A 127,910-nucleotide genomic window follows, 5' to 3' on the forward strand; every position below is an offset into this window, starting at 1 on the left:
TCTGTGCCAGCACTTGTTACTCTTGTTCTTTTGGATGTGTGCCAGTCTCTTTAAGGATTCACCACCAGGATATCACCATTCTACAAGGAAGTGATCATCGACATAAAGAGAGATATTCGGCAGGGCAATATACCATTTCACCAATACTCTTGAGTGCCACCCTCGAGAACGTCATGCAATAACTAGAATGGGAAGGAATGGGAGTGAAGATAGACGTTGGCAACTACACCACCTCCACTTTGCTAAAGACATCGTTCTAATAACACCAAACATTAGCCAAGCAGCATGAACACTGGCTGACTTCGACTGTGAGTGTGGAAAGGTTGGACTGCAGCTGAATCTCACCAAGACAATGTTCATAAGAAATGGACTAGTTCCTGACATTCCACTTGCTCTCAATGGAATGAACGTCTCCGAATGCAGCAGTTATGCGTACCTAGGTCAAGAACTTAACATGATGAACAACCTGGAACCTGAACTGCGCAGGAGAAGAATTGCGGCATGGAACACCTTCAAGAGCATCGAAGAAGTTGTTAAGAGGGAAAAGAACCTCTGACTCTGCGCACATCTTTTTGAATCCACTGTTCTTCCTGCACTAACATATACTCAGAGACCTGGACCCTATGAAAATGGGATGAGAACACTATTTGGGTCTCCCAAAGAGGAATTGAAAGGGCTATGCTTGGAATATCACATCCCATTCAAGTGAGAGAAAGAATCCGAGTTCTGACCTCCAATGCAATTGAGAATCAGGGATGCTGTCTAATTTGCCAAGGCGTTGGAAATCAGATGGGCTGGACACATAATGTGATTTGGAGACAACGGCTGGACTAGAGACATTACCGACTGGATTCCACAGGTTATCAAAAGAACGCCTGGCCACCTACCTATGAGATGGTCAGACTTCTTTGTCAAGACCCTGAACGAATGGTTTGAGGCTCTTTGTGTTCTGGGAGTGAGAAGATGCCATTGGGCTACACTAGCACGTGACAGGGACAAATGGAGACGTTACTGGAGCCCGTTCAAGCAAATATATGAGCAACAGGATGACAAGTGATACAAGTGGTCATATATATATATAATATATATATAAATATATTATTTTCACCCACAATTTCAGACACAAAGATAGCCTATTGAAAGCACTATTCTTTTTTTTTTAACTAATGAAATCCAGAAAGTTTTATCAAACCAGCCATCATCATGATTTTTTTGGCAGGTATACTTCATGGGAATAGAAGAGCAAAAGAATCAAAGGTATGCATATGAGGAGTTTTGATACTTACTTTGTTCTTCAAGTAATACTACTAATTCAACACCATGCACAAAAAATGATTGTCACCTTCCCATAGCCACCATCCTGCCAAAGTAAGATATTATCATTCTTTTAAATTATATAAAGAATAAAAACTGTCATTAACATTTCAATTTCTCATCAATTATACTTTTATTCTACAGTTATACTTTCTATTGTGAAAAAGCCAGTCTTCAAGATAATAGTGAGCTGGCTTTTTGTTTATTCCTTTACCATAGTGATGCAGGGCTTTCCTGAATGTCTGAGGTAATTTAATAAGTGCAACGTGTATAATAAAGTTTGTTCCCCCTCTACCTGGCCTCTTGCATGGCTTGTGTCAGCTGAAATAGTGTAGGAAGAGCACAGTGACAAAGACAAAAGTGTGGACAACATGATCAAGCACCAGCTGTGTGAATGAACTACCTTAAAGTTGATAGCCAGCCATAACCAAAACTTCAGTTGATCTTGGATTAAGTTGGTACATCATAGCAAGTTTAGGAGAAACACTACTCTGGTATTGCTTAATTCAGCTCTTAAATTACTGCATTCAGAAGCAGTGAGTAATAATAATGATTGTTATCTTAGGCCCTTGGAGTGATTTTCTAACAGATAACTACTACATTCACTGCTATATAAATATTCTAACTGCTAGCATATTTCTTAAGGCAGTTTCATATATATTGAAGTTATAAATCTACATACCTTGATATAAACCACTACTTCCTATCTCAACTTTAATTGTTATTGATAATTGTCCACTCTGATATTCTGCTTTAAAGAGATATTATTAGCAAGTCAATTTATATTCTGAATGGTACAGATCTCATTCACTCCAGCCTTTCTGTTTCACAAGGTTTTTAGAGTCAAGGAAATTAAATACTTGTTCCTGCTGATCTGAGTGCAGGCTTGAGGTTGACTTGAGTTGTTGGATTTGGTTTGCTAGTATTTATTGAAGATCTTTGCATCTGTTTATCAGGGATATCAGTCTGTAATTCTCCCTTTTTTGTGCCATCCGTCTGCTTTTGTTGTCAGGATGTGTTTGTTTTGTAGAAACTGTTTTGAAGTGTTTTTGTTTCTTTATTGAAAGAGCCTGAAAAGAATTATTTTTTATTTTTTTGCATCACACTCAGCGATGCACGGGGGTTACTCCTGGTTCATGCACTCAGGAATTACTCCTGGTGGTGCTCAGGGAACAATATGGAATTCTGAGAATTGAACCCGGGTCGGCCACGTACAAGGCAAACACCCTACCCACTGTACTATCACTCCAGCCCAGAGCCTGAAAAGAATTTAAAGATTAGAACAACTCATTAGTGAATTCATCTGGGCATGGGCTTTTGTTTGGGGGAGATTTTTGATTACCATTTTTATTTCATCAAAAGGTCTGTCCAGGTATTCCTCATCATCTTGGTTGAGTCTTGGGAAGATATAGGAGTTCAAGAATTTATTTATTACTTTTAGTCTCTCATTTCATCATATAAAGATTTTCAAAGTGATCATAATGATTCTTTGAATTTCTGAGTTTATCAGAAATTTCTGCTGTGATATCAATCCTTTCACTTCTGATTTAGTTGATTAGGGTCTTCTCTCCTTTGTGAATCTTAAAAGTGTTGTTTATCAGTTTCACTTCTTCAAAGAACCAGTTCTTGCTTTTGTTAATCGTTTGGATTGTATTTTTGATTTCCAATTTATTAATTTCTGCTCTCAGTTTCATTATTTCCTTCCTCCTGTCTGCTTTAGGTTCCTACGTGTTTGTCTTTCAGTACATTAATCTATGCAGTTGTATTATTTATGCAGGCCCTTTCTTCCTTCCTGATAAATGCTTGCTTGCATGGCTGTGAACTTTCCTCTTGACACTGCTTTTGCTGTGTCTCACAAGTACTGGTGGCTCAAGTTCCCATTCTCATTTGTTTCCAGGAATATTTTGATTTCCTGTCTGACCCACTGGTTGTTTAGTAATGAGCTGTTTAATTTCTAGGTGTTTGAGTTATTTCTCCATTCCTCTTTGTGGTTAACTTTTATTCTCAATACATCCTGGTTTGAGAAGATAATTGGTAGAATTTCTTCCCTCCCTCTGCCGCCTGCTTCTTATTTTTGATAGGGGGACACATTCAGCATGGCTCAGGGTTTATTCCTGGTTCTGCATTCAAGGATCCCTCCTGATGGGTTCAGAGGATTGAATGGGATGCTGAGGATCGAACCCGTGTTAGCTGCATGTAAGGCAAGCATTGTACTGCGGCACCATCGCTCCAGCCCCAGTCTATACAATTTTTTTCTTTTGACTTAATAGAGGTATGTTTTTAAATTTAATTTAATTTTGTGAAGTTGTTCACATTTAATAATCCAACACCATTCCCACCAGCATTACATGTACCCACCACCATATTTAGAATGTTTCCACCTCCAAACCCTGCCCCCAGGAACTAAATAATCTATTTTTATTGCTTGTCATGAATAATACACTAAAATGATCCAAAATATTTCCTTAGAGGAAAGTGTGTGAAGATTGTTTTATTTCACCCTGGAGTCATTAAGCCCTTGTATTAGAGATTACTAACATGTTGTTAACAGTTGAGCCTTGTGTGCATATATATATATATATCTATATATATTGCATATATATCTATATATATACACATATATATATATATATATATATATATCCCCCTAAGATGGCTTACCTTTTACTTTACTCCCCATCAAATGTGGTGTGCTACTTGGTACATCAGTGGTGTAGAGTATGAGATGTCACATGGCTGCAAATGTGACTGTGCACTGCAGGAATAAAGGTTAATTTAATTTTTTTTAACTGGATGGTGGCTTTGGGAGGCATCTTTATGGTGGATTGTTCTGTGTTGCTCTCTTCCAAGAGGTTTATTTGGGAGTCTGGATCATGGCCGTTAATGAGCTTATATGGCCCAGAGGCAGTTCCTGGGCATGAATGACAGGCTACGGAAAACACAGGGAGACAGGGGGAGGTCACCCATTCCCAACTCCATGTGAGCCTGGAGATTTCAGTCACAAGTCCCACATACCTGGATTTTTCAGCAGTTTCACTCATGGATAAGGCTCGTCTGAGCCTGTAGAGATTGGCCAGGAGCATGGTGACAATTGAGTTCTGGAGGTTTTCAGCTACTGGGGCTCTGTTGGGGTAGGAAGGGGAACGCACCTGCCCCCACTCAGGTTTCCCTGGGTAAGATAGTCTGGCGCATAATCTGGAACCATCTCTAGAAGTATGTCTTGTAGCTCAAAGTATCATTGAGAATATCAATATGCAATGGAGAAGAATGTGCATTCAATTTTGGGGACATTACTATTCCTATACTATTACTATTACTATTCCTATACTATTACTATTCCTATATTCCTATCTTCCTATCTCCTAAGCCCCTCTCTTCCACTTCTTCCTCCAAAGCCAGTATTTCCTTGCTGAGTTTTAGGCTAGTTGATCTAAAAAGTGGTGATAAAGTGGTGCTTTAACTCTTCAACTATTGTTTTGTTGCTATCAATGTCTTCCTTTAAGTCTATTAGCAGTTTTTTGGTATTTTTTTTTCATCACACCAAGTGGTTTATTAGGGTTACTCCTGGCTCTTCACTCAGTTATTACTCCTTGCAGTGCTCAGGGGACCATAAGAGATGCTGGGGATCAAACCCAGGTTGGCCCAGTGCAAAGCAAAGGCCCTATCCACTGTACTATTGCTTCCAGCCCCCAGGAGTTTAAAATTTTTTTCTGTTCTTTAATTAGGTGCATATATGTTTAGGAGTATGAGTTCTTCCTGATGTACATATCCCTTGTACATTAAGAATTAACCTCCTCTGTATCTTCTAATTCTTTTAAAGGCTGAAGTCAATGTTGTCAGATGCCAGTATGGCCACCTGCCTTTTATGTGGGAGATGTTTGTTTGAATATTTGTCTCTGACCTTTGACTTGATACTGTTTGCCCTTACTTTTCAAATGTGTTTCTTTTAGTCAGCAGGAGGTTGTATTCAATTATCTATTTCATCATGCCATTCTGTATCTTTTAATAGGTGCATTTAGGCCTTTGACATTGAGTAAAATTATTATAATGGAATTTCGTGCTATTTTCTGTAGAAGTTTAGCATATTTGTGAGATTTATCTTGTCTTTAGCATAGCCCCCTTGGTTTTTTTTTCTTTTTGGGATCACACTTCTCGATGCACAGGGGTTACTCCTGGCTCTGCACTCATGAATTACTCCAGGAAGTGCTCAGGGGACCATATAGGATACTAGGAATCGAACCTGGGTAGTCACAGTGAATAGGGCACAGAGCCAACCTGGGTTCAACCCTTGGCATCTTATATAGTTCCCTAAGCACTGCAGGAGTGATTCTTGAGTGAGAAACCAGGAACAACCCTTTAACATCATGAGATTATCCCTCAACAAAATACAAAACAAAAAGATGAGGTTGAAAGATACAGGGGGGTTGAAGCAATAGCACAGTGGGTAGGGCATTTGCCTTGCACACACAGCCAACCCGGGTTCGATTCCCAACATCCCATATGGTCCCCGGAGCATGGCCAGGAGTACTTTCTGAGTGCAGAGCCAGGAGTAACCCCTGAACATCGCTAGGTGTGACCCAAAAAGAAAAAAAAAAGATAGTATAGGGCTAGGGCACTTGTCTTGCATGCAGTCTATCTGGATATGATCCCTTGCACCCAATTTGTTTTTTAGATCACTTTCATGAGTGATCACTGGTACAGTGGTAGTGGAAGGATGTAGTGCAAGGTCAACTTAGTCAAAGTGTATTTTGTCTTCTAGAATTCAAAAGGAGTAACAAATATGTGGAGAAACATAATCTATATTTATATTTAATATATCTCTTCTGTGTTCATACAAAATGACTATAAATATTGTAAGAAGTAAATTTACTATGACTGTTTAAATGGATTACTAGCTGAGGAAAGGAGAAAGCAATAAACCCTGGACGAAATCCCACCCTTGAGCAGATATCCTAGTAATCTAGAGTGCTGAACCCTCAGATGAGATTTTGTCCTTAAATTAACCTCCTAGAACCTCCCCTGAAGGAGTGGCTTTTCGTCTGTTTGTTGTTATGACAATGTTCAACCCCACCTGTGTGTATTCCCACCCTTCATGATTGCTATATAACTATACTGTAAGGGGAAAGGGGGACTAGAAGGATGAGGACTAGGATGGTGGAACTATGATGACTGGGACTATGACCAAAACTATGACTATGATTGTGCTGTGAGAGAATCATTGGGGAGGAGAGAGAAATAAGCTAACTACTGACCAGCTTGGAGCCCATTTCCTGTTTCTCTGTTCCCCTGGTCCTTCATCCGTCCATTGCCATGGGCCAGTCAGGGGAACAGTTCTTGGCCACTGAACACTTGAGTTCCTCACACCCATGTTTTTCCTTGAAACTCACAGCCCAACCAGGAACGCCAGCTGTGAATTTCAAAGAAAAGCATGGGCACATGGGACTTGAGTGTTCGGTGACTGAGAACCATGAATGAAGGACCAGGGGAATGGAGAAACAGGGCTCCAGGCTGGTTGGCAGTCAGTTTATTTCTCTCTCCTCCTCAACATAGTTCGATTTTTTCCTCAAAGCACAATAGTAGTAGTTTTAAAATTTTTTTTTAATTTTATTTTATAAAGTAGTTCACAATATCTAATTACATTTAATAGTCAAACACCAATTCCACTACCATTACACCTTCATATTTTGGCTGTTTACATGCCAACCTCTACCCCAAAGCAGAATTTAAATAATTTATTTTGTATTGTTTGTTGTGGAAAACCACTGAAAATCTACAAAAAAAAAAGCTTCCTTAGAGGAAATAGTGTGAAGATTGTCATATTTCACACAAAGGCCATTAAGTCCTTCTATAAGAGATCACTAACATGTTGTTAAAGGTTGGGCCTTTTGTGCATATATATATATATATATATATACACACACACATATGTATATATATGTTAAAACATTTATTTCCCTCTAAGATTGGTTATATCCTACTTTGAACCCCATCAAATGTGGTGCACTACTCTTGGAATATGGATAAGGTGCGTGGTATGAAATGTCACATAGCCATGCAGTCCAGGAATAGGTTCATTCATGGGTGAGGCTTGGCACGAGTATGTGGAGAAAGCGGCCATTGAGTGTGGTGGCAGCTGAGTTCTGGGGGTTTTTGACTGCTGGAGCTGGGTCCCTTGGGGTGGGGAGGGGTCTCATCTGCCTCCTACAGGGTGCTCAGAATGAAACAGCCTGGCCTAGGGTTCAGCAGCACAATTATGGCATGTGTTGTGTTATGCTCCCTTCCAGGAAAGGACATGCGACTCTGGGTGGCAGCCAATGTGACTGCTGAGTTGCTGGAAACAGGGGGATATGGGTGGAGGATCCCCGTTTGCAGTTCCATTGAACCCAGAGTTTTCAACTCAGTCATCATAGTTCCATCATCCTAGTCCTCATAGTCCCCTCTTATCCCTTTCATCATAGCTATATAGAAATCATGAAGGGTGGGGTACACATCGGTGAGATTGAACATTGCCATAACAACAAACAGATGTAAAACCACTCCTTCAGGGGAAGTTCTAGGAGATTAACTCAAGGACAAGATCTCATCTGAGAGTTCAGCACTCTGGATTGCTAGGATATCTGCTCAAGGGCGGGATCTCATCTAGGGTGTATTGCTTTCTCCTTTCCTCAGCTAATAACCCGTTTAACCAATCATATAGTAAGCCTAGTTCTTATAATGTTTTTAGTCATTTTGTATGAACACAGAAGAGATATATTAAGCTTAAAGATTGGCTCTTCCAGAGGACATCTTGCAATATATCCCAGACTATAGTCCTCAGGCCAGGTTAGTCTTTCCTAACCACAGTAGGGTCCTTATTCAGTTACTTCCTTTTGGTCATGACAGTTTGTTCCTCGACCGTGCTCTTCACTTATACTTCTTATGGCACTTAGCTTGTCCCTTTCTGATGCCAAGATATCTTACAGCTTGCCCAGGCTCCATCCAGTCCCTTCGTCAGGACCCTCTTTTTGGAGGTGTTAGGAAGCATCATTCACAAGAACAAATCTTCTGGAGAGCTCAGGAATGCAGGTTGTTGGCCCAAATCTCCATGATCTGACAGAGTCAAGAATGGGTGACTTCTCCCTGTTCTTCTGAGAGCCTGACGGCAGTCATGCCCATAAACAGTTTCTAGTTTCTGACACCATGTTCCAAAGACTTACAAATAAATCTCAGAAGAGGGCTACAAGTTGCAGAGATGCCTCTGGATCCCAAAGTCCCCATCCAGTTAAAAATTTCACTCCAGGAAATTCTGAAGTTTTGAGTGCATTTTTTATGAATTGTGTCCACTTGTATAATAAAATTGTCTTTATTTTCTAATGTTATAAAAAAAATTTCACTCCAGCTCTATCACTATCACCATCATTATCATCCCATTGATCCTCAATTTGCTTGAGCGGGCCCAGTAACATCTCCATTTGTCCTAGTGGTGATATTTTAGCAGCCTCTCTTTACTTGTCCTTCCCAATGGTGCCACATTAGAGGCTCTTTCAGGGTCAGGAGAATGAGACCCATCATTGTTACTGTATTTGGCATATGAATATGCCACAGGGAGCTTTCCAGACTCTCCCGTGTGGGCAGGAAAACTCTCAGTAGCTTGTCTGTTTCTCAGAGAGGGAGAACCGGGCTATAAGATGTCACACTTCTGGGAGCTTAGAGACTATAAAACCAAGGCCCAGAAAATGCTCTTTTTTTAGGGTTCTTTAAAAAAATATTTTTTTATTGGATCACTGTTAGATAGACCATTAAAAAGCTGTTCATGATGAGGTATCAGTCATACAGTGTTCCAATACCCATCCCTCTACCAGTAAACAATTCCCAGTTTCCCAGTACCAGGTTCCCTCCCATCATCTGTCCCACCATCCCCCCCCCTCCAACCTAGGCACTTTTCTTCTCTGTCTCTCTGTCTCTCTGTCTCTCTGTCTCTCTCTCTCTCTCTCTCTCTCTCTCTCTCTCTCTCTCTCCCTCTCTCTCCCTCTCTTTCTCCCCCTCCCCCCTCTTTCTGTCTCCTTTTGGACTTTGCGGTTTACTATATAGATACTGAAAAGGCTATCAGGAATATCCCTTTACCTACTTTTAACACTTAGTTCTTGTCCAGCATGATCATTCCCAGCTATTATTGCCCTTCTCTATATTACTCACCCTCTGTCCCACACACACTTGTGGTTGATTCCAACCATTGACCGGTCTTCCTAGCCCCTGTTTTCCTGGCTGTGGATATTAGTCTTCTGCTATATATGCCAATGTTTTTTTCCTATTGAAAATACTCTTCTTCCGACAGACAACGATCAGAGGACATTCACCTGCCATGTTCCCCTGAGCGCTGGGGCAGTGTAGCTTCTAGGACACATCTTGATTTCCAGACTTCTCTCCACACATCTGACTGACTATTGCTGCCAGTCACCTAGACTCCATCTGCTCATGGCGGTATGCAGAAATTAGACCTGCGTGACCTGAGCGATAGGACACAGGTGCTATCCTGCATGCGGCCGCCCCAGGTTTGACCCCGGCATCCCCCGCAAGGAGTGAGTCCTGAGTGCAGAGCCAGGAATGAGTCCTGAGCATTGCCAGGTGTGGCCCCCAAACCAAATTAGGTACATATCAGAAAAGATACAGATCAAACCTGCTCCATTTCTAGAAGAATGAAGAGTTTCATATATTTATATAGGCACAAACTCCTATAAGCATATTTAGTAAGTATTGCAACAAGAACAGATCAGGAGCAGTTGATTTCAGAAGCCCACTCTTGACTGGACGATTGAAAATCAGTGGGCTTTGTAGTCTGATGTAGTGGCTGCTCCCGATAGGGTTTCTCTGAGAACTGCACTCACCCCTCTGAATACCTCCTTGCAGCTCAGCCCTGTGGACATCACACTCCCTGGCAGGACAAGGAGACACCCTCCAAGTCAAGAGAACGCACATGGGGCTAGAGAGATCTGACTGGGGCCGGTCCCTGAACCACCAGGAGAGTCGGAACTAAGCCCTGAGAGCTGTCAGAACCAAGAAGACAGAGCACATGAGAAGACGCCTCAATGTGGGGTGAAGTGGCAGACTCACGCTTGCCCGGCTGTCGGTGTGAGAATTGGGTGGATTCTCGGAGAAGAGTGTTTTGTAGGTTTGAACGAGGGCTGCCCAGATCACGCGAGTCTTATTTCTGCATACCGTCAGCTCTAGCAACCTATTTAAAATTTTAGAATTTCTGGAGCAAATCAGCCACATAATATCTCTACTCCATTGATATACCAGGAGTAGCAGATCACATCGGACAGGGTGTAAAGTAGAAGGCAACTGACATCATCTCAATTAAGAAATATAACATATATATAGACATAGACACAGATATGTATAAGTTCACAAAGCTCAAACTGTAATAACATGTTATCAATTTTTATACAGGGGCTTAATGGCTCAGGGGTGAGATACAACAATCTTCACACATTTTCCTCTAAGGAAATCTTTTTGGATAAATTTTAGCTGATTATCCATAATAAGCAATACAAAATAAATTATCTAGGATCTGCTTTGTAGGCAGGATTGATTGGTGGTGGGAAAATTTGAAATGTAATGGTGGTGGGATTGGTGTTGGAATATTGAATGTAAAAAATTATTCATAAAAATAAAATGAAAAAAATTTTAAATGACTGCTGAGGAGCCAGGTGTGGATTTGCAGTGGGTTTTGAAATGGGAGAAAGTTTTTCTTCCCACTTCTTCAACTCCTGCCTGGCCTTTTGTTAAAATGTCTTCAGCATCTTAGCAATAAGTATCAGAGCCAGCATGCTTGAATGTCCAGAAGACCAGTAACAAAAAGGACTATCTTTGTTGATCATACCTCCTCTTGCCCTGTTACAGTCTGTTTTGTGCAGGGAGCTATTTGAATTCATTATGCCTGTTCCCCATCGCCCATCAAATAAGGAAAAATTACACCTGGAATCGGTGCGTTTTCTATACAGCACCAATAATATGGGTATCAAAAACAGACACATATTTGCCCTTTCAGAAACCTTGAAAGAAAACATTACTATTCTTCCTCCTCTTCTCTGTGGAGAGAAACCTTCCGCTGCATTTCTGATAAATATGCACTTAAGAGGCTGGATGAGAACAGTCACAGGAACTGCAGCAGTCTTGGACACGCATGTTAATCATTCTTACATCCTGCCAAACACAAACCAAAAACGGCATCCAAAAACTACCCAGAGAATCCCAAGAGGCAAGTAGGCCTTTGGGTATGCCCAATGCTGCTGCTGTGCACCTGGCACAGACAGAGAAGACAGATGACTGCCAGCTTTTATCCACTCTAGCTCCTCTGAATGCTTCCCACTCTCCTCACAGGTTCCACTGCAAAGGCACCTCTGGGCCTGCACTTCCAAGCACTGGAAGCAAGTGCCTGCAGCAGGACCTGTCACCAGCCCTCCTAAGAATACCAAATCTGGTGGAGTTGTCTCCTACTCAGTCATAAATCCGCATGACCACCAGAACTATGTGCCTGGCAAATGGGTTCTGAAAGTCTCAGTCTCTTGGGCTTAGAGCAGCTCTCCTGATTTGCTGAATTGGGGATAATGCATCTGGAAACTGTGACTATCATGAAGCATCTCCTTCCAACACTTTATTAAGATATAAGTTGTGGTCATTTCAATAGGCCCACAAGTATTTCATACTAAGCTACAATGACAATTCCCAGCAGCAACAATAAATAGCATCCTCCACAAACTCAGGCCACACAGCTCAGCACAGGAGATGGATGCGTCATTTGCCTGCCCATGTGTTTTTTCAAATATTTACTTCAAAGAGTCAGTCACCCAGAGACTCACAAATAAACCTCAAAAGAGGGAGAGAGAAACTCACCACAGAGATGCCTCTGGACCCCAAAACCCGCATGCAGTTAAAAATTGAATTCTAGCTGCATCACCCTACTTAAAATCTTAGAATTCCTGTGTCCACTCATTTCATACTTTACAAGAGGGCTCAATGGATCCAGGGTGATATAACAATCTTCACACACTTTCCTTTAAGGAAACTTTTTTTGATCATCTTTAGTGGCTTATTCATAATAAGCAATACAAAATAAACAATTATGTTCTGCTTTGGGGACAGACTTGGGGATCAGGATGGAATAATTAGAAATATGGTAGTGGGAAAATGTAATGATGGTGGGATTGGTGTTGGAATATTCAATGTAATCCATTGTTGTGATCAAATTTATAAAAATAAAATAAAATTTAAAAATAAAGAAATAAATAAAGATGCACCCAATGAACATTTGTGAAGGCATGAGGATGAAATGCAGGTTTTCAAACTGCTCTGCTGAAAGCATGGAGTCCTCATAGGGTTCTCTATCAACAACTATGAATTGAGCACCTACTATGCACTAAGTACTATTATTGATGCTGAAATACAGTCGTGAATAGTACAAACAATCCCTGTTTATGGATTCTCATACTGGCAAAGACACCAGACAAGACTAATCTCAGAAGAGAAACCAAGCCAAGTTAACTCATGGGTACACGGGTCTTCAGGCTGGAAACTCTGGGGCCTTTTTGGATGGAAACAGTCCATGGCCTGCCAAGGTCCCAGCAGCCACACTCATATCCCACAGCCTCCAGCATGTAAATGACCCAGCTTCACTGCTTCACAGCTAATCTCAGAAGAGACACCACGCAGATGAAACTCCCAGGTACACCAGTCTTTCCATTGAAAAGCCTTCTCAGAGTGGAGACGGGCAGTCTTTCCCCACCCATCCTCCTATACGGCCAAGCCACACAGCCTCCGGCATATGAATGGCCCAGCTTCAAAGTTTCAGGACTAATAAAGATGATAAGCCAAAGAACTGTCCCAGTTCTGCAGCTCCTTGAGCTCACCACAACATATGCATCCAACACCTCTAAATACCACAATACTGACAGCCCAGTAGAAGCACGACAAATTAGGAGGGAAGGTAGCACAGAAGCCAAAAGTGAACTCAAAAATCGAAAACAACAACACAGAAGGCTCAACTAGCAACAAACAACTCAATAGGTTTATGACTTTAATAACACCAGAGCGATAACAATTTTCACAAGTTTTCTTTTACGGAAATTTTTTTTGGTAATTCTACTAACCATTTTGTTGTAATGAGCAATATAAAATAAATTATTTTGTGCCTACTAAGGGGAAAGATATTGGGGGGGTGGTGAGTGGGAAACTGGGGACAACAGTGGAAGGAAGATCACACTGGTGGTGGGTTTGGTGCTGGAACATTGAATGCTCAAGACAACTGCTTTATAAACAACTTTGTAAACCACAGTGTTTAAATAAAGTTGGGGAGGAGGTGAGAAAACACCACAAAAAAAAATTAAGTGAATTTTCCAGTAAATGAGAGAGTAATAAATACTGAGTAAAGAAATAGAGCTAAAGCAGGTAGAGGGGAGGCTGGAACTTTAGTTTGGGTGTCTAAGACAGGCTTCATAGAGAGCCTTTCCTGTGAGACTCCAGTGATACAGCAGTTAAGGAGTGGAATGTGGGGGAGGGAGGGGATGGGAGAAGGACAGAGACTTCAGGTGCAGATGTTCAGGTGCAGGGTGGGAGACAAGGGCAGCAGGACTGGGTTTGGAGGGACAAGGGCAGGGTGGGTTATGTCAGGTGACAGAGCACTTCAACTAAGTAAGCCCTATTTTCATATCTGTCCAAAACGCTAATGTGGTAAATCATGTTTTTAAAAAAAAAATGTTGGGGTTGGAGCAATAGCACAGCGTGTAGGGCGTTTGCCTTGCACACGGTCAACCTGGGTTCGATTCCCAGCATCCCATATGGTCCCCTGAGCACCACCAGGGGTGATTCCTGAGTGCAGAGCCAGGAGTAACCACTGTGCATCGCCGGGTGTGACCCAAAAAGGAAAAAAAAAACCTGCTAACTGCCAGTCAAAGGGACAGTACAGAGATTAAGTTTTTTTCCTTGCATATGGTTAATCCCAACTCAATCCCCAGCACCACAAGAGTGACCCTTGAGTATATTCGAGGAGTAAGCCCTAAGCACCAGTGTGTGTAGCCCAACTACCCCCTCTTCCCTCCCCCTCTCCCCCCACGTACACAAAGGAAGAAAGAAAGAAAACTTCACTGCTAAAAGGTGTGGGAGCGCCCTCAACCCACCCCTGGTGCCATCTTGCCACACCCAGCTGTGAAGAAACCGGGCCAGAGGGCACCACAAGCCAAAGAATACTCCAGACCCCAGACCAGGCCGACAACACTGGGGTGCCCCAGATGGAGAAGGTGCAGCCACCCCGCCTTCTCCAGATGGAGTCTGGCAACTCTGAGCTGCTACTAACATGGGTCCAGTATGTGGGACTGGGACTATTTCTCCAAACCTGATATACAAAAAGCCACTCAGGAACGGCTCCCCCACCCCTGAGCAGCCATGATCCCAGAGGCACACAAACCAGTCTCGGAATGCAGTGGCTGCTGGCAGATATACTCCTGGACTGTGAATTTAATTTATCTATGGCCCCGTGCAGCCCCAGGTGGGGAAGGGTTTTTGTCCCTCGGCCTTTTCCCCTTTGCGGCAGGATGGTGACCACCACCTTTCAAAGCCAATTGGACAGAGAGGTAGGAGCTTGCAGTGATGGTTCACATGGGGAATCTCGCAATGGGGGTGGGGAGGGGGCGGCAGAACCAGCCCTGCTTCCTGCCCAAATTAGACCCCAAGCAGCCACCCACAAACAGCTCCTCCACTCCTGAACAGCCAGGATCCCAGAGGCACACAAACCAATCTCGGAACACAGTGGCTGTTGGCAGAAATACCTCTGGACTTAAGTACTTAAAATACCAGAACCCCAAAACTGGGCAGCCACTTTAGCGACCGTGCAACATCATATGCTCTTTGTTACCAGCAATAGAAAACATATGATCTAATGATGCCATTTCGACAGGTCTGATTGTTGGGGAAAAAACTCCAAGTAATAATAGTGGGTTTTCTGTCGAAAATTGAATGTAGGGGCTGGAGCGATAGCACAGCAGGTATGGCATTTGCCTTGCAAGCGGCTGATCCGGGTTCGATTCCCAGCATCATATATGGTCCCCTGAGCACCGCCAGGGGTAATTCCTGAGTGCAGAGCCAGGAATAATCCCTGTGCATCACCAGGTGTGACCCAAAAAGAAAAAAAAAAGAAAATTGAATGTAATCAAAGTAAAGAGAGTGAAGTGAAAATTATCTCCCACACAGGCAGGGGGGGAGTGGGGAGGGGGACATGCTGGGGTTCTTGGTGGTGGAACATGTGCACTGGTGAAGGGGTGGGTGTTTGATCATTGTATGACTGAGACTTGATCCTGAAAGCATTGTAACTGTTCTCACAGTGATTCACTGTCACTGTCACTGTCATCCCGTTGCTCATCGATTTGCTTGAGCGGGCACCAGTAACGTCTCCATTGTGAGAATTCTTGTTACTGTTTTTGGCATATTGGATCCACCACGGGTAGCTTGCCAGGCTCTGTCGTGCAGGGGAGATACTCTCAGTAGCTTGCCAGGCTCTCCGAGAGGGGCGGAGGAATTGAACCCGGGTTGGCAGCGTGCAAGGCAAGCACCCTACCCACTGTGCTATCGCTAAGAATACATAGGTTCAGGTCCAGGTCAGTGATTTCCTTGAGCTTCCTAGTACCCTCACTTACCCCTCTGACCCTTCCTCTCCACATGCCAAACAAGAAACTTGGAGAAAAAGGCCTTGGCACAGATTTGGAATTTGCCAGAACTTGATAGACAACTTTCTTCTCCCTGTCCTACAGCTAAGCATAAGGAATATGAAGACCTGGGATGTGTCTCAGGAAATGGACAAAGACACAGTATATATGACTGACTGAAGGTTTTACATCTCCAGCAGCTAAAACTATTAGGACCATGAGAAAGTCACGTCATGGGCCAGTGGTTAATGTGCTTGTTTTGCATGTGGCTGAACCAGGATTGATCCAGAGCACCCCAAATGTTTCCCTGAACCTACCAGGAGTGAATACTGAGCACAGAGTCAGGCCTAATGTGGAAACACACACACACACACACACACACACACACACACGAGGAAGTTACCCTGAAAGAGGCCTGAGCAGAGACAAGGACTGTGAGGCACGAGATGAACAAAGGGATACTGAGGCAGAGGAAGTGAAATTGAGCAGGCAAGATGGGTGTGCAGGCCAGCAGCAGGCCAGCAGGGAACACGTCAGGTGAAGAGAAGGCCCTGCCTTGACAGAGGGAAGAACTGGAGAGGTTCTGTAGTCACATCTTATATACCCTCAAGGGCTCAAGGGCTGTGTCAATTTGTTTTTAGAAAAAGTCCTTGAAGGTCTTAATTGAGGGGGGGGGGGCGTACAATCATAAGCACTAACTATTCAGAGAAGGATAAGGCTGGATGAGCAGAAGTAAGACAAAAAGACAAAAAGATGTTGGGGAACCAGCTAAGAGAGTTCAGACAAATGTGAGCAATAAGTCTGTCTTCTCAGGGAGTCAGGTCCAGACATAAGACAAGGGGTACAAGAAGGTACTGGAATGTTTGAGGGGAACTTGCACAGAGGCCACTAGACAGTGAAAATGAGAGCCAAGAGGTCTGGTGCATGGTTGGAAGCTTGCCACAAGTGGTGGGGAGGGCAGTTAGGACAGAGAAGAGACTGCTACGACAATAATAGTTGAAAATGATCACTCTGGACAATAACTCAGTGCTAAGAAGTGGTAAAGATATACATGATAATCTTTCAGTGCCTGTATACACAACAGGCCCATAAGGAGAGAGAGAGAGAGAGAGAGAGAGAGAGAGAGAGAGAGAGAGAGAGAGAGAGGAAAAGTGCCATACAGACGGGGGGGGGGCGGGGAGGATGAAGAGAAACTGGGGACACATTGGTGGAATGTGCACTGGCAAAGAGATGAGTGTTGGAACATTATATGACTGAAACCAAATCAGGAACAACTTTGTAACTGTTTATCTTATGGTGACAATGTTAAAAAAATTTTAATAAATAAAAACTTTTGAAAAAAATAAACTAAATGGGGATGGCTAAGGGGTCAAAGAGATAGATAGTACAGTGGGTAGGAAACTTGCCTTGCACACAGCTGACCCTGGTTAGATTTCTGCCATTCCATAGCACTAAGCAACACCTGGAGTAATTCCTGAGTGCAAAGCCAATAGAAACCCCTGAGCATTACCAGATGTGACCCAAAATCAAAACAAAAGGGAAAAAATGGATAGTTTTCAGAATAAGCAGGATAGGGCTCTTTAGGAAAAATGGGAGTACTCAGGGTAAGCAGCACAACAATGTGTTTCTGATGCAGTTCCTCCTAAAATATAACTTGTAAAAGACCTTAGGTTCTATCTTGTTGACTGTTTTATGTGGCATACAAGAACAAATTGGGAGGAGGGAGGGGCTGGGAGGGAGAATAATATGAAAGAATCATGATTTTTCTCCTCAACGCAAGCCATATTCCTTTAGGGTAATGACAGGCCTTTTGGGGTCTCACTGAAACCCATTCTTTATTTGTTCTTGTTTTGGGGTCACACCCAGTGGCAGTCTGTGCACAGGGATCCCTCCTGGCAGGGTTGAGGGGACCATATGGGATGCTGGAGATTGAACCTGAATCAGTCACATGCAAAGCAAGCACCCTACCCACTGTAGCCACTGTACTATCTATCATTCTGGCCTCAAGCTCATCCTTTGATTATTACCCGTAAAGCTCTCATTCTGAGATACAGACAGCTAACCAGAGCCAGCTCTGTGCCCTGAGACTAGCGTGCCCTCCATTATGCCCTCCACATCTTAGACACTAAGAAAATGTTTCCTACCCACTATTTATCAGCAACACGGAAGAGCCTGGCAAGCTCCCTGTGGCATATTCAATATGCGACAAACAGTAACAAGAACAGGTCTCATTTCCCTGATCCTGAAAAGATCCTCCAACCATTGGGAAACACAAGTAAGGAGAGGCTGCTAAAATCTCAGGGCTGGGATGAGTGGAGACATTATTTGCACCCACTCAAGTAAATCGATGATCAACGGGTTAACAGTGACACAATGATACAGTGATTTATCAGCAACATTGGTGATCAAATAAAAATAATTGTGAGAAAATCAGGACAGCCTTTTTTTCAGGACTATGAATACTTTGGAGACAGCACAGTAAGCCATGCAGAAAGAACTTGAAGTTGACAACCTTTTTCTCATTCCATACTCACCAGGCAGCAGGTTGATCCACCTGAACCAGGCATTTCTAAACTCCCTGTCCAAGCAGCACAGGATTTTGACTGTGAACCCACAGTGCCACTATGAGGAATCTGGGAGAACTGCTCCATATTTATCTGAACCGGAGGAACATACAAAAGAAAAGGAGGGAGCAATTACTGCTAATCTCTGGTCTCTATGTTCTTCTTTACAGACAACAAATAAGTTGAATCCTATGTGGGCTTCCCACATAGCAACATCAGTGGTCTTCCAGTCTAAAGCGCCTGGCCAAAGGGGAAAGGGAATAGCACAGCTGCAATTCCAACTCTGTACAGCCGATGTCCTTGAAAGGTCGCTGGCTTGTCACACACTCCCCAGTGTGAACAAGAAATATACTTAACCATTCTTAAAGGTTCCTGCCAGAAATTTGGAACAGGAATAATTCTGCTAATAGAGAGTATTGGGCTGTTCCACGTCATCTCAATCCATTCTGGTTACCAGAGTTTAGAAAGGCTACACACACACACACACACACACACTGTTTAGATGAAGGGAAGGGAATGGATACAACATGTAAGGAGCATGCAAAAAGAACTACAAGATATAAAATCAAACTTGAGGCATGGGGAAGAGGCTATTTCTCTTATTTAGCAATAAGTCCATTTTGATTACAGTTCTCCATGGGCTTGGAATTAGAATAGTCTTGGAAGGGGAAAACAAATGGAAGAAAAAAGAAAAGCACCCAAGAGCAATGAGTGGCACATGACATTTTTACCTAGCCAAATAAGCAACCCCAAGGACAATATTTGTGGGAATCAGGCGGGGGACTAACTGGCTAGACAAATCATCAATAGCTTGTTTCATGGCAAGCTCAGCCCCAGAGCCAGCTGACATCTCTCTTCAGCTTTTAAGCTTTAATTTCAGCCAGTACCAAAAGAAAACACCAAAAATAAATAAATAAGGAGGATGATAGGAAAGAATGTGCATTTCTAAATCAAAAACTGTTTTTTGCAGAAATCTGCAATTAAAAAAAACTTTAAAAGCAAAGAAGAAATTTTCTGATGAAGCAAAGAAAAAAAAGCCATTGGCAGAGAAAATGCTCCAGCAACTGCTGATTTAGAAGCCCCTACCCCCAAGAAAAAGCACTGAACCAGAAAATTGGGTCAAAGAAAATTCACAGTATGGTGTCAAATCAGCAGATAAAAAAGTACTTGAACCAGAGTGATAGTACAGAGGTAGAGCACTTAACGTTCATGCTGCCAGAAGCAGTTTCTAATCCCAGTACCACACACAGGAAGCTCCCTGAGCACTTCCAGGAGTGAATACTAAGTACCACCTGAATTCTTCCCACCCTTAAAAAAATACTTAACAATGTAGTTCAAATAGATGTAAACCACAGAAAATTCAAATCAACAAAGGAGAGAGTGATGAACGAGGGAGAACTTTGCTGAGAACTTGTCTGTCCCATGTAAAATTTATCCTGATTAGAAATACATGCATGCTTGTAATGAGTGTATGGCTGCAAATAACTGAAGAGAAATAGAGCCCAAATTACAGATGGATTTCATATCAGAGTGGATCTAGCCTCTGAGATCTCGTCTAGAGGCAAAGGATCTGTACTTGTGGAGAATTGTTGAATAACATTGGGTTTTCCTTTCTCCTCCTACAGGGAGCTTAGGTTTATTGAGCTACTTCCACCACGGTGCCCCTGAGGCACACCCAATTCCATCAAGCACTAATAATCTTATATTGCTTTTCTTTTTCCTTTAGGTCACTTGCATGGTTTATCAATGTCTTTTGTATAGACACAGGAAGACAGTTTATATTATGCTTTTACAACATGGGAGTTAACTGACTCCAGACAATATTTACTCTGGGCATCCATCCATCTTGACTTCACTTAAGCCTCAGTTGCCCTTATTTCCTAGGATTCCAAAAGCAGGGTCCTGATGAAGGGACTGGATGGACCCAGGGCGAGCTGTAAGATACGTTGGCATGGAAAGGGCACAAGTTAAGCACCATAAGTATAATAAGTTAAGAGCATGGTCATGGAGCAAACTCTGTCATGACTCAAAAAGAAGTAACTGAATAAGGATCCTGCTGGGGTTACAAAAGATTAACCCGGCCTGAGGACGGTTGTCTGGAATATATAGTGAGATGTTCCCAGGAAGACATCTTTAAGCTTAATATATCTCTTATTTTGTTCATACAAAATGATTAGATATATTCTAAGAAGTAAATTTACTATGGATGTTTAAATGGATTACTAGCTGAGGAAAGGAGAAAGCAATAAACCCTGGATAAAATCCACCCTTGAGCACATCTCCTAGAAATCGAGAGTGCTGAACCCTCAGATGAGATTTTGTTCTTAAGTTAATCTCCTAGAACTTCCCCTGAAGGAGTGGCTTTACATCTGTTTGTTGTTATGACAATGTTCAACCCCACCTATGTGTACACCCACCCTTTATGATTTCTATATAACTATACTGTAAGGGGTAAGAGGAGTAGATAACTTTGAGGTCTACGAGGAGACTACGATGATGAAACTATGGTGACTGGTACTACAACCATAACTATGATTACAATTGTGCTGTAAGGGAGACATCAGACTATGCTGGGGAGAAAGAAGAGAGAAAAAAAAAAACTGTCTACTGACAAGAGGCCTTGTTTCTTTTCTTTTCTTTTCTTTTCTTTTTTTTTTTTTTTTGGTTTTTGGGTCACACCCGGCGATGCACAGGGGTTACTCCTGGCTCTTCACTCAGGAATTACCCCTGGTGGTGCTCAGGGGACCATATGGGATGCTGGGATTAGAACCCAGGTCGGCCGCGTGCAAGGCAAATGCCCTACCCACTGTGCTATCACTCCAGCCCCTTCTTTTCTTTTCTTTTCTTTTCTTTTCTTTTCTTTTCTTTTCTTTTCTTTTCTTTTCTTTTCTTTTCTTTTCTTTTCTTTTCTTTTCTTTTCCTTTTCTTTTCTCTTCTTTTCTTTTCCTTTCCTTTCTTTTCTTTCTTTTTTTAATAATGTAAGAGTACTGATATTTGTTCAGCCGTTGGTTAAGCTGATTGAATTGGACATGAACTCCACATTATTTTTTTAATTGTATCAAATCATAGAGGGAAAATATATATATATATATATATGTGTGTGTGTGTGTGTGTGTGTGTGTGTGTGTGTGTGCCTCTCGGAGAGCCTGGCAAGCTATCGAGAGTATCCCCCACACACAACAAAGCCTGGCAAATCCCCTGTGGCGTAGTCAATATGCCAAAAACAGTAACAATAACAGGTCTCATTCCCCTGATCCTGAAAGAGCCTCCAGTCGTTGGGAAAGATGAGAAAGGAGAAGCTGCTAAAATCTCAGGGTTGGTCGGTGTTGGCGTGGATGCGGGGAGAAAGGGGCTCTTCTTCACTGCTGGTGGGAATGCCGACTGGTTCAGCCCTTTTGGAAAACAATATGGACGATTCTCAAAAAATTAGAAATTGAGCTTCCATTTGACCCAGCAATACCACTCCTGGGAATATATCCCGGAGAGGCAAAACTGTATAGTAGAGATGGCATATGTATTTCTATGTTCATTGCAGCACTGTTTACAATAGCCAGAATCTGGAAAAAACCAGAGTGCCCCAAAACAGATGACTGGTTAAAGAAACTCTGGTACATCTACACAATGGAATACTATGTAGCTGTCAGAAAACATGAAGTCATGAAATTTTCATATAAATGGATCAACATGGAAAGTATCATGTTGAGTGAAATGAGTCAGAAAGAAAGAGACAGACATAGAAAGATTGCACTCATATGTGGAATATAATGTAACTGAGAAGTACAAGTTGGCAACGATGCAACTTCTGGCAGATATCTCTCTGGATTTAGTTACTAAAATACTAAATTACAGAAACCCAAAACTGAGAGGCTGCTAAGTGTGGTCACTCGACCTCATACCTCTTCATCCTCAGCAATGGAAAACAAATTATCTAATGCTTCCTTTTCAGCAGGTCTGACTTTAGGGGAGAGACTCTCCAAACAATAATAGTGAGTTTTGTTGAAATATTGTATGCAATCAAAGTGAAAGTAAAGTGAAATTTATTAGTTACACAGGCGGGGGGGGGCTTAGGGTGGGGGGGCTAGGGGCGTGGGGGGGTTAGGGGTGTGAGGGGGCGGGGTGGAGCTATACTGGGATTCTTGGTGGTGGAATATGAGCACTGGTGAAGGGATGGGTATTCGAGCATTGTATAACTGAGATTTAAACCTGAAAACTTTGTAACTTTCCACATGGTGACTCAATAAAAAATTTAAAAAAAAAAGAATTAAAAAAAAAGAAAAAGAAATAAATAAAATCTCAGGGTTGGGACAAACGGAGATGTTACTCACACCCGCTCAAGTAAATCAACAACAAAGGGATGACAGTGATACAGTGATACAGTGAATTGTATCACTGTGAGATAGCATTACAAAGTTTTCAGGTTTGAGATTCAGCCATGCAATGATGAAACACCCATCCCTCCACCTGTGCGCATTTTCCATCACCCACATCCCAGTCCTCACCCTGCCTCTATGGAGACAACTTCCCCAATACTCTCTCTCTCTAATTTGGGGCATTATATTTGACTCAAAATTTCTCACCACCATTCAAGGCTACCTGCCAGGGGGCAGTTGCTAGATAATTTATTTTCCATTGCTCATTTTAAATATCATGAGAGTTCGCATGGCCACGATTGTAAATGTAAATTTCTAGATTGCAATTGATTGGGTTCCAGAGACATCTCTGTATGGCACTAATCTATTTTGGGATTTGATTGGGAGTCTCTGGGCCAGGGCTGTTGGTACGCTAAGGTGGTGCCTGGAGGCAAATTGTGGGCATGACAGTCAGTCTAATGGGCGGGTAGGGACTCAGAGAGGGACAGCTCAAGTCCTCCATGCCACTATGCGGCCTGGAGATTTAGTCCTGGAACCCGCATATGGGGGTCGGGGGTGGGAACTTGTTTGTGGAAGCTCTTGGTCTCTGCGATTCCATCTGGAATAGGCGGGAGAGTGCACCTGCTCCATCTGGGGTGCCCCAGTGAAATTGGCTCAGCATAAGGCCCAGAGAGATCTCTGGCGCTGTGGTGTCTTCCAGGACTTGCTGCTTTGTCTCTGTGCCAGGGCTGTTGGTGTGCTAAGATGGCACCCAGAGGCAAATTGTGGGTTTAATAGCCAGACTGCTGGGCGGGCGGGTGGGGACCCTGGGAAGGACAACCCGGGTCCCCTGCTGCTCTGCAGCCTAGAGATTCAGTCCTGGAACCCGCATACCTGGGCCTTGCTTGTGGAAGCTCTTGGTCCCTGGGATTCCATCTGGAGTAGGCAGGGAGGCTGCACCTGCTCCATCTGGGGTGAGACCCTGTTTCTACATTCCCCAAGTCCTTTGTCTTTCAGTCACTGCGAGACGACCAGTGAAACGGTTTTCAGCTACCGAATGCTCTTGTGCCCCGTGCGCCTCTACGCCTTTCCTTGAAACTCACAGGGAATCTTTCATACAAGGTTGAAGAATCCACAGCTGAGGAACACTTTTTAGTTTTGGCTGTGTTGTAGCAGTAAGGATTTTACAGAAGCTGGCAGGGAGTCTGGCTGTGTTCTCTTTGAGCGTATAGATGGTGCTCATCTTGCTCTGAAAATTTAAAAATTCTGAACTGATGGGATAAAACTTGAGTCATGTGTTCTGACAAGGAAAAGTAAAACAAAATTCAAATCACATTTGAACACTGTCAGTAAACCTAAGCAGAGGCTAAATTTTACTTCAAAAAATTTCAGAGAAAAGTTAGTCAGAAGCTTTGTCCGTCCTACCTCATATTGGTTATGAAAGTGTGATGAGGAGCCAGAGATGGTACCGCAGGTAAGGTCTTGCATGTGTGTAACCCGGGTTTGGCCCCTGATATTCCACACGGTGTCCTCCAGGAGTGATCCCAGAGCACAGAGCCTGGAGTAAGCCCTGAGCACTGCCAGATGTGGCCCAAAATACAAACTAAAACCAAAGATGTTGTGAACCCTTGTGTAGAACTTTGGAATATTTTATGGAGGTTGTATATGAAAGTTACAGATTTGGAATTGTACTGATAGATTTGAGAACTCTGTCCTGTGCAGACAGAGGGACAGAGACAAATAAAGTGAAAGAAATAGAAGTTGACTAGGGTGAGCTCCTCTGGTGAGGCTGGGGTAAGGCTGCACCTGGGAGAGGCTAAGGGGACTTTTAAGTTATCTTGGGTGGGAAAAGGGGAGAAGGGAACAAAGACCAGTGGAATCTGTGTGCTTGGTCTGGCCTGATATCTGTAGGGGACGGATGTGAGGAAGCATGGAATGTAGCCTGGTGGCTTCCTGTCTTCTGCGCTGGGTATAGGATGATCTTTGATTCTCAGAATGTCACTATTTCATCCACCAGCTTCCATTTAATCCAGAGAAAACCTTACATACCAATGGTCTTGATTGTATAAAAGGGGGTAAGGAGCAATTTCTCTAGCTTCTTTTGGTGGTAATAGATTTGTAACTTTTAGGGGCTTGATTTGCTTGTGTGGGAGGTCAGTTGGTGACCAAGAGTAGGGTAGAGGAGCAATCAAAAAGATATCTTTATTAAAATTAACAGCACTACTGACAGGGACGCAAATCAGACTTTTAGGCTTATTAAAAACTATTCTAACTAAGTCCATTAGAATACATCTGTTCAATCATTCTGTAGGACTAGAGTGTGATTTCTACAGAGGGCAAGTTACAAAAACATAGTTTTCTCTCCACCTTCACTTTAAGTTTGCCTGATGGATTAACAAACCTGGCTTGTTCTTTCTTATAAACACAGCAAGATTGGAGACCTCTCCATTTGGGATACCCTGTTATTTACTGAGAGGTCCTGGGGGTTGGCTAAAGATAGTTGATACACCAATCACGAAAATCACGAAATCCCGTTGTTCGTCGAGTTGTTCGAGTGGTCTCAGTAACCTCTACATTAGTCCTATCCCTGAGATTTTAGAAGCCTCTCTCTACTCGGCCTTCCCAACGATGCCACATTGGAGGCTCTTTCAGGGTCAGGGGAATCAGATCCAGCTAGTTACTGGCTTTGGCATATGGATACACCATGGGAAGCTTGTGAGGCTGTCCCATGAGGGCAGGAAGCTCTCAGTAGCTTGCCAGTTTCTCCCAGAAGGTAAAGTAGGTTTTAAGATATCACTTCTGGGAGCTTGCTTTTAAGTCTCTGGCTGTTGGCCGTTGATGGGATTACACACACCTGGGTTCCTCTCCTGGTACCTTCATGCATGAGGCCTGTCCGAACGTGTGGAGAGGGGCCTTGAGCATGGCTGTGGCTAGGTTCCGGTGGTCTTCGGCTGCTGGGAGCTCTGCTCGAGGCGGGGAGGGAAGCTGGAGCCCGTCCTCTCCGAGGGGCCCTGGGGAAGACAGCCAGGCGTACGGGCAAGAGACTCTCTGCCGATACACCAATAATGGTATTAATATTTACCTGTCACCTGAAGGTTACCAAACTTAGCCATTGTGAAGATGTGAAAATCAAGTCCGGTGGAGGCGCCATCTGGAGCCCCACAACTGGGCTTGGGAAGAGCTGGTTTTTAAGCCCAGAACATATGGGACACGGCCAAAGCTGTGTTAAGAGGAAATTCATAGCTCTACAAGCATTCCTCAGGAAGAAAGAGCGAGCCCACATGAGTAACCTAATCGCACAGCTTAAGACCTTGGAGAATGACCAACAAAAGGAGCCCAATCCAGGCAGGATTGAATCCAGGCTGACCACACATAAGGCAAGTGCCTTACCCACTGTATTTTCTTTCCAACCTGAATAAATATCTTTTATTTCTAAATTTATTTAAACATCGTGGTTTACAAAGTTGTTCATAGTACAATTATTTTGGGCCAATTCCACCCCTAAGTGTGACCTTCCCTCCACCATTGTCCCCCCAACTCTCCAAGCCTGTCCCTTTTGCAGGCACAGAATAATTTATTTTATGTTGCTTGTTACAACAAAATAATAAATAGTATCATCAAAACTAATTCAGTAAAAGAAAATCTGTGAAAATTGCTATATCTCACAGTGGTATTATTAAAGTCATTGTCTGAGGATTACTGAGGTGATTATTGCTAACTGAGACTTCTGTCTTACTGGTTTTTTACTGATTTAGCTTAGTGGCTTCTATGCTACTTTCCCAGCTAATTTGTTGTTCTTCTGCTGTACTGTCAGAATTGTGAAAGTTTTGCAGCTGCTCAGTCCAGCATCTGCGAACTGGCTTGGCGTTTCTTAAGATTAGTAATGAAAAACGGGTTAACGTGAGCTATGGGATGTGACTTCCTCCCATTTTTAAAGGGGTAGCTTTTTCCTTATAAAGTTCTAATAGTGATTTTATTATTATTATTATTATTATTATTATTATTATTATTATTATTATTGTGATAGCACAGCGGGTAGGGCATTTGCCTTGCACGTGGCTGACCAGGATTCTATTCCTCGGTCCTTCTCAGAGAGCTTGGCAAGCTACCAAGAGTATCCCGCCTGCATGGCAGAGCCTGGAAAGCTACCCGTGGCATATTCAATATGCCAAAAACAGTAACAACAAGTCTCACAATGAAGACATTACTGGTGCCCGCTCGAGCAAACTGATGAACAATGGGACGACAGTGCTATAATTAAAATGAGATTGTGGGCTGGAGCGATAGCACAGCGGGTAGGGCGTTTGCCTTGCACGCGGCCGACCCGGGTTCAAATCCCAGCATCCCATATGGTCCCCTGAGCACCGCCAGGAGTAATTCCTGAGTGCAGAGCCAGGAGTAACCCCTGTGCATTGCCAGGTGTGACCCAAAAAGCAAAAAAAAAATAAAATAAAATAAAATGAGATTGTTTTTCAAAATTTCTTTCCCTTCAGTTTCATGATTTTCATCATGTTTCATGATTTAGAAAAGCCATAGATTTCTGTGCATTGATTTTGTAGCCTGCCACTTCACTGTACAAGTCTATTATTTCTTGAATTTTTTTGTTTTGTTTTAGAGTCATTAGGGTTTTCTGAGTAAAGTATCATGTCATCTACAAATAGTGAGTTTTACCTCTTTTCTGATATGCGTGCCATTTATATCTCTCTCTTGCCTGATTCTTTTTTTATTTTATTTTTTATTGAATCACTGTGAGATACAGTTACAAAGTTTTCATATTTGATCCACTACCAAACCCCCGCCTACCCCCCTCCCACTCTCCCTCTGCCTGCGTTGCCTACATTTTTCACTTTACTCTTTCCTTACTTTGATTACATTCTATTTTCAACAGGGATCTCACTATCATTATTTGGAGGTTTTCCTCCAACAGTTAGACATGTTGGATGGCATCAATAGATTGTATGTTTTCATTTTCAGAAAAGGTTTGGAGATGTCCCAGTCCCGCATCCCGGATCCATTTTAGTTGCTGCTCATTGTCGCCGGGGCTCCATCTGGAGAAGGTGTACCGGCTGTACCTCCTCCGTCTGGCTCCCCGATGTGGCTGGACGAGTCTGGGGTCCAGAGCATTCTCCGGCTGCGTTGCTTACCGGAACGCCCGGTTTCTTCTCTGTTGAATGTGGCAAGATGGCGCCGAGGGTGGGTCAAGGGCATGACTTCCGGCGGCTGGGGCGATCTGGAGGCTGGGCTGTCTTGCCTGATTCTTATGACCAGGACTTCTGATTATTTACTGAATAGCAGTGGGCAACCTATTTTATGTCTGATCTTAGAAGAAATGCTTTCATATTTTTGCCATCGAGTACAGAATTTGCTGTGGGCTTGTGCTAAATTTATTTAACTATGTCAAGGAAAGTTTCCTCAATATCATTATATTGGGAGTTTTTATCATGAATTGACATTGGGGCTTCTTAAATGCTTTCTCTTCATCTACTGATATACTATTTTTATTTTTACTTGTATTGAAATGGCATTTTGATTTACTTGCATGTAATAAGTCAACCTTGTATTCATGTAATAAATTAGACTTGATCATAGTTTATGCTTTTTTATGTATAGTTTGTTTCCATTTGATAATGTTTTATTGACAGTCTTTGCATCAGGGATATAGTTTTATAGTGTTCCTCTTTTGGTATTATCTCTGCTTTTTGTATCAGAAAAATGTTTGCCTCATGGACATTGTAAGAATTCTTGTTTCTTCAACTTTCTGAATGAATCTTAAAATGATTTCATGGATGTCTTATAAATGTTTGGAAGAACTCACTAATAAACACATCTGGTACTGGGGCTTTATTTCTGGGGAAACTTCCCACCCTGCTCAGGTCTTATTGCTGTCTTTGTGCTCAGAGTGGTGCTTGGACATCCATATGTGGTGCTGGCAGTTTTAGGAAAACTGGGTGAGGAATATTCACAGCTAGTGTCTTTCCTGGGAATATATATTCATTAATTTTGGTTTGGGGACCACACTCAATGGTGCTCAGAGTTACTCCTGACTCTGCCCTCAGGTATCACTCTTGACAGATCTTGTGGAACCATATTGGGTGCATTGGATCAAACCCATGTAAACTGCCTGCCAGGCAAGCACCCTACCTATTGTACCGTTTCTTCAGCTCCTGGGGAGACTTTTTTTTTTTTCTCAAAACCACTATATTTTTTCCATAGGGAGAATTACATTATCACACAACAGAAGAATACAGATATGTGTAATTTATCTTATTCTTTCTATTTCTCAGTTTTTGTATGGATCTACTAACATAAGCATATAAAGTTTTACTCATATTAGTAATGTTCAAATTCTTAACATTTATCAGAAATAATATATTTCAACTGCTTTTAGCTGCTACTTATTTTAAAAATACATATTACACATTCTGTGAAAAATTTATAAATTTGGCTAATGCAATAAAGTATTTTCCTGTTCTGAATGAATATTCTGTGTGTTCTATGCTAATGACTATTAGCTGATTTAGAATTTTTTTTTTAGTAAATTTATTTATTTTTAATTAATGAATCACCATGAGGGTACAGTTACGGTTTTATACACATCTGTGCTTATGCTTCCCCCATACAAAGTTCGGGAACCCATCCCTTCACCAGTGCCCATACTCCACCACCAGTAAACCCAGCATCCCTCCCGCCCTCCCCGATCCCATCTCCCCCCACCCCACCCTGTCACTGTGGCAGGGCATTCCCTTCTGTTCTCTCCCTCTAATTAGCTATTGTGGTTTGCAATAAAGGTGTTGAGTGGCCACTGTGCTCAGTCTCTAGCCCTCATTCAGCCCACAACTCCCTTCTCCCACATGGCCTTCGACTACATTATAGTTGGTGATCCCTTCTCTGAGTTGCCCTTTCCTCCTGGGGAGACTTTTGATTGCTGTTTCAATTTCTTTAAGTAATTGGCCTGTTCTGGTGCTGCTTCTTCTTGATCAAACCTTGGGAGGTTGTATAAGTCCAACATTTATCTATTTCTTTCAGGTTCTCCTTCTAGTTTCATGGCACAATGGCTTTCAAAGAAGATCCTTGAAATTCTGTGCTATCTGTTGTGATTCCTCCCCTTTTATTTTTGATTTGGTTTACTAAGGTTTTCTTTCTTTGCAGTCTTGCTAATTGTTTGTCAAATTTTTTAATTTTTTACAGAACCAGCTCTTTGTTTCATTGATCATTTTGATAGGTTTTTTTTGAGAAATCATTTCATTAATTTCTGTTCTAAGTTTTATTATTTCTTACCTTCTGCTTATATTGGGTTACTTCTGTTGGTTTTGTTCTCTCTCATTTGAGATTTTTCATCACATCTTGTGTTGTTTTTCAGAGGTTTCATGCAGCCCATCTTGGAGTTCATTGATTTTTGGGTCACACCCAGTGATGTCCAGGGGTTACTCAGTAATTACTCTTAGTGGTGCTTGGGGGACCATATGGGATGCTGAGAATTGAACCTGGGTCGACCGCGTGCAAGGCAAACGCCCTACCCATTGTACTATCGCTCCGGCCCTAGAGTTCATTGATTTTTATCCTCAGCTGCGGTTCCTCTATTTCCTAAGATCTTCCATGAAGTTTTAATTTCTTCACCTACCAAACTTTTTGGTTCTGTTACCTCTGATTGTATTTTTTCATTTTGGATCTTATGCTTTACTCATTTTAAAATTTAGTTTGAATTCAAGTAATTCTGCATATAATAAAATAATACAAACCACTACAATTAATTTTTTGTTTGTTTTTGTTTCGGGGCCACACCTGGAAATGCTCAGGGGTTACTCCTGACTCTGCACTCAGGAATTACTCCTGGCAAATAAGATGATGCAGATTGAACCCAGGTTGGCTGCATGCAAGGAAAATGTCTTACACTCTGTATTGTCTCTCTAGACCCAAATCCCAGTAAATATCTTTTTTTATATAATGTAGGAGTACTGCTATTTATTCAGCCATTGATTAAGCTGATTAAATTAGGCATGAACTCCACATTTTTTTTGCAGAATGTTAATTTTATTTTATTATTTTATTATTATTTCCCCCTTTTTATTGATTCACTGTGAGATACAGTTACAAACCTTTCATGTTTGAGCTTTGATCATACAATTATCAAACACCCATCCCTAAACCAGTGCACATTTTCCACCACCAAAATCCCCAGTGTTCCCCCCACCCCACCCCGTTCCAACCTTTGCCATGCTTATGTGGCAGACAATTTTCCCCATACTCTCTCTCTCTACTTTAGTTACATTAGATATTTCAATACCACTCAAACCTGCTGAAAAGGCAATGATAGACTATTTGTTTTGCATTGCTTGTTATGTATAGAATATAATGTCCAGGAAATTCTGTGCCGTTCTCTTCTGGGAGTTTAGTTTATAGTCACTGGCTGTTGATGAGATTATCCGGCACTGGGGGCAGTTTGTGGGTGTGACTGCCAAGTTACTGGAAAACTGGAGATGGCGGGGGGGGGGGGGGGGGGGATGGGGGGAGGGGAGGCCCAGTCCCGATTCAAGAGGGCTTGGAGATCTCAGTCATAGGTTCCCACATACCTGGGTTTTCCTGCCAGTCCACTCTCAGGTGAGGTGCATTCCATCTTGGGTGAGGCTTGTCCGAGCATGTGGAGAGTGGCCTTGGGCATGGCAGTGGTTGGGTTCTGGAGGTTTTCAGCTCCCAGAGTTCTGCTTGGGGCAAGGAGGGAAACTCAACCTGCCCCACTCTGAGGTGGTCAGGACATTCTGCAGTGCTCTTCCAGGGGCTTTAGTTTATAGTCTCTGGGTCTTGGCTATTGATGAGATTTCATGGTGCTGGGGGCAGTTTGTGGGTGTGACTGCCAAGCTACTGAAAGCCTGGGGACCTGGGGGGAAGAGACCCAGTCCCAATCAAAGTGGGCTTGGAGATCTCAGTCACGGGTTCCCACTTACCTCTGTGCTGCTGGCCATAACTGCATTTTTTGATCTCTTTTGAGATTTAAGGGTCTCTGAAATAAGGCAAAAAAATGAGCTTATATAACAGAGCCAGAGGTGGTTTGTGGGTGTGGCTCCCAAATACCTCTTGGCCATTTAATTTCTTGGTAAACTTGGCCCCAAGTTGTTGGGGTCTGGCCACAGGCACAGCAGCAATTTTTGGGTATCTGGAAGTCCGAAGGCACCATCAGGCTGCTGATGCACTCGCCCCATGGGTACAGATTGACCTGCTGGTGGCACCACACCCCACCCAGTAAAGTTCCTGGAAAAACTAGCACCAGGAGTGGCTGCTGCTCCTGAGCATTGCTTGTGAGGAAAGGTGAAAAAATTCTAACCGTTCACTGTATGTCTAATATCATCATCAGCTATATGTGTGACTTTCTACTATTGTTTTCCTACCAGCCCTCCCAAAAGCTATTGCTGCTTAACTCAGTTTTTTTTTTATCTGCTGTTCCAATTCCTGGCCATAAAGATAAAACGGTTGAAAGTCACTGAGATATAATGACCCACAGTGACTAATCTCTTTATGTCTAATTCTCCAAAGTTACATGCAAGGTTTGCTCAGGATCGAATGGCAGCAGGTGGATGAAATAGTGACGTTCTGAGAATCAAAGATCACTCTGCCCCCAGCGCAAAAGACAGGACTAAGGTCCCAACTGGTGACAGGAAACCACAGGCTGCATTCCGTGCTTCCTCACATCCATCCCCTACAGATAACAGGCCAGGCCCAAACACACTGGTTTCACTGATCTTTGGTCCCTTCTCCCCTTTTCCTTCCCAAGACAACTTAAAAGCCTCTTTAGTCTCTCCCAGGGTAGAGCTCTACCCCTGTGTCTCTCAAGGTTCTTAGGCTATATCTGGGAGAACACCCCAATAAACTTCTCCTATTTCCTTCACTTTATTCATCTCTGTCCCTCTGTCTGTGCTGGACAGGGTTCTCAAATCTATCATGATGGTGCCCAAAACCCAGTCCTTACTTCAGTTGCAGACACTCTTCCTTTTTCTCACCCTGGTCCACACACCGATTACCACCACTTCCTGGACTCTGGACTGGCCTTGATAAATCTCAATATGGCCCCTCAGTCTGTTTTTGTCCCATGACCAATTCACGCTGCTGCTCTGCATCCTGAATTCTGGCCCTGCACCCTAAAATGGTAGAAATCTTGAGCTCAGGTAAGAGTAAGCCTCCATCTGGGAAATTGGAGCAACCAGGGATGCTGCTTGCCCCTCTCTTCCTTATTGTTTTTTCTCAGTGAAATGGGACCAGAAGATGTTCTCTCCCTCTCTAATCACCACCATTTTCTGGGAGTATCAAGCAGTGCTTGACAAGTCAAGCACTTGCTTGAGCTTTCTCCATTACTGATTGTACCTTCCTGTGATTTGGTCACGTATAGATTCAGATGGGGAACCAAAAACCAAAAACTAAGCCTGATACCCCTGTGGGGTGCCTCTTGTGTTCACTGAACACACTTGATTTGCTGGATATGCAACCCAAGCGTTTAATACATTTCTGTAATGTTGTTTGTCCTCTATATTCCTTGGGTGTTAGTCTTAAGTGGCCTGAAAATGAGATTTTTTTCTTTTGGGGTCATACCCAGTGATGTTCAGGGGTTGTTCCTGCCTCTGCGCTCAGGAATCACGCCTGGCAGTGCTTGGGGGACCATATGGGATGCCGGGATATCGAACCGGGGTCGGCCGCGTGCAAGGCAAACATCCTACCCACTGTACTATTGCTCTGGCCCTGAAATTGAGATATTTGACTATTCAACCTCAATGGCCCTTTGAACTCACTGCCAATGCATGGATCAGTGGGGAAAAGTACCTTATATTCAGGCCTTTCTCTCCTTTGTACTCCTGTCTTTCTCTTTCCTGCCCCTCTCTCCTCTTACCTGTCTCACCTTCCAAGTTCTCTGTACTGGTGACATTCTGCTTCCACTCCAAACCCCTCCACACCCCCTTCCTCCTGTTCTCCCCTGATATCTTCTCTGTTCCCTATCCACACTGTCCCCCTGCTCTCAACTGTCACCTGGATGACCCTCCTTCCCGGACTAGGTTTCTATCTGGGCTCTTGGATTGGAGTTGATTTGGTCGCCCTTGACCTTGTTCTGAACCTTGTACAGAACATCTATTTCTCTCCTGTGGAGACCTCCATCCTACCCTTACAGGCTCCTCACCTCCACCATTTTCTGGGTTTTGTTAAGTTCTAAGATAAGTCCCTCTGCTCCCTTGGGCAGCCTTGTAATGTCCCTCAAGACCCTCGATTTGGTCCCAGATATTCATCCCAACTATTTTATCCATCACTACAACAGCATTTGATCCCAATATCCTCTGGGTCAATCAATTGGCCTAGAACTGGGACTCTTGACTACTCCATATTAACCAGTCTAAAGGCTACTACCAACATCATGGCAGGTGGAGAGAAATCCCTTATGTTCATGACTTCTTACCTCTGCACTCCTGACCCTCCCTCAAGACCTGTCACCTTCCCAAGTTCTTGCTTGTGACATGACTGTCTCCTTCTGCCACTCTGCCGACTCTCGCAGATGATAAGTCTCCCCCTATTTTAGCACCACCATCTCCTCCCCACTCTCTTATCCTGCCACCTTCTCTACTGCTCAACTTTGGACTTCACGGCAGAAGACTGAGATGGCCCAGACTCGTCCACCCCCAATCACCTTCAAGGAGACTGGAGTAACAAGAACTGTGCATCCCTCCCCCCAAAATCTGCCTTTTGCTGACTTAGTTGCCCTTGACCTTGTTCTGGTGTGCCAGCTTTAGTTTGCCCGTTCTAGTTTGCCGGCTTTTATACAAACAAAAACACCTTCTTGACCCAGTTTTCACCTAAAAGCAGACAGGGAATAAAGGCTGGTGCAGGTTAAAAAAAAAAGTGACTCACTTTATTCCCCTAAGGTCTATCTAGAAAAGGGTGACTTTCACACTCTCTCTCTCCTGCCCCTCTCTCATTTTCTAAGCTCTCTGCAAGGTCCAACAAGCTTAAAACGTAAAACTTCCTTTACTAATCCCTCTAGCAATAGCCACTAAGGCAGCCTCCCCCTATGTCTGATAAGAAAATACTAACTAGTTTTGATGATCTGACCTTAATGATCAGTGCCAGTGTGTGGACCCGTGGAAATATCTTATATTCAGGCCTTTCTCTCTTGTGTTCCTCTCTCTCTCTCTCTCTCTCTCTCTCTCTCTCCCCTCTCCAGACAGTCCAGACAAGCTCTCTGTTACTTATGATTTTCTGTTACTCCTGCCACCAGCTTTTCCTGACAGCTTTTCCTCTCCTACAGGGCCCTCCTGATGTGCTTCCCTGCACTTTTGTCCACTCCATGGGGTCCCTGTGTGCTTCCCCCCAGCCAACTCCACTGAGCTTTAATTTATCCCCACAGAGCTTCCTGGGGCCTCTGCTGGCTCTAGCCTTCATCTCCTCAAACACAACTGTGGTGGCCACCACAGCCTCCACTCCTTCTGCCACCAATTCCAGATTCCAGACCTGATCCCTCCTCCTCGCTGCCACCTGGGACCCCTTCTCTCTCCTAGATTTATTGAAACGCTGCCAGATGGCGTGCTAGGGAAAGCCAAAAATGTTAACTTTTGTGTTTCAAACTCAGTAAAATCGGTGCTTTTATAGAAATTGGAAATCCAGAGACAATGACATAGCCATAATTTAGTTTGCCGGCTTTTATACAAACAAAAGCGCTTTCTTGACCCAATTTTCACTTAAAATCAGGCAGGAAATAAAGGCTAGTGCAGGTTACAAAATGTGGGACGAAATTTCCAAATCGGTGGACAGAATTACATTTTGTTCTGGGGTCTGACTGCCTCTTCCTTTTTCAGTCCACATTAGTTTCCTCCCTGCCAGGGTCAGATAATAAACTGGAGGAGATCAATCGGTTAACTGTATATGTATGTGCATCTTTGTGTGTGTGTGTGTGTGTGTGTGTGTGTGTGTGTGTATGTGTGTGTGTACCACCCCTCTGTCTATAGTCAATTCATCTGCTTCTCTGCGTGTGGAACACCAGAATGTTAGAGCCAGGTTGAAAACAGTAGAAATCCTTAGACCTGGGCAAGCTGCATCATCATGAGAGCTCAGAAGGAGATGCAACCCAGCAATTTAAAAAGTTTAGGTGTTTTTGGACCTTGTTAGACCAGGGTTAAACATAGGTTTCGCATCAGAATGCGGACCCTACAGAGAAACTGAAATTCTCAAGCTAAATTTCTTATTGGAAAAACATTACATGGTTACTAATACTTGAAATTCTTTTGAGCTTCAGAATCTGGACTATCTAGAAAGGGCTGCAGGAACTAGAGCCTGAAACTAAAGTGAGATAAGAACTCAGAGAATGCAAGGCATTATCAATAAGCCTCAGCCAATTTTAATGAAAAATTAGGCTGTTTTCATAATGCCCAAAAGTAGAGAGTATGGGTGTAAAAAACTAAAGCTCGCCAAGGGGCATGTGCACCGGAGGGCTCTCCGGGCAGCTCTGTCTCACCGCCCACGTTCGGTGCTCTGGAACCGCTGTGTGTGCTGTCGGTCAAGGGCAAGCGACGGAAGGAAGAAGACCAAGCCAGTTGCTAATTAGTTACCGTTTATTCAGTCTTCCATCTTTCTCATCTCCCACACTCCCAGCTCCGGCCTCTCTCTGGATAAACTCCAGCCTCTCTCTTCTCTAGTCTCTCCTACTTCTCTCTCCCACCTTGCCCTCTAGGCTATACCCAGCCAGGTAGCAAAATCAACATAAGAAAGCCCTTCCTGACTCTTAAGGTTTTTTCTTTTCCTTAGTCCAAACACTTATTAACATCTTAATACTAGTTATTTTTGTATGGACACAGCAAGAGATACATTGAGGCTTGCAAGGCAGCTCTCCTAGCAACATCTTGCCAGAGACTCAGACCACAGCACTCAGGCCAGATTAATCATTCCTCACCCTAGCAGGGTCCAATCTAGTTATCACTGTTTGGATCATGACAACATTTGTCCATGATCAAGCTCTTAACTTATAGTTAAGCATTAGGCACTTTGGCCAGGCCCATCTCCATGCCAGGTAGCATATAACTCACCACTTGCCCTGGGTCCGTCTCGTCCCTCGTCGGGACCCTGTTTTTGGGGGTGCTAGGAAGTAAGGGCACCTGAGGCTTAGGTTGAGAGAACAGATGCCCGGGAGGAAAATATCATGTAGAGTCAAATGACTCCCAGGTTACAAAAGCATAACATTTGCTAAGTCTTCCTGTGTCCATACAGAAAGGACATTGCTCTGAATAAACTATGCAAAGGACTCAAGAAGAGGAAAACAATATTTACAAGTCAACAGAACACTAAGAAAAAAGCTACATATAAACAAAGAGGAATGGGAGCACCATAATGGGAGTAACCCAATAAATCTAAACTACCTGAGGCTTTGTTATCCTACATATGGGGAACATTGTCTGCCATGGAGGCAGGGGGAGGGTGGGAAAGGGGGGGTATACCCAGGATATCACTGGTGGGGAATGTGCACTGGTGGAGGGATGGGTGTTTGATCATTGTGATTGTAACCCAAACATGAAAGCTTGTAACTATCTCACAGTGATTTGATAAAATAAAAGAAAAAAGAAAAAAGAAAAATTAGGCTGCTTTACAAATAACTAAGATACAAGAACTATTGAAATCAAGTCAAAGGTTTTCTCGTGTTTCATAAAAATTGATGTGCTTCAAATGTTTTCTTATGCTGGTATGTCTAAACATACATGTTTGTTTTGTTTCTGCATTGGATAATTAGAACATATGACCTAGAAAATCTTATGAGTTGAAATAACTGTGGTACATAAGAAATAGTTTCAAAAAGTAATGGCTTAGCTTAAAACATGGGTCTCTAGAGTTATGAAATTGGTTGCAAAGCTTTTATCCTATCAGAGCTTATGGATATCAGGCTTTCTTCCTGGAATTCCGACCAGCTTCCGAATTTCTTACTGCAGGAACAAGTGATTCCCTTTATGTTTAGGCAGCTAGGAACAACCCCTATGGCTTTAGTGACTTCTGAATTTGGGTAGGGTGAAAAATATGAGAAATGACAGCAATTAATTTTTTTCAGATTATGTTGCTAAAGTGCCCAGTACATGAAAATGCATGCTATTATTAAGATAACTTTAATATAAGCTTTGTGACAACATCTTGACCTTAAGAGAACTTTATCCACAAGAATGAAATCCTTACTGTTTCATGGTAATATTTGTGAGTGTATTTTTTTTTTTTATGTTTTCCTAGAAATCAGAATTCTAAAGAGAGAACTTACCCCTGCCAGGTTCACTGCTGCCATTGCCACTGGGACCCAGGGACTGCCAGTGGGTCCATCTGGACCAGTGGGGCGAGGGCACCAGCAACCTGATGGTGTCTTTAGACTTCCTGATACCCCAAAATCACCTTTTCAGAGCCTACTGGACAGCCAGGTATGAGACTGCAGTGACGTGACATGCGGGGCCTTACAGGATGGGGGGGTGGAACCGGCCCCCGACCCCCACCTCGACAAGGCAGAGTTGCTGCCCACAAACGGCTCCTGGCTCCTGAACAGCCATGATCCCAGAGGCACACAGACAAATCTTAGAATCCAGTGGCTTTTGGCAGAAATGCATCTGGACTGAGCATTAAACTACGGTGCCGTGCCACCCTGGGTGGGGAAAGGTGTTTGTCCCTTCTTTTTTCCCCAACGGCGCGGTGGCCTTTTCAGAGCCTATTGAACAGCCAGGTATGAGACTGCCATGATGTGACATTCGGGGCCTCATGGGATGGGGGTGGAACCAGCCCCTCTCCCCACCCTGACAAGGCCCCAAGTCACCATGCACGAATGGCTCCTGGCTCCTAAATGGCCATGATCCCAGCGGCTTTTGGCAGAAATCCCTCCAGATGTATTACTAAAATATCAGATATCCAAAATCATCATATGCTCTTCAGAATCAGCAATAGAAAACAAATTATCTAATGATGCCTTTTCAGCAGGTCTGATTGTTGGGGAAAATTCCAAATAATAATGGTGGGTCTTTTGTCGAAATATTGAATGTGATCAAAGTGGAGAGAGAGTAAAGTGGAAATCATCTGGCACATATGCAGGGGGAGGGGTGGGAAGAGGGTATACTGGGATTCTTAGTGATGAAAAATGTGCACTGGTGACGGGATGGGTGTTTGACCATTCTATGACCAAGACTTAAACTGGAAAGCTTTGTAACTGTTCTCATGATGATTTAATTAAAAAAAAAAAAGTACACGGGTCGAGGGATGGGTGCTGGATGATTGTATGACTGAAACCCAATTATGAACAGTTTTGTAATGATCTATCTCATGGATATTCAATTAAAAAATTTTAAAAATGTAATGTGAAGTTTATGCCCAATTCAATCAGTTTAATCAATGGCTGAATAAATAGCAGTACTCCTACTGCTATTTAAAAAAAAAAAAGTCTGGAAACAGACAGTGTCAGCAGAGAAAGGAACCCATATTCACTGTTGGTGGGAATGTCGTCATCTGATGCAATCTCTAGTGAATCTCAAGAAAGTTGGAATGGAAAAGCTTATAAAAGTTAAGGATTTTTAAGTGGGATTTAATCATGATTCATCCATTTACCTGAAGTGAAAAAGCAAAGTTCTATATAGTTTCTAGTGGGGAGAAGGAACACCAAAACACAGGACTTAGACAAAATCTACAATTGGAACAATCTACAAAAAGAAATTCTGCAATTAATTTATTGAATTCACTTCATTGCCAGTCAATTTTCAGGGTTCTATTACAATTCCTACTACATTAAAAAAATAAACATAAAAAGTACTCTAAAAATTACTGTAAAATACAGTAACATTACATAAATCCAAAGAGCTTTCCACATATGCAAATCACAACATCTAAAGTCTTTCATTCTTTCAATCTTTGGAGCCAAAAGACATTCTACATGAAGCTAAAGACACGTCACATGTCTGTAATGCAGTTTTAAGCAGTGTATCTTTTCTCTCCTTCGTGTCTCGCCTTATGGTACTTTGTGTAATCATTGTAGAGCTCCTTAAAGACATCTCTCACTCCCGGATGCAGTGAAACCCGTAAGAACTGGATATCGCGCTCAATGCAGAGGTCCAAGATAAGATAAATGCCTTCCTGCAGAAGACTTTTCACTGCTGGATACAAGGTAACCTGGGGAAGGAAGATACATCTTTATAAGAGTAAATGGGCTACTATAGGGCTACTCTGGGAAGATTTTAAAAGAAATTTTAATTTTTACTCCAACCTGAGAAAACACATCCTTTAAAAAAAAAAATCATGATGCAAAAAAGAGAGAAAAAAAGAAAAGTGCTTGCCATTGAGGCGGGTTTGGTGGTAGGCAAGTGACAGGAGGCAAACTGGGGACATTGGTGGTGGGACAAGTACACTGGTTAAGGGATGAGTGTTGGAACATTACATGAATATGCATGTTCATGAAACCAAATCATGAACAATTTTGTAACTGTGTATCTCATGGTAATTCAATTAAAATAATTAAGGGGGAAAAAATCGTGCAGCTTGCTCTTCAAGCCCATGTTCTCCCTTGAAAAAGTATCTCAGTTGCTTGTTTCTATGTTTCTTTGCTTGTCTGTTTTGACTCCGGAACAGCCTGTGTTCTCTCTTGGACACACACCTTTTGCTTTCTCTCCCCTCATATCTTTCTAAAGAAGTTTCAATATAAACTATCTTACAACACCTACATAATCAAGTTGTATATCATCTTAATTTCAAGTCTAAATTTTTTTTTGGAAGGGGGGGGCATATGTTTGGCTATACCCAGTAATATTCAGGTTACTCCTGACTCTGAACTCAGAATCACTCCTGGCAAGCTATGGAGACATAGAGTACTGGGGATCAAATCCTGGTTGGCTACAAGCAAGGCTAGCTCCCTCCCCCACTATACTATCGCTTGGCTCTAAATTTTTTTTTTTTTTTTAGGGAAATAGAAGCCACTCATGCAAACAAAAATCTGGAGTTAAGCATCACATGGATAAGTTTCAATAAATGATTCTATGTATTTGCCAATATGAAACTTAAAGACAAGTCTTTAGATTTGAAAAACCTTGTAGCATGAGTCACCTGCATATTACATTCTTCCACAACTCTGATCAGGGTGAAGCTATACTAACTATGGGATAATGGCACCAACAGTTACTACATTCTGAATACAATACTGTCCACTATACCCTTTTCCACTCCAAGCAAGAGAGACAGGCAGACTCTGATGTTTTCCAAACAGATCGCTGATTACTAAATTATCAATTAGATCTCATCACCCATCTATGTGATTTATGACTACCAGTGAATTTTATTTCTGTCAACAATAGCACACAGGTCCTATATTCTCAAATAACCTAGAAAGATTGAACTGGACCCTAAGCATTCCCTCCCTAAAACTCTAGTTTTAACTGAAACTGACAGTCACCTTTTAGCAGAGTAGGCAGTCCACTTCAAGCCAGGCTGTATTAGGGTCTGGGGAAGTTTTGTTTTTCGGGGTATTCTCTGTGTATATGTGTGAACCAAGACAGTTTTTATCAAAGCTTAAAGATGTCAAAGGAGAGAAAGAGAAGTACTTCTACTCAGGTTTCAGCAGAAGCTGGTACTTCAGAGCAAACTGAATACCCCAGCAGCTGAAATGTAAAAGCAGTAGGAAGGATAGCTGACAGATCTGGGATTTGGCTAATTCTTTATCAATGTCCCGATGACCCGGAAGTACTAATGCCTCTCTAAAAAGTTTCTAGTGAAGATATATTTCATTGACTAGAAGTCTGATGCTCCAAGAGTATTACTGAGAGTTATACTTCTAAAGAAGAGATTTGCTTCTGTCTGTACAATGTTGCTCCAATTCAAAAACTCTTGACAATTTGAACGTGCTGAATTTTACTACTCTAAAAATGGTGAAGAGGATTCAAAAGACAAATGGTGAAAGAATATGCCTTTGATTTCAACTGTAAATCATTAGGGAATAAGAGGTAAGAAAAATAAGAGGTAAGAATAATCTTTAATTTTACTGGGAGGTAAGGAATTTTTAAGTTGATTGCCATTTACTCAACCATCATTCACCAAACAAGTTCAGTCCCAAAGATAAAAAATTTATAAAAAAAAAAAAAAGGATAAAGAATTTTAGTTGCACAACTGAGATCTGAACGTAGGCAGTCTAAAGCAGCCTCCAGAGCCCACATTCTTCACAATCCCTTCCCATGGTGTCTCAGATAAGGAAGTACAACCTAGAGCACAGAGTTCTGTTGAGAATGAAGGCCAGTCATACTGACCACATAATCAAGGCCAGGGGACAGCACAATAAACTAGAGTGCATGCTTTGCATGCAGGAGGCCTGGGCTTAATACCCAGCATCACACATATTCTCAAGTGCACAGCTATGAGGAGCCCCTGAACACTGCACCGAGAATGGCCAAAAATGGAAGCAAAGAATACACAATCAATTCCCATCTTTATGTCTAAAAGATAAAGATGGGGAACAAAAAAGAAACAGGGTCAAGAGAGATGGCACAGGCGTTAAAGCATCTGCTTACATGTGGTCAAACCCAGCACTGCTGGATGTGGCAAAAAAAAAACACCAAAAACCACATAAAACACAAAAACAGTCAATTCCTGCAACATAAGCAGGATAAGAGTACTCTGAGCCACCAAAACTAAGGGAGAGTTGTAAATCTGATCTACAGATAAAAGGAAAAAAAGGCAACAGTACTCATCATTCTCATAATACACATTCCTCATGACACATTACTGCATGGTGAAGACAGGCTCCGCAGGAACTTCAGCCTCTTTTCACAAATGCTGCCCAGAGCCCCACTCCTCAAAAATAGTAGGGGGGAATGAAAAGGAAATTAAGTTACACTTACTATCTAGCATATAAAATAAAAGGGGCCGAAGTGATAGTACAGCAGAGAGGGCCTTGTACAAGACCAACATGGGTTCTTCAACATCCCATATGGTCCTCCAAGCACTGCCAGGAGCACTTCCTAAGTACAGATCCAGGAGTAGACCCTGAGCATCACCAGGTGTGACCCCAGAACAAATAAACATAAATAAAATTTTAAATAACTCTCTAGTCTAGACAGATTTATGGTTTCTCAGTGGAAGCCCCTAACACAAATGGAGTATTTTTTTCTTGCCAAGTTAAAAGTAAATGAATAATTCTGGGATACTACAGTTGCCTTAAATGATTACCCAAAACTCTGGCTTTCAAGAGTAAAGTCTTATAAACATATATGGCCTTATGAAATTTTGTATCTAGCATATTGACATTCTATTATAATATGACTATTAACTATTGGCATTCCATTATAAAATGACTATTAACTATTGGACTATTCAAAAGTTAAGATTAACAGGGACAAGTATTTTGTTTAACCTAGCTAACAAACTTACCAGTATCTCTCTGTCATCTACTTTGAGTGCCTGAGGTAGATTTAAAAAGAACCCAAAAGTAGTTCAAAAATTCCCATAGTTCAGAAACCTGAAAACCCTTCTTTCCAATGAGCCTAGTTCACTGGAAACTCCTGCTATTGGACCTGGGTAGGATTTCATCTCAATTACTACTAATGAAATGAACCAAAACAGTGCCAGGAATTTTGTGCTTGAATATGAAAAGGTAAGTTACTGGGCAGCTCCTATAGACCAACCAGGTCCGCAGCCCTTTGAACATCACTTGGTTTATTTCTCTTAATAACCCTGCAGGGGTACTGACAAACACCAGAGGCCCAAGCAGCCCCTCATCACAGTGAGCAACTGAAATATTACCGGCCACCTGGATGAAGAGGCACTGGGTTAAGAAGCCCTGCTACAAGCATCAAGAAATGAAAGCAACAGGGAAGACAGTTCTGTTTACCTTGTGCACCTCAGTCAAATACTGGGCCACCATGAATGGGGAGAACACTGTGAACTCTTCGGCTTGGGCGGCAATATGGCTGTACATCCTCTCCACCAAGCGGGCACACTCTAGGATCACTGGCAGGTCATCCGTGCTCCCTGCAGAAGAAGCCTGTTGATTAGGCAAGTCCCGAGCATTTCAGGTATAGTTATCTATTTCTGTCAAACCACCTACTTTCCCTCAGGATGTCTTCTTGAACAGACAGGGAGTTATGTCCCTTATATTTTTGCCAATAACAAAGGGGGAAAAACTTAAATATTCAAGAGTCCATGTTGTTTTTTTTTAAAAGCCTAACTATAATAATTTTGGGTTTTGGGGGGAGGGCACAATCTGGCCGTTCTCAGGGATCACTTCTGGCAGTGCGTGGGGTACCATATGTGGAGCTGGGAACAAACCTGGGTCAACACTTGCAAAGCATGCGCCCTACTTACTCACTGTAGCATCACTCTGCTCCCCTACCTATGATAAATAAAATACAGAATATATTATTTTGGTTCTACTTTGGGGCATGAGCTTGGGCTTGGGATGAAAACATCTGAAATACAGTGGTGGGACTGGTGTTTGAATATTAAATGTAATCAAATATTGTGAACCACTTTGTAAAATAAAAAAAAATTTAAATATTAAAGGACAAATCTAGACACTAAAAGCTGATCAATGCTGGAGCTGGGGCTAGAAGGACAAATGAACAATCCAAGTCTTTAGGGCAAATGCAAATGTTCTGTACTAGGGCCAGAGCGGTAGTATAGTGTTGGATATCAACCCTAAGTGTTTTAGACTTCATCAGTGAATTGTCCCTTTTCCTCCTCCCAGAGAAGCTTATTGTGTTCTTGCTAGCATCCCTAGTTCAGTTAAAGTTTATCTTCAACCTTTCCTTTGTATGTTACCTCTCATTGTCACAATTCCCCAAGTTAGTCTTGACTACTTAGAAGCCAAAACTTTCTGGTAATTGTGTGCTTTGTATTTGAAGTGCTGTGTATTGGTACCTGCTTTTCTATTTCCCCTATATCCTTTTAATATTTTACTATAGAGCGATGTTCTTTGGTTAAAACACAGAAAGACCATTAATACTTTTCTCCTAATAAGTGGGAGTTGATTGACTCTGAAATACATCTACTCCCGGGCATAATTCACTGTATCACTGTCATCCCATTGCTCATTGATTTGCTTCGGTGGGTGCCAATAACATCTCCATTCATCCCTGTCGAGTTCAGGATCAGGGGAATGAGGCCCATTATTGTTACTGTTTCTGGCATATCGAGTACTCCCTGGGTATCTTGCCGGGCTCTGCTGTGCGAGATTCTGCATCACTCTCTGGGCATAATTAATTGGTCACAATTACTTGACTCAGGCATCAGTTGCTATAGTTCCCAACACCCCAAAAGAGAGGTCCCACCTGTGAGACTGGGATAGACCCAGGGCAACTGGCAAAGCTACCCCGGCATGGAAATGAGATAGTCTAGAAAGCAAAAATGCATGGTCTTGAAGCAAGCTGGTATGACTTAAGAGGACTTAGTCTGGGATTTACAGATTTACTTGCTTGTTCTCAGAGCCCACAGAACTAAGTGTTGGGATCTCTGTCTCTGTGTTTATCTACACAGCTGCAAGTATTGATAACATACAACTAGAGGGAAAGATAAAAGCAATGTAAATGTCCCTAGGAGACAGTGTCTCCTTCCTTTAATTTCCCCAAAAGAGAATTTCCTATGTTTTATCTATGTAAAAGATCTATGTAAATTTCCAAAAGTCTTACTATGTAAATGATCAATCACACCTATGTCCTTACCTCAACCCCTGCCTCAGATGTTCTAGAAATAGGCTGGCAGCTCCGCATTTAATGGGCCATTTTCACCACCAGGCTGTGATCTGCACCCCCCTCCACCCCCCTCCCCATCTCTCCATCTCTGCTGGGGAGGCCTGGAGGCTTCTCAGGCTTGAACGCACAAGCATCACAGCAGCAGCATTCACTCTTATTTTTGTGAACTCACAGTACAGTATACAAGGCACTTGCCTTACATGCAGCCAATCACGGTTTGATCCCAAGCAACACACTACATATGGTCCCCAAAGCCCTGCCAGGAGAGATCTCTGAGCACAGAGTCAGGAGTAAGCCCTGCAACGCAAGGTCCTTAACCCCTACACTATTTCTTCAGTCCCCACCGTGTCTTTGATAAGACTTTTAATATGTGTCTTACGGGGGCTGGAGTGATAGCAGAGCAGGTAGGGAGTTTGCCTTGCATGCGGCCGACCCGGGTTCAATTCCCAGCATCCCATATGGTCCCCCGAGCACCACCAGGAGTAATTCCTGAGTGTAGAGCCAGGAGTAACCCCAATGCATTGCTGGGTGTGACTCAAAAACAAAAAAAAAGTGTCTTAAAGTGTCTTACATATATAATATACATCCATAGAATTTTATGAAATTATGTAAATTAAGTAACACTAAACTCAGGCTGGACTGTACAGCAGGTAGGGCACTTGCCTCCCATGCCACTAACCCAGTTTGATCCCATCACCGCATATGGTTGCCCCCACATTGCCAGATCCCTGGAAACAGACCCAGGAGTAAACACCTCAGCACACCAGGTGTGCCCCCTCCCCACAAAAAAGTAAAAAGTAAATAAAAATTCACTGACACAAGGCAAGATACTTTATAATCAACTTTCGTATCCAATACGAAACATTTCTTCTCTCTCAAGACTACTCAACATGTACATACATTTCAAAAATCACCTGGCTTTTATTACTAAAGCCACAAATTTAATAAAGGTCACTAGAAAGCACATTAGATATCAACAAATAGTTAAAACTTTACTTGATTAAGCCATGAATACATCAGACAATCACACACAACACAGATCCACAAAGAATGCACTCTGTGCTCCCACGTTCCCCTCAGAACACACAGTCAAGGACACACTTTAACAACTACACATCGGGACTCGGTTCCACTAATGCTCAGAGGCCTAGGCCAGGCCTCCCTACACTGCCATTTTATCTCCCAATTAGATGGCCAGAGAAGAGATTCCTCCTTGTAGAGGTCTCAGAGTAATACAGGTTACCACCACCAAATAAATGAAGCTAATTCAGGATGAAATGGATTCTGCTGCTGAATACTCCTGCAAGTATTGACATATTACATTGACCTAATCTCTGCATCAGGCATGTGAGAAGTGGAATACCTAGTTCTGCCACTGACTAATCCCCAAACAAGGCAAAATAATTCGATAATATACTGTAATGTTAACTACTACACCTTTTCTCTTCACTCAAACATTCATTCATTTAAGTAGCTATGACTTAATTCTACAAGTTTCATTCTATAAAACTTGTGCTCAGTGCTGGAGATTATTCCTGATGATGCTTTGGTAAAAAAAAAAACAGGGTCTGTCACATGCAAGGCAAGTGCCTTAACCCCCACAGTATCCATCCAGTCCCCAAAGAATCACTTTTATATCCCCTTGATTGTACTTATGTTCCTAGAAAAATTAGGAGATGTCAAATGCATTCACTTTTTCTGAATAAAAATAAAACCACTCTGGAATTTTTTCAAAAATTGTTTCAGTATCCTACTTTGAATATTATCTTAGTATTTCCCTTACTCATATATGGCTTAAATTTTCAGTAAGTATATGGCCAGAGTCACACGCTCAAGACACTTGAAACTGGACATCTATTACCATTACTGATTTACCTTTGTCTTTCTGTCGTCCTTCATGAATAACCGAAAAAACCAATCTATTAAAACAATTTAAGAAAGAAGGGATGGCTTTCAGCATTACCTGTAACAATAGACAAAAAAACATTTTAAAAAATACTTGCTTCAACAACTTCTACTGTATAAGTCACCCAAAGTTAAGCCAAGTGTATCCTCTCTCCTCCTCCTCCACACCGTAAGGTGTGATCCAGGGCTCCTGCACACAAAGCAGTAGCTTTTTTTTTTTTTTTTTGACTTTGACCCATCCCCAGCAGTGCTTAGGATTTACTCCTGGACCAGTCAGCCTCCATTTAGGATAAGTATCCTGTACAATCTCTCCAGTCCTCCATCAGTATCATTTTTAATCAAAAACTGACGGACCCCACTGCCAGCTTTCAGAGGTAGGTGACATCCCAAGCCCCTCATCCCTGGTGTTGGCGTGGATGTGGGGAGAAAGGGACTCTCCACTGCTGCTGGGTTCAGCTTTTTGGGAAAACTATATGGACGTTTCTCAAAAAGCTAGAAATTGAGCTCCCATTTGACCCAGCAATACCACTTCTGGGAATATATCCCAGGGATGCAAAAAAAAAAAAAAAAAAGCACAATAGAAATGACATCTGCACCTGTACATTCACTGCAGCACTGTTCACAATAGCCAGAATCTGGGAACAACCCGAGTGCCTGAGAACAGACGACTGGTTCAAGAAACTTTGGTACATCTACACAATGGAATACTATGCAGCTGTAGGAAAGATGAAGTCATGAAATTTGCTTATAAGAGGATGATCATGGAGATTATTACGCTAAGTGAAATGAGTCAGAAAGAAAGGGACAGACACAGAATGACTGCACTCATTTGTGGAATATAAAATATCATGAGACTAACAACCCAGAACAGTAGAGACAAAGGCCAGTAAGATTGTTCTATAGTTGGAAGCCTGCCTTATGAGCTGGGGGGAGAAGGCAGCTAGGATAGAGATGGGATTACTATGTCAACGATGGTTAGAGAGATTGCTCAGGATGGGAGATGTGTGCTGAAAGTAGATAAAGGACCAAACATGATGGCCTCTCATTATCTGTATTTCAAACTATAATACCCATAAGTAGAGAGAGTGTAAGAGGGAAATTGTTTGCCATAGAGGCAGGGAGAAAGGTAGGACGAAGGTGGGGGTGGGGAGGGATACTAGGGACATTGGTGGTGGAAAATTTACACTGGTGGATGCATCGGTGTTTGATCATTGTATGACTGAAACTCAAACATGAAAGTTTTGCAACTGTAGCTCTTGGTGATTCGATTAAAATAATTTTTCAAATATTCGATGGTGCCTGTTTATTTGTTCTATTTATAAGTTCTCATAAATTACATCTATAGAAGTAGCTCTGTAAAAGAACACTGATCAAAGAAAACAACAATCTAAGATTCTGATTCAGATGACAGATTATTTAGCTGTTCTGAGCCTCAAGAATTATCACCACCTTCACAAACATGTTAGAGAATGAAATGAGACATTAAGCAAACGTGTAACCAATGATGACTGGACTTTTCCTAGTCTCAGTTTAATACACTGTTAAAACAGGCAGTCAGGAAACCTTGCTCCCTGTTTCCATATCTGAAACCACTTAAGCCCTGGAAACTACTGGACCCAAAAAGTGTACTTAGAAAATCATTTTTATTACCCCGTACTACTTCAGTTCACTGCTTTATGAAGGCTGAGTCCCTGCAACTAACACAACAGTGTCCTGTTTCTCCACCTCACCTTCTGGTGACACTGCAGGATTGTGAAAAGCACATTATGCACATTCAGGAAGATGCTTCCATACTCGGGAGGCTTCAGGTGGTCCAAGGGGACTGTCAGCAGGATGCTGAAGGCCAGGCTGACGTGGTGCGGGTTGCTGATGACCTCCTCTCCCTGCCGCAGCAGTGTGGCCAGCACATCCAAAATGGGCACAACCACCTTGATGGGCACAGGCTGTTCCTGACAAGTCTCTCGGTTTTGCAACTACAGGACAAAAAAAAGAGAGGCGATTCTCCAAAGAAACAACACAAAAACTTTGGGACTTTAAGATAGATGTGATAAATCAATGAAAATCCTGATATGAAAGATGTAAAAATGCACAGACTTCAAAATGAATGAATATGGTCAACGGGTACCTGGAAGACACCAAGGAACCAGGATTCATCCATAAAGGGCAACCTACTATAAATTAAACTGTTTTGGGGTCTATACTTTTGGTTGAGTTCATTTACCATGAAGAGAAATAATTTCCCATCAAAAAGCTGACTCATCTGATTTCAATTTTGTATCAGTTATACATAATATTTTTCCCCAAAGATCATTAGTTCAACATGTCTACCCACAGTACAACACATAGACCTGAGGTTTGCATGGAGTTCATGCCTAATTCAATCAGCTTAATCAATGGCTGAATAAATAGTACAAAAAAAAAAAAAAGAACCAAGGTTTGCTCAGTCTGTTACATGTCTTAGCTACAGACATTCTATGCTACAGATAGCGAGATCTTGTCTGATTTCAGAAGCTAAGCAGGGTCAGACCCGCTTAGGACTTGGATGGGAGACTACCTGGGAATACAAGGTGCTTTAGTGCAGCAGGTAGGGCATTTACCTTGCACCAGTCAACCTGGGTTCAATCTCTGGCATCCCACATTGCCCCCAAGCACCTCCAGGAACAATTCCCGATTGCAGAGTCAGGAGAAACCTATGAGCATTAGATAATATAGGGAATCATCTAATGCAAAAGCCCAGAAAAGAACAAAGCAACAGAACAGAGGAAAACATGAGCTGCATTTTTGTGACTCTTTGTCCTTTTTATGTTAAATCAAGGTAACTGTCTCAAATAGCATAAATTATGTTAGAGCTAAGTTCAAGTACAAGAATACTCATTAGACTCATAGTCTTCAACTGCTCATTCATGTTCCAATCCTCAGGTATAGAAGATTAAAAACCAATGGCGTTGGTTATGTTCAGCGTCCACTATACAAGACTGCTGGCAGTCCACTGATGTATAAAAGGGCAAAGAACCTGCTTTAGCTTTAGGAAGCAGAAATCCTAAGACAGGCACAACACAAACTGGCATTTTGTTATAGTGAAATCATTTTCCTTTGTTTTTTTGGGTCAAAGAATATAAAGACTATCTTTTTTTTTTCTTTTTGGATCACACCCAGCAATGCTCAGGAGTTACTCCTGGCTCTGTGCTCAGGAATTACTCCTGGCAGTGCTTGGGGGACCATATGGGACGCTGGGGACTGAACCTGGGTCAGCTGCGTGCAAGGCAAATGCCCTACCCGCTGTACTATTGCTCCGACTCCATAAAGGCTATTTTCAAATAGATTAATGTACATCAGGTATAAAAATGTAATAGCTGGGTGGAATTTTAACAATCTGCAACATGACTATTCCAGTCTATACAGCCATTTTTCTCTTGCTTTAAACACTGTCTTATGCACATTCCCTTCACTCACACCACAAATTGAATCTATACAATAAAATTTTGTGGGGATAAATCTAGCCCCAGAATTCTTATCTCATCTCTACAGGCTTCCCTAGTGGTCTAATCTTGTACCACCTTCCTTCTCTTACTGCCTAAAGCCTGTCAATGCTCAATGCCCCTCACACCAACAAGTTCTACTGGTGACACCAATCTGCAGACAAAGGTACTGACAGCACAGCTGTTCTCGGGATGTGGCCTCCAGAAGCACATTCTGCATAAGGCCCCAGAATCACAGGAGCAAAGATGAAGGAAACTGAAAAAAGGGGATGAGAAGCACACAGCTGTGGGTAAGGCACTTGCCTTGAAATGATCCTAAACACAGAGCCAGAAGTAAGCTAGAACGCTGCTGGACATGTCCCAGAAATCAAAAACTCCAAGGGTACTCACGGTTAGAGCTGTGATGATCTGAGGGCTTGCACGCCAGAACAAACTTGCCTGGTCTCCACTAAGTGGGCAATTCAGCAGCAACTTGATCAAAGTAACAGTTGACAGCATAGCCTAAGGGAAAAGAAAAACATGCCGGCAAAAAAAAAAAAAAAGGTAACAAACCTAGCTGGCTTGTTACTGGTACTGACATGAAATTGCCAAGCCAATTTGGTGCTAGGAGCAGGGATAAAACCTGGTTTGGGTAAAATCCTAAGGTTAATTCTCTCCATATTGCCAAGCACACTGGGAACTTTGCTATAGTTAGAGAAGCAGAACTATAGCAAAGGCCTTCTCAGAGGCAAATCACTAAAGAGAACATAAATATGCCAGAATAGGAAGGAGACCATCACATATGTACCTAGGGATCTAATTATAGATATCCTGTCTTATCAAGACAGCGTTGAAAGAGTAAGCTCAGTAAGCTCGTTGTAATTTACCTATGTAGAAGCATAAGCTTATGGATAAAAGGAGGGGCCAGACAGAAACATGACCAAACCAAACAATCAGATTAGGATCACAAGTGGTGGTTGAAAATGGCTGAAAATCAAATCCACAAATGAAAATCAAGGGAAAATCAAGGGAACTAATGTCACTGAACCATATGACTGTATACTGGGCACTTTATACCCACAATTTCACCTCACATCAGCCTCTTCCTCTCATAACAGTTCAGGCCAATACAATTCTAGTTCCTAGAATTTGCCTTCACTTTCCCTCCACTTTCTCTAAAACATACCCCTGCACATACCCCTAAACCTTCCAACCCCATTAGCAACCCTGCCTAACTCCTCCATCCCCTTCTGGCGTAGGTGCCATTCTCCCAATCACCGGCAGGGTAAGTGTGCCCTATGAGAACGTCTATGCAGCAGGTTGTCCATCCATTTTCTCTCTCACACGCATCCTCTGCTCCTAGAAGTCTGACACACTAACTGCACACCCCATCTCCACAGCAGCATTTCTCACTCCAGACCCAAGCAAATCCTCTCCAGCTTTCAGCATTCAGCTCTGGTACCTCACTTCTCCATGAATGATTCCCTGATTAACCTGTTTAAATACAAATATATGACTTGTGAAGCCTTGGTTTGGGGAAGCTAAGATCTCCTCAATGCTATAGCACAATCATACATAAATGAAAACTTTTAGGAGGGGTCGAATGAGAGCAGTCCCAAGGACAGCAGGGAAGGGGCTCTCGGGAAGCAGAAGAATTGGAGTCCTGGCGCGCTGCTCGGGTGTCCGCGCTCTGGCCTTCGCGGCGCTCCTTGTGCTGCTTTTCTTTTCCCGGGGCTCGCGGGTCGCGGGCAGCTCCGCTGGGGTCGCCGCGATGCTTGACGGGCCCCGGAGGGAGCGGCCGCGTGCGCGTGGAGGGGCCCTGCGCGGTGGAGAGCGAGTAGGCGCGGGAAGAGGAGGGGGTGCTGGGATGAATGAACGGGGCCAAGAACTGGGGTGCCGCGGGGCGTGAGCGCGCCCCCTCCCGGCCGCTCCCGCGGGGAAGGACCCCCGACAGAAAAGCGTACCCGGTGGAGTACACGCTGCGGGAGCGGCTGCCGCACCGCCTGCCCCGGAGGCCCAATGACATCTACGTCAACATGAAGACGGACTTCAAGGCCCAGCTGGCGCGCTGCCAGAAGCTGCTGGACGCAGGGGCGCGGGGTCAGAACGCTTGCGCCGAGATCTACATCCACGGCTTGGGCCTGGCCATCAACCGAGCCATCAACGTTGCCCTCCAGCTGCAGGCGGGCAGCTTCGGCTCCCTGCAGGTGGCGGCCAACACGTCCACCGTGGAGCTCGTGGACGAGCTGGAAACGGAGAGCGACGCGAGAGAGCCGCTCACGCGCAACCGCAATAACTCGGCCATCCACATCCGCATCTTCAGGGTCACCCCCAAGTAACTGAGGCGAGCGGCGCCTGGCCAGCCCTCCACCACCGGGTTGGACCACGGCCTGGCCTCCCCCTTGTCCCCAGGACGCTGAATTTGTTTGGTTTGGGGCCACGCCCAGCGGTGCTCAGAGCTTACTCCTGGCATCCTCAGCGGACCCTATGGGATGCCCGGTCTCGAGCCTGGTTCTTCCTGAGCAAGGCAAGCGCCATACGTGCTGTATTATATTTCTGGCCCCGAGGACTGAATTGGGGGGTCGGGGAGGGATGTTGTCTATTGGGCCGAACGGCCGGTCTTTGTGAATCTGTGTTCCGTTACTGTTGTCTTAGACAATAAAAAAGTATCACTTTAGTGTCCACCAAAAAAAAAAAAAAAAAGAATTGCAGTCCTGCCTAACCAACCTCATCAGCCTTATACACTCGTGAAGGAGGGATGAGTTCTCCCAGCTGCCCTGCTCTGACCTGTATTACCTTATCCAGCTGTTCTCCCGCCCAAATCAGACCCAACCCCTATGCAGATTATAATCAGGAGTCAAGATACCACTTGTGAGGCCGAGAAAATTCAGAAGCAAGAGTCCTGAAGTATAAAATCCTAGCCTGGCCCCTTCTTCCTCCGGTGCAAGGCAGGGACAACAGGTGACTGACCAATCCAGGAGCTAACCAAATTTCATTTAGCTCATGAGCTCAGCGAAGACATTTTTCAAAACAGTTAAGGCCAAATGCAAATTCAGGTCTTTATTGCCAACTAGCAAATAAACAAAGGGGAAGAGAATGAAGACTGCATGCTAATCTGGTTCCAAACAAGATCCAGGCGGTGTGGACGAAACAAGTGAAAAAAAAGTATGAAGGGAGAGGTCTTAAGCAAAGAAACAGAATTTAACAATTCTGTATCAATATTATGAGTGCATTAATTAGTAGTAGTTCACATAAGAACATATTGTAATAAGAAATAGTTTCCCACTGGTAAATAAAGCCATAAACTAAGTTTGCAGACCTCTCCAGAGGAATTTTAGTGGTCACACTAGATCTTAAAGTTACTATTATTATTTTGCTCTTTTTGGGTCGCACCCGGTGATGCACAGAAGTTATTCCTGGCTCTGCACTCAAGAATTACTCCTGGTGGTGCTCAGGGGACCATATGAGATGCTGGGAATCGAACCTGGGTCAGCCACGTGCAAGGCAAAACGCCCTTCCCACTGTGCTATTGCTATAGCCCCTTAAAGTTACTATTATTTATGTGCCTGCTGTATAAGAGAAAGAGGAGTAACCCACCTTCACATCTGCCTTCCACATGTTACTGGTGTCTAGTCCTTGTAGAATATACTGCATCACCATCCTAAAGTCCTCTACGGTTCCAACTGCTAACATTTGGGTGAACAGCATTTTCAAATGAGGCTCAATATCCTGAATGACCTGAACTGAAATTGCAGGATCTGCATGGAAAAAGAAAAAAAAACCCAAACTGAACATGTGAAAATGTGAAAGATGAAATAAATGAGAGCAGTTGTGATGAAATGGACAGTTATTGAAAGCTACCACTGCAGACCAGCACCAATTTTCAGACTAGGAGTTGAAATCCATTGACAAAGAATGCAACTGACACCAAATACTACCTCTTGGGCCAGGACACAACAGGAAATGCCCCCCCCACACACACACATAAAATATTTGTAAATTTTCAATCTTAAGAGGCCCACCACTACAAGAACATTGAAAACACAGAGAACAGGACACACAATATTTACAACATGATGCCACAGTTCACGCGCAGTGGCTCCAAGCACACACTCCACAGTGGACCTGAGAGACAGACAACAGTGTGCAGCATTGCTCAACTGTCCCATGGCAGAGGATTGTTACTTTAAATTTTTTCTAGTTTCCTTTTTTTCCTTTTATAAGAGACAAAGGAGTGGGGTGGTAATTTTAACAGATAGTAATATTAATGACATTCAAAGATTCCCCAAACTTATGGAGAACGGCCTATAACAGCCATTTGGTTCTCATTCGTGCATGTAAGTTTTTCACTATCCCAGTGTATCTGGCCCAAGGTCTCATGATAAGAGTTCAAAGTTACTAAGGTCTAGGGGCGGGAGTGGGAGTACAGTAGATAGAACATCTGCCTTGCATGCGGCTGACCAGCATCCCATATGGTTTTCCCAAGCACCACCAGGAGTCATAGCTGAGTGCAGAGCCTGGAGTAGCTCCTGAGCATTACCGGGTGTGGCCCCAAAAGCAAAACAAACAAACAAACAAACAAAAAAAACAAAAAAACCTAAGATCCTGGACTTACTCTGTGAGCCCCAACTCTCAATCTATGAAATGTACATAACAATACCAACTCCATTACAATACCAACTGTAGGTGTCAAGTAACAAAAAGGTGCTAGCAAAAAAAGGTATCTGACACATGAAATATTCAGCATTAACTAACTCAACTCACAAGGCCATTAGTTATAAATGCTTTGCTAGCATGGAATCTCTCTAACCACAGTTCTGGTTTACAGTATTTAACTATCCTCTGATTTCTCTAATTTGTGTGCCTAGTTAGAGAAGCCAAAGTAAACACCTGATTCATCTCCAGAAGAGGATCTAGAGTTCCACATATACATTAAACACCTTTTAACCAATGAACTGAATTGAGCTTGTCTCATCTACTGTTACAAAGCATTTCTTATAATGCTCATTTTATGAATCAGTAAACCACACTTGGGGGCCAAAGAGATAACGCAACAGGTAAGGTGGCTTGCTTGCCTTGCACACGGCCAGCCCCCGGATTCAATCTCCGGCAACGCGTCTGGTCCCTGAGAGCAGAGACAGAAGTAAATCCCAAATTCCAGAAATAATAATAATAATAGTTTAAAAAGTAATTTAAAACTATTTTAAAATTAAAAATAAACCATCCCTCAAGACAAGCTATTCACAGACAACCGTAACATTCACTATTCAAAGTCTTGGTATTTCTTCCACACTTGGCATCTCATTCCAGTCCCTTCTCTAGAGTCTAGCAGCTTAGTTAGGTGTAAGAGATGTGGACCAAAGAGCGATGCCTGGGAGCACATAGTTTGAGGGGGATTTGGACTATTGCCTTGCCCCTCTACTACCATGATAAGGCTTTGCCCGCCAGGGTCAGAGGTATCAGAAATCCAGGAACACAAAGTTAAGAGGCCACCTCAATTCGGGAGGGCTAGAAGGTAAAAGGAGAACACAGCACCCTGTGACAAAGGGGCCGAGAAGTCAGAGCTTCAACCTGCCAGCTGCTGTTCCTAAGACTGTTGGTTTGAGCACTGTAATTAACACTAGTGTTAATAGAAGACAATTCCCTGAAAGAGTTGCTGATGAAATCAGCTACAACATGTGACAGCAGCGCCTTTCAGATAATCTGCAATCAAGGCACAGCTGGAAAGGCTACTGAAGGGAGACAAGAGGCACGCTCTTCAGGTGACACTTTCACCTGGCATGGGTCCAGGCAGCTTTACTTTCACAAGGCCCCCCACTAACATTCTCATATCTGAATGCTCTGCGGCCTCACCTTGCCAGGCGAGCTTCTCCACTGGGCAACACAGAGGTTGGAGTATATTCTGGGGCTCCTACCCCAACCCACACCCAACACCCAACACCACCCCCTGGGCCAAAAGAACTCCCCAACCTCATTTCAAAGGACTATCCTAATAAAATCCCACCCCTCAACACCAACCAGAAAAAGGAAGCAAACCCACTTGGCATGTGCTCTCTTGAAACAAGGAGGCAATCTGATCTGTTACCTTTAACCTATCAGATAGCAGCTAGGCCTTGACTCATGAAGACAGTGGCCAGGCCATGCTTTGCTGGCTTGGAAGGATGACATCTGACTGAAGCACCGTTAGGTCCAGATGAAGGGCTGAGCCTCCGCTCAATCAGTATCCATAGTCCTTATGGTACCACTTCAGGCACCACTGAAACCTAGAGGCTGAAGTCCTGACCTTAAGATGTTTTGGGTGGTTTCCTATGAATCAAATCATGTACGTTAAAAAAAAAGAAAAAATTAAAAAAAAAATAAAGACAGATTTTTAAATTCCCCCTAGGTTTTTGGACTGGTGGTGCTCAGGGCCTCCTTTTGGCTCTGTCCTCCTGGTGGCGTTCAAGGAACCATATGCAATGCAGGGATGGAACCTGGCTTGACCACAAGCAAGACAAACACCCTACCCACTGTACTACCCCTCAGGCCCCCTCTATATCTCTGAGTCAACAAGAAAACTTTCAATCCTGATCCAGAAATAAGAATGAAGTGATCTGTGATGACATCCTCGGGGTCAGACAGATAAAAGCTTAAAAAGAGACTGCACAACTATAAATCAAGACTATTTCCAAAAATAGTGAGAAACTAAAGTGCTACACAATAAACTTAGCAGGTTACCACTTGGGCAAATAACCAATTTCAAAGATCAGCACTTACATGTACAGAGAACGCTGGCACTGGGTAAGAGCTCCTGAAAAGTGAATGGGCATTAAGATTTCTTTTGTTTTTGTTTTTTCTTTTTTGCTTTTTGGGTCACACCTGGCGACGCACAGGGGTTATCTCCTGGCTCTGCACTCAGGAATTACTCCTGGCGGTGCTCAGAGGACCATATGGGATGCTGGGATTTGAACCCGGGTCGGCCGCGTGCAAGGCAAACGCCCTACCCTCTATGCTATCACTCCAGCCTGCGTTGCTTTATCTTTTGAAGTACCTACTCCAAAACGGAGAGGCAAGGATAGAAACTCACCTTGCTGGACACATAGCTACTTTCGACTAAAAGTGCAACAGTATAGAATTAGCTCTAGAGAAAGTCTCTTACCTGTCAGAACTTCTCTCACTGAATTAAAGATGGAGGTAAAACAGGAATCCTTCACAGGATGTAGTTCCGGGGCCAACAAGAAGACAGTTAAAAATCGAACAGCTGCCTGGAAAGATGGGGCATCTCCTACTAGGGATGGCAACCCTGTCAAGATCTTGGAGTAAATGTTCTGGTACAGGGCAGCACGAGAGAGCAGCACCTTGTCGGCAGCTGGGGTAAGCTCTGTCCTGTGACTGGAGTTCTGGTGCACATCCGCTTCCAAGAGTGTGACAACTGAGGCGATGAAGGCAGAGGAAAGGCACTGCCCGTGGGTCTCACGTGCCAGGCAGAGCTGGAGCACAGTTCCTGTGTGGAGAATGGCCTGCTCCAATAGCTCCTGCAGCGCCTCAGGTGCCTCATGCTGCTGTTTCCGCTCTCTCACAAAAGGCCCCAGGACTTGGCATAACTTAGTAAAAGACATCAGAAGGAGCTGTCTACACAGAGGATGGTGATCTTCCAAATGTTTGCCTAAAGTGGCTTCTTCAGTAGACAGTTTGCACTGTGAAAGGAATGTGATGATCTTCCCAAAATTTAGCACCAAATTCAACTTTATCTGTATAAGCATCTGCATTAGTTGTCCTAAGAACGTCTCGATAACTTGGAGGAACTCCATCCAAGAGGGGTCATCCATATCAAAGGCTAACTGACTACTTACTTTGAACAATGAGGTCAGTATGATCTCGAAAGCATCACTCACATACAAGATCTTGAGCACTGACTTGTCACTTTTCCCCCTTTGAAGATAACCCAGAAGCTTATAGCAAGTCATCAAAAATTTGAGAGTCAATGAAGAAGAGCAAGAGTGGCCAAACTCAGCTAAAACCATAGTCAGTAATAAAAGGAAATAATGGACATGGTAGGGCGTTAAGAGGCTATCCAACTGTAGAGTAGAAATAATTTCCAAAAGTTCTAGGATGCTTTGTAGTTGTTCTTCCTCCAGCTGGATCGGAAAGCCACTCTTCACCAAGGACAATAAGTTCTGGGCAATTTCTCCTTTTGGTTCTACACCTTCAGGCCCAGATTTTGCAAATCTGTTTTCCAAATGGGCCACAACTGTGTGGTCCTTTTCAAAAAGCCAGGGTAACCGCTGCTTAAGAGAGGACTCATTCTGGACACGAGAACACAAAATGCTAGAACATCTCACAGACAGGCACATTAAAAAAGCAGAATGAAGGGATTGTAATTCTGGAAAAAGAGGACTATAAAGAATGCCCTTCGATAGTTTTTCAAGTGTCATGTGTGGCTCTTCCTCTACCAAGCCTTCCTGGGTTTGACTCATTGGCAAAGTGCTCAGCAGGGCACCAGCCAGGTATCTCACATCATCTGAACATAGATAGGATATTAAAATCGTAAGATTTGACACAATCAAGTGCCAGTGTGCCACGGGGTATGAAAGTGCACTCAACGTTGCTACCTGACCATCCCAAGAAGCTGTTGATCTCTGATTAAAGCTCTCTCTGCCAGAATGAAGAATGAAAGCCGCATCACACCTCAAAATGCAGAGGGCTTCTTCAGACTGGAAACTAGTTTCCATTAAAACCCTTTTCATTCTCTGCAAATGGAGTAGCTCTAAACAGTACTTGCCAAGAGAGTCAAACTGTGCTACCAATTTTTCAATCTTCTCCCAGGGATGTGTTTCTACACCTGAGAGCAACAAAGGGAAGTCTGAGGTCTTCAGAGCAACACATGTGAGGGTCCCTGACCCGGAGCGATACTGGCTACAGTTTAAACTGAGCATGGTGTCCACCTGGGCCCAGGTGTAAGCAAGCAGGAGTGCACAGTCACTAACCTTCTGCAGCCACGGCTCAGACTCTGGGACTTGTGGGACTAAGAGAAGGTCCAGCGTGGGCTTCACAAGCTCCTGGAGCACTCTCTCCATCATACCCTGCATCCGTTTGATGGTGGGCGGAGGTGTGCTGCTGTCCAAGCTCCTCATGTTAAACATGATGCAGTGTAACAGAGTGCTCAGGGACAGTGACTTCAGGGCCATGTCCATATCACCCTGCAAGTAAGGCAAGACCAGAGACTGGAACTTATCTAGCAGGAGGGAACAAGTGTCTAAGATCTGACTCAATGGCAACTCCAAGAGGCACTCACAGAGCACCTTGGAGGGGCCAGAGGCCAGGATGGGCTGCCTCTGTGCCTCTGCAGCTGGACGACAGAGCACGCCCAAAACCTCCTCAAACAACCGGGGCACTTGCCGGAGTTTGGCATACGTCTGGAAGAGAGCGTGAATGAGCATCTCCTGGGCTTTTCTGGTTCGAGGCTCTGTTACTTCTGCATCAATCCAAGCTGAGGATAGCAGGTCATCCAGATCTGGCTCCAAAATCAAGTGATTCAGAGACATCAAAACCTTGAGGCAGCGGAACCAGGCTGGCACAAGGGCCTGTGAATGGTTTATCAGCAGCTCAGCCAAACGACGGTAAAAGTGGAATTGCGTCTCTCCATGCCGAATCCTATCAGCTGCAATATTGTAGATATTGTGATTGGCCACTAAGTTAAGCAGCTGCTCCACTACCAGTAGTTCGGCAGTCCAATCTGATACAGACAGAGCGTGTACCTGCTTCTCCTGCAGGTGTGAAATCCTCAAGCAGTCAAACAGCCTAGGGAACAACTGGAAGCAGAGAAACTGGTTCCCTTCTTTGAAATACGAATCTAGAAAGAGTTTATACAGCAAAGTCACTGAGCTGGTTATAACGGCAACATGAAGGGAGGGTTCACAGTAGCCAGAATCTACCAGTGCAGCAATCACCGTGTCCACCGGAGCTAGAAGATTCTTCATAGTCGCCGTCTTTGTGTCTTCCTGCTGGTGGTCCAAGAGCTCCTCTTTGTAGGATGACAGTAGTTCTGGCTGAAAAACTCCACCTTGAAGCATAGCCTCAATCTGATTCTTAATGTCCCTGCTCAGTGCCTGCCACTGCTGACCCTGGCTTGCCTGTGTCCACACGCCCGACGACAGCAAGTGCCTCAGGACTAGGCAAGGCTGCAGCAGGTGCCCGGTCACCTCCCCAAAGGCACGTCTTGGGTTGACCTGTTGCTTCTGGATCAACAGGTAATGGCCAAGAGCAAGATGAATAAGCTCAAATAACTGGGCTGGCACGGGTTCCTCTGGCTGTTTACAGGCTAACCTACACAGCTGACTCAGCAAGGTCACGATCAGCTCCTGTTTGGCCGTGTAGATGACCGCAAGGGCAGGTGTGGAGAGGATGCCCTGGCAGCAGCTCAGCACAGCACAGATGTTTCTTCGGCATTCCGAAAGACAGAACTCGGTTATTCTCTCATTTATGATCTGAATATTAAAGAAAGAAAACTCATTACCCTTAAACCCACACATACGTGAAAAATACAACAGAACCAATGAATACACTCCATGCCCGCATATTCCTATGAAAGATATCCCCAAATTATCTAAATGAGCTAGACATTTGCTTAACTCACCAGTGAAGGCGAGGTATATGTTTTATTCCTCACACATCCAACTCCTACCAATACAAATTCAGTACAACTGTCAATCTAGTGTCCCTTTCAAAGTGCTAGGTTTTATAAGGAATAAATTTCAAAGATCACTTCTCTTAGACCCTAAACCTGCAGTTCCGCTTAGATGCTATAGGTAGAGGAAGAGGAGTCTTGGTTATGTACTTATAGTCCAAACACATTTTTGTAGTATTTGTACTTAAAAGGTATAGCAAAAGTTTCTCTTAAAAGGTAAACAATATTGTCTGTTTCAGCCCCTGTGGAAAATATTGTGGAGATTCCCTTTAAAACAAACAAACAAACAAAGAAACACCCTGCAACAGGACTCTCAAATGACCCAGCAAGTCTTTTGCTTCTTATCTATTTTCAAAATACAAAAACATTCATTTGAAAAATATCTAATGACAACAATGTTCACTGCAGCTCTTAGTACAAGAGTTATGAGACGGAAACAACACAGGTGTCTGGGTGAAGAGCGGATAATAAAGTTGTGGGAACTATACACAATGGAATAATACTAAGTAGTAACAACAAATGATGAAATCATGCAATTTGCTACACTTGAATAGAACTGGAGGTTATCATGTTAAGTGAAATCAGTCAGGAGAAGATGTTCTCACTAAGGCACACAAAATAATGTGAAGGGGGGTGGAAATTTTCAACGATTTCAAAGGCAAAACACTGACTCTAGATTACAGAAACAAAACTGCCAAGAAGGAAGATAAACGGGGGTGAGGAAAGAAAAGTAAGTCTGGAAAGAGCACTGAGATCCTCTGTGGTATAGAGGTGAGGGTACCTGGACATAATTAATCTACTAATCCAACACTACTTAAAATATGGCACCCAAACTGCAATAATTAAATTGAAAAATACATCTATGGGTCAGGTCAGAATATTGGGGGTGATGGGGTGGGACTAGAAGTGGAAACACTACCTGAAGCCCTATTATGAACATTGTAAATCGTGGTGTCTAAATAAAAATAAAATTTAAAACAAAGAAAAGCAAATGTTTTAATTAACTATTTATTATACAAAAACCCATAATATACTATTTCCAAAATTCGGAAATTCATTAACAGAACTTTTAAGGGTCAAGCAGACCCTTAATTTCACTCCTAAGTTAAGTGACTTGCTCCCAACCTTCCTTATAAAGCATCTCAGAATCAAATTATCTTGTGTGATAAATTACCAATATATAATTACACACGTATGATTTTCTCCATTTAATTAGTTGTTGGGTCTGGAAAAGCTAAAACAAAATTAAATGCCAACACAATATTGATTTCCACACTTCTTTAATTGACAAATCATCTGAGAAATATTCCCACATTCACAATATGGTAGAAACAAAGGGTCAAAGGCAACACAATGGAAGAACTGATCACCAAAACTGAGTTTGGTGGAGGGGCTGGAGAGATATAGTATAGCATGTAGGGTGCTTGCCTGGCACACGCTGACCAAGGTCCCATCTCTGGCACCACAAACAAGAAAAAGATAAAATCAACAACCTTAAATGCACACCTATAAATGTCTGAAGAACCAACAACAAATAAATCCAAAGGCAAGTAGTAGAAAGGAAATATTAAGAACCAGAGCAGAAATCAATGAGACAGGAACCAAGAAAGCAATACAAAGAAACAATGAATGCAGGAAAGTGCAGGAAATGATTCTTTGAAAGAATAAACAAGACACACAGACCTTTGGCTAGACTCACAAGGGGAGAAAGGGAAAATGCTCAAATAAATTGAATCTGAAACAAAAGATTCATTCATTCATGAGAAATTACAACAGAACCCCCCAAAATCAAAGATATTGTGAGAGCTTACTATGAACAACTCTTATCTGTTAAGCTGGAGAACCTAGAAGAAATGTACAGATTGACAGAAATCTCTCAAAACTGGAGGAGGTAGAAGTAGAAGCCTGAAGACCCCAATCACAAGCAAGGAAACTGGAACAGTAACAATCTCCCAAAAAGGGACCAGAACAACAGTACATTGGGTAAGGTGCATGCCTTGCACATGGCTGATGCAGGTTCAATTCCCAGCATCCTGTATAGGCAGAACACCCCAAGACTTGGAATTTTTAATGATACTATGCCATTGGCAAAGGCTACAGAATTGAAAATAAATGGGACAACAACAAATTACAAAGTTTCTGCATAGCAAAAGAAACATGGGTTAAAACTAAAAGACAGCTGAGCGGAAGGAAATACTTGAACTCAACACATTAAAGGGATGATAACCAGGATCTATAAAATACAAAGAACAACTACAAAAATCTAAAAGCACTATCAAAAAGTGGGGGTTGGAAATGAACAGATTTCTGTGAAGAACAACAGATAGCTAACAGGAACATGAAAAAATGCTCTGCATCACTTATTAGGAAAATCCAAATCAAGATGACAATGACATCTTACACTAGTGAGAACGGCACATATCAAAAATACTGGGAACAAATCTGTGTGGGTGGAAATGTGGTGAAAAAGGCTCCCACCCACTGCTGGTAGTAATGTCTGGTTCAACCCCTGTGAAAAACAGCACGGAAAGTTCTTAGTAAACTGAGAATTAAACGGCTATATGACCCAGTAATTCCACTTTTGGCTACCCCAAGGACAGAAAAACATTTCTTCAAAAGGATGTATGCATGACATTATTTACTGCCACACTTGGTACAGTACCTAAGATCTGGAATCGACCAGAGTCCAGGCTGGAGTATAGCACGGCAGATACAGTGCTTGCCTGGAATCAACCTAGATGTCCAACAACAGATGAGTGGATCGTGGTATTTATATACAACAGAACACTACACAGCTATAAGGAATGATGGAATCATGCAGTTCACTGCAACATGAATGAAACTGGACGATATCATGTTAAATGTAATAAGCCAGAAAACAGTTAAGCACAGGATGATATCACTTTTATGTGGTATTTAGAGTAACTGGATGAGGAAATGCAATGGTTCAAAGTGAGGCAGGCCTAGATCACCCCTGACCCCATCGTACAGGGAGTAAAAAGAAATAAATAGTGTGGAGGTGGGGAGAAGAGGTAGATAAGAAGCAAGTGGAGGGGGGAAGGGCCAAGGGGGTCAGGTACATCAATGGTGTTAAGGAACGATACAGCTAAATATTCAAACCAGAGTCAACAACACTGAAACCAGGAGCCCCAAACTCTAACAACCAAATTAAAAAAGATGTCTGTCAATACGGCAGACTGTGGGTGAGGGGCTAGAGGAGGGAGTCCGGGAACATTTGGTGGATGGACGTTGATACTGGTGGTAGGATCTATGCTGTAAAATTGTATGTCCAAAACTCAACTATAGAGTAACTCTACAAATTACAGTGTTCAAATCAAATGAGCCAGAGAGATAGTGGAGTAGGTAGGGCACTTGCCTTGCATAGAGTCAACCTGGTTTTTTTTTTTTTTAAGCTGTTTATTTTTTATTATATCATTTTGGAAAGCACAAACATCCAGGGAAAAGAAATTGCATAAATGGAATATTACATTTTATCAACCTGGTTTTAATCTCCGGTATCCCATAAGCCTCCTCCGAGCACTACCAGGAGTAATTCCTGAGTGCAGAGTTGGGAGTAACTCCTGAGCATCACCAGGTGCAGCACCAAAACAAAAACAAAAAATAATCTTTAGGGGCCGGAGCGATAGCACAGCGGGTAGGGCGTTTGCCTTGCACGCAGCCGACCCGGGTTCGATCCCCGGCATCCCATATGGTCCCCCAAGCACTGCCAGGAGTAATTCCTGAGTGCAGAGCCAGGAGTAACCCCTGAGCATAGCTGGGTGTGACCCAAAAAAGCAAAAAAAAAAAAAAAAATCTTTAACGTGCCAAAAAATGAAAAACAGGAGACTTTTTAAAAAAATTGTTGGAGGAACCAATAAAGTCACCAACAGTCAAGCAGCTAAACTATTTAATTTTGTTACCAGCACTAATGCCTCTCTTTCTGCCTGAACAATCATAGAGCTAGATGACTACAGATTAAAGGCATAGACTTCATAACCTGACAGTTCTAGAAGACAATACCAAGTCACTATATTTCTTTGAGTCTGGCACAAACTACATACTCATTATCAGTGCTTATCATCAACAGGTATTCAAGATATTTCATAACGCTCAGTCGTTTTAATTTTCTTGTATGCTTTACAAAAAACACTCAATGAAGTTTTAACAGTGAGATTCATAACTTTGATACAATGTTAAAAACACTTTCAGACAAAAACCTTAAAGCAAATTCCAATCCACATTTGGCCTTTGATCTTTCTTCAGGCCAACAAAAAAGTTGGAAGGAACTGGGATAGAAAGACCACAAAGTGGGGGGCTAGAGCGATAGCACAGCGGGTAGGGTGTTTGCCTTGCACGCAGCCAACCCGGGTTCGAATCCCCGCATCCCATATGGTCCCCTGAGCACCGCCAGGGGTGATTCCTGAGTGCATGAGCCAGGAGTGACCCCTGTGCATCGCCGGGTGTGACCCAAAAAGAAAAAAAAAAAAAAGAAAGACCACAAAGTATAAATTTCAAGCTAACTTTCCCAATTAGGGGCCAAAAAGATACTATAGATAGAGATTAGAGTGCATCCTTGCATGTGGCTGATCCCTAGCACAATGTGGCCCCCCAGAAGCCTCCCCCTGCCCTATCCTTGCACCACAAGGCCAATACAGCACGGAAGTCTCAGGTCCTCACACTGAACCACTGGCCCAGTCAACCTAGTACTGCCAACATGAGCACCACTTGGGAGGCTCAGCTATATGTTCTTTTGAACAACAAAAATGAAAAACAAAGGTAATCAATTTTGAAACAGTTCTAGTTTTTCTTCAATTTTAAATGACAAACTGCTTAGCACAATTTGGAGCATATCTATGCATGTGATTATTACAATTTTTAAAATACTATTATTTACTCTTACTGTGACACTGCTTCAGCTTCAGTATTCAATTCTAAAACAAAGCAGCCGGGAAGCTGAGGACACCGGTGGTGGGAAACCCCAGAATGGATGGCTACTGGAACATTGTATGAGTGAAAACTTAATCACGAACAACTCTGTAACTTTGTATCTCAAGGAGATTCAATAAAAATTGTTTAAAAATAAAAACCAAACAAATAAGCCTTCAGGAGCCAGAGTGATAGTACAGCAGGTAAGGTGCCTGCATCCCATATGGCCCTCCAAGTGGACCCTGCAAGAGCCAAGAATAAGCCTGAGCACTAATAGTGTGGCTCAACTCCTCCAAATCTGTTCCCAAACCCCCCAAAAGACAAGTAAGCCTTCAGCATTAGCAGGAACTCAACAGAACTATATGAAACATATACAGGACAATACAGGAAACTATTAGTTACCTTGACTAGGGTAAGCTGAAGGTCAATTGTCTTTCCATTCTTGAGGAGAGTCTGCAGCTTCCTACTATGCAGAATGTTATCTATATAGATCCAAAGTCTTTCAACGATGTCGTCCTTCAGTTCAAGTTTTTTCTTATAAAATGCAACCAGCGTCTGTCTGGCCCAATCAAGTAATACCTAAATTTTAAGAAATATAAATAAAAGATCTTTTAAATCAAGAAAGCCACTGAAGAATCCCTGGAAAATTCCATGCATAATCAAATCCAACAGCAGGGGAGAGAGGATTGATCTCCTTTCAAGCCTATCGCTGGCAACTTCAAAAAGCCTACAGTTAAAAAAATTATTGAGAAACTAATTTTGCCGTCAGTTTGTGCCAATTAAAAGTTTCAAGCAAGGGGCTGGAGTGACAGCACAGCAGGTGGGGCATTTGCCTTGCATGCCGCTGACCCGGGTTCTATTCCCAGCATCCCATACGGTCCTCTGAGCACTGCCAGGAGTAATTCCTGAGTGCAGAGCCAGGAGTAACCCCTGTGCATCGCCGGGTGCAACCCAAGAAGCAAAATAAATAAAAGTTTCAAGTTAAACTCTAAGTTTGTACTAACTTCCCCAAATTTTACTAAATTTCAAAATTCACAAGCACAGCAACCGAATAGCCACAAAATGATTCAAAAGCAAAAGTGCAGAATCAAAAGACAAGGTTTCATGTAATTTGTAGCTCAATCTCTAAATATGCTTACCTTCCCTAGATATAATAGTGTCCTGTGAAATAAAGCGTAAATGCTCCATGATAAGAAGGATGACACATGTCTACAAGTTTCCACTGTAGAGACACTTCCTCACCCATAAACTTGAGGAAAGGCGATAAGGGCATAACTCTTGAATCTTATCTGGGCCGAGGGTGTGCCGGCAACACCCACTTCCCATGATTGCTTATGAGCCACAAAACTGCAAAAATCGTACCGCTGGGTTGGGAGTCTTAGAAGGTGGCTCAGCAGATGCGGAGCTGCTGAGCGCGAAATGGACCCTCTACTCCTAAAGACTATGATCCCAGAGGTCTTCTAACCCATTTTGGCACCCAGAGCTGCTTCTTACAGAAATGCATCTAGACTGTGAGCTGTGCTATGATTCCGTGCCGCCCAGGGATGGATTTTTCCTCTCCACCGTTTTTCTGTGCGGAAAATGGTGGCGGCAGCAATATCCATGTGGCGAGAGCCACCTTCTAAGACTCCCAACCCAGAGGTACGATTTTTGCAGTTTTGTGGCTCATAAGCGATCATGGGAAGTGGGCATTACTGGCAAGCCCTCGGCCCAGATAAGATCCAGAGCTGCTGAGCGTGAAACGGACCCTCTGCTCCTAAAGACTATGATCCTAGAGGTCTTCTAACCCATTTTGGCACCCAGAGCGGCTTCTTACAGAAATGCATCTAGACTGTGAACTGAGTTAAAATATCAGAAATCCAAAACAGCACGGCCGCTATTGCGGCCGCACGAGTTCATAGTCTTCATTCTCAGCAATGAAAAGAAATTATTAAATGATGCCTTTTCGGCAGGCCTGATTGTTGGGGGAAAATTCCAAACAATAATAGTGAGTTTTCTATTGAAATATTGAATGTATTCAAAGTACAGAGAGAATAAAGTGAATATCATTAGCTACTTAGGTGGGGGCGGGGTGGGAAGGAGTTATTTTGGGGTTCTTGGTGGTGGAACATGTGCACTGGTGAAGAGATGGGGTCTCAATCATTATATGACTGAGACTTAAACCTGAAAGCTATGTATTTTTTTCACGGTGATTCAATAAAATAAAAACTTAAAAAAAATAATAAATAAATTTTTTAAAAAGGCATAACTGATGAAAACAAACTTCAATAAATCATGAACAGCAGCAGATGACAAATAAATTAAAATCTCACATAAAGACTTAGGATAAAGATACAGACCTTGATCCACCTGCCTGCCATGACATTTCCTTTGGTCACACAAACCAGATAAGAGCATTTGCCTCAGGCTGGAGTGATAGCACAGCGGGTTGGGCATTTGCCTTGCACACGGCCAACCTGGGTTCAATTCCCAGCATCCCAGACGGTCCCCTGAGCACTGCCAGCAGTAATTCCTGAGTGCATAAGCCAGGAGTAACCCCTCTGCATCTCCAGGTGTGACCCAAAAAGAGGAAATTTAAAAAAAAAAAAAAAAAAAAGAACATTTGCCAGGAGACTGTCAAACTGCCAAGTTGATTCTCAAGTCAACAGGTTTAGAATCTAGTAGATACACGAATGCTCCCCATACTATACCTCACCATCAGTAAACAGACATCATGAACACATTTTGTGCTGCTTCTTTACTAACTAGCATGCAAGTATAAATTAATCCAATTTCATTAGCTCATAATCCTACCAACAGTATTTTTTCAGCTAGGTTTGAGAAATGTTTAATAAGAGGGTTGACTTTTTTGGTTCCTTATCTATTTCTAGACAATACAAATATTAAATCTCTACTTTCCAACTCTTAATTATGGAATTCTAAAGATGTGTAATTTATGAAGCATTGTTCCTATTTATAAGGAGCTATCAACAAATTATCTATTTCCAATTTGTCCCCTGATACAATTACTGAGATAGAAATATATAAGAGATGTTTCCAAACATAACAGAAATGCTGCGGGTTTTTTGTTTTTTTTTTTTTTGCTTTTTTTTTGGGTCACACCTGGCAATGCACAGGGGTTACTCCTGGCTCTGCACTCAGGAATTACCCCTGGCCGTGCTCAGGGGACCATATGGGATGCTGGGATTTGAACCCGGGTCGGCCGCGTGCAAGGCAAACGCCCAACCCCCTGTGCTATCTCTCCAGCCCCGAAATGCTGCGGTTTTAAAACAAACCAAAAACATACTCCAATAAAAGTTCTCATATTACTTTTAAAGTCAGTAACACTGAACAAATGTTACTTTGGAGGGCCTGAGAGAGAGAGATAGCACAGCTCCATGCACACTGCTGGCCCAGAGTTTCATCCCCTGCATCCCCTATGGTCCCCCGAGCACCGCCAGGACTGATTCCTGAGTGCAGAGCAAGGAGTAACCCTTGAGCACCGCCCGGTATGACCCCCAAAAAGCAAAACCACCACCACCAACAAAACCCAAACCAAATGTTACTTTTAGCTTACAATTATGTTTCTGTTATCAGTCTTTAAACTTTTAAAATTGCAACTAAATGTTAAAATATACTGTATACACATGGTACTTTTCTTAAGGCTATAAAAATTTAAGTCTCTCATTAAACTTACTTCTGGGAGAGAGCTGTGCTAGAATGCATGCTTTTCATGTAAGAGGACCTGGATTCAATCCCCAAACACAAGCAGCAAACCCCCACTCCCACCCCAGTACAGAGCCAGGACTTAGCCCCATGAGCATCTCCAGGTGTGCCCCCCAAAACAAGAATAACTTACTTGCTCTTTATTTGGAAGAAAACACTGGTGGGAAATCCAAGCAAAGTGAGCTAGTTTTAGTTTATCTTCCCAGGAAGTTGACTTGCTTTTAAGTTTAAGGGAAATGCCAGAATAAACAGCAGCCATTGTCACACTTTATCTGTAAGTTGAAACAATTAAAAAATATTATACTAAGATCAAACTCAATGTGTACCAGAAAATGGATATTATGTATCTTAATGTCTACATAATAAACATTGTGTTATATTCCCTTAAGGGCGGATAAGATAGTTAAAAGATGCAGCACAAATGCTTTGCATTGCCAGAGACCCATGTTGAATCTCTAATACTACATGGTCCTCAAGATCTAGCCTAAATCCCTAAGAATCTAGCCAGAGTGGTCCATAAGCACTGGCAGATGTGCCCTATAAATAAGAAACTGTATATGGATATACATGCATATATATTTCTTTAAAACAAATTAAGTGAAATAAAATATATAAACAGAATTGTTAGGCAATAAGCCATGCATAAATGCTAGCACATGAATTCTCTAGGGCAAATTTAGGCAAAATCTAGGCTGAAGACGGATTACACACATTTATGTGCAAATATTCTTGCTATAATCACACATCATATTCCCAGAAGCTAGAATCCAGTAATTAACTGGGCAAAACCCAAACTATTTAATTACTAAAGAAAGGAGATTCATTCAAAAATAATTTTGACTGGAAAAGAGCTATAAGTCTGCACAACTCATTTGGCATTACGTGGGATGGGAGGGAAGTGCAGCAGGGAAGGCACTTGCCTAGCAAGCAGCCAATTAGGGTTCAGTCCCTACAACCATATTCAATCCTCTGAGCCCCACCAGGAGTAAGCCCTGAGTGCTAAAGGGTGTAGCACTGCGGCACTGTTGTCCCATTGTTTATCAATTTGCTCGAGCGGGCACCAGTAACGTCTCCATTGAGACTTGTTGTTACTTTTTTTGGCACATAGAATACGCCATGGCTGGAGCGACAGCACAGCGGTTGGGCGTTTGCCTTTCACGAGGCCGACCTGAGTTTGATTCCTCCGCCCCTCTCGGAGAGCCTGCCAAGCTATCGAGAGTATCTCGCCCATTCGGCAGAGCCTGGCAAGCTACCCGTGCATATTGGATATTGGATATGCCAAAAACAGTAACAATAAGTCTCTCAATGAGAGACATTACTGGTGCCCACTCGGACAAATTGATGAGCAATGGGATGACAGTGACAGAATACGTTACAGGTAGCTTGCCAGGCTCTGCCATGCCGGCGAGATAACTCTCGGTAGCTTGCCAGGCTCTCTGAGAGGGACGAAGGAATCACACGGGTCAGCCGCATGCAAGGCAAAAGTCCTACCAGCTGTGATAAAGGGTGTAGCCCAAAAACTAAAGACAAAGTAACGAAGTTTACTTTGATTTATGTATTAAAACCAGTTACACTAAACAATTCAATATTTAGCAAAAGCAACACTTGGGGCTGGAGTGACAGCACAGCAGGTAGGGCGTTTGCCTTGCACATGGCCAACCCGGGTTCGATTCCCAGCATCTCATATGGTCCCTGAGCACTGCCAGGAGTAATTCCTGAGTGCAGAGTCAGGAGTAACCTCTGAGCATCACCGGGTGTGACCCAAAAAGCAATATTTTTCCAAGTAAAAAAATAATTGGGGCCAAGTGGGCCAGCAGGTAAGGCACTTGCCTCAAACTCATGTTTGAGCCATGCATCCCATAAAGCCTGGTCCCCCCAAGCACCACCAAAGAGCAATTCCTATAAAAGTGGGGGGAAAAAAAAGTAATTCCTAAGTGCAGAGCTAGGAATAACCCCTGAGCATCGCTGGGGGGTACTGTCTCCCCCCACCCCCCACCAAACACCAGATTTTTACAAATATTGGGGCTAGAGAAAGCATACTGCAGGTAGGGCACTTGCCTTAAATGTGGCCAACTGGGTTCCAGGTGTAAGCCCTGAGTACAGTCAGGTATGCCCCCCCAATAAAAATAACACAATATAAATCAGTTATCAACAGAACTATTACTACTGGGGTAGAAAACGTGAAGTAGAGAAGGTGCTTGCCATGAACACAGCTGACCCAGACTGAATCCCCAGCACCATACCTGGTGCCTATTCAGGAGTACTCCAGCGAGGGCGGCACAAACCCCGCCCCCTCCAAAAAAGTAACTTTCCACTGCAACATTAGAGGTCTGCATAAATTTACAAATCCTCCCTTCCAAAAAGATACAAAGTGTTTACATAATAAAGGTAATAAAATAGAACATAAATTCAGGAACAAGGAAAAAAGTGAACATACCAACAACTACCTACAATTTAAATAAAACTGAGATCAACATAGCTTACGTTTCCTAGAAGTCACAGTAAAAGGGGGAAACATCCAGCTAAATTCATTATAAAAAAAAAAAAAAAGCTCTGTTCTACACAAGAAATTTTTTTCTATTTTAAACTAAAATGACTGGGAGCTGGAGAGAGCCCAGCGGGTAGGGTGGCTGACTGGCATGCTCTGAGAGATCTCTGGAATCCATAAGGTCCCCTGGGCACCGACAGGAGTGATTCCTGTGTACGGAGCCAGGAGTAACCCCTGAGCATCACCAGGTGTGCACCCCCCCCAAAAAAAAACAAATGAAACTGAAATGACTATAAATAAAAACAAAATAAGACCCCCCCCAAATACAAAACGAGCACCGCAACCTGTAACCTGTCAAACAGCTTTGGTTTGACAGCTTAACTATCAACCCAAAATATTTTGCAGTACTGATGGCACAATATGTATATTTTTTAACTTGTGGGGCCTAAAATCCCACAGACGTCTTTCTGAAGGTATTTTCAATATACAACAAATGAGTGAACAGTGGAGAGGACACTTAATTCAACCCCGTGGCCTTCAATCTATTACAGAAAACAGGAACGGTTACCACTTTTCCTATCTGTCAAAACTCTCGGTACCTTTCCAACAACTTAATTCCTACCAAGGGACAGCTACAAGTTCTTTAATAGGAGTTTGCAGGATTGTCTGCTGCAAAGACTGCTCACAGATCCTACCTGTCTCTGCCAGCGTTCCGTTACCTCTGGTCTCCACGGATCTTAGGAAGGAAGGACCAGGGGAAAAGTCCAAAGTAGATCACAATGCTGCTCTTACGCGGTGGTCGAAAGCTCATGGTCTCCTTCTCGATCCTGCAGAGCAGATGAAACCAAGTAACAAGAATCTGAAGTGTGCAATTGGGTGGGAAAGGAGAGGCAATCACAAGAGCGAGCCCAGGCTGCTCTAAGCCGGTGGAAGAGTCGTTACCAGGTAAGAAGCTCACCTAGGAAACAACACTTGGAGGGACGGCGTGCGCGACAGAGCGCCGGCCCCGGGGGTGGATGCTCAGTCCCTGGACCGGGCAGTTCAAGACTCACCTACGGTGCCGGAGTGATAGCACAGGGGGGTAGGGCGTTTGCTAGATTCCCGGCATCCCATATGGTCCCCGTGTACCACCAAGCGTAATTTTGAGTGCAGAGCCAGGAGTAACCCAGAAAGCACCGCCGGGTGTGACCCAAAAAGCAGAAAAAGAAGAAAAAAAGGAGGGAGGTGGGAAAGGACTCACCTGTAGGCCGTCCTCGGGTGAAGCTGTCACCCCAAGCCCCCTGGCCCGGGGATGAACAGTGGCAGCTCCCAGGCTGTGACGCTCCCTGCAAGCCCCAGTCCCGGAGCGACAGCGGAGGTAGGGAGCGCGGAGGGCGGCCAGCCGGGGCTCCCCAGCGGCCCCACCACGTGGACCCGGCTCCCGGGCCCCTTCCGCCCGACGCAACCGGCGCGGCGGGGCGGGGCGGCACGCACGCCAGGCATCGCCAGCAGAACGCCGAGGCGCCTCGCCCATTGGTGGAGACGGTTGCGCGTTGGAGGCCCGAGCGGCCCGGCCCGCTCCGTGTCAGTCAGTCATGGAGCAGCCGCCCAGAGCCGCCGCCGCGGGGGCGGCGGGGCGCGGGGCGCGGGGGCCCGGCTGAGCCGGCAGTCCGAGCTCGACCCTGCGGCAGAGACGACGGAGGCGGAAGCGACCGGATCACGGAGGGGGGCCGCGGCGGGGGGAGCCGGAGCCGCCTGGGATGTTCAGTGAGCGCGGGGCGCGCGGGCAGGGAGGGACGGAGGAGGGGTCGGGGGAAGGAGGGGGGGGGTCGCGAGCCTAACGCGCGCGGGCGTGCGGGCGGGGGCCGGGGAGCGCGGCGCGGGCTGCATCTCTGCGGCGCGCTGCGAGGCCTAGGCGGGGCGCGCGCCCGCAGCTCCCGCCGGCGGGGCGGTGGGGGCGGGGCGCGCGGGCGGGGCTGCCTGTGCGCGGGCGCGGCGGCCGCGCCTCCGCCCTCGGCCTCCCAGTCCCGGGCGGCCGCCGGCGGCGTGGCCTCCAGTGGGCAGCCACACCTGGAGGAGCTCTCTGCATTCCTCTTCGGGGGTGGATCCTCCCGGCCGGCTTTCAGGGTCCCCGCCGGGAAAGGGGGTCCTGAGCGCTGGACAGCCCGCCGGGAGCCTCGGTCCAGTTCTCTATCATTTAATGAAAAGGGAACTGTCTCTGGGCGAGTCCAAGATTAAGCCTCGCACATGGTGATTGTGGGTGGAGGGGCGTGAAATTGACCTCTCCGTGGGACGCAGGAGCGCCAGAGTTCAGGCTAGTTGTTGCTAGAGAATCCGAGGTTTCCTTTGAGATGAACTCTTGACAGGTTTATGTGCCTGGGCCACCCGAGGAATGCTCCCTGCCTTTAAAAATGTGTAATGCGTAAGATAAAGCCTTGCTCGTGAGTGGCTTGATGGTTAGAAATAGTGGTGTCATTTTAGACTTGGCGGAAGTAGAGTACAGGAAAGCTGTGTGCAGTTCTCTCATCAGTTGTGAAAGTGTCGTTATAATGCGGATCTCGCAGCGTGTGTGGTTCTAGGATCTAAAGGTAAGGTAAGTCTCCCCGTCCCGTGAGTCCTTTAGTCGTAAATGATCCAAACTCTGACCTTGCAGATAAAGATCTTGGAATGGTAACTCCCCACTTACAAGTAGCTGGATGTCTTTTCGGGAGGAACTGGAAAAGCTGAATTTGCCTTCTGTTAGATGATACAGGTGTGTGTGTCTGTGTGTGTGTGTGTGTATGGTATACCTGAGTTGTAAGGGTGAGGGACACAGATATGTGTGTGTGTGTGTGTGTGTGTGTGTGTGTGGTGTATACCTGAGTTGTGGGGGTGAGGGACACACAGCAGCCATTCACTGGTACAATGCTTGAAAGTGAGCTGGAAGGGGAAATTGTATCATATATTCAAACTCAGAGAAAAGTAGTAGTAGTAGCAGGTAGGGCTTTGTGCCCAGACCGGGTTGAGACCATGAACTCTCTGTGTAACTCCTTTGAGCCGTCTTTTCCTCTTTGATGAAATGGGAGGCCTAGGATTTTGTGCTAAATGTGAAACATACTAACTTTAATTTTTTTTAGTTACATTCTTATTGCCTTAAAAATCAGAGATAAACTGAAAAACCAAAAGGAGGGCTAGTTTGCCTTGAGCATTCTTTTTTGTGATCTACATCAAATCAGTGCATTTTGAAATAGTTGTTCCTGCTTCTGCATGTGATTGCTTACTTGTGCTTCTGTCACCGTGAAACTAGGTGAAGACCTAAATTAACTGCTCGGCAAATGTTTGGGGGGAGGTGTGTTTTTCCAGGGATGTCCTTCATAACACCTGTGAAGGATGTCTTTGGAAACGGAGGTGCCGTTTTATATTGAGTCATTTTAGCTGGAAGTCCTAGGGAAACTTAAATTCACCTCATTCAGTGGAAAAATACTAAGAGCCACATTTTCAACCTGTCTTTATGTGACAACTTCTCAGGTAATAATTCCTAATCATTGTCTCAAGCAGCATCTTGTAAACGTTCACAATTTTGTCCCCACAAGGCTCTGAGCTACAAGAGTATGCAGCCCAGGTGACCTGAGTTCCTGTCCCAACACTTGAACCTTATACTCATAGTCTGACAACTTTGGACCTCAGCTTTGCCATCTAAAAAAATATTAAGACTAACTCATAAAGGAGATCTTTGTGAAGCTCTTAACGTTGTGTTTTGTGTATTTTTTAGTGTTGGATGATGGTATATTCTTTGTGTTAGGTGTGGGTGGTGGAAACAGATAAACAGGGTGGCAAATACCATGATCAAGTTTTGTGAATAGAAGGCTTCATAATTGAGACTGAAGTCCCACTGTGAGGGTCTGTAGTTACTGGGCTCTTGGGAGGGGTATTGATCTGTGCTGCTGCCTGATTTAACCTAATCTCCTGAGGTGAGAAGGTGGAGTGGTTAGAGAAACCAGGTGTTAGAAAAATAATGTATTGAGTGTTTTAAACCCACACTTTGGAGACAACAGAAAGTTTTTTAAATGAACAAAGATGTCATCAAATTCACTTTTTACAAATATTGTGTCCGCAGTAGTGTGGAGCTGGATCGAATCGGAGGAAGACCCATCTAATAATACCCATCCTGGCATCTTTGTATTTGTTTTTAACTTCAAAAACAAAAGCAAAGCTTGACAGAAACAAGCTTTTAAACCCGTACCTGGAACCTTAGAGAGCTCCTGGGGAAGACATGACGAGACCCACAAATTGTTTGCAGGAGGCTTCTCTCTTTAGGAAAAAACAAACTATTTTCAAGGGCAGCTGTAATGTAGGTAGGGCACTTGCCTTCCACATGGTCGACCCAGGTTTAATCCTCAGCATCCTATTTGTGTCCCCCAACCCCTGCCAGGAGTAAGCTGTGAGTACCACCGGGTGTGGCCCCCAAACCAAAAACAAAACAGACAAAAAAGTTTTCGAGGGAGGAAGCATATTTGGCAGTCATGTAAGATTTTGTGGGGAATGACTATTAGATTTAGCGAGGATTGTGGAATCTCAAGTATCAGTTAAGAAAAAGAAAAAGCTGGGGCTGGAGCAATAGCACAGTGGGTAGGGCATTTGCCTTGCACGTGGTCAACCCAGGTTCGATTCCCAGCATCCCATATGGTCCCCCAAGCATTGCCAGTAGTAGTTTTTGAGTGCAGAGCTAGGAGTAAGCCCTGGGCATTGCTAGGTGTGACCGGAAAATAAAAAAAATAAAAAAATAAAAATAAAAAAAAAAGCAGAGGCAGCTGACTGTGTGAGCAGACTGAGCCAGTTTGGAATGGTTGTGGCGGGAAGCTGGAAAGATAGAAAGTAGTCAATGAGAAAATATTTTTGGAACATCATGGAGGTTTTGGTTGATACTGAAGAAAATCTGTTTTTAGTTTCATTCCTTTTCTCCCCTATACTCTCCAGGTTCTATTCTGCATCCTAAGTCCCTAGCAATGGGCCTTATTTATATGCCGCCATTTTTTAGCTCACTGTGGAAAAGAGCATGACTTCTAGTTCAAGTGTATTCACATCAGTATGTGTCTGAGCAAAAATTAATTAATAATACTTGAATAACTTAAACTGAAAATATTACGGCTATTTCTTTTTCATCTGTGATTTCTATTTTCACGAAGCTAATTGAATGTGCTTTATCATGATTGATGCAAAAGCCAGAGTTTTAGATACCATTTACAATGATCTTTTGGTAGATAATTTTGCCACTTATATGTTCAGTAAGTGGGTATTTTTAGTAACTACTAGTCACTTCATGTGACATCTCATTTAAGAGAAATACACAGTAATTTTTATCTGTTTTTAAGCCTAAATTTATAATTAGAAAAATACATTTAGTTGAGAAAAAAAAAAACCAACACAATGTACTCCGTTTACTTGGTTAGGGAATTGTTTGAATAAGGAGGATGATAGGTTAGGATGAAGTCTGTTAACTATTAAAGACATTTACTCCATTGCAGACACATATTATCATCATCAGAGGCTTCCAAAGTTCCATGTACCTTTGGTACCATGTATCCCCACCACCACCACCCACCACCACCACCTTTTTGTTTGTTTTTATATGGGTGCCACACCTCGTGGTTCCCAATCTTCAGACTCTGCTCACAATTCTCTTAGTGGGGCTCCAAGGTTAGCCGGGTACTCAGGCTCTATCTTCCCCATATTTCTGAGGTTAAATGTTAGAGTATGACTGTATTCTTTTTCCTGTAGATTTGTTACTTTGAAACAAGAACAAATCACATCCTCATTTTAGGAAGCAAATTTGTTGAAATTCAGTTGTTGCCAGTTTAACACTTGGCAACTGTTACTGTGTTAGAAATAGATACATGTTATATATTGTATCAGTTTCCTTGTTAATTTCCAGAACTACTTATAGAACGTGAAAGAAAAATATGTGATCTGTTTTTACCTCTAAAAGTTATATTGGACTGGGGTCTGGAGCGATAGCACAACGGGAAGGGCATTTGCCTTGCATGCAGCCAAGCCGGGTTCGATTCCCAGCATCCCATATGATCCCCTGAGCACCACCAGGAGTAATTCCTGAGTGCAAGAGCCAGGAGTACCCCTGTGCATCACCAGGTGTGACCCAAAAAGCAAAAAAAAAAAAAAAAAAAAGAGAGAGAGAGAGAGAGAAAGAGCAAAAAAATAAGATAAAGTTATATTAGGACTGGAAAGTGACTCAAAGGGGTGGAATACCCAAAAAAAAAAAAAAAAAAAAAGGGGGTGGAATACCCCTCTTCCCCCCTGCCTTAGTTACCTCAGGGCAAAGCTGGAAGTAGCAGCCCCCCTCCTCCCCCAGCAAATATCACTGGGTATGCCCCAACAACAAACTCCAAAGCTACGTAAATTGAAAATTATGAGGAATCCTGAAATTTTAACAAAGATATAATTATATTCCAACTCCGTTGAGATTTTGAAGATTTTGTGTTTATAGGAAAAGTTAAGCAGGCAACTGAACATCAGCATTAGTCTGAGTCTCTCAAAAGACAGGTCTAGTTTAAGGTTATTTTCAATGTCCATTTATAGATATTAGTATTATCGAGATCTTAGGAAGAGGAAACTGATTTTCCTGCAGAACTTTGTTAATTATTTCGCTTGAAATATGTGTATGTATTGGGATCAAGCCTAATGAAACCATTGTCTGGGTGTTTCCATTGGATGTGATTGTTAAAAGAGTTAAAGCCTGCTTTCCTAACCTTGAGATCCTTGGCCCCTAGTTAGCTAACTGTCCATGTTCAGAGAAGATTCCCTGTTGTCATAAATTGTTGATTATATTTAGATAATCTGCCCATTGGGTGCGTCTAGATTGAATCAGTATGGACAGCGTGTTTCTAGCAATCCAGAACACAGTCTGTATTTACTATCGTGTGCTCTCATTATTTTCTGTTTGCTCTTTTACAGCTTTCTTTAACCTTCCTCGGACATGCTATATACATTGTCCCACCTTGACAGCACTGCGATATTCAAGTTTTATGTCATTTTCCATATCTTTTTGCATACAAATTTTCTTATTAGAGAAGTGATAAGAAACATCTGGTTTAGAAATGGCTGAAGTTGGTAGACACCTGCATTTCCATAGCAGTAGAAAATCTGAAAAAGTTTCAGTCTCAGTTAAAAGATGAGAAAGTTACTTATTTAGAAGAGTTTCTAGAGGAGCTTCTGAAGTTAGATTATAAGCAGCTTTAGTGTCATCTTTGCTAGGGTTCCCAAATTTATTGGCCTTCAGCCCCCTTTTAAGAAAAAGCATCACTTAGCACCCCACTCCCTCAAGAAATAGGCCTTCTCTAAGCCAGCAAATAACATCCCCTAGTTGCACTAAGAACTTCCATCCCCTCTATCATTTCAGCACCCAGTTTTGGCAGGGGGAAGGTAATCAGATTGACTGGTGTAACTTCAGGCCAGACTGGGTAAGGACAGTGCTGTCACATCTTTGTATGCATTTAAAATATTTCATGTATAAAACAGTAATATTATTACTATTGTTTAGTCCATCGATTTCTTTTCGCTTTAAATTTAATACTGAATTAGTATCTCTAAGGCTAAAATTATTTATACACACTCAGGAAATTCTCATGTTTAAAGCCAGGTTAGAGAACCATAGACAATCACTTGATTACAACAACAATAAAGTAATGCTTATTAGTAACACAAAAATGACATTTTTATTGATGAGAAGAAGCAGCTTTCTAATAGTCCATCTGTAGACTATATCACTAACGAAAGCCAAGCTTTTCAGCACCATTTAGTAGGTCCTCTTTACCTATTTTACACTCATTACTCATCTCTGGTAACCACAGTTGTGTTAGAATCTAAGGGTTTGGTTTTGGCTTTTCACTGTTTATTTGTTTAGCTTTCCTTATCATCCACATGAATGAAAGCATCTATGGAACTGTTTCTTTTCATGTGACTTATTTAAATACAATGCTCTCCCTTGGGCCAGGTAGGGCAGGGCATTTGCCTTGCATACAACCTACCCAGGTTTGATCCCTGGCATCGTGTGTGTGTGTGTGGGGGGGGGGGGGCAGCGATAGCATAGCCGGTAGGGTGTTTGCCTTGCATGCGGCTGACCCGGGTTCAATTCCCAGCATCCCATATGGTCCCCTGAGCACGGCCAGGAGTAATCCCTGAGCGTAGAGCCAGGAGTAACCCCTGTGCATTGCCAGGTGTGACCCAAAAAGCAAAAAAATAAAAAATATAATAAAAATTTTTAAAAATGTATAGTGCACTCTCTTTTTTTAAATAATGATACACATTTGTATAGCTTAGTATTTGGTTATTACTATTTATGTTTTCATTGCCATACTTACTGGTTATTTTGTTCTCTCTCTCTTTTATTTTCTTTTTCAATGTTTCTTTGAGGGTTTTTTTGTTTGGTTGGTAGGTTTGTTTTTAAGGCCACACCCCCGGTGCTAAAGGCTTACTCCTGCACTGGGATCACTCCTGGCATGGCTCAAGGGGACCGTCTGGTGTGCTGGGGATCAGCCTGTACTTGACAGGCAAAGTGAAACCCTTATCCTCTGTACACTTTCTCTGGCCCCTCCTTTGAGGTTTGATGCCCTTTTTTAGTGATGAATTTAAGTCCCTTTTTTATTTCCTTATTTTCTCTTGTGTATTTTCTGTAATGCTTTTTTGTAGTCACAGATGGAACAGGGGGTAGATAAAACTTTGTGTGTATAGTGTTCTATCTCACATTTGATCACATCCCAAACTTTACATTTTTGCTCTTTCACCACTTTGTTTTTGATCTCTGATTTCACATCCTCAGTTCAAAGTAACTGATCTTCTCCAGTGAAATATATTTTTAATATATGGCTTCTGGATATTAGAGCTATTTCTTTTTAGTGTAGAAAAAGTCTCATTAACATTTCTCATAAGATCAATTTAATATTTATGATTAAATTCCTCTGGCTTTTATTTATCTAGAAAACTCTTAGTCTCTCGCTTAATTCTTAATGTTAACCCTGCCAAATACGGCATTCTTGGTAGAAGAATTTGTTTCCTTTAAGCATGTCTGAAAGGAAGTATATCTTGTCACTCTCTGTCTGGTCACTAAAATTTCTGTTGAAAAATACGGTCTTAGACCAGTGAGATAGCATAGCAAGTAGGATGCTTGCCTAGCATGAGGCCTACCCATACTCAGTTCCTGGGACCTCACATGGTCCCCCTAACACGGTCAGAAGAATTCCTGAGCACAGAACCAGGAGTAAACCCTGAGAACAACTGGATCTGCCCTCCTCCCCCCCCAAAAAAAAAGAAAAATATGGTCTCAATAGTGTTTTTCCCTGTTATTTTTATGTAACAATTTTTCCCCTGTAACTTGTAAGATTCTCTTTTTATTTTTTTAAAACTTTTGCCATTTTATTTCATTTGGCAGGGAGGTGGGGGGAGGGGCTGGTCACACCTGGTGGTGCTCAGGGTTACTCCTGACTCGACTCAGGGATCACTCCTGGCATGGCCTGGTGGACCATATGGTGTGATGGCTCTCGGACCAGGTCTGGTACATTCAAGGCAAGTGGCCTACCCACTGTATATCTCTCTGGCCCCTAACTTTTGCTATTTTAATATACCTTTGTGTGTCTCTTTATTTGGAACTCTTTGGGCTTCCTGAACCTGAAGGCCTTTTTCTGTTTCCAGATTAGGAAAGTTTTCTATCAGTGTTTCCTCCAACTTTTCTGCCTAAATCTCGCTCTTCTTCATTGCATATAATAAGAATATTATTCTTTTAGTATCCAAAAGCCTTCAAGGTACTTCTTAGTTTTGTTTTGTTTTGTTTTGTCATTTTACCACTGGGATCCAGCTCTATTGCTTTGTCTTTTAACTGGCTTGTCTACCTTTTTTCCTTCAGCCCTTAGTATGTTGAATCGTTTTCACTCAAATACAGAATAGCATTTTGCTGCTCTGTAGCTTCCTTTTGTTGGGGGGACTTGGGGGGACTGGGAGGTTTGGAGCTTCCCAAGGCTCTCTGAGAGAGCCGCTTGGCCACTTCCAGGGATACAGCCAGGTAGCCCGGGCAGTTCAGTGCTAGAGCCCAAGGATACAGAGGCTGCTTGGTCCATGTGGCATCAGGGTTTGAACTCACTTCCCATGTACCCGCTGGTTGCTGGACTATCTCTGCATCCCCCTTTTTTCATTTCTCTAAAATTCTATATAATTTATTCTCCCAACATCAATTACCATTTTTATAACCATTTTCATAACCATTACTTTGAACTCACATTTTTGTCCTGCTCTTCGGGGACTTGTTCCGCATAATTCTCTATGTCTACCTCTGTCTATTGTGCAACTCTGCTACCTTTCCTGGTCTTGAGTGATTGCCCATGGGTGGGTTATGTCCCCTGTATTTCAGAAGCAGTAGTTTCTAGTGCCTGAATTAGCAGCTTTTGTTTTGTTCTTAGTCTTGCTAGGCTGCTTCATGTGGTTGAGCTCAGTGAACACATGTAACCGAGTAGGCAGTGTGTGCTTCTGGCCTGGCTACTGCTGCTTACTGGCTAGCTGACGCTGCTAGACATGATTCGGGCCCAACACTGGGCATCTGTTGGACTTGAGAGATAAATGCTTATAGCAGATAATCCCACTCTCAAAGCCTTGCACCAGGAATTTTAAAATCTTAATTAGGAAATTATTTAAATCAAGGCAAGAGAGATAGTACAGCACGTTAAGTGTTTGCTTTGCACACAGCTGATGTGGCATCCCATATGGTTCCCCAGCACTGCCAGGTATAACCCAGAAAGAGGAAGGGAGGGAGGGAGGGAGGAAAGAGGAAGAAAGTAAGAAAGTTGTCTAATTTAAAATATTGTGAAAAACTGCTACTATGTCATGTCATAATCAAGTGAGACAAATCCCATAATGAAAAGATGGTTTGGATTGGGAGTAAATGTGTTAGCTTTATTGTATCACTGAAATTCAACCAGATCCAGTACCCATTTGTCTGTATTTTAATAGACCACCCCTGAAGGTGCAAGGGATCAAACTCAGTGCTTGCACCTGCTAGGCATGTGCTCTACTGCTTGAGCTATTTCCCCAACTCCTGTGCCCATCTTTTTGTTTTGTTTTTTTCTTTGTTTGTTTTTGGACTATACCTTGTGGTGCTCACTACTTACTGGCTTTTCACTTAGGAATCTCTCCTGGAGGTGTTCATATGGGGTGCTGGAGATCAAACACATGTCAGTGCATACAAGGCAATACCCTATCCACAGTGCATACCTTACCCACTGTACTATCACTCTGGCCTGCCCATCCTCTTAAACAAATAATTGTATTTTCTTGGTAATCCAGAAATAAAATGCACATACAATTTAATTTTTAGACACAGGAAATCTAAAATATGATGTCCTTACACATTATGTTTATATACAGATAATATGTTTTTAATATATGAGTCTTCAGCCTTCACTGTTTGCTTTGATGTATGACTTTTAGGATATTAAAAGGTGGATATTTATTGGGTTATTCACTGTGCATCTTCATACACTAAAATTGCAGCTAGAAAATATCCCAAGTTCTGTCATTGGCACTGCATTCCCCAACCCCCGCACCCAGAATCACCAGGTATAGTACTGGTGACTCTCACACAGCTGGGCCTGAGCAGCATCTGGGAAACCCCTTATAAAAACATAAAATTTCAGGTGTATATATGTATATATATGTATATGTATATATGTATATATATACACATATAGTACAAATAAACTTTTAAAAAAAGAATTTAAAGGAGGGGCTAGAGTGATAGTACAGCAAGTACTTGTCTTGCATTTGACCAGCCCAGGTTCGATCCCCATGTTCCATTATAGCCCCCCAGCCCCCTGCCAGGAGTGATCCCTGAGCACAGAGCAAGAAATAAGCCCTGAGTACAGCCAGTTGTAACCCAAAAACAAACTAAAGATTAAATCTTGTCATGTTCACAATATGGATGGGGTTGAAGGATGTTATACTAAGCAAGATTAGTTATAAAGAGAAACAAATGTCAAGTGATTTCATTCATAAGTAGAATAAAAAGTAGGTAAGGGAACATAAAAACCAATCCATGCTTATCCTAGGATCTGCATCACAGAATTGAAGTTCTGTGTGAGTCCTAAGTAAATCCCCAGTACCACGTGGTGTGACCCCCACAGCAGCAACAACAACAGAAATGTTAAAGAGGCTGGGAGGTAACTGTAGGATGAGAATGCATGCTTTGCATATGAGATACTGAGGTTCAGGTCCCAACACCACATCATCCCCAAGTACTGTCAGTAATGACTGCTAAGCAATCTGCTGTGAGTGGCCCAAAACTAAAAAAAAAAAATGTTTGATAGGGGCCAGAGTGATAATACAACAGATAGGGTGTTTGCCTTGCACTGTATCTGACCCGGGGTTGATCCCCAGCATCCTATACGGTTCCCTGAGCACCACCAGGAATAACTCCTGAGCAGCGACAGGAGTAACCCCCTAAGCAATGCTTGGTATGACCCCAAAAGCAAAAAAAAAAAAAAAAAAAAGTTTTATGACATAAAGAAATCCTAAGGTTATAAGTATGTGGAGCATGTGTGAAGCCGTAAATTCAATCTAGAACAGCATGACACAGTGACACTGGAGGCCCCAGCACTGCAGGGCTTGAGCACATTAATGCCGGGGAGAGGTTTTTGAGCCGCTCCCAACTGCATTCGGGGCTTATTACTCCTGGTTCTGCACTCAGGGATCATTCCTGGCCATACTAGTGTAGAACACCAGCGATTGAACGTTGGTCAAAACAGGTGCCCTAACCACTGCATTCCAGCCCTGACGATGGACCAAGTATTGCCAGCAGGGGCCTGCAGGACCCCTAGCACCACAGGCAGCTCCCTCAGAAGTGTTTGGGTTTAACTGGGGGGGAGGGTTTATCCAAGTGTTATTCATAAACGAAAGTTGGGGAGGGCTACCTATTTTCAGTCAATTGGGTTGACTGTCCATTGTGAGGGCACATGGGCGGGACGCTGCTCTAATAGTCTCCTGGGCTGCTCCTGGGGATGCTGCTTGCTTTGTCTGTGTGATGTCCTCATTCAGTTTGGGATTCCCCCAGACTATCAAATAGTTCTACAACCTGCATCCTGTGGTTCCCCCCCAAAAGGTCATGAAACGAGTGCGCACCGAGCAGATTCAGATGGCAGTGTCCTGCTACCTCAAACGCCGGCAATACGTGGACTCGGACGGTCCCTTCAAGCAAGGACTGCGGCTTTCACAGACTGCTGAAGAGATGGCAGCCAATCTCACAGGTACTAGGGGAGCAAACTAGAGCAGCAAAGCTTGGGTTAACAGCCAAAGAGATTTCTCCTCCTCCTCTTCTGGTGGTCACTCAGTAGAGAGCAAACTACTCAGCACCTCAGAGGCAGCACCCAGTGAGTGTAGGCCACAGAGGTTGCTAACTGTTCGTCAGAGCAATGCCATAATCTAAAGTCACTTCTTAATGCTTCCTGCTTTGGGAATTCTTCCTCAGAATTCTAAATTATTTTGGAGACTGGAGTGGTAGTACAGCAGGTAGGGCATTTGCTTTGCGTTCAGCTGACACAACCACAGTCCCGGGCATCCCATATTGTCCCTTAAGCCTGTCAGGAGTGATCCCTGAGCACAGAGCCAGGAGTAAGCCCTGAACACTGCTGGGTATGGCCCAAGAACAAAAACAGCAAAGGAGAATTCATAAAAAATAAATAACATAATTCTAAATTTTTTTATCCATAACGGTGCTATATGCAAATTGTTTTCTTCCTACAGGACCTGTGGGGCAGATGGGACTAATTCTGTTATTAGGAAATAGAAGCAAGAATTATTAGATGGGTTTCTGGAGCTTCATTATTTGCTATCTTGGTTTACATATCATGGCTTATTTGGAGCATGGCTTTTGTTTCTGGAAAACCACCAAGAAATGTGAGAAATGTAAAATATGGTAGCCATTAGAATTGTTCTGCATCTTGGTTGCATTGGTGTTGTGTAATCTGAACATCTGTATACCAGATACTGAAAAGTTGTAGAGACAACTAAGGTTTGATCCTTGCTCTGAGGAGCTTAACATTATAGTCAGGAAGTAAGGCAGGTTAAACCAGAGATTATGGAAGGGCATAATGTAAATATGTGAAGTGGGGGGACCTTGAATTCTATTAAAAACAGAGAAGAAAATCACCTGGAGGTCAAGTAAGTCTCCCTAAAAGGTCTTATGGTTCCAGCTCTATAGTCAGAATTTCGTAAACCGAATGCGCTGAGTTTCAAAAAGGATGTACATGAAGGCAGTGTGGAGAAAGATATCTAAGTTATCAAATGTGAGTTGTAGAAAGATCACTCAGGTGTTGTGTTTATTGAGAAAGGCCCAGATTTAAACTAGGAAAACTAGTTTGGAGGCCTTAGTGTGTTCCAGTGAGAAGTGAAGGTGACCCAAATTGAGGAAATGAGAGGAGAAGGTACATTTTAGGAAGTTCATAGGACTTCGTTACTAATTAACTCAAGATGAGTGCAACTTAGACAAGAGGGAGGAGCCCCATTCTTTTCGGGGCAGGCTTCCAGCTTATTCTCCCAGTTACAGTAAGTTTATAAAACTAGTTTTCCTGGTTCTTATTTCTATACAGTTTAGATGGGGCTTTCTTCCTCGGTCTTGCAGCCTTAATTCCTATATCCATATTCTATCTTCTGAAATATACTGTTTCTACCTTTTTCCCAGAATTCCTGACCCCATGTACAAAAGGGTAAGGAAATATTGCTTTTCCTTATAGAAAGCATAACGACTTAGAATAGAGCTAGTTAAAAATTTACATACCAGATATTGAGACACCAGATTCTCACCCCCGTTTCCACAGCCCAGAATATTTGCCCACTCAAAGCTCATATCCAGGAAGGCAATTTAAAAATTCTTTCCTCAGGGTCACAGTGATTGTACAATGGATAGGGTGTCTTGCCTTGCACACAGCTGACTCGGGTTCAGTTCCCAGCATTCCATATGGTTCCCCAAACATCGCTAGGAGGAGTAATTCCTGAGTGCAGAGCTAGAAATAATCCCTGAGCATTGCTGGATATATCTGACCTTCCCAAGGAAAGGACAAAAAGATGTTGACACTGAAAATTTTCTTTATTACATCATCCTAGGTGAGTTTCCATCAGCTCTGTAGTTTTTCACATAACGCTATGAAAGGGAACTGCCTACTAGGAACTCAGATCCTGGAAGAAACTAACGTAATCACTTTGGAAAAGTGATGGGAGACATCACAAGGGTGGGAACAATAGTATAGTGGGTAGGGCACTTGCCTAATGCACAGCTAATCTGGGTTTAATCCCAGGTACCCCATATGGAACCCCCTGCCTGGTGTGATTCTCAGCTGAGTACACTCACACAAGGAGTGAGCCTGGAGCTTAATGGGATCATAAACTGGAGGGTGTGTACTGAAAGTAGCCAAACAAAAATCAAAAAAAGAAAAAAAAGGGGGAAAAGATTTTGTTTTTTCAAGTATCGATCCAGTTTTATTTTTCATTAATAGAGATAATAAGCTTATTCACTATAACAATTCTGGAATAAATATCATTGTTAAGCAAGTTTAATCTGTTTTTTTTTTAATTTTCTTTATTCCCTTTATTCTTTTTTTTTTCATCTTTTTTTTCTTTTTTTTTAAATTTTTTATTGAGTCACCATGTGGAAAGTTACAAAGTTTTCAGGTTTAAATCTCAGTTATACAATGCTCGAATACCCATCCCTTCACCAGTGCTCATATTCCACCACCAAGAATCCCAGTATTCTACCCCGGGAAAAGATTTTAAATAGTGAGAAACAAGTTGCTGGAAGTAAACAAGAGAGAAAAGAAAACTTAAAAAATTATTGATAGTTTTGAAAGAAGACAAAATTCCTTTTTTACAAAAGAAAGAATAAAATGCGCAGAGAGCAACAAAACCATAAGTGTAAGTACATTATCGCAAAACTGAGAAGTCGGGCTGGAGCGATAGCACAGCGGGTAGGGCGTTTGCCTTGCACGCGGCCGACCCGGGTTCGATTCCCAGCATCCCATATGGTCCCCTGTGCACCGCTGGGTGTGACCCAAAAAGCAAAAAAAAAAAAAAAAAAAACCTGAGAAGTCATTAGAAGGGTTGAAAGCTGAGGAAACCTCCCAGAAAGTCAAGAAATGAGCAGAAAGACAAAGAAATGGAATATGCAAATTAAATTAAAGAATTGTTCAAGAGATCCAACTTAAAGGGAGTCCCAGATAAAGAAAAAAAGAGAAACTCTTTTTTTCTATCAGCTTTTCATTCTTCAATGTCATTTTATTGGGTATCAGTAGGGACAAGAAATAGAAATGTGTCATCAGTCTGTCATAATTAATTAGAAGTCCTAACTTACTTTGAAGGTCTTCTGAAATGTCACTTGCCATTGATACATATTTACCATGCTCTTCTACTCATGTCGCCACATATTGGTTAATAATTTTTTTCTTGTATATTTTCCTTGTAAATTTCTTTGTATATTTCTCATATATTTCCACCCCCATCTTGTATATTTTCCTCCTTAGTTCAATCAGAATCTGGTTGTGCCAACATAGTGTCTGCAGCCCCTTGCCAGGCAGAGCCCCAACAATATGAAGTACAGTTTGGACGACTGAGGAATTTTCTCACTGGTAAGTGTGCAGCACTAAGAGCTATCTCTTACTAAGAATAATGCATGTTTCCCTTAGAACTAATGTATTTCTAGTCTGGTGTTAGGTTTAAGAGATTCAGTGGTAGTTTATCATAGTTCATGCATTCAGAATTTTTGTTTGTGGAATTCCGGGGAGAATTTGATGTCAAGGTTAAAATTTTCAGCAGACCCCTGATGTTGAATAAAAAATTCTGATCAGGGGCCGGAGTGATAGCATAGCCAGTAGGGCATTTGCCTTGCACACGGCTGACTCAGGTTCAATTCCCAGCATCCCATATGGTCCCCTGAGCATCGTCAGGAGTAATTCCTGAGTGCAGAGCCAGGAGCAATCCCTGTGCATCGCCAGGTGTGACCCAAAAAGAAGAAGAAAAAAAATTCTGGTCAGGGCCAGAGCACAGTGTGTAGGGCTCTTTCCTTGCACATAGTCAACCTGGGTTCAATCCCCAGCATCACATACCGTCTCCTGAGCACTGCCAGGAATAATCCTCAGTGCAAAGCCAGGTGTAATTCCTGAGCATTAACCAGGTGGGTGACCCAAAACAACAAAACAAAAAGGAAAAAGGAAAATCTTACCAGCTACATAGGAAATACCTTCTTTAAATGTAGCATGCTTGGGGCCAGAGCAATAGTTCAGTGGGTAGGGCTCTTGCCTTGCGTTTAGCTAACCTGGGTTCAATTCCCAGTATCCCATATGGTCCCCCTTACCCACCTGGAGTAATTCTTGAGTGCAGAGCCAGGAGTAACCCCTGACACTGCCAGGTGTGGCCCAAAAACCAAAAGAACAAAAATGTAGCATGAGCCAGGAATGTCCCTTAGTGGTAAAACGTTTGTTTTGTATGTGTGAGGTCCAAATTTTAATCCCTGGCACTACAAGAAGAAAAAAGTAGGCTGAACGTAGCATTTTGAAATGTACTTTGATCTCACTAATAAAAGTATTATTAGTAACTATCTCCCCTGGTTAAGTGGAAATAACCAATTGAAAGTACCAAAATCACAAGATAATAGTGCCCGTGAATCAGCAATATTACCAAAAAATATTGGAGTTGCTGGAGTGATAGCACAGCGGGTAGGGCATTTGCCTTGCACGCGGCCGACTTGGGTTGGATTCCTCCGTCCCTTTCGGGGAGCCCAGCATGCTACCAAGAGTATCTCACCCACATGGCAAAACCTGGCAAGCTACCCATGGTGTATTCAACATGCCAAAAACAGTAACAAACAAAGTCTCACAATAGAGACGTTACTGGTGCATGCTCGAGCAAATCGATGAGCAACGGGATGACAGTGACAGTGAATAAAGTTGGAGTTGAGACCAGTTTGTGAATAGTGTCATAATCATTAAAATACAATGTCAGTATCTATGACAGTTCTAATCATTTCTCATTTTATAATGTCTAATCATTTTTAAAAATAGAATTTGGGTCAGAGAAATAGTACAAAGGTTAAGGCACTTGCCTTGCAAGCAACTGCACCTACAATACCTGTCCAGACCCCAGCATTGCCGATGATCCCCCGGTAGAGAACCAGATATGACCCCTGAACACTGCTGATGTGGCCCCCTCCCCACCAAAAGACAAAAGACTTACTCTTTTCTCTCTCAAGCAAGATAGTTTTTGTTGCAATTCATTTAGAAAGACGTGAGGAGAGTAACAGGGAGAAGTGTTTGCTCTAGAGAGAGCACAAACTTCTCCAGAGAGCAAATGGGCAGCAAAGAAACAAACAAGTGAGATATGTGTTCAAGGGAGAGCATGCTGAAAGTTTCCTCCTCCTCTTTTTTTTTTTTAAATTGAATCACCATGAAATAGTTACAAAACTTTCATGATTGAGTTTCAGTCACACAATGATCGAACACCCATCCCTCCGCCAGTGTACATTTTCCACCACCAATGTCCCCAGTATCCCTCCCGCCACCCCCACCCCTACCTCAATGGCAGAGAAGTTCCTTTTTACTCTCTCTCTACTTTGGGCATTATGGTTTACAATACACAAACACAGGCCATCATGTTTGGTCCTTTATCTACTTTTAGTACTCATCTTCCATCCCGAGTGATCCCTCCAACCGTCATTGACTTAGTAATCCCTTCTCTTTCCCAGCTGCCTTCACCCCCAGCTCGTGAAGCAGGCTTACAACTGTGGGGCAATCTTCCTGGCCCTTGTCTCTATTGTCCTTAGGTGTTACTTTTATTTTATATTCCACAAGTGAGTGCAGTCATTCTGTGTCAATCCCCCTCTGAAAATTCTCCATGTCCACCCACTTATAAGAAAATTTCATGACTTCATCTATCCTAAGAGCTGCATAGTATTCCATTATGTAGATATGCCATAGTGTCTTTAACCAGTCATCTGTTCTTGGGCACTCAGGTTGTTAACAGATTCTGGCTATTGTGAATACTGCTGCAATAAATATATGGGTGTAGATGTCATTTCTTTTTCATGTGCTTTTTTGCATCCCTGGGATATATTCCCGGAAGTGGTATTTCTGGGTCATATGGAAATCAATTTCTGTTTTTTTTTTTTGAGGAATGACGATAATTGTTTTCCAGAAGGGCTGGACGAGTCAGCATTCCCACCAACAATGAATGAGAGTCCCATTTTCCCCACATGCGCAAAAGCACTGGTTGTTTTTGCTCTTTTTGATGTGTGCCAGTCTCTGTGGTGCAAGATGATATCTCATTGTTTTGATTTGCATCTCCCTGATGATTAGCAGTGTAAAGCATTTTTTCATATGCCTTTTGGCCATTTGTAATTTCTTTTTTGAGGAAGTTTCTGTTCAGTCCTTCTCCCCATTTTTTGATGGGGTTGGAAGTGTTTTTCTTGTACAGTTCTATTAATGTCTTGTGTATTCTTGCTATTAACCTCTTATCTGATGGGTACTGGGTAAGTGATTTTTCCCATTCCATCAGCTCTGTTTCTTTTGTGGTACAGAAGCTTCTTGTTTAATGTAGTACAATTTATTTATGTTTGTTTACATGTGCTTGGTCAGTGGTGTTTCATCCTTAAAGATGTCTTTAGCTTCAGTGTCATGGAGGGTTCTGCCTACATTTTCCTCCATGTTCCTTATGGATTCAGGTCTGATATTGAGGTCTTTGATACACTTTGATCTGACTTTTGTGCCTGGCATTAGCTCATTTTCTTGCAAGTAGCTCTTGAGTGTTCCCAGCACCATTTGCTGAAGAGACTTTCCTTGCTCCATTTCACATTTCTTTGCTACTTTATCAAAGATTAAGTGATCATATATTTGAGAATCTGTGACAGAATATTCAACTCTGTTCCATTAGTCTGCAGATCTGTTTCTAGTCCAATACCATGCTGTCTGTTGCTGTGTAGTACAGTTTAAAGTTGGGGAAGGTGATGCCACCCATCTTCTTTTCCCCAAGGATTGCTTTAGCTTTTCATGGGGGTTTATTGTTCCATGTGAATTTCAGGAGTGTTTTGTCTATTTTTCTGAAGAATGTCATGAGTATCCTTACAGATACTGCATTAAATCTGCTTAATGCTTTGGGGAGTATTGCCATTTTGACAATGTTAATCCTCCCGACTCATGAAAAGGGGATGTGTCTCCATTTCTAGTGTCCTCTTATTTCTTGAAGTAGTATTTTGTATTTTTTTTTTTTGTAAAGATATTTCACCTCCTTAGTTAAGCTGATTCCAAAGTACTTGATTTTTGTGGCACTATTGTGAATGGGATTTTTTTTTTAATCTTTCTTCTGTTTCATTATTTGTATATATGAAAGCCATGGACTTTTGGGTGTTGATTTTATAGCCTGACACTCTACTATACAAACATATTATTTCAAGGAACTTTTTTGTAGAGTCTTTAGGATTTTCTAAGTATTGTATCATGTCATCCACAAGTAGTGATAGCTTGACCTCTTCCTTTCCTATCTGGATTCCCTGGTTATCTTCTCTTGCCTAACTGCTATGGCCAGAACTTCCAGTACTATGTTGAATAGAAGCAGCGAGAGTGGGCAACATTGCCTTGTCCCTGATCTTAGAGGGAAGGCTTTTAGAGAATAATATTTGCTGTGGGCTTGTGTAGATGGCTTTCACTATACTGAGGGAAGTTCCTTCAATTCCCATTTTGTTGAGGGTTTATAACATGAAAGGCTACTGGATCTTGTCAAATGCTTTCTCTGTTGGGGGCTGGAGTGATAGCACAGCGTGTAGGGCGTTTGCCTTGCATGTGGCCGACCTGGGTTTGATTCCCAGCATCCGTATGGTCCCCTGAGCACTGCCAGGTGTAATTCCTGACTGTATGAGCCGGGAGTAACCCCTGTGTATCGCCGGATGTGACCCAAGAAGCAAAAAAAAAAAAAAAAAAAAAGAAAAGAAAAGAATAGTGATGAATTTACTCCATCACTCAAATCATGAGATTACTCTTGTCCCAGAAAGTATATAATTGCATTATGAATTATATTCAGGTGCCCATAGTGACACTGTGTAGACCTCTGTTTATACTTTTTAATCATGGACACATCACTATAATAAAATAGATTCACTGGAATAATTTCATTGACTTTTGCAGTGAAAAAGTAATACATTTAATTATTTTGATTTATCCTGGTGCGAAGTTTTCTGTTCAAATTTATTTTGGCTCTGGGTCCAGAGAATTAGTCCAGTGGGTGAGCATTGCCTTGCACACAGCCAACACAGATTCATTCCCTGGCACCACATGGGGTCCTCTGATCCCACCAAGGATGATCCCTGAGCACCACTAGGTATAGTGAAAACAAAAGCAAAACAACAACAAAAAATTATTTTAGGGGCCAGAGCAAGAGTAGAGCAGGTAGGGCGTTTCATTTGCCCTGCACTCCGCCAACCTGGGTTCAATCTCCAGCAGCCCGTATGGTCCCCCAGTACCACCAGGAGTAATTCCTGAGCCCAGAGCCAGAACTAGTCCCTGAGCATTGCCAAATTGCCAACAAAACAAATTTATGTTGGGTCTTTTGACATTTTTCTTAAATATTTACTAGTTTTAACAATGACCCGTTGAACTCCTTGTATTTGATGATGGTGGTTTTCCCTAACATTTGGCACCTTCTTTACTCAACTCTCAGAAGGTATGTGAAACCTTTGTCTAGAACCTTACATGCCAGTAAATTCCAGTCAGCTTTCCCTTTGTCATTTCTTGACTCAAATTGAGAATTGTTATTCTCTTTATAGGCTGTTTGTTCTAGATTATTTGGAGGGCCAGATACATGTTGTTTCCTTATGGACAGTTTTTCTTAAACCATTTTTCCCTACCCACAGTTATCTGAAAAGTAGCCAGCCAAATCAAATGAAATAATATTTTCTGAGAACAAAATACAGTCAGTACTCTGATAGCAAGTTAACTCTAGCACGAAAAAACTAAAAGGTTTTTAGTAAAATTTGAATTTAATGTGCCTTCACATGAAATCAGTTGCTGAACACTAGGGATTGAATTTGGAATGAACAAGGAAGTGACGTAGATGGGAGCTCTCAGACTTTACTGAGTAGGAGCTAAGATTTTAAGTTAATTTTTGGAAAGAAAACCTTTTCAGCATGTTTCTATTGCAGTTAGGAAAAAAATGTATTTTAAATGAGGCTTAGTTTCAGTAAAATATAAGGTGTTTGTTTTGATCACAAAAGAGTAGGATAAAAACCAAGTCTTAAAATTTAGACGGGGGTGGGGAGAGGAGAGGGAACAGCAAGATAATTCATCACGTAGAACATTTTCCTTGCACACAGCTGACCCGGCTCAATCCCTAGTACCACATATGAGTGCTCTCTGAGCACCACCAGTGTGGCCTAAACCCCATCCCCCCAAAAAAAATTTATTTTAATGTGGAGCTTCAGAGATAACACAGGGGTTGAGGCTCTTATCTTGCATCCGTCACTGCTAGGAGTGATCCTGAACAAAGAGTCAGGAGCAGCTCTTGAACACTTACGCAAAAGTCTTCCTCTGTTCCACAAATAGGATATTGATGTTGATTGAATTTTTTTGTTTTGTTTTGGGGAAACACACCCAGTAATCTTCAGAGCACACTCTTCCCTCTGCTCAGGGATCATACCTGGTGGTGCTCGATGAAAACATATGTATTGATCAAACCCAAGCTAGCCAAGTGCAAGGCAGGTGTGCCCATGCACTGTGCTATTGATCCAGCCCTGAAGTTTTATTATATCCCAATAAAGCACTGTATAATTGTCATCCCATTGTTCATTGATTTGCTCGAGCGGGCACCAGTAACGTCTCCATTGTAAGACTTGTTGTTACTGTTTTATCATATACCAATAAAAGATTTTATAAATTGTATTAGATTCCAGTAAAAGAAAAGCAATTTTGAACTATGAATGGAAATCATAAATTTCAGTAAGTTTTAAATTAATCTATCCTTGGGGCTGGAGCAATATTATAGCGGGTAGAACATTTGCCTTGTACACAGCTGACCTGAGTTCTATCTCCAGCATCCCATATGGTCCCCTGAGCCCCACCATGAGTAATTCCTGAGTACAGAGCCAGCAGTAACCCCTGAGCATTGCCAGTTGTGACACCCCCCTCCCAAAAAAAAAGTGATCTATCCTCAAGCTGGAAAGATGGTAGTATAGGAGTTCAGGTGCTTGCTTTGCATGCAGCTGACCCAGCACCATTGTGAGCAACCCCCAAGCATAGAGCGGGGAATAGCCCTCCACAAGATGTGGCCAACTTCCTTTGATACAGTATCTATCCTTACTCTTAATGCCTATTTTTTCCTAAATAGACTAAATTCTTACTATAATTTCAGCATTTTTTAAGGTCATCTAAAGAAGTCATTGTATTTTAAAAAATAACCAAGATGACGGGCTGTAGCGATAGCACAGCGGTAGGGCGTTCGCCTTTCACGTGGCCGACCTGAGTTCGACTCCTCCGCCCCGCTCGGAGAGCATGGCAAGTTACCGAGAGTATCGAGCCCCGCAGCAGAGCCTGGCAAGCTACCCGTGCGTATTGGATATGCCAGAAACAGTAACAATAAGTCTCTCAATGAGAGACGTTACTGGTGCCCGCTCGAACAAATCGATGAGCAACGGAGTGACAGTGAACCAAGATGACATTGTATGACTGAGAAGTGATCATGAACAGCTTTGTAGCTGTGTATCTCATGGTGACTCAGTAAAAAATAATAATAATGATAACCAGAATGTGAAGCCACAGTGATAGTACAGCAGGTAGAGCCTTGCGTGCAGCCAACCCATGTTTGGCTCCCAGCATCCCATATGGTCTTCTGAGCTTGCTAGGCTGTGTCCCTGAGCACAATACTAGGAGTAAACCCTGAGCATCACTGGATGTGGTCCCCAAACAAATAAATAACCAAAATGTTCTTTAGTCAGGGTTTTCTAGGAAAACAAGACCAACAGGAATTACAGAGAGCAGTTTATTTTTAAAATTCAACTCATGCATTTGTGGAGGTGAATTTAGCAAATTCAGAATCTGCAAGACAGTTTAAAAAGTAAATAAAACACAAGGAAAGAACAAAAGCAATAAAGCTAAAATGAAAAACAAGTGAAATGTCACTTATTATATGTTTGGGGCCACACCCATCAGTACTTGAGCTTATTCCTCAAGGTGCTTAGAGGCCATACATATGGTGCCACAGATTGAACTGGGATCAGCTGCGTGCAAGGCGAACACCTGCTGTACTATCTCTCCAGTGCAAAATGTCATAGATTTTGTGAGAATTTGCTGCTCTAAATGGGTTGGTGCTGGCAGTGGTTTAGACCCATTGCTTATGCTTCCCAAGATGGTCTCTTCAATTATAAGACCTTTGCCTCACCACAGCCCACTCTGTTTTTCCTTATGTATGTATCAGATACAGCTTTGTCTTTAGTCCATGAAAATTTAATCTGTAAACTTTCTTAAACATTCCTTGTTTAAGGACTGATACTAAAACCCCCAGTTAGTAAATAGTTTGCTTCTAATGTCATGAAAATATCTCATTTGTAATTTATTTTTACAAAAGAGAAGTTTGGGGGTTTTTTTTTTTGCTTTTGGGGACACATCCTGTGATGCTCAAGGGTTACACCTGGCTCTGCACTCAGAAATTACTTGTGGCAGTGCTTTGGGGAACTTTATAGGATTGTTGGGGATCGAACCTGGGTTGGCCACATGCAAGGCAAATGCGCTACACGCTGTATTATTGCTCTGGCCCCAAGAGTATGACTTTGAAATCAAAATGAATGTACTAACAGGGAGTAGTTAATGGATGTTGTTGGCTGTGTTTTGCTTTGTCTTTCAGCCACACCCTACTGTGCCCAGGACTTATTCCTTGGATTTAACTTGGTGGGGCTTGGGGGACCATGTGGGGTTCAGGGAATTAACTTGGGTTGAATGCATGCAAGGCAGGTGCCCTACCTCCTATACTATGTCTCCAGCCCCAAAGACAATAATGGATGAATTTTGCCATCTTAACTTTAGAATATGCCAACCTAGACATACATGTTAGTGAACACACTAAGATAACTACTTGCTACTGCATAGTAATGACTGTCAAAAGTAATCACAAAACAAAATATTGCACTAAGATGGAGAAATAGAACAGGGGGTAAGGCTCCTTGCTAGTGGTTTGCCTTTGTTGAATCCCTGGCACCATATTGTTGCCTGAATAAGCCAGTGTAACCCCAAACCCAAAAAGTAAAATAATTTTAAAATTCCATTTATTCATTTATTTATTTATTTATTGCTCTTTGGGTCACACCCAGTGAGTGCACTCCTGGCTCATGCACTCAGGAATTACCCCTGGTGGTGCTCAGGGGACCATATGGGATGCTAGGAATCGAACCTGGGTCAGTCGAGTGCAAGGCAAATGCCCTACCCACTGTACTATTGTGCCAGTCCCCGCTTTTTGTTTGTTTGTTTGTTTTTTGCCATGTATTTTCTTGCTAGAAGCTGTGTTATATATAATTTGTGTTCCTGGTACACTTCATTGTAATAGTGAAAAATTTTCTATGAAGAGCTCAGTCTTGAGACATACTTGAGAAACACTAATGGGAAAATACTAAACCTTGGAGACTTGAGTATAAGCTACTAAATTGTGAGAATTTATGCAAGAAACTTAACTTCTCTGAGCTTAAATTTTTTTGATTTGTGCTGACTTCAAGCCCAGGTTTGCTGGACTACAGAGCCCATGCTCTCCCTTCTTTACTCTGAAGGGTTGGGCCTGAATATCCAGAATTCTATGGTAGGCTCCAAAAATAAGGTCCTGACAAAATCTTAAGTGATAGTGAGCTCCCCAGAAAGGTCGCCTTAATTCTCTGAGATTATACAGTTCATAAAGCTCTTGCCTTTTTTCATTATAGATTCTGACTCCCAACATAGCCACGAAGTTATGCCTCTCCTCTATCCTCTCTTTGTCTACCTCCATCTAAACCTGGTCCAGAACAGTCCGAAAAGCACAGTGGAAAGTTTTTACAGCCGCTTCCATGGAATGTTTCTGCAGAATGCTAGCCAGAAGGATGTCATTGAGCAGCTACAGACCACTCAAACCATCCAGGACATCCTGTCTAACTTCAAGCTTCGAGCATTCCTAGATAACAAATACGTGGTCCGTCTCCAAGAAGACAGCTACAACTACCTTATCCGCTACCTCCAAAGTGACAACAATACCGCTCTGTGCAAAGTCCTCACCTTGCATATCCATCTTGACGTGCAGCCCGCCAAGAGAACAGACTACCAGCTGTATGCCAGTGGCAGTTCCTCACGAAGTGATGGCAATGGCTTAGAGCCCACTGACATGCCTGCCCCCATTCTGCAGAATGAGGCTGCCCTGGAAGTCTTGCAGGAGAGCATTAAGCGTGTCAAGGATGGCCCTCCCTCCCTTACCACCATCTGTTTCTATGCCTTCTATAATACGGAACAGCTGTTGAACACTGCAGAAATCTCCCCAGATAGCAAGTTGCTTGCTGCTGGGTTTGACAACTCCTGTATTAAACTGTGGAGTTTACGATCCAGGAAGTTAAAATCAGAACCCCATCAAGTTGACGTTTCCCGCATTCACTTGGCTTGTGATATTTTGGAGGAGGAGGTAAGAATATGATTTTTTCTTTCCTACACCTGCTTACTAATGTGCATAGGATATCCTTACCAAACATGACAGCTCTTACAGCGAATGGACTTCATCATTGCCCTCAATCGTAGAACTAAAACCAACTTCTGCCTTGTAACCTGTAGCTATTGAATTCTTGCTTATGCCTAACCCTGGAAGAGATTAAAAACTATTTTTAACAGTACTAACTGAATATTATTAATGAGTGAAATCTGAAATGTAGATAACATTGCTAATCCTAATTAAAGACCTTTCACTAATAATGAGATTTGCCACAAGTGTGTGTGTATCATTCATGTAAATAGAAACAGAAGTAGTATTATGAGGTAAGTGGGTCTTCATTCTAAATTGTGAAGATATTGTCATATTTCCTTCTACTTCCAGTCTTATCAGCAGCAAATGAGAACACTGGGTTTCCCCACCCCTGTCTATTCTGGGTATTCTTATTACCAACCTTCCTGGGACCCCAGGCTTCATGTGCTGTAGGGAGTCCCCCACCCCACTCTGTAACAAATATACAGATATAGCTAACATCTTATCTGTTGGTCAGTACAGCATTCTTTGTTGTTTTAGAGTCATGGAAAGAAGCCAGAGGGGCTAACTTTCAGGTCACGATGAATCACTACCTTAGAAGCATGTAGACAAAGGGAGATAGAAATTGAACTTATGCGAGTTAATTTTCTGGGACAGTATCCCTACCAAAACTGTGGACTAGAATATTTTTACCATGTCACCAAGAAATTCAGAGAGCTCTCTGTCAAGTTACTTTGAATGGGAGATGCTTTGCACTGGGTTGAAAATTAAGGAATTAAAAAAAAATGAACTATTGCCAGTTGCTAATTAGGATATTAAAAACACTGAATATGCATATTAAACTCCCTTCTTCTTGTTCATATTTTCTGAGTCATCCTTGGTTTTTTTGTTCTTTACAACTGAGATAATGTAACTCGAAAATTTTGTTATGGTGAGTAAAGGCTAAATTCCGATGTGCAAATTTAGATTTTCTAGAATTTTATGTTTCATTGCTCAGGCATTTAAATGATGACATTTCAGGCCAGATAGTACAGCAGGTAGGTATTTACCTTGTACACAGCTGATTTGGGTTTTACCACCAGTGACACATATGGTCTCTCAAACACAGCCAGGAGTGAGTGATCCCTGAGCATAGAACAGGAAAGAGTAAACCACAAGAACAGCTGGCTGTAGCCTAAAAACAACACACATGAAATTTCTTTTCCTCGGAGGCAGTTCTAGCTCCTTGGAGATTTCTCACATATAATTGAGGAATACTGCCCTCATTTATTTTCAGTTTTTTATAAATAAAATTTATACTGATTATATTTGCTTTGATGATACTGAAGTTGGGAATTATTGTAAGCATTAAAAATGAAAGATGGGAGGTGGGCTGAAGCAATAGTTCAGCAGGTGAGGCTTTTGCCTTGCACACAGCCAACCTGGATTTGATCCTCGGCATCCCAAATTGTTCCCTGAGCATGGTCAGGAATAATTCCTGAGTGCAGACCCAGAAGTAAACCCCAAAGACCACCAGGTGTGGCCCAAAATCAAAAGAAAATAAAAGTTAAAGATAGGGGCCAAAAAACTAGTACAGCAGGTAGGGGTTTTGACTTCCAAGCAGCTAACCCAGGTTCAACCAGGTTCAATCCCCAGTACCCTATATGGGTCCTTGAGCCCACCAGGAGTGATCCTGAGAACAGCTCTGAGTAAGCACTGAGCATGAACGCCCCCCCCCCCAAAAAAAAAAGAATTTAAGATAGGTACAATGATGGGAAGAACAGCTTATAATGAAAATAATAGCCATAATAAGATTCTACTCTGGATGCTGCTGAAAATTAGCTGAGGTTACTCTGTGAAAGGTTTCCAGGCATTAGAAGGTATATATTTGTTGAGAGCAAAGAATAGCACTGTGGTTCCCTTGTTCATCAATTTGCTCAAGTGGGCACCAGTAACGTCTCCATCGTGAGACTTGTTACTGTTTTTGGCATATCAAACAGGCCATGGGTAGCTTGCCAGGCTCTGCCCTGTGGGCTAGATACTCTCGGTAGCTTGCCGGGCTCTCCGAGAGGGATGGAGGAATCGAACCCCGCTAGGCCGCATGAAAGGCAAACGCCCTACCCACTGTGCTGGCGCTCCAGTAAAGAATACCATGATAAATTCCAGGGCATGAAATAAATTAAAAATGGCCTGCAGTTAGGAGGGACAAAGCAGGAAACGAGATGTTGCTGCTGTGTATTCATTTGAGCATGGCAATCAGAAGTCAAAAAGGGAATGTAAGACCGTTTAGGGCCATGTAACCAATATAGAGATTGCAAAACATTTGGCAGTAGTCAAGGCTGGCAAGGTAGTATAGCAGATAGAGCCTTTGTCTTACACATGGCAGACCTGTGTTCAGTCCCTCCATATGGTCTGATATGTTCCCCTGAGCTTTGCCAGGAGTGATCCCTGAAAGCAGAGTGAGGAGTAAGCCCTGAGAACTTGCAGGGTATGGCCCCAAAACAAACCGATAAAAAAGGGTTTCTGAAGATGCAACAACCAAAAATTAATTCAAAATTACCTACATAATAAGTGGGAAAAGTTTTAGAAGCCCTAGAATGGACAACAACTTAGCTACTGCAAGTGCTGAGGCAAAGAATTAAAAATAACATCTGTATCTCAGGCTCAAACAATTTGATGAATCATGAAAGGTACTGTAGCCTTAAGGGTAACAATTACCAATTTTTAAGGTACTGCATGGAGACTGTAGCCTCCGTTTTGGTTGAAAGCATTCTTGTTTGCATTAGAACTAAAATTCAGTTCCTTTTGTTCTATTGTGGAGGGTTTTCCTGTTTGGATTATCTACCCCACACCACTTCTGTCTCCACCCATTTTGTCACTGCAGTTTGGGGACATTTGGTTTCTCTGTATGTGTTATTTTGGTTGGGGGCTGAAGCAATAGTACAGTGAATAGGGGTTTGCCTTGCATATGGCATACCTGAGTTTGATCCCCAGCTCCCCGTATGGTCCCCCAATACCACCAGGAGTGATCTCTGGTATTTGTAGATGTGTCCCAAAAACAAAACACATGGGTATGGCACATGCCTTACATACAGCTGGGTTTGATCCTTTGATCCTTGGCATCCCATATGACATCCCATACGGTCCCCCAACACTGCTAGGAGTGATTCCTGAGGGCAGAGACAGGAATAACCCTTGAGTACTGCCCGTTGTGGCCCAAAAAACAGTAACAACAACAACAAAAAAAACATAAAACAAAGTGTAATTGGCAGAATAACAAAGTTTGGTAGAAGTTTTAATAAAAATCAAACAGATAAAAGTAAATGGCAGTGCCGCCTAGCTGTAGTAAGACAGCACTATATAAATTAAATTACCAAGCCAGTTGAAATATCTGCCTTTTCAAAGCAATGAAACTTGTATCTATTCGTAGTATTACTAATAAGAGTATTTTAACAATAGATGTCTCAACACTGAGCAACAGTTCTAGGTATATATTCAAGAGAAGTAAAAATACCAGTCCACACAAAAAGTTGTACCCAGCATTAATTATAATAGCAAAAAGTAAAAACAGCCCAAATGTTCATCAGCAAAGTGTAAAGTACATTATGGATATGGCAATACACCAGAAAACACTACTGTCAAAAAGAACAGGACACATAGTATACATGATATAATTGGGAACTTTATGTTGAGTTAAAAAAAAAACAAAACTAGACATTGACTGAAGATATATCTCAGAGTGCATGATTTGCATGTTAGAGGCCCAGGTTCTATCCCCAGTATCATATAATCTCCTGAGTACTGCCAGAAGTAGTGTGAGTACCGCCAGATATGGCCCAAAATTAAAAATAAACTAGCAACCAGAGGGATAGTACAGAGGGTAGGATGTTTGTCTTGCATGTGATTGGCCCTGGTTCAGTCTCTGGCATCCCGTGTAGTCCCCCAAGCCCCACCAGAAATAAGCCCTGGCACAAAAGAGCTAAAAAATTTTAAAAAGCATCAACAACTCATCACAAAGAACTGTTGAGTTTACAATTCACTTTTTAGGCAATAATATTCAGAATAATCACATGTATAGAGCCAAAAAATAGATTTGTGGTTGCAAGGGGCTGGGAATAGAGAACAGGGGAGTAACTACAAATGGCAACAGGTGAATTTTTTGAGATGGATAATTAAAATATTTTAAATAAACAACAGGCTTGTGGGACTGGAGTGATTAGTATAGCTGGGAGGGCGCTTTCCTTGCATGCGGCCAACCCGAGTTCAATCCTCGGCATCCCATATGGTCCCCCAAGCACTGCCAGGAATAATTCCTGAGTGCAGAGCCAGGAGTAACCCAAAAAGCAAAAACCAAAACAATGGGCTTGTTCTTCAAGCACATGTTCTCTTTTAAACACATATCTTGCTTGTCTCTATGTCTTGCTTTTCTCAGTCTGGAGAAACCATGTTCTCTCTTGAACAAGTACTTCCTCTAGTTCTCATGTCTTTCTCAGTTTATTCAATAAAAGCCATCTCATGGAGCCAGAGAGATAGCATAGTGAGGAAAGGCTTTTGCCTTGCATAGTACCAACTGGATTTCTGGCATCCCACATGGTTCTCCAAGCACCATATGGAGCAGTTCCTGAATGTAGAGCCAGAAGTAAGACTTGAAAAATAAGAACGCACACAAATAAGCGGGGGGGGGGGGGCTGGAGCAATAGCACAGTGGGTAGAGCGTTTGCCTTGTACGCGGCCGACCCGGGTTCGAATCCCAGCATCCCATATGGTCCTCTGAGCATCGCCAGGAGTAATTCCTGAGTGCAGAGCCAGGAGTGACCCCTATGCCTCGCAAAAAAATAAAAGAAAAGAAAAAAGAAAAATAGAACAGTAATCAAAAGCTCTAAATATTCATAAAAATTTTTGTATGCAAAATAAAGTTGGATTTATAGCACTTTCCTCTATGTCTGCTATCTCCAGATTGAAAATAATCTGAATTACTAGGTTTCGAAAATCTGACAGTTGTCAAAGCAGTCTCTTCTTCTTCTTCTTTTTTTTTTTTTTTTTTTTTGCTTTTTGGGTCACACCTGGCGATGCACAGGGGTTACTCCTGGCTCTACACTCAGGAATTACCCCTGGCCGTGCTCAGGGGACCATATGGGATGCTGGGATTTGAACCCGGGTCGGCCGCATGCAAGGCAAACACCCTACCCGCTGTGCTATCTCTCCAGCCCTCAAAGCAGTCTCTTCTTAGCCTTGTCTCTTATTGCTGATTCGGTGGAGAGTAAGAAGTGAGACCCACACTGTTGATTCTGTCATCCAGACAAAATGGAAAAAAGTGAAATCCAGTTTTTACTATGTTGATTGGTTAACTTGTATTTTTTCATATCTGGACATTGTGACAAAAACGCGGATTCTGGATCAGGAATTTGCTCTTTTATTGTCATTTCATTCTTAGTCAAACAATATAACACCTACATTTGCTTTATTTCCTGTGCAGGAAATAAATTTATTTCCTCGTTCTGGTCATTTTTTAAGTTTGAAATGTAAAGAAGTATGTAAGAATTAAATTTATATAATCCATGTATATAAATTTGATAGTCAAAATTAGTTTTAGGGTGCTGGAGCAATAGCACAGCAGGTAGGGCGTTTGCCTTGCACGCGGCCGACCCAGGTTTGATTCCCAGCGTCCTGTATGGTCCCCTCAGCACCACCAGGGGTAATTCCTGAGTACAAAGCCATGAGTAACCCCTGTGCATCACCGGGTGTGACACAAAGAGCAAAAAAATTAATAAGTTTAGTGGTTTTTGTTCTAATTCAGTATGGCTAAAATATAAACAACATAAAAATTTAAATAATCATGTAAGCAACACAAAATAAGATTGGTTTTGTATTGGCTTGTCTAACATCTTAGAAAACCAGTATTTTCTCACTATTAGCACATGTCCATTCCCATTAACCAATAGCACATTTCTAATTTTAGTTAAGGAATTCTTACAGAGAAAGCAGGTCTCCCTTGCTTCCAAGTCTTAGCCCGTCTCAAGCCCAACCATACTGAATTCCCTTCAGTTCCTGTAAGATCTGTGTTGAAGAGGGGCTGACAAGACAATACAGCTACTTGTTTTGCATGCAGGTGACCTGAATTTGATCCTTGAACCCAGAACCAGGAGTAAGCCTGGGCACAGTCAGGTGTGACCAGACCCCTCCAGAAAAAATAATAATAATAACTGTTGAGGACAGCCCAGGGTTAAATGTCAGAGCCCCCTCCCCCTCCCCTGCCACACACACACACACACACACACACACACACACAAAAGCACTGTTCCGAAAAAGAAGCACTGAGTAAACTGAGGCACTTAGAACATCCTAGTCCAGAAATAGACCCCATACAAAAATCTATAATTTTCAGGGGGCTCCATGATCCAGAGCAAGGATCAGTAAATAGAATTACATAAGGTAATAGTTGATGATTAATTTTATTTTCAGATTTGTACTTTATGCGTGTTTCACAATGTACAATTACAGGTACATAATACATTATAATGTACATGACTGTACATTATAGTTACGTTATTTACATGCATGTATTATGCAAAACTAGTTCTTGTTTAGGATTCTTGTTCATTTTAGATGGTGTCAGTCAAAATTACAGAACATTTGTGAGGGGTTGTCCTGTTTCACATGAAAGGAAAGAGAATCAAGCTGACCGTATGTGAATTATTCGATTGTTCAGAGTTTCAGTTAGCTCTGCTCAGGTCTTTGTGGAACTGGATTGAACTACAAAATAAAATGTGGTTAGAGTAGTTTTAGCTGTGAACGTGTTAAAGAATTGATAAGGAAAGCCAGTGAAACATTCTGATGTACCCATTTCTTGGTTTACATCTTCAACTAAACACTTTTCCATATGCTCAGGATGACATCAAGACCCTTGAGGGGGCTGGAGCAATAGCACAGCAGGTAGGGTGTTTGCCTTGCACATGGCCAACCTGGGGTCGATTCCCAGCATCCCATATGATTCTTCCAAGCACTGCCAGGAGTAATTCCTGAGTGCATGAGCTAGGAGTAATCCCTATGCATCGCCGGGTGTGACCCAAAAAGAGAAAAAAAAAAAACACCCAAATACCCTGGTGAAGTGCCAGATTGACTCCTAATGACCCTATGCTCTCTGTCTCTAAGTACACTATATTTACCTTCTCAAAGAGAATTGTAGACCCGCTTTCATGACTTCCTGTTTTCAAAGACAATGTAAGCCTCAGAGAGAGTGTATCATTTAATTGACAGAAATTTTTCAATAATTTTGATATCATTCATCTTAGACCCTTTTACCTACTCTTGGCTTTTGAGTCCTGTCCAACAGTGTTCAGCAGCTACTCCCAACACATTGCCCAGGATTCTCTTGTGTTTAGGGGACATAGAGTGCCAAGGACCAAAGGCATGCTTCCGGCACACAGAGCAAACCTACTAATCCTCTGAGCTATCTCTGCAGCCTGGGGTGCTTGATTTTTGGCTTCCACAGTTTTTACTATAAACTTTCCGCTATGGTGTAGAGCAGCAATGAGTCATTCTTGAGGTTTTAAAGTGTTTTTGCAACCTCTGAAAAGGAAAATTACAGATATTTTTGCTAACACTCATTAAAGCCTTTAGCTGCTAAATGTTAATAAATGCTCATGTTAAGTGTCTAAAATTGCTATTTGAGTATTCATGGATATCATGTTTATTTCCTCTTATCTCACAGTATGTGCACATTGGATGGGAGGAAGGGGTTTGAATCACCATGATTGCATTTCAGTTGTACATTGTTCTAACACCAGTCCCATCACCAGTGCCCAAGGTCCCCAACTTCCCTCCCACCCCCATGCCTGCCTCTGTGGCAGGCACTTTCCCCTCCCCCACTGTTCTAGTGTTCCCTTCCCTAACTTATTCCCCTCACCCCTGCCAGCTTCCTACTGAATACCAATTTTCCTGCTCTTCATTTCTTCAAATGCCAGTGGGCATTTGACTTTATTTTAAGAGTTTTCTGGAGGCTGGCCTCACATTCTGGGGAAAGGGCAACTCAGAGAAGGGATCACCAACTATAATGTAGTCGAAGCCCATGTGGGGGAAGGGAGTTGCTGGCTGAATGAGGGCTAGAGACTGAGCACAGTGGCCACTCAACACCTTTATTGCAAACCACAACAGCTAATTAGAGAGAGAGAACAGAAGGGAATGCCCTGCCACAGTGGCAGGGTGGGGTGGGGGGAGATGGGATTGGGGAGGGTGGGAGGGATGCTGGGTTTACTGGTGGTGGAGAATGGGCACTGGAGAAGGGACGGGTTCCCGAACTTTGTATGAGGGAAGCATAAGCACAAAAGTGTATAAATCTGTAAATGTGCCCTAATGGTGATTCACTAATTAAAAATAATTAATTTAAAAAAAAAAAGAGTTTTCTGGGACTGGAGGAATGGTACAGCAGGAAGGGCTTTTGCCTCACAAGTGGCCAATCTGGGTTCATGGTCCCCTATGGTCTCCTGAGCACTGTCAGGAGTAATTCCTGAGTGTAGAACCAGGATAACGCCTGAGCATCGTCAGGTATGACCCAAAAAGTTTTCAAAGAGAAGTGTAAAGGACTGGGGCTGGAGCGATAGCATAGCAGGTAGGGCATTTGCTTTGCACGCAGGGTTCGATTCCCAGCATCCCATATGGTCCCCCAAGCACTGCCAGGAGGAATTCCTAAGTGCAGAGCCAGGAGTAACCCTTGTGTATCGCCGGGTGTGACCCAAAAAGCAAAAAAAAAAAAAAAAGAGAGAGAGAGAGAAGTGTAAAGGAAGTTCTTCTCCAATATAAGATCCCAAGACATTGAAATATTGATTACTTTAAGAATCTTCATCTTGGGTGGAGCGATCATACAGCAGGCAAGACAGTTATACAGAGCCTACCCCAGTTCAATCCCCGGCATCCCATTTGGTCCCCCAAGCCCTACCAGGAATGATCTCTGAGCAACACTGGGTGTGGCCCAAAATAACAATCATCTTACTTGTGTTTCTTATAGTATTCTGAGGTTTTTTGTTGATTGGTTGTGGGGGAAGGCAGTTGTTATTTTTCACAAGTCAAAAGTAGAAAGCTTATACTCTACTCTTGAGCCTTCTTGTAGAATATAATTAAAACCCACCTTCACTTATGAATCCAAGGGTAAAATCATTGAGACACTTGTCTATAAGAGAACGAAAGAAAAAAGATTTTGAACACAAATAGTGAACTTGTGTACTTGTGTTCATCTTTCCTCAATTCCATTCACTAGTGATGGTCTCCCTTTCTTTCCCCCACCCCCCACCCCCCACAGGAAACAAGGGAGTCACTTGAATTTGTTTAGCAGTTTTGGGATTCATGCCTTGTATTGTTTATCTGGGAAAACATTTGAGACCCTCAAGGAAATCTTCATTTTAAAACTTTTATCTCTGGGCTGGAGCAATAGCACAGCGGGTAGGGCATTTGCCTTGCACACGGTAGACCCGGGTTCAATTCCCAGCATCCCATATGGTCCCCCGAGCACTGCCAGGAGTAATTCCTAAGTGCATGAGCTAGGAGTAATCCTTGAGCATAGCCGGGTGTGATCCAAAAAGCAAAAAATAAATAAATTTTTTAAAAAATAAAATAAATAAAACTTTATCTCTCTTTCTTTTGGGATGCCTACAATTTGTAACTGGTCACAGCATCTGATAGTAATTTAATGATAATTGTACTTTTCTGGTACAATTCTCATATATGTAAGTTTTGTTTTGGCTGAACACCTGCAGTGATTCTATGTTTTAAAGTGATGGGGGCAGAGTGGGTCGGGCACTTGCTTTGCACACAGCTGACCCAGGTTTGATCCCCAGCATCAGACAGCACCCAAGTCCTGCCAAGAGCAATCCCTGAGTTCAGAGCCAGGAGTAAACCCTGAGTACCACTGGTGTGTCCTAAAGAAAAAAGAAAAGAAAGATATCATGAGGGGCCGGAGCAATAGTACAGCGGGTAGGGCATTTGCCTTGCACTCGGGCAATCTGAGTTCAATCCCCAGCATCCCATATGGTCCCCTAAGCACCACCAGGAGTAATTCCTGAGTGCAGAGCCAGGGAGTAATCCCTGAGCATCGCTGGGTGTGACTCCCCCTCAAAAAAAAATAAATAAATAAACAAAAGAAAGATATAGTGAGACCATGTAAATCTGAGAATTTAGAAAGTTAAAAGTAATTTTTCAAATCACAAATCAGTTGCTTACTTCTGAAATGTGTCTTTTACCTAAGATCAAGGCCCACAATCATTGTTCTTTAATAGTAGTGATTCATTCTTGTACCTTTTGATTTGGCTTAGTTGCAAGATGAACAGAAGGAGAGCAGTTTATAAGTTTTAAAAGATGTTATTCAGTAATGTGGTTGTTACAAGTTTCTCCGTGGTTAGACACTGAGGGCAGAACCGGTGTCCTTTGCCGGGTAGATGCTATTTCTCCAACCATGTCCTTCTCCCCCGCCGCCGCCCCCTCCCCCCGACTTTTTATTTTCTGCAGCAGATTACTAAATGTTATTTTTGTGTCTCTCTTGCCACCCTGACTCCACCGTTCCCAGGATGATGAGGATGATAATGCAGGCACAGAAATGAAGATCCTACGGGGGCACTGTGGACCAGTGTACAGTACGAGGTTCCTCGCAGACAGCTCAGGGTTGCTCTCTTGCTCAGAAGACATGTCCATTCGGTACTGGGACCTCGGGAGTTTCACCAACACTGTGTTGTACCAAGGACATGCCTACCCTGTGTGGGACCTGGACATTAGCCCGTACAGCCTGTACTTCGCCAGCGGTTCCCACGACCGCACGGCAAGGCTCTGGTCATTTGATCGGACGTACCCTCTGAGAATATACGCAGGACACCTGGCAGACGTGGACTGCGTCAAATTCCACCCTAATTCAAACTACTTAGCTACAGGCTCTACTGACAAGACTGTTCGGCTCTGGAGTGCTCAGCAGGGGAACTCGGTGAGGCTCTTCACAGGCCACCGTGGCCCTGTGCTCTCTCTTGCCTTCTCTCCCAATGGTAAGTACTTGGCGTCCGCCGGCGAGGACCAGCGTTTGAAGCTGTGGGACTTGGCATCTGGGACCCTTTATAAAGAACTGAGAGGCCACACAGACAATATCACCAGCCTCACCTTCAGTCCGGACAGCAGCCTGATTGCCTCTGCGTCCATGGACAACTCCGTGCGCGTCTGGGACATTAGAAACACGTACTGCAGCGCACCGGCCGATGGCTCCTCCAGCGAACTCGTGGGTGTGTATACTGGGCAGATGAGCAATGTACTGAGCGTGCAGTTCATGGCCTGTAACCTCCTGCTAGTGACGGGAATCACACAAGAAAATCAGGAACATTAATTTTATTATTTTTTTTTTAATCTTCATTTTAATGAAATGGGGCTTTGGTAGGCCTCCAGATTTCAAGTCTTAGGACAGACTGATATTGAATCACTGGCTGACTGTGAAAGACTTCCCCCACTTCTCCTCCTCCCGTGCAGACACCCTGAGCATACCACCCCTTCACCCCGCCTCCCCAACCCCCAGGTGGACTGGGGTGTGGGGAAGGGAATCTTAAGTGGACATGAGATCAATTAGATGATGCTCTGGAGGTCAGGTTGCAAGTTCTCAGAAAGATCCCACTGTCATCCTGCAAGCGCCTTGTCTCTGTCTCCCCCCCCCCCCCCCCCCGTGTAAAATCAAGATGCTGCTTCCTTTTTCCTTTATCTGGCACTGCATTTGGTCTGAGGATGGTGGCAGAGCGTTCTTGGAAGAAGCAGTGCAACAGGGTCAGGCAGCATCAGTAAACTTGGGTGGAAGGGAAACCTGGCTGGCATAGGAATGTGGGGTGGGAACTAGGAGAGGGGTAAGGACAATCTGCCCTCCCACCTCACCTCCAAAAAAAAAAAAACCCTTTTTTGTAATTACAGAGAACCAGGATTTTTTTTTAATTGTTATTATAATTATTATTATTAATTAGAAAAGGAAAGCTAGCACTGGCAGAGGGTGCCTTCTCTGCTCTTCTCTTTCAGGTTTGATTCCTGGCACGGGCTGTGACACTTGGAATTTTGAAGTTCAGGGAATTCAGAGAATCTAGTAGCACAGTGTGTTAGGAGAAAGGGAAAACTTCTGGGGGGAAAACTGAGCACTCTGGCTGATGTTTCTAAACAATGGGTGAATGGAGTTGAATGACAGTGTCACGGGCTCTTGCAGTGATGGTGGGAAGAAAGATTCTTTTCATGGCTGCGTTTCTATTAACAATCTTCTCCCCCTAAAAAGGACAAATTGTGAAAAGAAATTAAAATAATTACAAGGGGTAGGTCACCAGATAGAAAATGTTGAATTTCCAAGTGCTACTTGACTCAATTTGTGTGACTTTTTCAGTATATTTTTTTTTCTCTCAATATCATCAGTTCCCACCTTCTGCATTGCAGTAGCAGTTTAATGAACACTTTGTGAAACAAGTTGTAAGTACATACAGACGCATATAAAATTATGCTTTGAAGATAAAGCAAGTTCTAATTTGTGGGAAAAGAATTCAATATTTCTGTTTTCTGAAGAGAGTTATTTTGTATTTTGTTTTCCATTAAAAAGTATTTAGTTTCAAAAGAAAGTGTTGGCATCTTGTTTAAAACTGTGAGGACAGTCAGGTGTGCTGTCTGTTCTGGTGACAAGCAGCTCAGCTGAGTTCAGGTTGATAGCCAGATTTGAGGCCAGACTAGCCCCAGCAGAAGTATTTTCTTGTCTGTTTTCAGACTCTGTTTAGCTTACTTTGAGTCATATTTCTTTTCAGCTCTCCTGGATTAGTGAAAGCATTTAATGCTATTTGTACATCCAAGATTGCCAACTGCTGGCCCAATATACCATATATTTTAACATCTGGAATTATTTGGTAAGATCCTATTTCCTAAATTTTTTTAAAAGCATCTAGGAGCATAAGAACTGTGTTATTCAATTAATTTTAACTTTTTATTAAACAATTCCAGATAAAGGACTCATTCAGAGATTAAATGATGCCAAAACTTCATACTTTGAAACATAACTTTCTGGCAAGGATTCTAAAAATTACCAGAAAGTGAAATAGGAAGATTCTAGAATTCTATGCCAGAATTTTTTTCACTTATGAAAGATGGTATGAAATGTTTTTTATTCATAAAGGCTCATATATTTGATACAGTGTAAAAATCCAGCTGACCAGACAATGTCATCTTCTATTTGATCTTCAGTAAAATCTAAAAATTCAGATGGGTTCTTAACTGTAATAAATGAATTCTTAAATTATATTGTGTCATGTGTTACTACGATGATATATCTAAATCGGGCTGAAAGACTCTCAGATGTGAAAATAACACTGATTCAATGTGACTTGAAAAGGTTTTGTTAATGAATTTCTTTGATTATACACAAAAATGTGTTGGGTTGGTCAGTCTTTACTAGTCGTGTAGATACTTTGTGATTTCAGTTCAAGCTCTTTATTATTTGTATATTTGGCCTTTTTTTTTTACTTTTGTGAACTAATTTTAATGTGGGGTAATTTAACTTTATAAATTGTCCCTCACAGCTTCCCCCAAATCTTGGAAATATTGTAAGATATATGTATGTATGTTTATATCCACAAGGATCTATAAAAATATAATTACACTCTTGCACTGTTTTATCTTCAGAGCAATCCTGTGAGGTGGACAGGACTAGTGATGCTGCAGGTTTGTAGATAAAATATGTACCGCCAAGAAAAGCCACATTGTCTCTCCACACCCACAATGAAGTGATCCCAAGTCTTAGGTATGTGATGGAGAGGGTCTATAGTCAGTGTCCTCAAGCTCCAGCTCCAAGGTGTGACTCTGAAGGTAGTAAAAATTCATAGTTCTCCCAAAGGAAATATAAATGAAAATTATTTAACAAGTGTATACATATATATTTACATATATGTATATATAGTACTTATTATCTTCCAGAAGCCACAAAAAAAAAAAAACTATGAGACATATATTTCCCTAACAACCCTATGAGGGTGAGTTCCATTTTTATCCTCATTTTTATAGATAAGGAATCTGAGGCACTGACGATCTTGCCAAAGGTCATGCACTAGTAATTAGTAAACTGAAATTTGAACCTGGGTCATCTGGTTCCATCCATACTCTTATCCATATTGTCTCCATTCACACAGTTCCAAGGAAAGGGTGATCTGAGGTTAATAGTAACTACATGTTCTTGGCAATGGTTATAAAACTGATGCTTCCTTTTGCCAAATAAATCAATAAAATGTGGGATCAGGTGCTGGCAGAAAGAAGGAACTTAATATATAGCTAAAAGAACCAGAATATTTAGTTATTTGGACCATAATAAAAAATATTCTAATGTATATAGATGAGGGAAAGCAATTTAAACTTCTCAGACTGAAAGATTCAGAAGATCTGAATGGACATTTAATTTAGCAGTAGACTGACCAAAATAATGAAAATTAGGATAAAAGAAAGTAATGAATAAAAGTGCAACAGAAAAAATTTTTTATAATTTTTATATTCAAGATTCAACTTCTAAGGATATCATGATTATTTGCCTTTCTTTGTTTTATTCATGTATTTAAAATGTCGGTTATATAAAAAATTTATTGCATATTTAGGGTTCTAATTTTTCTATTGCTTAGATTGGTATTTAAGTATATGGATTAAAAGATTAGTCTGTACTTCAACTTGTCTTTCAGTTGCATGTTTTAAAAAAGTATCTGCCCACATCAAAAATTCCTATTACTGACATATGTGGCTGCAAAGTGACTGTGAAACTGCTTTATGTAAACAGAAAACGATCATTCTAGAATATGAGATGCAAATGTTCACTTCAATTTGAGCTATTGTAGAACAGAAATCCTGGCCCAAAGGAGACTGCAGCAGATAAGACACCTTTCATGCACCTGACCTATTTCAATCCCCAGCACCATATATGGTCCACTGAACCCTGTTAGGATTAGATCCCTGAGGGGCAGAGCCAGGAATTAGCTCTTAGCAATGTGTGGCAAAAAAAAAACAAAAAACGGGGCTGGAGCAATAGCACAGTGGGTAGGGCGTTTGCCTTGCACGCGGCCGACCCGAGTTCGATTCCCAGCATCCCATATGGTCCCCTGAGCATCGCCAGGAGTAATTCCTGAGTGTAGAGCAGGGATAACCCCTGTGCATAGCCAGGTGTGACCCAAAAAGCAAAAAAAAAAAAAAAAAAAAAACCCTTAAATCTGTGGCCAGAGAGATAGTACAGCCTTGCATGCAGCCATCCCTCATTTGATCCCCTTCATCCCGTAAGATATGTGTGTTTCCTCTCCCCACCCACCACATTGAACCTGCCAGGAGTGATTTCTGAGTGCAGAGCCAGGAGTTACTCTGAGTACTGCCAAGTGTGGCCAAAAAAAAACTTAAATCCTTGCTAGTGGCTGAAATATTAATATGTGAGGTTTGTTACAATATTTTAGTGGGTGAGAAAAATACAGTGGTAAGCAAAACTGATACTGGCTTGAGTTTATAGTTTAGAAAGGAGACACATATTAAATCATAAATAGACCATTTCAAACTGTCGCAAGTGCTGGATGTTATGGGAGAATATAGCCAGGGGGTTGAGAGGGGTGGGGGAGGAAAGGACTGCGGGTACTCCTGACAGTATGAGGAACTGCATCAAGCGTTCATGGAATACTTCCTGAAAAAGTAATAAGCTGAGACCTGGAGGGTAAGTGTGTTAGCCAGGCAGAGTCTCAGCCTTAAAACTGGAAAGAGCCTGGAATACTCAAAGCTTTCCAGTGAAGCTAAGGCAATGTGGGTAAGGAACAGAAGACCATGCCATGAGTTTGGATAGTCGATTTGGGCATTATCAGGAGTTTGGCTTTTTATCTCCAGTGGGATGGAAGCCATTGAATGGTACAGAATTGGTATAGAAAAATGCAGTCTATTTTTCACTTTCAGTCACTGGCAGTGAGTAGACATAGGCACCACAGTTAGCAACTGGAATTCCACTTGAACATCAGATACTGAACAACATTTACTGAGCCCAGGACATTGCTGAATGATGGACTCCAGCTACTATGTGGTTGCTGCCCATTTGAGTGGCTCCTGGGACACAGTGAATTGAAAGCAGCCTCGACCAGCATTCCACGGGGGTTTGTATCCCATCAGCAACCACATGAGCAAGCTTAGATGGAGATTTTGCCCCTGTCAGGCTTTCAGATAATTATATGCCCTTGGATACCTATATTGCCGCCTGCTTATAGACCTTGGAAACAGGCATATAACAGATTCTGCCTCAATTCCCAATTCACAGAAACTGAGGTATTCAATGTTATTTTTATCACTGGCAGCTGTGGAGAACATGCACTAGGAGTGGGAATAACCAGCCAAGATTATTGTAGTCAGGTCTGGGGAGTGACTTACTGGCTAAAGATGTGGGGCCACAGATTGAATTCCTGGTGCCACCATGTGTGCCAGGCATAATCCCAGTAGGTCTCTGTCCGCAGAGCCACAACAGAATGTGCCATCACCAGCACACAACCAGTTGTGTGCAAGCACTGTGACTAGAAAGTAAAATGTGCAACCTCCAGTGAACACCACAGTTAAGGATGTGCTAGCTCTGAGGCCACGAATGCAATTGTGGTTTTGTGTGGGTTTTTTGGTTTCATTTTGTGTGCTTTTTGGGTCATGCTGGCAATGCACAGGGGTTACTCCTGACTCTGCACTCAGGAATTACCCCTGTTGGTGCTCTGGGGGACCATATGGGATGCTGGGAATCAACCCGGGCCGGCCTCGTGCAAGGCAAATGCCCTATCCACTGTGCTATCGCTCCAGCCCCTGTCTTTGTGTTTTAACTTAAAGATGCCTCATTGGTGGGGGGTGTGGTGTTGAAATGAACTGTATGACAAACCATTACAAATAGCATTGTATACCACCAACCAGTCAGCTCTTACGAACATCACTTCAATCCCTGGCAATCACTACAGCCAGAACGTGTTCAGCTGCACCTTTCTGAATAGACCGTTGAGGTGTGTATGAATGGGTTATATGGTAAGACTGATTAAATATCAAAGCTTTACAAAAGTATTCAAAAGTTAAGACACTGCCTTCAAATAATATAATTGATTTATAATGGCACATCAGTGCTTAATAAATGAATGAGTAGCTAGAACATTTGTTTTTAATATTTTTATTTATTTAAAATCATGAATTCATTTTTCTCCATTCCTCGTCTCTCTCTCTCTCTCTCTCTCTCTCTCTCTCTCTCTCTCTCTCTCTCTCTCTCTCTCTCTCTCACACACACACACACACACACATCCGTAGCTATATTCACATATTCTAGTGGTGTGCACCAGAGTCATGTCAGGTGGCAGTGCTTGCACATACTGCTGCAGTGCTCACCAGGTGTCACTGTGGCATTAAAACATATTTTAGTAGAGCTCATCAGGCTTCACACCCCCTTCTGTTTTGTTCACAACTACCTAGCTGTGATGCAGCTGGAAATCATTTGTACCAACGATCACAAAAACAGTTGCCAGGATTAAATTCAGCACATATGGTGACTCTAGGGATCAAACTAAAAACACTGAGCTATCCCCCAGGATTCTGCTTGGGTTTGGGTTTTGTTACGGTTTTTGGTTTGTTTGGTTTTTTTTTTTCTTTTTGGGTCACACCTGGAGATGCTCAGGGGTTACTCCTGGCTCTGCGCTCAGGAATTACTCCTGGTGATGGTGATGCTCAGGGGACTATAGGGAGGCTGGAGATCAAACCCAGGTCTTGTTTGCAAGGCGGAATGTCTACCTGCTGCACTATCACTCTGGCCCCTTGCTTTTGTGTTTTAACTTAAAGATGCCTCACTGGTGATGGGTGTGGTGTTGAAACTAAATGTAGGACAAACTATTACTAATAGCGTTGTAAACCACAGAATCAAAAAAAGCGCCACACCCAGCAGAGTTTGAGGTGACCAAGGCCACTGATAATAGTGCTGCAGGTCACCAGGGTCGCATCTACAGGAGGTGAGGAGCCGCTGGAACTACACCTAGTAGTGCTTGGGCAAGTTATGTATTTCCAAGAACCAAATCAGCCTTGCACATATTAATTCTGTGTTCTACCCCTTGATTCATCTCTTTTGCTATTTTTTAAAATAGGATGTAACTGCATTAGAGCATTTGTTGTGCATGTGTTTGAACCCCAGAACCACAAAAAATAAAAACAATTTATTTTCTAAAGATACCATTTTTTTTTGAAATGTGTTTCTAAAACAGCCTCATTATCAAAGTTTAAATCTAAATTAACCTAAAGCTGAATTTGTTGATGAAATACTTTGCTTTCTCAAACCCTTAGGAAAGTATAATAAGGGTCAAGATACTCAAATTCAGGACAGTAAAATATAAGTTATTTGGAGCCAGGGTACGGTGGGTAGGGCACCTGCCTTGCATACAGCCAACCCAGGTTCAACCTCCAATGTCCCATATGATTCCCCCAGGCCCTGCCAGGAATGATTCCTGAGTGCAGAGCTGAGAGTAAACCCTGAGCACCACTGGGTATGGCCAAAACAAAAATATTATTTGGGGAAATATGAGCTATAATCCAAGCCCCAGGTTTGATCCCCAGCATCCTGTATGCTCCTCTAAGCACTTTCAGGAGTTATCCCTGAGAACTGAGCCAGGAGTAACCCTTGAGCATCATCGGGTATGGCCTCAAAACATAATAGAAACCATGCATCTAACAGTATATGAAAAAATTATTAATGATCAGGGAGATGCAAATCAAAACAACAATGGGATATCATCTGACACACATTTTAAAAAAAGTGTTGGTGGGTTTTTAATCCACTTATACGTGGGCTAAATCCTTATTAAAAAAACTATTGGGGCAGGAGAGATGGTATAGTGGGCAGGGCATTTGCCTTGCACGCAGCTGATCCTGGGTTTGATCCCCGGCATCCTATATGGTCCCCCAAGCACTGCCAGGAATAATTCCTGAGTGCAGAGCCAGGAGTAACCCCTGAGCACCGCTGGGTGAGACCCCACCCCCCAAAATAAAGCAAAAAAGGGAAAAGAAACCTTATTCTCTGCTGGAAGGAATGTTGACTAATCCACCTTTTTGAAAACAGGATTTGCACATCTTAAGCTAGGAATCAATCTCCCATAAAATCCAGAAATTCCACTTCTTTAATATACTGAGATCATAAAACATCAATTCAGAAAAGACATCTGTACTCATATGTTCATTGCAGCACTTTTCACAATCTCCAGAATCTAGAAAACAACGTACCTGTCCAAAAACAGATGACTAGATGTGGTACATATATACAATGGAATACTATTCAGCTACAAGAAGCAACTTGCAATTTTGCTTCATTGTGGGTGGATCTGGAGAGTATTGTGAGGAATGAAGTCGGAAAGATACAGAATGATTTCCTTCATATAATACATAAAGGAACAGAGTAAGGAAACAACATCCAAAGGCAATAGAAATGGAGAAATAGTCTTTAGTAGACAGCATATCTCCTGGAGCCTCTGTCCCTCTCCGAGACCCCCACTAGCTACCAAGAATTATCCCGCTTGTACAGCAGAGCCAGGCATATTCAGTATGCCAAAAACAGTAACAATAATGGGCCTCATTCCCCTGACCCTGAAAGAGCCCCCAATATGGCAGCGTTGGGAAGGATGAGTAAGGAGAGAGGCTGCTAAAACGGTTTGATGCCCTTCGGGTTCCTGGAGTGAGCAGACGTCATTGTGCTACACTAGCACATGACAGGGATGAGTGGGGATGTTACTGGCGCCTGCTCGAGCAAGTCAATGAGCAACGGGATCACAGGTGATGGTGAGGGAGATTGGGATGAGGGGGTGTGGTAGGGTGGGGGATGACACATTGGGATAATGGTTGAGGGAAGCTGACACTTCAGTGCAGTGTTTCGTTTGGAATGTTTTATGCATGAAATCCTGCCATCATTAATACTTTAATGATTGGTATCTAAAAATTTTTGAATTAAATGAAATTGAAAGAATTTTTTTCTTTATTAAGGGCTGGGAAAATAGTACAGTGGGTAAGGCACTTGCTTTGAACACAATTGACCTGGGTTCAATACGCAGGACCACAAATATTTTTTTCTTGATTTTATTCTTACTAAGTTATTTATTTGGGGCTAGAGCGATAGCACAGCGGTTGGGAGTTTGCCTTTCATGCGGCTGACCGGAGTTCGATTCCTCCTCCCCTCTCGGAAAGCCCGGCAAGCTACCGAGAGTATCGAGCCCCGAGGCAGAGCCTGGCAAGCTACCCGTGCGTATTGGATATGCCAAAAACAGTAACAATAAGTCTCTCAATGAGAGACGTTACTGGTGCCCGCTCAAACAAATGGATGAGCAATGGGATGACAGTGACAGTGACAGGTTATTTATTTGTAGGTTTTATCTCTTACATGTAATTTTAAATGTATTAGCATAGACAGCATAGAATTATTTATACTATGAAATTTCTTTATAAACTAAGAAAAGAACAGAGTTTGTGAAAAAATATCAGTTTATCATTGATTTGCAGTACTGTGGAATTTTAGGAGTTTTAACCTTATTTAACCTTATTTGTTTTTATTTAACCTTATTTGTCTGTGTAAGTGTGACACCCCCCTCCACAATAAGGGAAAAAACAGGTCTCTCTTAAAAGTGGGATATAATAAAGAAACATAGTAAGGGAACAATAAATGGCCAACATCATCGGAACAGAGATTGTATCTTTAGAATTGCGTTTTCATGGGATGGAGTTGGCTGGGAGGGCCCCTTGGAAGGCTGGTGGAGGAAAGCAGGCACTGGTGATGAGTGTGGTGTTGGGATGATGTATGCGTGAAAAGTATAATTAGCAGTACCGTAGATCCCGGGCTGGAGCAGTAGTGCAGCAGGCTTAGGGTGTTCGCCTTGCATGCGGCCGACCCAGGTTCAATTCCTCCGCCCCTCTCAGAGAGCCAGGCAAGCTTACCGAAAGTATCTTGCCTACATGGCAGAGCCTGGCAAGCTATTCGTGGCGTATTCGATATGCCAAAAACAGTAACAACAAGTCTCACAATGGAGGCGTTACTGGTGCCCGCTCGAGCAAATCGATGAGCAATGGGATGACAGTGACAGTGATACAGTAATACTATAGATCCCAGTACCTCATAAAAATGGGGGAGGGGAGGACGGAAAGAAGGAAAGAGAAAAGAAGAGAAGGGGAGGGGCAGAGGAAAGGGAAAGGGGAGATAGTTGGAAGACTGCTTCATGAGCGGAGGGGAGAAGGCAGATGGAATAGAGAAGGGATCACTAAGAAAATGATGGCTGGAGGAACCAGTTGGGATGGGAGATGTGTGCCAAAAGTAGATAATGGATCAAACTTGATGACCTCTCAGTGTCTGTGTTGCAAGCCATAACGCCCAAAAGTAGAGAGTATGGGGAATATTGTCTGCCATGGAGGCAGGGGGAGGGTGGGAAGGGGGGGTATACCTGGGATATTGGTGGTGGGGAATGTGCACTGGTGGAGGGATGAGTGTTTGATCATTGTGAGATTGTAACCCAAACATGAACGCTTGTGACTATCTCATGGTGATTTAATAAAATTTTTTAAAATTTTTTTTTAAAAATGGGAAAGGGGAGAAGGAAAAGGATAATAGTCCCTTACAGGCACCATCTTGGTGCTCTCAATCATGCTGAAAGCAGTGCCTGAAAGCAGATACCTTGAGGGCAAATACCTCAGGAGATCCCCACCCACCCCTCCTAAATAGCTGGGGCAGAGGGCAGAGAGATGTTTATTAAGAGGGCCAAACTCCTAGCTGACAAACACAGCAAATGCAGTCGCCCCTCAGGCTGGAGTGTAGTAGTGGGTAGATCCAACACCCATCCCCCACACACCCCACCCCTGCACCCTGTATGGTACTCTAGCCCCCCCACTAGCCACCAAGAGAGATTTCTGGCAGCAGAGCCAAGAATTAGCCTTTGAGCATCGCTGGGTGTGACCGAAAACAAAAAAACAGACCACAGCTCCTCACATCTAACTGCTATCTAGCCATACCTTACAAAGAAAACACACTTCCCAACTACCAAGCCTTGAGTAAAGGAATGCCACTTGTCTCTTCTGTTGGCCCTAATGGTGCTCGATGAAAGAAACCATTAAAAAAGGCTGAAAATATCTCACATAGAAATCAGAGAGCTAAAGAATATAGTAACTGGGGCTGGAGCAATAGCACAGCAGGTACGGCATTTGCCTCGCACGAGGCAGACCCAGGTTCGATTCCCAGCATTCCATATGGTCCCCCAGCACCACCTGGAGTAATTCCTGAGTGTAGAGCCAGGAGTAACCCTGTGCATTGCTGGGTGTGACCCAAAATATATAAATATATATTTATATATATTTATATATATATAGTAACTGACTACAAAATACAAAGAGGAACTCAGCAGCAAAATAAAAGAAGCCAAAATTCCAATCAGTGAACTCAAAGGCAAAGTAGTAGAAACTATCTAAAAAGACTAGCAAGGAGCACCAGGGTGACTCATGGCAAAAGTGTTTGCCTTGCAAACACTAGACCATGAATTCAATTCCCCTTTGTAGCCCATGCACCAAGAATGGCCTCTGTGGCTCTGCTGTCTGGGACCCACAATGCCACAACATAGTGTGTGATCTCTGCTGCACAACTAATGTGTGGAACCTCTGATGATCACATATGTGAATACTACCTGTAGTGCTCAACAGATATCGCAACTAGCATGTAGGGAAGTACCAAAATTAAGTACATGTGACCGGCTTCGAGTACATGTGTGATCACCCTAACTAAAGGTCACAACCAAAGTAACACCCCATGTTATTGCAATAAACAGAAGGAAAAAGATGGAAACTAAATTAAAAGAAATAAAGAGAGAGAGGAAGGGAGGGAGGAAGATTTAAAAACAGTAAAGTTAACTTAGAATCCTAAATAAAGCAACATCAATAACAACACGGCATCATAGGAGTTTCAGAAAAGTGAGAGAAAGAGGCAGAATTCTTTTAAATTCTCAGTGTCAGAAATTGAACCAAGGACCTCCTCCACACCAGGATGACTTTTTCTCAAATCATATGGTTTTTTTGTTTGTTTTGTTTTAGGGATCAGACCTGGCAGTGATCAGGACTTACTCCTGGATCAGTACCCAGGAATTATTCCTGGCAGGCTCTGGAGTATAAATCGAATGCCCAGGATGGAACCCAGGTGGGCTGCATGCAAGGCAAATGCCCTACTATCTCTGCTCCCTCGATTTATATCTTAATAACATCTACAAAGACCCAGTTTCTAAATAAGGTCACCTTCAGAGGTACCAAAGGAATAGGACTTCACCATATATGGGGAGCTGAGAGGGGGTAATTCAACATACAAACCCCCAATAACACATTGCTCTTAGCGTCTGCTTTCTCTACTGGCCCCAACTGACACCACAGGCAAAAGGCTGGTGACGTGTCAATGTATTTTCACGGATGTTTAGCAGGTTGCCTCTTTTAGCCTTTTTATTGTGTAAAACACACATGGATTAGCTTTTGAAAACTTTCTATTTAGAGGAATATATCACGTTTGAATTTATTATCTTATTCAAGCTCAGATACTCTGAAGCACTTGAACACATTGATTTTTGTCAGGGATCACAATGTTATTTTGGTCTGTGGAGCATTTCCACAGTTTTATATTTACGGAAATTTTTTTTTTTTTTTTTTTTGCTTTTTGGGTCACACCCAGCAATGCACAGGGGTCACTCCTGGCTCATGCACTCAGGAATCACCCCTGGCGGTGCTCAGGGGACCATATGGGATGCTGGGATTTGAACCCGGGTCGGCCGCGTGCAAGGCAAACGCCCTACCCGCTGTGCTATCACTCCAGCCCCATATTTACGGAAAATTTAAATTTGCAAATTAATTTCCACATTTCTTGGATTCACTGCATAAATCTCTGTTCCCTTATTTTGGGGTTTTGGGCCACACCTGGTGATGTTCAGAAGTCACTCCTTGCTCCGCACTCAGGAATCACTCCTAGCAGGGATATAGAATGCCAGGGATTGAACCTGAGTCAAAGCAAGCACCTTACCTGCTATCTCTTTGGCTCTTCCTTAAATTTTCATTTGAATTAGGCATGTCATCTTACTGGTTCTACTGTTAATTACCAAGTTGAATAAAGTCTTTGGTGGTCTCATTTTGTATGTGTTTGAAAGTCATATTCTTAGCTTTTAAATAATTAATTTCACCAATTATAATTAACATTTAATTAATAAGTTAATTAATCAATAATTTCCATTTTCAAATTCATTCATTAATAATTTTAATTTTTCAAAATAATTAATAATTTCAATTTTTAGAGCCAGGGAAATAGTATAGCAGGTAAAGCACATGCATTGCATAGAGTTGATCCAGGTTCTTGCCCAGCATCCCATATGGTTCCCTGGGCACTACAAGGAGTGATCTTGACGTGTAGAGCCAGGATTATAAACCCTGAGTACAGTCAGGTGTGACCCCAAAATAACAAAAATAAAACACTTTTAGATCTCCTTGGAACTCTCTATGACCACGAACTCATCTCGTGCCTCCCTTCTCACTTTTGGAAGTCTTTGGAGCCCCACACCAAAGAACAAACTTTTGTAGCTCAACCTTGCAAAAAACCACTAACCCATAACCTTGACACCATAAATGTTTCATATTCAAAGGTAATAAGTTATCATTGTGTTTTATCATTATGCTATGAACAAATCTATGAAGTTGATGTCCTTAAGCTTAAGGAAGTTTGTAGATTTGTTGAGATTCAAAGATTTTGCAATCTAGAATAAAAGGCTGCCTAAATTTTATTTAATCTAGGATATTTATTTAATCTAGAATAAAAGGCAGAGAAGGATTAACAACTTAATTCAAACCCAAGTAAAAGAAGCATTGTCATGACTTAATAATTAGCAGTACTCCTATGTTAAAAGAGAGGGAGAGAAAGAGAGAGAGAGAGAGAGAGAGAGAGAGAGAGAAGTATTGTCCCCATTTTTACAGATGAGGAAATTGAATCCTGAGAAAATTTAAGTAAATTAATCAATCTCAGAGCTGCCAATTAGCACAGTGAAGAATCAATTACATTTTCTGCTATAGCTGTTAAATAAGGTTCTCTTTGTAAAAGTTATAACATCTACATTTTGCTCATGTTGTACTATGTGAATAATAATTCTGTATACATAAGACAGAGAGTCTTTGCCCGCATGCTCTCTTCCCCGAGGCCCCTCAGAGGGGATGGGCTCCAGCTTCCCTCCCTGCCCCAAGCAGAGCTCCAAGCGGCTGAAGACTTCCAGAACCTAGCCACAGCCATACTCAAGGCCCCTCTCCACACGTTGGACAAGCCAGGTTTGTGTAGTCCCATCAACGGCCAACATCCAGAGACTTAAAAGCAAGCTCCCAGAAGTGCACGGCAGCTTTGCGGCCTCGCGATATCTTATAACCTACTTCTCCCTCTGGGAGAAACTAGCAAGCTACTGAGAGTTTCCTGCCCACATGGGAGAGCCTCGCAAGCTTCCCATGGTGTATTCATATGCCAAAGCCAGTAACAAGCTGGGTCTCATTCCGCTGACCCTGAAAGAGCCTCCAATGTGGCATCGTGGGGAAGGCCAAGTAGAAAGAGGCTTCTAAAATCTCAGGGATAGGACAAATGGAGAAGTTACTGAGACCACTCGAGAACTCCAACGATCAATGGGATTTCATGATTTCATGATTCGTGACATAAGAAATAGAATTTCTAAAATCATTACAAATGAGTATTTATCAGGCACAATATAAAACATTGTAAACTTTAATATTAATCACATTTCTTTCTTTAGGTCACTCCCGGCGATGCACAGGATTACTCCTGGCTCATGCACTCAGAAATTACTCCTGGTGGTGCTCAGGGGACCATATGAGATGCTAGGAATTGAACCCGAGTCGGCCATGTGCAAGGCAAACGCCCTACCCGCTGTGCTATTGCTCCAGCCCCTGAATCACATTTCTTTAATAAAGGTATAAAATATCTGAAGCTGGAATGATAGTATAAAGGATAAGGCACTCGCCTTTCACACAACCAACCCAGGTTCGATCCCCAGCATCCTGTATGGTCTCCATGCACCACCAGGAGGAATTCCTGAGTGCAGAGTGATGAGTAACCCCTGAGCATTGTTGAGAGCAGCCTAAAAAGAGTAAAATATCCTGACACACAAAGACAGACAGACAGACACACACACACAGTGCCTTTATTACTCTATTAATATATGATAAACAGGAAAAACTAGTTAATCTAAGTCTTTTTAATCTCACCTCCCTGAAAAGGTATCCAATCAACAGTAGATTATGGGATAACTGGGGATGGAAAATAACAGCAAATAAAATAAATTCCCAAGCCAGGAAAGGGACGGTAAGACAAATAGTGAAGAAGGAAGAAGAAAAAGAAAGTTCTCTCTCCCTCACTCTTTGCCTTCTCGCCTACTCCCTGACAGACAGTGAAACCAGCCATAGCTCTTATGCTGCAGAGACTGAAATCCTGTGTTCAGTCACAGTGCAGAACCATGCAGGATGCTTACACCCAGGAAGTGAGAAGGTACAGAGCACAGGATCTCACCCATGCACATGTGGCCATGGCTAGAGACCAAGGAAAGTGGAAGCAACAGAAATAGCTTGAATGGTCTTAGAGACACTCCAGCAACCAATCACAGAACAGCAAGCCTCAACAAGGAGACAAGGGGCAGGGTTCCTCTCAACTGGGCATTCCAAATCAGGGATGCATATATTCATAGCAAGAGTAGTATAGGGACAAGACCAGCTCATCATACAGCAGGATGATCAGGGCATGGTAACCTGGACCAGACAGTGATATAGAGAGTTAACATGTGTAACTTCAAACACAAGGAACCTGGACTCATCTACTTGAACTGTTTAGTAAACTTTAGCTTCTTAACCACCTTAGTTTTTTTTTTTCTTTTTGGGTCACACCTGGCAATGCACAGGTGTTACTCCTGGCTCTGCACTCAGGAATTACTCCCGGCGGTGCTCAGGGGACCATATGGGATGCTGGGAATCGAACCCAGGTCGACCGCATGCAAGGCAAACGCCCTACCCGCTGTGCTATCTCTCCAGCCCCGACCACCTTGGTTTTTTTTTTCTTTTTGGGTTACACTTGGCAATGCACAGGGGTTACTCCTGGCTCAGCACTCAGGAATCACCCTGGTGGTGCTGAGAGGACCATATGGGATGCTGGGAATTGAACCTGGGTCGGCTGTGTGCAAGGCAAACACCTACCCACTGTACTATTGCTCCAGCCCCAACCACCTTAGTTTTGTATGCAGATCTTTCATAATTTTCAAGAAACCACTAGCTAGGAAACCACCTGCTTCCCTTTTGTGCTAATGTATGATCATTATGGAGCTTAAAATGCATGGGAATGAGAAAGAAAGCACCTGACAACAAATAAGCTAAAATGGATCCTAGGCATCAGGTTTAAGAAACTGTACAGGCTCAGCCTGCATTTCTAGAATTTATCAGGACAGGGGGCCGGAGCGATAGCACAGTGGGTAGGGCGTTTGCCTTGCACGCGGCCGACCCGGGTTCGATCCCCAGCATCCCATATGGTCCCCCGAGCATCGCCAGGAGTAATTCCTGAGTGCAAAGCCAGGAGTAACCCCTGAGCATCGCTGGGTGTGACCCAAAAAGCAAAAAAAAAAAAAAATTATCAGGACAGGTGAGCATAAATGCTTCCAGAGGACTGAATGCTAGTCCTGCCAGAAAGAGTTTTTTTTTTTCTTTTTCTCTTTGGGTCACACCCGGCAATGCACAGGGGTCAGTCCTGGCTCTGCACTCAGGAATTACCCCTGGCGGTGCTCAGTGGACCATATGGGATGCTGGGAATCGAACCCGGGTCGGCAGCATGCAAGGCAAATGCCCTACATGCTGTGCTATTGCTCCAGCCCCAGAAAGAGGTTTTTTTATGGTCATCTTGGGTCAGTACAGATACTTTGCAAGACTAGAAGGAATCCTGTTGCTTGATGCTCAAAGTCAGATTTGTATTCCTGGATACTGAGGAAAGAGGACCAAGTAAATATCCCAAATTTAAAAAAGCATCAGCCTGGAATCAGCTTCACTGATGATATCATTCTAATAACACCAGATATTAGCCAAGCAGCACAAATGCTGGCCGACTTCGACCACAAGTGTGGAGAGGTTGGATTGCAGCTCAATCTCACCAAGACAATGTTCATGAAAAACGAACTAGTCCCTGACATTCCATTTGCTCTCAATGGAACGAACATCTCTGAATGCAGCAGCTATGTGTACCTGAGTCGAGAACTCAACATGAGGAACGACTTGGTGCCAGAACTACTCAGGAGGAAGAGAGCAGCATGGAATGCCTTCAAGAGCATTGAAGAAGGGTTAAGAGAACGAAGAACCTCTGGCTTGGGCACATCTTTTCAATTCCACTGTTCTTCCTGCACTAACATAGGCCTCAGAGACCTGGG

The 127,910-nt window shown here is 42.7% G+C and overlaps 3 protein-coding genes across 5 annotated transcripts; 2 read left to right on the plus strand and 1 right to left on the minus strand.

Annotated features, from left to right (window-relative positions):
- Positions 1-39,576: 39,576 nt before the first annotated feature.
- On the minus strand, positions 39,577-74,183 carry URB2 (URB2 ribosome biogenesis homolog). Of its 2 annotated transcripts, XM_055146715.1 has the most exons (11): positions 73,988-74,172; positions 73,443-73,574; positions 70,393-70,531; positions 66,957-67,133; positions 58,101-61,428; positions 54,560-54,720; positions 51,374-51,484; positions 49,235-49,477; positions 47,475-47,562; positions 43,742-43,881; positions 39,577-40,041 (listed from the first exon to the last, which is right to left on the minus strand). In XM_055146715.1, exons 3-11 carry the CDS (start codon positions 70,516-70,518, stop codon positions 39,844-39,846), a joined length of 4,572 nt encoding a protein of 1,523 aa, XP_055002690.1. In that variant the 5' UTR covers positions 70,519-70,531; positions 73,443-73,574; positions 73,988-74,172; the 3' UTR covers positions 39,577-39,843. The 2 variants fall into 2 exon arrangements, with proteins under 2 accessions (XP_055002690.1, XP_055002691.1); XM_055146716.1 differs by lacking the exons at positions 39,577-40,041; positions 43,742-43,881; positions 47,475-47,562 and adding an exon at positions 50,102-50,194 and having other exon boundaries at positions 49,359-49,477; positions 73,988-74,183.
- Positions 51,524-53,728, plus strand: LOC105943359 (ribonuclease P protein subunit p20-like). Its single transcript, XM_055146719.1, has one exon. It carries the CDS (start codon positions 52,834-52,836, stop codon positions 53,299-53,301), a length of 468 nt encoding a protein of 155 aa, XP_055002694.1. The 5' UTR covers positions 51,524-52,833; the 3' UTR covers positions 53,302-53,728.
- A 122-nt stretch (positions 74,184-74,305) lies between the features above and the next one.
- Positions 74,306-114,122, plus strand: TAF5L (TATA-box binding protein associated factor 5 like). 2 transcript variants are annotated; one of them, XM_055146717.1, is made up of 5 exons: positions 74,306-74,493; positions 85,859-86,003; positions 89,268-89,372; positions 98,681-99,405; positions 109,994-114,122. In XM_055146717.1, exons 2-5 carry the CDS (start codon positions 85,862-85,864, stop codon positions 110,789-110,791), a joined length of 1,770 nt encoding a protein of 589 aa, XP_055002692.1. In that variant the 5' UTR covers positions 74,306-74,493; positions 85,859-85,861; the 3' UTR covers positions 110,792-114,122. The 2 variants fall into 2 exon arrangements, with proteins under 2 accessions (XP_055002692.1, XP_055002693.1); XM_055146718.1 differs by lacking the exon at positions 74,306-74,493 and adding an exon at positions 74,753-75,319.
- Positions 114,123-127,910: the final 13,788 nt, after the last annotated feature.

Source organism: Sorex araneus, chromosome 9, assembly GCF_027595985.1.
Source record: "Sorex araneus isolate mSorAra2 chromosome 9, mSorAra2.pri, whole genome shotgun sequence".
Classification (NCBI taxonomy): Eukaryota; Metazoa; Chordata; class Mammalia; order Eulipotyphla; family Soricidae; genus Sorex; species Sorex araneus.

Coding starts and splice junctions, on each gene's coding strand:
- URB2 (XM_055146715.1), bottom strand. CDS start 70,518: ATGGCTGCTGTTTATTCTGGCATTTCCCTTAAACTTAAAAGCAAGTCA. Junction 61,429..66,956: donor TTCAGCTTACCCTAGTCAAG/GTAACTAATAGT, acceptor TTTAATATTCAG/ATCATAAATGAGAGAATAAC. Junction 51,485..54,559: donor TGTGGAAGGCAGATGTGAAG/GTGGGTTACTCC, acceptor CTTTTCCCTTAG/GCTATGCTGTCAACTGTTAC.
- TAF5L (XM_055146717.1), top strand. CDS start 85,862: ATGAAACGAGTGCGCACCGAGCAGATTCAGATGGCAGTGTCCTGCTAC. Junction 86,004..89,267: donor GATGGCAGCCAATCTCACAG/GTACTAGGGGAG, acceptor TTTCCTCCTTAG/TTCAATCAGAATCTGGTTGT. Junction 89,373..98,680: donor ACTGAGGAATTTTCTCACTG/GTAAGTGTGCAG, acceptor TTTTCATTATAG/ATTCTGACTCCCAACATAGC.
- LOC105943359 (XM_055146719.1), top strand. CDS start 52,834: ATGAACGGGGCCAAGAACTGGGGTGCCGCGGGGCGTGAGCGCGCCCCC.